At 33.7% G+C, this 142,632-nt stretch overlaps 14 protein-coding genes, 1 non-coding gene and 1 pseudogene across 21 annotated transcripts in view; 10 read left to right on the forward strand and 6 right to left on the reverse strand.

The window, feature by feature from the left end:
• The first annotated feature begins 2,896 nt into the window (after positions 1-2,896).
• Positions 2,897-12,321, forward strand: LOC145616616 (RAF-like serine/threonine-protein kinase 20). Its single transcript, XM_081671369.1, has 10 exons — positions 2,897-3,029; positions 3,168-6,368; positions 6,470-6,556; positions 7,179-7,331; positions 7,496-7,659; positions 7,796-7,943; positions 9,993-10,115; positions 10,199-10,286; positions 11,614-11,788; positions 11,885-12,321. Exons 2-10 carry the CDS (start codon positions 3,669-3,671, stop codon positions 11,904-11,906), a joined length of 3,660 nt encoding a protein of 1,219 aa, XP_081527495.1. The 5' UTR covers positions 2,897-3,029; positions 3,168-3,668; the 3' UTR covers positions 11,907-12,321.
• A 1,421-nt stretch (positions 12,322-13,742) lies between these two features.
• LOC145617418 (3-ketoacyl CoA thiolase 1, peroxisomal-like) lies at positions 13,743-20,232 on the forward strand. Its single transcript, XM_081672122.1, has 14 exons — positions 13,743-14,219; positions 15,247-15,323; positions 15,587-15,671; positions 15,759-15,885; positions 17,065-17,163; positions 17,287-17,357; positions 17,451-17,558; positions 17,966-18,043; positions 18,124-18,256; positions 18,352-18,448; positions 19,137-19,260; positions 19,348-19,456; positions 19,613-19,696; positions 19,813-20,232. The coding sequence occupies exons 1-14, from the start codon at positions 14,136-14,138 to the stop codon at positions 19,899-19,901; spliced, it is 1,365 nt and encodes a 454-aa protein (XP_081528248.1). The 5' UTR covers positions 13,743-14,135; the 3' UTR covers positions 19,902-20,232.
• Positions 20,233-21,854: 1,622 nt separating this feature from the next.
• On the forward strand, positions 21,855-27,274 carry LOC145617242 (uncharacterized). Of its 3 annotated transcripts, none has more exons than XM_081671936.1 (4): positions 21,855-21,899; positions 23,260-23,436; positions 25,693-26,863; positions 26,965-27,274. In XM_081671936.1, the coding sequence occupies exon 3, from the start codon at positions 25,703-25,705 to the stop codon at positions 26,843-26,845; it is 1,143 nt and encodes a 380-aa protein (XP_081528062.1). In that variant the 5' UTR covers positions 21,855-21,899; positions 23,260-23,436; positions 25,693-25,702; the 3' UTR covers positions 26,846-26,863; positions 26,965-27,274. The 3 variants fall into 3 exon arrangements, with proteins under 3 accessions (XP_081528062.1, XP_081528061.1, XP_081528060.1); XM_081671935.1 differs by lacking the exon at positions 21,855-21,899 and adding an exon at positions 21,937-22,129 and having other exon boundaries at positions 23,223-23,436; XM_081671934.1 differs by lacking the exon at positions 21,855-21,899 and adding an exon at positions 21,937-22,129.
• A 4,365-nt stretch (positions 27,275-31,639) lies between these two features.
• On the forward strand, positions 31,640-34,042 carry LOC145618432 (uncharacterized). The gene is made up of 5 exons (XM_081673201.1): positions 31,640-31,957; positions 32,090-32,150; positions 32,271-32,791; positions 32,953-33,154; positions 33,674-34,042. Exons 1-5 carry the CDS (start codon positions 31,952-31,954, stop codon positions 33,691-33,693), a joined length of 810 nt encoding a protein of 269 aa, XP_081529327.1. The 5' UTR covers positions 31,640-31,951; the 3' UTR covers positions 33,694-34,042.
• A 1,668-nt stretch (positions 34,043-35,710) lies between these two features.
• On the forward strand, positions 35,711-40,632 carry LOC145617855 (uncharacterized). The gene is made up of 8 exons (XM_081672610.1): positions 35,711-35,961; positions 37,691-37,771; positions 37,899-37,987; positions 38,069-38,143; positions 38,764-38,849; positions 38,938-39,027; positions 39,126-39,191; positions 39,860-40,632. Exons 1-8 carry the CDS (start codon positions 35,839-35,841, stop codon positions 40,330-40,332), a joined length of 1,083 nt encoding a protein of 360 aa, XP_081528736.1. The 5' UTR covers positions 35,711-35,838; the 3' UTR covers positions 40,333-40,632.
• Positions 40,633-43,314: 2,682 nt separating this feature from the next.
• On the forward strand, positions 43,315-46,888 carry LOC145617372 (protein SULFUR DEFICIENCY-INDUCED 1-like). The gene is made up of 4 exons (XM_081672063.1): positions 43,315-43,607; positions 45,180-45,392; positions 45,770-45,925; positions 46,278-46,888. The coding sequence occupies exons 1-4, from the start codon at positions 43,506-43,508 to the stop codon at positions 46,683-46,685; spliced, it is 879 nt and encodes a 292-aa protein (XP_081528189.1). The 5' UTR covers positions 43,315-43,505; the 3' UTR covers positions 46,686-46,888.
• Positions 46,889-47,718: 830 nt separating this feature from the next.
• On the forward strand, positions 47,719-52,687 carry LOC145616392 (pantoate--beta-alanine ligase-like). Its single transcript, XM_081671102.1, has 5 exons — positions 47,719-48,011; positions 49,857-50,595; positions 51,775-51,888; positions 51,972-52,103; positions 52,225-52,687. Exons 2-5 carry the CDS (start codon positions 50,023-50,025, stop codon positions 52,339-52,341), a joined length of 936 nt encoding a protein of 311 aa, XP_081527228.1. The 5' UTR covers positions 47,719-48,011; positions 49,857-50,022; the 3' UTR covers positions 52,342-52,687.
• Positions 52,688-52,773: 86 nt separating this feature from the next.
• On the reverse strand, positions 52,774-57,354 carry LOC145616393 (vesicle-associated membrane protein 722-like). Its single transcript, XM_081671103.1, has 5 exons — positions 56,965-57,354; positions 53,907-54,048; positions 53,707-53,827; positions 53,476-53,538; positions 52,774-53,115 (listed from the first exon to the last, which is right to left on the reverse strand). The coding sequence occupies exons 1-5, from the start codon at positions 57,152-57,154 to the stop codon at positions 52,963-52,965; spliced, it is 669 nt and encodes a 222-aa protein (XP_081527229.1). The 5' UTR covers positions 57,155-57,354; the 3' UTR covers positions 52,774-52,962.
• Positions 57,355-59,534: 2,180 nt separating this feature from the next.
• LOC145617481 (uncharacterized) lies at positions 59,535-62,527 on the forward strand. The gene is made up of 3 exons (XM_081672184.1): positions 59,535-59,884; positions 61,652-61,806; positions 62,115-62,527. The coding sequence occupies exons 1-3, from the start codon at positions 59,665-59,667 to the stop codon at positions 62,376-62,378; spliced, it is 639 nt and encodes a 212-aa protein (XP_081528310.1). The 5' UTR covers positions 59,535-59,664; the 3' UTR covers positions 62,379-62,527.
• Positions 62,528-63,045: 518 nt separating this feature from the next.
• On the reverse strand, positions 63,046-69,638 carry LOC145617230 (glucuronokinase 1-like). The gene is made up of 6 exons (XM_081671921.1): positions 69,315-69,638; positions 67,004-67,153; positions 66,668-66,856; positions 66,468-66,584; positions 64,354-64,514; positions 63,046-63,596 (listed from the first exon to the last, which is right to left on the reverse strand). Exons 1-6 carry the CDS (start codon positions 69,513-69,515, stop codon positions 63,350-63,352), a joined length of 1,065 nt encoding a protein of 354 aa, XP_081528047.1. The 5' UTR covers positions 69,516-69,638; the 3' UTR covers positions 63,046-63,349.
• Positions 69,639-81,177: 11,539 nt separating this feature from the next.
• Positions 81,178-84,327, reverse strand: LOC145618356 (inositol polyphosphate multikinase beta pseudogene; annotated as a pseudogene). Its single transcript, XR_014107903.1, has 2 exons — positions 84,236-84,327; positions 81,178-82,405 (listed from the first exon to the last, which is right to left on the reverse strand). The product of XR_014107903.1 is annotated as an inositol polyphosphate multikinase beta pseudogene (transcript).
• Positions 84,328-86,430: 2,103 nt separating this feature from the next.
• On the reverse strand, positions 86,431-91,961 carry LOC145617310 (guanine nucleotide-binding protein-like NSN1). The gene is made up of 9 exons (XM_081672002.1): positions 91,844-91,961; positions 91,474-91,718; positions 90,060-90,162; positions 89,771-89,944; positions 88,777-89,000; positions 88,377-88,641; positions 87,416-87,595; positions 87,087-87,304; positions 86,431-86,945 (listed from the first exon to the last, which is right to left on the reverse strand). The coding sequence occupies exons 1-9, from the start codon at positions 91,860-91,862 to the stop codon at positions 86,580-86,582; spliced, it is 1,794 nt and encodes a 597-aa protein (XP_081528128.1). The 5' UTR covers positions 91,863-91,961; the 3' UTR covers positions 86,431-86,579.
• Positions 91,962-94,537: 2,576 nt separating this feature from the next.
• On the forward strand, positions 94,538-104,209 carry LOC145618378 (uncharacterized). 4 transcript variants are annotated; one of them, XM_081673149.1, is made up of 9 exons: positions 94,538-94,645; positions 94,804-94,996; positions 96,061-96,372; positions 96,529-96,739; positions 96,888-97,034; positions 97,119-97,243; positions 100,369-100,573; positions 101,952-102,205; positions 103,617-104,209. In XM_081673149.1, the coding sequence occupies exons 2-9, from the start codon at positions 94,896-94,898 to the stop codon at positions 103,783-103,785; spliced, it is 1,524 nt and encodes a 507-aa protein (XP_081529275.1). In that variant the 5' UTR covers positions 94,538-94,645; positions 94,804-94,895; the 3' UTR covers positions 103,786-104,209. The 4 variants fall into 4 exon arrangements, with proteins under 4 accessions (XP_081529275.1, XP_081529277.1, XP_081529278.1 ...); XM_081673151.1 differs by having other exon boundaries at positions 96,064-96,372; XM_081673150.1 differs by having other exon boundaries at positions 94,543-94,645; positions 94,807-94,996.
• A 9,419-nt stretch (positions 104,210-113,628) lies between these two features.
• On the reverse strand, positions 113,629-113,719 carry TRNAY-GUA (transfer RNA tyrosine (anticodon GUA)). Its single transcript is given in 2 exon segments — positions 113,629-113,664; positions 113,683-113,719. It is a non-coding gene; the product is annotated as a tRNA-Tyr (tRNA).
• A 14,547-nt stretch (positions 113,720-128,266) lies between these two features.
• Positions 128,267-140,389, forward strand: LOC145618013 (uncharacterized). Its single transcript, XM_081672790.1, has 17 exons — positions 128,267-128,482; positions 129,515-129,632; positions 130,080-130,168; positions 131,029-131,188; positions 132,615-132,753; positions 134,125-134,218; positions 135,083-135,223; positions 135,990-136,090; positions 136,592-136,705; positions 137,725-137,951; positions 138,166-138,224; positions 138,336-138,521; positions 138,616-138,739; positions 138,813-138,871; positions 139,005-139,150; positions 139,300-139,458; positions 139,823-140,389. The coding sequence occupies exons 1-17, from the start codon at positions 128,422-128,424 to the stop codon at positions 140,120-140,122; spliced, it is 2,277 nt and encodes a 758-aa protein (XP_081528916.1). The 5' UTR covers positions 128,267-128,421; the 3' UTR covers positions 140,123-140,389.
• Positions 140,390-141,672: 1,283 nt separating this feature from the next.
• Positions 141,673-142,632, reverse strand: part of LOC145618471 (transcription factor MUTE-like) — a 2,903-nt gene continuing 1,943 nt past the window's right edge. Inside the window, exon 3 of the mRNA XM_081673242.1 lies at positions 141,673-142,177. Coding sequence (XP_081529368.1) covers positions 142,076-142,177 — 102 coding nt within the window. The 3' untranslated portion in view covers positions 141,673-142,075. The remainder of the gene's footprint in view (positions 142,178-142,632) is intronic.

Below are 142,632 nucleotides of genomic sequence, written 5' to 3' on the forward strand. Positions count from 1 at the left end.
AGCTCCTAATTTCCTTCTCTTATAAAATATTCAGTTCAGTTCAGTTCGGTTCAGCTGAGTTCAGTTCAGCTGAGTTCAGTCAATGAGAACAGACCCTAAATTGGGAGCATCCAAGGTCAAGGCCAATAACATGACTGGTTAATGGATCACAAGTGATTCCGTCCCATTCACAATGGTCGATGTTATTATTCCATGACATTGTTTTCGCTCTACTGGATGTTAACAGAGGCAAAAGGATCAATAGACAGAGTATTTGAGAAGCCAAGCAAGGCAGAACGCTCATTGCTACGACAAGTGGGATGACAAGAAGTGACTAGAAGATTGAGGATAAGGCAGAGTTGGGTGATAACAATTCCTAAGATGTAATGCATGGTTTCAAAAATAAAATGGAAAATTACCTAGAACAATGAGGTTTATAATACTTTTGCACTTTGATTAATTTTGCCACAAAAAATAAATGGAATGATGGATATTTATAATCATATCAAAGTGAGATGAACTTAGTTGGAAGTTACAGTTCTATTATGTCAGTGTGACGGACCCATTATTCAAGTCTTCTAATCAACACGACAACACTAGTAAAGTGGAATTTTCCTTAAACGGAATCCATAATTATGACTGTATGGCTAAAGGTCTATATCTAATTTCCTAAAAATAGCCTGAAAGAATTTAATTTACAGCTGTTCATTACAAATAGTAAATGTTAATAACGTTCAAAAACGAAGAATTATACAAGAAATTCATAGCTACAAAACTTGATTTGTACTAGGCTAGCATGTAATAAATCCATATTATAAATATTTGATATCCTTGAGACGTGAGCATTTTCCTCTAAAAAGGAGTGGAGGAAATCATAGATGGTTCAATGAATTTTGTAAGGGAGTAAACAAAACAACCAAAATAGAGTAAGCATGCATGTCATTTTGTGTTTTGGCACTCCCCATAAGTTTGATACCTCCAACTTGTACTAATTCTTCTTCTTCTTCTTCTTCTTCTTCTACTTGAGAATTACGTAGTGGGATCTTCATGTGTATAGATATGTGAGGGGCCACCAACAACGGGAGGTCTCACTAGGACGTGCCTTTGAGTTGGCTCGTTAACTGCCAAATTTTGCCGACATTGGCTAATTTAACCAATTTATGAAAATTTTAGCTACACTCATTATATGTGGTTAATTTTTTTTAAGAGTAATTAAATGGAATTATCTATTAATTAGTTCAACTTATAGTAATTAAATGGGTTTATCTATTAATTAGTTCAACTTATAGTAATTAAATGGGGTTATCTATTAATTAGTTCAACTTGTTCACGTACACTAAAAAACATAGCCGATGATTCTATCACTCCTCTCTCATCTCCATTAGATTTTCATTAAAATTGGATGTGGAAATAGTCCAATGTTTTCGATAAATTTTGGCTTTTTTTTTGTTCCCGTAATAACTTTGTTTTTCTTCCTTAATATCTTATAATGTCTACCTTTGTAGTGTAGATGTTCGTTCGTCTTTCAATAGTGGAGATCGGATTCGGGTCTTGTGGTGAAATAGTTGATCGTTAGGATAGTTTTCATTCTCCTTTGAGAATTATATGTGTCATAGCTTATCAAAGAGTTTATATCTTTTGCATTATTGGAATCAATTTGATGATAAAGATTTGTGTGGGTTGTAAAAGTTATCAAAAATTCAAATATGTTAAGATAATTTGCATGGGAATCGTAATCACTGTTGTGAGAACATCTCTCTTCAAACTGATGTACTTCCTTTGTTTCTTAATACTTGCAAGAGTTGCAACAAATCTCTTTTCATGTTTGTCAAAGCACTATTTCAATCGTTAATATCTTCGATTACCAATATGTAAAAAATTGATATTATGAAAGTATATATTGAGACGAGTCTAACAAGATCTATCCCACGTGAATATATTTTGCCGACACTATAAATCACAAAAGTTAGTCAAAGTGAGATATGTGAGTAGTGTAAAAGTCAAACTACTGCAAGTTATTAAAAAAAAAAGTAGTATATTAAATATTCCAACAATATGTGCAATAGTTTTAATAAAGGAAATTTTTGTATGATTAATCATCAACATATTTGAGACATTTTATGCAAATGACATCATAATTGACCTACTAGTCAATTTGTCATCTAGTCGAATATTTGTCCAAACTCATTGAAATTTAATGCGGAAGTTGTTAACTCAAAATTTTCCTTTTAGAACAAATATTAACATAATAGGACTTATCATACTTGAAAGCAAAACTATAACCTTTGTTTAATTTGCCTTGAACCATACTTATCTAGACATTGTTATGTTTATCCATTTTCACTTACTCTTGGAAAATTAGTTATGATAACTTTAAATTACAGTTAACAATATAGATAAAGTATGGTGAAAACAAATATATAAAATACATAAAATTAGGTTACGCTAAGATGTTATCTACTAACATATGGATACTACGAGTATAAATTAACGCAATCAATATTAGACACATTAATTGTCGGATCATATTTTAGATAATGAATTATTTCCAAAATAAAAAATCTCTAAGAAACCTAGAGAGTTAGGGGCCAATGGACAATAGTTAAGTGTCTTGAAAAGGAATGATAATGGCGGCAAAAAAGCCATACTCCCTTCATTATTATTATTATTTTATTTTTTTTTCATTTCATCAATCCTTAAATTTAAATTTTATTTTTAATTTATTAATTCCCCTTTTTAGTCCAACAAATGTCACTTTCACCGCGTTTGTCCCCCTTAAAATTTTTAATTTTCTTTTCACCAAAACAATTTTCTCTTAATTCTAATTTTTATTTATAATAATTCATAATTTCTCCCAAAAAACCTTAAATTTTGATATTTTTATGCAATTATTAATAAATAGAAAAAACAACTATACAAAAAAGCCTTTTTCCTTTCTCCCTCCTCTTTCACTTTCTCTCTCTTCCCCCCCTCTCTCTCTGCCCCGGTGTTGATGCCGCCAAAATCTCGACAATGTCGCCGTCCGATGACTTCATTTGATCATTTCAATCGTAAGCTACGCTTTTTTCCCTTTTTCTCTCTTTTTTTTCATCAATTTCATTTTTTTTTGATTAATGTTTTTTTTTTCTCTTTTTTTAATTGGGTGATCTAATTCGAATTTCGAATTTCAAATTTCTGTTCAATTTCAGGTAAAGTACAAAAACAATTTCAATTTATGATCGGTTGAAATTTTGATTTCTCTCATGATTAGTGAGAGAGAGAGAGGTAGTAATTTTTGTTGATCTTGTTATGATTTTTAATTAATCGTTTGAATTTGAGCGAATTTTGGATTTGATGATGATAAGAGAAATTGGGTATTTTTGTTTTGTAGTTATTATATATTGATTATTAGGTTTGATTTTAATGTTGTATATAGATATTAAAATCTTTGAGTATACTTTTGTTACTAGGTGAATAATTGGTGGGTTGATTTCTGGGTAGCATATTATATATACTGGGGTAGTTGTTTATATATATTTATCTATATATATATATATATATATATAGTAGTATATAAATATTATTTATTGGATTGGTGAAAGAGGAAGCGAAAATTGGATTCGAGTATGAGGTTTTGAGGATTGAATTGGGTTGGTGTTGTGGAGTTTGAAGGGGGCAGTTGTTTAGTTGATCAATTTTTGGGTGTAGATATGAGGGGAAATGTGCATGTACCCTTGGATCAAGGGTTTGAAAATGAGTCTACTATAGGTGTTGCGAATAGCAGATTACGAGGGGGAAATACTGTAAATACTAGTAATTATGTGTCTGTACAGACGGGAGAGGAATTCTCTTCTGAGTTTATTCGTGATCGTTTAACTCCGAAGGTGGTTCCTCCTGGGTTACCGATGGTTCAGAATCAAGAGATAAGGGGTGGATTTAACAATGAGCATGATCGTCAAATGGGTTATGAAGATCTTGCTAGAATTCTTGGAATTCGTAGAGTGGATTCTGAATGTAGTTCTGAGGTGTCTGAGTTTGCCTCTGCTCAAGGGTGTCCTCAAGAGGTTGATCATTGGACTCGTGCTGAAAGAAGATGTCACATAGATGACAGTGCTAGTGGCCAAGGGGTATGGGAGGACACTGGTGTTTTGAATTTTGATCAAGGTAATCTTGGAGCAAGAGTACCACCCATTACTATTCCTCACTCTCCTTGTTCATACAACCCTAACGATGTAGGGTCCTCTGATGGCTCTCAACCTGGCAAATTGAGGATTCTCTGCAGTTTTGGTGGTAAAATTTTGCCCAGGCCAGTTGATGGGAAACTTAGATATGTAGGGGGAGAGACACGCATGATTTCTATTAAGAAGAATATCTCATGGGAAGAACTTATAAATAAGACTTCTGGCATATGCAATCAACCACATAGTATCAAATACCAGCTACCAGGTGAAGATCTTGATGCACTTATATCAGTGTCTTCCAATGAGGATCTCCAAAATATGATGGAGGAATATCAGGGGATTGAAAGGTCTTGTGGATCTCAAAGACTTCGAATTTTTCTGATCCCTGCAAGTGAAACTGAAATTCGCAGTTCAGGCACTTTACCGCAGGCCAGTCCTGATTATGAATATGTTGTTGCTGTCAATGGTATAGTGGATTGTAGCCCCCGGAAAGCTTCTGGTGAGCAACTAATCATTGAATCAAACAAATCAGGTGCTACATTAGACCGTATTCCGAGTTTTTGTGGTGATTCACCTTCATCTGTTCATCGTGTGGAAATCAAGGATGGTTCTACCTCCTCACAAGGGGCACATGTTACAAAGGATTTCTTCAACAGTACCAGGTCACCTGTTCAGTCTCCTTCTACCAGACCAGCTCAGCCTGGTAACGCGAAGAGTGGTGGCGTGCAATGGTATGAGGATAGCTTATGGAAACACAGTGGCGAAAGCAATAGTTCATTTGTTCAAACCCAACTACCATCTGATAGTGTATCTGGCAAACCAAGTGTTCCTGGACAAAATATTATTCCTGAAGCACAATTGAGAAGCGGAGATTTTATCATTCCTGTAACTGATGGTAACCAGAATCATAATGGCGGTCAACCATCTCTGGCTTCAGGAAGAGCTGCTCATCATGAGAGGTATATGTCACAAGTTGATTCTAGAGCCTTCATGCTGGGATCAGCTGACTCAATGGACTCTTATCATGGTATGATTCATGCATATTCAGATTCCCAGCTGCAACAGTATGGGGAGAAGTCCTCATATTGTTCGCAAGAGGGAATAAGCCCATCTTCTGCATTGCACTTTGCTAATCCTGCAACATCATCCCAAGCATTTTCTTCTCCCCTTCAAGAAAAGGTCTTACCATTGCAAGAGGATGTCCATAATGTCAAGCCTGAAGTACAGAATCAGCTGATGGATCTGGAACCTACTGAGTCCCGTAAAAGAGATGATCTCCCAATTCCACATTATTCAAAGCCTCTGGTCTGCAATCCATATATTGAAGGCACTAGCAATATTGTAAATGATAAGTACCATATGGGCGCTGAAGATCAAGGTATTCAGAATCCACTTATGCAGAATCCTTATAATTCTAATCCTGTAGGTCTCCAGATGACAAACAGGGTTTTAAGCTCTGAAACCCAGTTTCACCAGGGTACAACTGATCAAAATGTGTTCCTTAGTAACCCTGTGGAGAACAAGCTGGTGAATGGTAGCTGTTTTCATATTAGTGCTGATGCACAAGTGCCTCAAGTACACCATCAAGTGCCAATGTCCACCTGTGATGCAATTACAGCATCAGAGGGTATTCCCAAGCGCCAGCCTGATTGTCAACCGGAAAGCACTTCATCTGTTATTGTCAATATCCATGAAGATGGCGAGGCTAATCATAGTAATTTTACCGGAGAATTTACTGGTGAAGCTCTAGGGAGATCTTCGAGCACTATACTGCAGTCTTATGGTCATAATCAAGAGATTGATCTGCTTTCTGGTTTGTCAGATGATTCGTTTTTGTGTCTTGGAAATAAGGCTGTTGCATCCCCATCTGCAGTTCGTAATGTTGACTTTCAATTTGACATGAATTCAACAAAAGTGGCTGCTTATGGAGGGGAGAATGTTTTCCAGCCTGACAATAGCCATCCAACTGAGAGGTTTGAGAAGCTGGAACACCGTAATGGCAATGGCGTGAAATTGTCTTATGACATTGGTCGAGTAGAACCCTTGAATATGCATAAGCAAAATCACCTTGAGCCTCTGGTTGTTATTGGAGATGCTTGCAATTATATGCCCAAAGAAGTTGCTTTTCCCTCTGTACCTCCTCCTGCAGTGGATGTTTTCTCTAATGTTAGCTCAGAAGAGCCAAGTATGGTGGATGGAGATGGCATTGGCACAGAACATAACTCTGAGGTACCAAATCGTTATACAGTTTGTCATATCTAATTATCCTTATTTTTTTATTTTTTTATTTTTTTTTTAACTGGAGTTGACTGAAATATTTGCATACCTAGGATTCTAAAACTGCTGGCTTACATAAGGATGACTCTGTCATTGATGCTGTGATGGCTGAAATAGAAGCTGGGCTCTACGGATTGCAGGTGTTCTATTTTTGTCTTGCCTTGACTTATTATGTTCTTGTTGAGGTTTACTTTTGTAATAAGATATTGGGCTTGTTTGGTAAATGGCTTTTCATTGGCTTTTTGGTTGGCTTTTGGCTTTTTCATTTGGTCAAACATCCAAAATTTGTGTTTGGTAAATGGCTTTTTCAGCCAGCTGAAAAGCTAGCTTTTAAGCCAAAATGAAAAAGCTACTTGGAGTAGCTTTTGGCTTTTGGCTACCTAAGTTACTAATAACATCAAACAGCCAATTTTACCAAACATGTTTTTAGACTAATAAAAAGTCAAACAGCCAACAAAAAAGCCAATACAAACAGCCAGTCAAACCAGCCAATCAAACCAGCCGACAGCCAACAGCCAACAGCCAACAGCCAATTGCCAAACAAGGCCATTGTTTGGAAGCCATTCCCTCTTGGTTTGAATATCACATGAACTTGCTTGCTCATTTTATATATTCATCCTGTTTTGGTTTTTGCTTAGTGTTGCTGTACTACTACACTTTCTTTTTAACTACATATATACTGGGTAAAAGTTACTGAATGCATGCAAGTAGTTCTGCCTCTTTTGTAAACTGTTTGATTGATAGATTATAGTTGATACACAGATCATTAAGAATGCTGATCTTGAAGAATTGAGAGAATTAGGATCTGGTACTTATGGGACTGTTTATCATGGAAAATGGAGAGGATCAGATGTTGCTATCAAGAGAATTAAAAAGAGTTGCTTTTCAGGAAGATCATCTGAGCAAGAGCGGTTGGTAAGTTTATTTGTAATAAACTCAACTTTTATTCACAATAAATATGTTAGGGAAGGCAATAAAATGCAAGGGAATATTTTGGTACAAATTCTATTAACGTAGACATTATAGTGTTTTGTGGCTGTAACTAATATGTATGAATCGTTCATTTTCATTTTTGTCAGACCAGGGACTTTTGGAGAGAAGCACAAATACTTTCAAAACTTCATCATCCAAATGTAGTTGCATTCTATGGGGTAGTTCCTGATGGCGCTGGAGGTACCTTGGCAACTGTGACAGAGTTCATGGTAAATGGTTCACTCAGGAATGTCCTAGTCAAGAAGGACCGGTAATTTCTGAATTCAATTGCTGTGCTCCAATTATACACATATAAATACAATACTTGTAACATGACTCCCTCTCTCTGTTTCTCTTTTTATTTTATTGTATTTTATTTTTTTGGTGTTCGGAAACCTGGTTGACAGATCTCTTGATCGTCGGAGAAAACTCATTATTGCCATGGATGCAGCTTTTGGGATGGAATACCTGCATTCAAAAAATATTGTTCATTTTGATCTAAAATGTGACAATTTGCTTGTGAACATGAGGGACCCACAACGACCTATTTGTAAGGTACACAGTCTGCACTATGTATATGATCTGTTTTATATCAAAAAAATATAGCTGTTTCAAGTATTGCTGTTAGTAGAGCACATTACAGAATACACTGAGCATGTTTCTGAATAATTGAGTTGTATGAACTTTCAAATGAAATCAATTTTTTTGTTAACCTTGGATATTGGAAAGGAGAGCCTTTATCTAATGTATTTTAAATTTGACTAATTATGTTATTTTAAATGTACTCTCTCTCTCTCTCTCTCTCTCTCTCTCTCTCTCTCTCTCTCTCTCTCTCTCTCTCTCTCTCTCTCTAGGCTATGGTTATTCTTAAGGGAGAACTTTTTTTATGTGGATGTTAGCGGGAAGCATTTATACTAACTATAAAACAGAGGCTAGGACTGGTTAATTCATCAAGACCTTGTAAAAATGAACCTATCCAAATAACCTAACACATACCTAACCGTATCTGAAACTTGAATTGTAACTGTTCAACTCCAATTATTATTATCGTTGAAATTGTTTAATTTCCTCCGTTCCTTAATCTTCTACCTACTTGGCTTTTGGATAGTCTCCAATGTGCATTTTTTACTATAAATATCTTAAACTATGTTCTTATGAAAATTTTGAAAAGTATATATCTTGAAATTTTAATCTAAGACAAATCTTATAAGATCTCACACGCTATTTTTTTTTTCTTGTATAGAAGTAATGTGATACGGTCATTTAAAAAAAAAAAGTTTTTGATTACATGGGTAGTAAGTAGGTAGAACATTCAGGAATGGAGTGTAGATTCGTTAGCTACACTACTTGAACTGACTTGACTCATTAGGAAAAACGGACTTGACCAAAACGGACATTGGAACATGAACTTAACCCGAATTGAGCAATCAGCAATTCAAATTTAACCTCAATTTTACTTTACATTTGCTTGCTTTGCAAAGCTAATGGTGAGTCATGTTCACATGCTTATCTTAATTGTCATTTGATAATTGATATTGTTATTTTTGGAGAAGATTTTGACGGTGTATGATGAGGCTTGGGTAAATTCTAATGTATAGGAATGGTAATACGTTTTGCGGATTTGGTGGATAGGAGAAGAAGTTGCTTGGGTTAATACTGTGGTGGCTATTTTGTGGAGCATCTGGCTATAGTGGAATTAATGAAAATTTGATGGCAGTGTTGTGGGATAAACACATTGTTAGCTTCTTTATGGGCTAAGGCAGCTGGATTTTTGGGTGTGTTTTTTAGGGGAGATACCAAAATGGCTAATCTGTAGTTTTTGTCCTTTTACGATCTAAGGATACCTTGTCTTCTTAATGTGCTTTAGTTTTTGCATTATTAATAAATAATTTTTTTTTTTAAAAACCCTCTCTTCTCTGCTCTCTCACCCTCCCTCTCGTCTGCATTTGTGATTGGTGGTTAAAAGTGTCTATACAAGGTCAAGTGTCGGGTATTGATCCATACCTGTACGCTTTCTATTTTATGTCGACATAGGTGTGGCAGCAAATATGCCAAGTGGCAGTGACATAAATTGTTGGTGAACATATTATGTTTGGTTGCAGACGCCAAACGATTAATTGCTAACACGACAACACCATGTCTTTCAGAAAAAGGAAGTGAAAGAAAGGGATAAATGAGGAGAGTGTAATTTTTCTGTGCTCTATAAGGCCTGCATGTGAAGCATTTTTAATATATATCACCTTGGAGCGCATTTTTATCTGAAATGATGTCACTGCTAAAACAATATATATACTAATGGTTCTGGTTTAGAAACATGTTCATATTCACAATGTTGGTAGGTTGGAATGACCCGCATAATAAATCTGTATACAAACAACCTTGTGCACACAGCATCCAAAGATTGATCATGATCATACAAAGTAAAGACAACTATTCGATGAACAAAGTTTCAATCAAAAGATGGTGGGTGGGGGATTCAGGGGAGTTGTTTTTAATGTGTAGAATCTGACTTTTTTGGTGTTGGGAATATTGGATAGTCCCTGAATGTTACTCCATTAATTTTCTTTGGAAATTCCAACTGTGTACTAATTAACAATTCTGTAGGTTGGGGATTTTGGATTGTCAAGGATCAAGCGTAATACATTGGTTTCTGGTGGTGTTCGGGGAACACTTCCATGGATGGCACCAGAATTGTTGAATGGCAGCAGCACCAAGGTTTCTGAGAAGGTTTGAGGAACACTTTTTTTTTTCCCTTCCTGTAATTTCTGTAATTCAAGCTAAATTGATGAGAATATTATGGGCATTGGCAGGTTGATGTCTTCTCCTTTGGCATTGCAATGTGGGAGATCTTGACTGGCGAGGAGCCCTATGCAAACATGCACTGTGGTGCAATCATAGGTAAACAATTTCTGGCTAGAGATTAATATTAATTAATTTCTGATTCAGTTTTCATGTATTTACACCATTTTAGGGCTGAATTCCAAGTCTTATCAGTTCAAAGTTTTCTATAACTTTATTACATATGAAAAGAACTGGAGTACACCTAGAACTAACCTATGAAAAGGCTTATTTTCCTTTGGAGATCTCCTCATATGTATTTATATGGACATTTTGTCCCTTGATTAATGCACTTGTTTGAATTCCCCACTCAATAAAGAAATAAAAAAAAAGTTCAATTTTTTTTTTTTCCTTTTCATTTTAGCAGATGTGGCTACCTGATGTACATTATGACTAAGTGGGGGCATCAAGTGCACTAATAAGTTTGTCTGTGTCTTATTACTTCCATCCTCGTATCAGCAAAACCAAACCTTTGTAACGTCCCTGGCTTCTTCTAGCCTCATTTGTTTAAGGCATATATCTGTCTATACCTAATGACTTAGTGTCCAAATTGCTATTAAAGCATCTTCATTTCCTATGCATGCTCATTGCGGAGAGCTATTGGCAATCTGCCTCAAAAGAGAGGTCCTGCATTGCTTTGAAGGCAGCATGCCTTTTGTCATTCAGTTATTGTGGAGCTAGATTAAGTCATTTCTTGAAATTGGTTTAAGTTTTAATAGTAATTGATTATAATAATTATATAATAAATATTAAAATTTAATAATAATAATAATAATTATTTAACTATTTAAATGACTTTAGGAAATTGAATTAACTGGCTTGGGGTGTTCAAACTAGAAATTGCAACATCATGGGGTGGGGCGAAGAAAATAGGAAACCTATATAGAGGATAAATGAGATAACTTCTTTTGATGTTTGAAAAGTGTGCCTAATGTTATCAAATAGATTATTAGTTATTTCATTGCCTAGATGCTACTTCTTCATTCCACTTCATATGTTACTTTTCCCATCATTTCCTTTTTACGATTAGTTGAAAGGAATAAGATAAGTAGAGGCTAACTTCTGTTTGGAAATGGTAGGTTAGAAGACAAGCTACTGAACCCTTAAAGTGAGACATATTAGAAAATAACAACTTGTTGAATCATGCTGTTGTTTTACTGGAGATGGAAGGACACAATTGAGAGGCACATGATAGTATGTAGACATATTTGCTTATTGAGAAACTAGTATTCTAATACGAGAGTTTAGCTTAGCGTTTATTGGCAAATATTTGATATGTTTTATTTTTGATTTCTTTTTGTTTCAAGTTGTTATTTTCTTCGTCATTTTACTTGCTCCAATTTTGTGGTTGATACTTGTGGGGCCTGCTTGGTGAAATTCAATGCAGGAGGTATTTTAAAGAACACTCTCCGACCACCAATTCCAGAGCACTGTGACCCTGAGTGGAGGACTTTGATGGAACAATGTTGGTCAATTGAGCCTGATGCAAGACCTACATTTACAGAGGTTACAAATAGGCTACGTTCTATGTCTGCAGCTCTTCCATCAAAGGAACATACAAGGTAAGAGGAAAAAATGCATTTAAAATGTTTTCTTCGTCAATTGATTGATTATATTATCTCATTAAGTAATTCTAACATTTCTTCGACATATTTCAGAACTCTCTCAGGTAGAGGATAGATCCGGCGAATCAAGCAGGGAAAACTTTTGTCTCTTCACTTTTTGTTGACGCTGTAATTTTCCTACCAATTTTTCTTTTGTGCATATTTCTGTGACTTCTGTTTAGGCAATATTTTTTCATTCTTTTGATATAAGATCACAGTATATAGCCGGGCTTATGCCGTACAATGGTTGGTCTACCATGAAATTTTTGCTGAACAAAAATATCTGTATATAAACCTTATACGGAGTAAGCTCTAATGAGTTCGTTGAGTTGAGATAATGATCAATGGTGGCATTATATAATAGCTAATGTATGCCCTTTATATAAATCAGTGTAATTTACTACTTCTTGGCCCGATAATTTTTGTACTACAGCTATGGAATTGAAATACAGCAATTCTAACGTTAAGATTTTATACATTTCTTTTTTCCACTTCTTTAAATTTTTCTGAAGGATTTTAAAGTGGTTTCACAATATTTTATCAAATTTTGCTTTGTGCCTTCACTTAAAAAATCTCAATATAATACTCCTTAACAGTTTTTTTAGAGGTTTCTTTTAGCCTCCTTGTAGTTTTAGAGGAGTACTCTTTAACGGTGACATAATCATTAAATTAAGGGTATAATGTAGAACACCGAGTCAATAAACACATTAAATATAAAAGACGAGCTGATATGTTGAACCAATTAATGCTCAATGCACATGTTACACTGTTGATAAATTATACTCGTATTTTACTACCTCCGTCCCTTTTGATAGTCCCTTATGGACATTTTTCACGGGAATTAATAAACACAAATAAGAATAGTTAAAGTACATTGAAAAAGTAAATTGACAATGGGTATGCAAAAAAGTAGAGAGAGAAAGTAATAAAAGTATATGAGAAAACAAAATTTACATGGGAAAGTTTAACTTGCACAAATATTGTTGCAAATTAGAGGAAATTTTAGTAAAAATTTAATATTAATGGTTGTTGGAAAAAGCAAATGGGGTGAACATTTTAGGACTAAAATTTGTCCATAAGGGACTATCAAAACGGGACGGAGGGAGTATTAAAGATTATGAAAAGCTAATTTAGTATTCCCTCGTCCCTGAAAGAACGACCCATTTGGCCTAATTTTAGTCCCAAAAAGAATGATCCATTTGCATTAAAACACCCACCAATTTGCAACAATATTTGTGCAAAATTAGCTTCCTATATAAAATTTTGATTTTCTATGTAATTTTATTACTTTCTCTATTTTTTACAAACTCCATGTAAATTTATATTTTCAATATATACTTTTACTTCTTTTTATTTAACTTTCTTTATACCCGCGTAATCAACTCAAATGGGTCGTTCTTTCGGAAATGGAGGGAGTAATATATATTGAGACCAATTGTGTGTAAAATAGTACGGAGTACTTCGGTATAAAATATTTAATCTTTTTAAATACCTATATTTCTTTCTTGAGGAATTTTTAAATACTTATATTTTTAAAAAGTGTTCCAAATGAAAGATTTGAACACACTTCTCAAGCTTTAACACCACATGCCTGACCATTAAGATATAGTGTACTTATTTTCATTTTTACAAACAAAATGTCGTAATTTAGTAAATGACAATATGATGAAAAAAAATGAAATTAAGAAAAGACCGAATTGTGAATTAAACGTATTATTGCAAATTTTATGTAACAATTAGGGGCATAACCAGTACCCAAATAGACAAATACGATTATATGAGTACTAGTGTTGCAATTAAAAAACAAATTTAAAAAAATTTAAAATGACCAACAAAACCAAGTTTGTCCTTTCCATTAATTAATTACAAATTTAAATCACCTTCAATAACAAATTCATTAAGGCCCCAATTGGCCAATCCAAGAGCTTCATGTTCACATTCACCAACTTTTCATCTGAGCAACAACCATGAAATCAGATTGTCAACTTCAATAACAATTTAATTGGGTCAACGTGAATCTTCACTCTTTTTCTTGCACCTCAAAAGTTCAACACTTTCTTCTCAATTTCTTTGTAAACTTCGCCTAATTTCCCAAAAATGAAAAAATAAAACTAGAAAAATGTGCTAGTAAACTCACTCATCTTTACCCACCAAATTTCATATCTTTATTGGTGGGTCATTTCAATAATAACCAATCTTCTTTTTTGCAATGTTTATATATAATGGGTATTCAATAATCATACAATTACATTATTATCACATTTACATTAAGAACAAGAGAGAGAAAATTTAGAGAAAGAGAGAAATGGAGAAGGCAATTAACAGGCAGAAAGTGCTTCTACAACACCTTAATCCCATTTCTCCAAAACCTCATGATTCTACTATCGCTGTAAGTGTTTATTACAATTATGATTACAATTTGTGTTATAAATGTGTAGTCGTGAATAAAACTATTCACGGCAATTGAGATTATACACGCGAGAGCATGATGCCTTTTTCGTGTTCTTTTTATTACACTTGCATGTTCTTTTAATCATCATATTTATAAGTTTGTTTTCATGGGCTTGATTGAATTGGTTTTTGTTGGGTTATAGATTGAATTTTTTTTGCTGTGTAAGTCACCTTTGTGCTATTACTTACAGGAGAAAAAATAAAATTGAGAAATGAAGTATTTTTTTCCATTTATTTTTCGAATGTCTAATTTTGTTGTCACATTGTACTGACCTCTCATAATCAACTACGGAATGACATGATTTTACAAAATCTCCCCTTGTTACACAGTACTTGATTAAAGTATTGAAAAATTAGAAAATCAATCATCAATCATTCCGGGGTACTATATAATCAAAGCATCTACTAACTTAATTAGTTGGTAAAATTGATGATTTTTATTAATCTCAACTAGCTTAGTTGGTTAAAGTCTAGAGGTGCTACCCAAGACAAGAATTTGAATTTTGTGCTCGTCAAATAAATTAAAAAAAAAAAAAAAAGGTGGAGTACAAATGATTAGAGTTAAGGTTTATGTTGTAAAACCATATTTTCTATTCTCATGATAGCTGTCATTTTTGTTAGATAGAAGAAGTCAGGGCTTGCATAACTGCACGAAACATTCTATAGTTACTGACTTTAGGAATGTTGAAAACTGCTAAACAAGTTTTTAAGTTTAATGTGAATTACTAATAAAAATCAGCATAGTTGATTTGAGTATGTTTTCTAACATCCATGTACATAACCAAACTTGTGATGCTATGATAGAAACAAAATAAAAAGTTACCCATTTGATGGTAACAAGTTGAACTTATTTTCTTAATTTCGGTTTGGTTTGATGTATGTGTTTGCATCAATCCCTCTTTTGAGAACTTAAATTAACTTGATTACGTTTTGTTTTTACCTTGGATGGATGATCTATGAACTAGCCTTTGGTTTGCTCTTCTGGAGATGGAGGGATGTATCCGATAAATGCTGCTTTCGGAGATGATATAGTAATTGTTGCGTAAGTAAACCTATCGTAGGTCTTGGTTGTTGGTGGAAAATGTATCACATATGTTGCCTGTTTATATGACTTAAGGTTTTTGATGCATGTATGATCATCTTTTTATATGGGAATGTTAAATGGTGTAAGAACTTAAAATTTTCAGTTCTAGTGTAAATCTTTATTTTGCAGACATGCACCATTAGAAAAATTATGGTCGAAGTGTTGTCTGTTTTTTTTCTTCTGTTTTTAGGAAGAGACTTACACTTCATGTCACTGAACAGTGCTTGTCGAACTGCAATCTGTAAAGCAAAACGTGGTGGTTTCAAGGACACACTCGCAGATGATCTACTTGCTCCTGTTCTAAAGGTATATTACTTGTAGTTATAGAAAATCCTTGTTGAGATCAAATTTTGTGAAGGATATCTGACCATAAGCTGTCAAAATTCACTACAGGGATTGATAGAGAAGACAAAAGTAAACCCAGGTGAGGTAGGGGATATTGTGGTGGGTACAGTTTTGGCCCCAGGTTCTGAAAGAGCAATAGAATGCCGGATGGCAGCATTCTATGCCGGTTTTCCAGGTTAGTTCATAAAAAGGCTTGCCTGCTGAGATTTTGTTTTGCCTACTTATTGCTTGTCAGAAACTCTTTTGCAAACAGTTTCAGTTTCTACTTCTGCTGAAACCGTGTTTTCAGTTTCATTAAAACCATCTTCTTCATGGAAAACACTCTATACCTCTGAATTCCTGAGATGACTGGGTAAAAAAAAAAATGAAGAAAATTATACAGGGCCTTTAAGACTGTCTTGAATTTCAAGTTGACATCTGAAGAACATGGTACCTCTGACCTGTCTTTCTTGTACATCTTCCTGTAATGGACTCAAAGAACAGCAGGTTTTTCTCAATAATTGCACAAAGAAAATAAGAGAAAGGGTTGGACTAGTGACTTGAGGGTCACAACTCTCCTAAGGATTAGTATTGCTGAAAGGTTTGTTACAAATTGGTAGGTTAAGCCTACCACTCTCAACTAGTGACTTGAGGGTCACAACTCTCCTAAGGATTCACTCCAAACTCTGCTTGCCTCTTCCTTTCCCCTCTCCCTCTATTACTACCCCTAATGCCCCTCTTTAGGTTAGTTTGTTACACTTCCCTGCAGTTACAAATCATCTGGTATGCTCAAAAAGTTGCGTAGTTTTATATACATACCATATGTTAATATTGTACATCCACAAGTCATTCCATCTAGAAGCTATAAATTGCACATCCAAAAAGTTGTCATATACACCCATAAGCTGAATCCTGCTCAATCATAATGTTTTTCATGAACATGCACAAGTTAAGAGAAGATGCAAGATTACATTATAATTGGTTATTAGTAATTAATACAATTCTATTATGTGGTAAATCGTGGGTCAGATAGCCCAATTTATCAGAGAACCTTTGGTTTATACGAGGTTTGGCTCGAGACTAGAGCTAAGACGTTAAGGGATGACCTAAACTGGGGTTTTTGAAAAGGACCAACTTAACTCTTTACTGAATAGAATTCAAAAAACCGTGAGAGGGAAAACACACAGAACTAGCTTGTCTATCCTTAGTTCTCTGATTTGTTTTCTTACATTTCAAGTTATTTGGGAGGGAGGGACTACTTAAAATTAAAAGGGTATCTCAAAATAATTTTTGTTGTCAGGTCAGGAGATAATGAAAACGGAGATGAAGTTAATTATAGTTTCGGATTGTTAATACTCTTTAGTTTTTGTTACAGACACAGTGCCCATCAGAACTGTGAACAGGCAATGTTCTTCTGGTCTTCAAGCAGTTGCTGATGTTGCTGCCTGCATAAAGGCAGGATATTATGACATAGGTCAGTATGAAACATTTAACCTTCTGTGGTATGGAACATCTAATTCGTTGTTTAATCCCATCCTGCCTTGATTTGATTGTAATCTTCTGCAGTATGTATCATGTGTTGGTTGTATGCCTACAGGAATAGGAGCTGGAGTGGAGTCAATGACAATTGATCGTGTCGATAGGCCTCGTCATATTAACCACCCAAAAGTACTTTTCGATTTTAATTTTTCGGCACATTAAGTTATTATGAAGCTCAACTGAATTTGCTAAGTATAAAAGTCTTGGAAATCTTTGTTACAGGTAGAAATATTTACGCAAGCAAGAGATTGCCTTCTTCCTATGGGTATAACCTCAGAGAATGTTGCACAAAGTTATGGTGTAACGCGACAAGAACAAGACCAGGCGGCAGTAAGTTCCATTCATGCATGCTTTAAGCTTGTTGCATCTTTTAAAGGTCGCAAATATCAAATTATTAATGTAACTGATAGAGTATAAAACATATTCCTGGGCCTCAGAGTATAAAACATAGCTAATGGTTGAGGCCCAGGAATATGTTTTATACTCTATCGTTGATAGAGTATAAAACATATTCCTGGGCCTCAACCATTAGCTTAAGCTTTTGGTTGAGTTGGTCCACTAACATGGTATCAAGAGCCAGCGTGACACAAAGGTCACGGGTTCGAATCTCATCCACCCTCCTTCAAAGTGGATTTAATTCGCACCAGGTATGAGTGGGCCTGTGTTGCATCCACATTTCAAGCCTAAGCTTTTGGTTAAGTTGGTCCTCTAACAGTAACTTATTTTATGTGTCACAGGCGGAATCTCATAGGCGAGCTGCAGCAGCCGCAGCATCCGGAAAATTCAAAGAAGAGATTGTTCCAGTTTCAACCAAGGTAGTACGTAATAGAGATGAAGCTTCTTTGTCTTTCGAGATGATGTGTGTAGGTGCTTATTTGTTTATTCTATTGTCTAGATTGTGGATCCAAAAACTGGAGAAAAAAAACATGTAACTATTTCTCTTGATGATGGAATTCGTGCAAGCTCAAACATGGTAGATTTGGCAAAGCTGAAGCCTGCTTTTAAAAAGGATGGCACCTCAACAGCTGGTATGTGAGATTGGACCTTATGTAGGGGTCAATTATGGATGAAGTAAATTGTGATTTTATGATTTTTACCTGATTTGTTGTTGCTCTTTTCTTAGGTAATTCTAGCCAGGTGAGTGATGGGGCTGGAGCAGTCCTCCTCATGAAGAGGAGTTTAGCAACGAAGAAAGGGCTTCCAATTCTTGGCGTATTTAGGTAAGTTCATTTCTAAACTGTCTATGGAAGCTAAACAAACCTGCACTGTAAGATGGAATGGCAGCAAAATTCTACCAGTTATTGTAATTGTTTCAATGCATGCAAGTATTACATTTTGTTGCGCGAAACTTGTAATGTTTGATTGCTAATAATCCTTGTAAATTTTTTTCCTTTTGCATTGTCAACCCTTTTCATCTGAATTTCTAATTGCTAAAAGCTGCGCAAACTACCTTCTAGACCTCTTGAAACTTGTGTCTGTCTATTTCTGTGTCTGTGTCTGTGTCTAGGGGTTTGAAGTGTTTGATTGTTATCTGCTTGGTTGAATATTCGTCCATTGTGTAACTAGCAGCTAACCTATGCATCCAGCATCCTTGGTTTGTTTCTTCTTTCATATTTCGTGGTATAATAGTTTTTTCTGTAAAGGAGGGTGAAGTACTTGTTTGATTTTTTTAATTTTATTTCACTCGAGTCTGTTTCTTAATTGTGATTCAAAGTGAGACATTTGAAATGGGATTCTGGCAGTGTAATTAAACTGTAGACATTAGTTTGGTACTACCTACGAAGTTGACAGAAGAAATCCTTCTCATCAGTTCACCCATGTAAACTAATTCAGAAACAACAATGTATCTTATTGGATGCATGTTTGAAATTTCTAGTTCCTGATCTTCAGTTCTATACTGTGTTTTAGGAGCTTTGCTGCTGTTGGTGTGGATCCTGCTGTTATGGGGATTGGCCCAGCTGTTGCCATTCCTGCTGCTGTGAATTCTGCTGGGCTAAAGCTTAACGATATCAATCAATATGAGATTAATGAGGTTAGCCCTCTGAACAAGCCGCCTCATATTTTTGGTTGGTGACTTCAACACCATTTCTTAAATTTGAAAAATCCATTTTCAATGCAGGCCTTTGCATCACAGTATGTTTACTGTTGTAAAAAGCTGAACCTCGATCCAGCGAAAGTTAATGTTAATGGAGGAGCAATAGCCCTTGGACATCCTTTGGGAGCTACAGGTATGCATTTTTGCTTTACTAGAGAAAATGCTTATCAAAATCTGATTTTAGTGCGTGAAATTAGTTTTAATCTGTAAAAATAATAAGGTCGACAAGAACAAGGCCTTGATGATTAGTGTATTGCTGTACTCAGTTCCTACTTTGCTCTTTTTATAGGTGCCCGGTGTGTAGCTACTTTACTTTATGAGATGAAACGTCGAGGAAGGGATTGCCGTTTTGGAGTCATTTCCATGTGTATAGGTCTCTCTCACCTCAACACTTCATGTGTGCAACCTAAAAGCTAATTTAATTTTGTAAAGTTGAAGCCATTAAATAACCTTAAATTATCTCTCATAAATTGTGTACTGAACTTACAGGTAGTGGCATGGGTGCTGCAGCTGTTTTCGAAAGAGGTGATCATGCTGATGAATTAACCAACACCCGTGTTAATAGAGGAATGGTTTAGTACGTAGCATAAGACCTTTCTCACCCTGCCTTCCTTCAATTGTTATGAACAATATGCCTAATTCCAGAGTAATAGGACTCATCTAAGATTTATGTTCAATATTACTCAGATCAGATGAGTATATATTGACCAGACATTGTTCTATCTCCTTTGACTTCTAAACAATTGCTCTTTATATGTAGTATTTGTTGAATAAAGCTTAGTCCAAGTTTTTTCAAATATGTTAGAAATCTTGGCATCTTGCGAAAACTGGACTGGTATCTATACAGCAAAAACACCATCAATCCTGTATTAGGTGTTGCTGTTAACAAAATACTCCATTCATTTTGAATTAAAGTTACTACTTCCCCCGATATTTTTATTAAGAATAATTAAGAATAACGATATTTTTTAACAAAAAAAATACAAGTTTCTCAACATGAAAATACTCATTCCATTTTTTCATAAATTGCAACCGTTTGAATTAGGAATTTGACTGATTTACGTTGGAAAAATGTATGTTATTGAAATACACTCTGTATTTGAGAAACCATGGTACACTTTTAGTTGTAAGATGATATCTAAGTCATTATATCAATCTGCTACTGAGAGCATGAATTAATATAATGATTACTCAACTATATGTGAAATAGAGAATGAGGAATAGCTTAAGTGGTTAGAACTTTTCTCCCCGATTCTAGAAGATCCTGGGAGTAGTTTTGGAATCTACAAACAATATAAAAAATCTATCAGATCTTGTTTTGAACCATTCACCACCCAAACTCCTTTCCTAAAAATAAACAACACTTGGGAAATTATATGTAGGGATGGGACAATAAAGGCTCATGGATCCAAAATATCAAAGTATCAAACACACTACAAGATATGAGATCAAAGAGGACGATTTAGGGCCTGTTCTCTACAACTTAATTTCAGTTCAGTTCAGTTCAATTCCCGATTTTATTTTCTCATAAACAATTCATTTCAACTCTATTCAATTCAGTTCACTCCAATCAGTTTAGTTCAGTTTAGCTCAGCTCAGCTCAATTCAGTACATCAAATCAGGCCCTTAGATTTGTACATCCAAATCTCGCCCTTTTAGACTTGTAGGGCAACAAAGATTTTTTTAGTAACTCATACCTAAAACCTAAATCCTACAAACCAAACGCCCCCTAACTCATCCGACAATATATCTATCCCTACTTTTAAAAAATTATGAGATAACTCTTATGAATAGTGCCTGGACAATGATACCCTCTAAATGTTTATTTACTTAATTGTCCCCATTAATGTTACTTAACACTTTTTTTTACAACAAAAAAAAAAAATTCTTAAAAATAGTGTATGGACATTCATACCCTTAAAAATATTTGTTTACATATTTTCCCTTATTAATGCTACTAACAACTAAAGTTATGATGTAAGGCCAAATTGAAAGAGCTTCACAAATATTGCTACCTATGGTACGCGAATCGCACGTATTAGCCACCATAGTTAATAAAAGGTTGCCTAAATCAATAATTTGTTCAAAACTTAATGGGAAAGGGTTTTGTTAGAAGGAATAGTTTACATGCGATTGCTAGTTCAAAGCTCAAACCATAGCTTTCATGGAAAAGAGTTTATTTACATTTGCCATTTAACATCAATACCCCTTAACTTATCGATATCCGGTCAACTATAAAAAATATTCACTAACTCGATTCCTTGATTTCAACTGAATAACGTTAAGTGACATCACTAGACAACAACACAACTAATTGTTCTTAAAAGTTCGGAAACAATTATTTTATTACATACTCACTATTCAAAACCAAAAAAAATAAAATTGAATACCTAAGGATATAATCTGACCCAACATAAAAGACAGTTCAATCTCAATTTCTAACTAATCAACTCGAACCCAACCCAACCCGACCCGACCTGACCTGACCTGACCGGACTCGTTTGACATTTGATGTTAATTCCCATGCCTAGTCTCAAACTCTCAATGCCAAAGGCGGTTCGGAATTACACAACCAAGTAGGCTCTCGATAAACGTTCTCTTTCTTTCTTTCTTTCTTTCTTTATTTATTTTTTGATGGTGTATAAATAATTTAATCACAATAAATTCTAACACGTTTGATTCAATTTTTCATCATCATCCTCTTATGTCGGCATTATTACGCCACTGAAATTCAACCCCATTTCTGATCGTTAAATCAATCCTTCAATCTTTTTTCAGCCAAATCGATTAGAGATAACCGATTATTGTAAAAATCTTTAGCCTTTTTGCTTTGAATCTTGCAATTTAATTCATGTGTTCTTCGTTTCGTGATTAATTTGTTGTGAATTTATACATCTGGTTGGTTTTTTATGCGGTTGATTGACTTGAATTTGATCAATTTCGGAAAATGAACTTTGATTTATGTTTTGGGGATTAGGGTTAGGGTTAGGGTTTGGTGATTAGTTTTAGGTTAAATCTGTTATCATCTATTCAATTTTCTGATAATTGGTGTTATGAGTGTTGTTTGGATGAATTTAATTTTTCTTATTGCATGTTTTTACTGGAAGTTTGTTTGGGAAGAAGAAATTTCATGTTTGGGAAATTGGGTTTTCGTGTAAATTAAATTTGGAACAGAAATTTAGACAATTTTCTGATGGTGGATGATGTTGATTGTTGAAATCTTAATAGTAATTGCTTGATTGGTATACTTTAAGTTCTAGCTATAAGATTAAAGCTGACTTTGGACCAAAATCGAGTTCATTCATGATGATGTTAAATTAGAATGCTCCAATTGTTACAAAAGATTTGGATAAAGTATGGGATCACACTTTTAGAGCGTAGATTATGTGATTTGGGAGCCCTGTAGTGCACTTTACATTGAGTCGAGGTTGGGCAATTGTCCTGACTCGTTAGTACTATTTTAAGGCTGAATCTGATGTATTCTGTATTAATTCGAGTTTGGGTAATTGTTTTGGTAGCTGTTTTAAATTTGAATCTAGTACATTTTGATAGATTACATAATAATCTAGAGTATATTGTATTATAGGCATATATATAATAGTGTATCATGTTATTATTTTGAATGGAACTGAGGTTGGGCATTGTTTTGATGGCTGTTTTAATGCTGAAGTGTGCTGTATCTTTTTTTCTTATTGGTTTTTTGTGGAAAGCATTGGAAGTTCTGGTTGGCAGTTCCTGCTTCTTTTATTGTATGGTCACCTTTTTCGTTTTAAAATAGTTGTTGGAGATTATTATTTCTATATGTAGTTTCAATTGTGTGGAAATGTTATGCTTGGATTGTGTGGTTTCCTTTTTCGAATATAGTGCAGCCTGAAAATGTCCGTGATTTTGGTCTGCAGTTTTAAATTTTAAGAGATCATTTGATTCACTGTCCAGGCACTCTTTCACCAAGACTTGTAGATTAAGCATATAAACTTACACATCTTGGAGCGTTGCATGAGGAATTATCTTTCTTTTACTTTGTGTTGCATACTGTAAGCGTGGTATTATCATTCACTGTCAAACATTCAGGAGCTTCAAGTTCAGAAAATTACTTCTCAAATCCTTTATTTGGTAAGTGTCACTTAGCTTGTGGTCAATTGTAATTTGAAATTGGAGTCAATGTGATTTACTTAATTGTAATTGCATGTTTCCTTGCTTGAAGCCATTACTTGTAAAAGATATGATCTTTCATTTAGTTGCTATTCTTTGTCTTCAAAATTGCTAGCTGTTTACTTTGAGACAATAGTTGACGACTTCAACTTGAATCTCTTCATTTTTTTTTGTTTTGGTAAAAGATTTGATCTATCTAGAGGTCATCTGCCTCTTTCATTTTGGTTTGGTTGCAGTATGCAAACTTCTATGCTTGCCTTCTATGTTACTCAGGTTCAGGTACTTTTCTAGAACATGGTTAGATGACTAAGTGTTGGATTCAAGCTTTTTTTAAAAATATTTATAATTCTATGTTTTTGGTATAAATGTAATATCTATGAATTGATTAGAATGTTGAGGATTTGGCATAGTTACTTGATCTATGAAGTATAGTTTGTTAGCTTTACCAGTCAAGCAGTCAATCTTCTTGATTGTGTTGTCTATCTTATTAGTGAGGCATGGTCTACCTTTAATTTATGAATGTGAAGATCATTTTTGAGAAGAGGTTAGTGTAAATATTTTATCAAGGAAAAAAAATACATAAGTTAACAGGTACTTGGAGAATTATAATTGCTTATTTGATTTCAAATTACTCGTATTAGTGGATTGCTGTAATTTTAGTACTGTCTGATGGAGTCCAGTAGTCCACTATTAAACCAAGTTATTAGGAAAGGTCGATACATGTATGGCAGTGAAGTGTTTTTGTGGCTTCATTACTGGTGATTGCATAGGCTGCCCATTTTGATTTTAGAATATAATTAGCAGATCCGTGGATAGAATATGTGAGTGCATTGGGGACATATGATCATTAGTTTAGACTGTTTCTACTTCTTTTTGCTGATGTATTGTGGATTTTCGGGCTGAACCCATGTCGGCCATGTGTACATTATGCTCACTCTTTTGTACTTCAAGTGAACACAGTGCTCGTGCCTTTGTCAATGTATTATCCTTTTTCTAGACTTGTACATTTGCCTGTTTACATTTTCACTAGTCATTTGTGGACGCTAACAATAGCATCAAGGACTCAAGGTGATGGATGTGGGATGGCTTAGGGATGTAATTTATAGCTCATGCTGTTACTTTTGACTTTTGAGGATGTTAAAGTTTTAGTTTAGCTTTTGATATGGAGCTTGGAAGCATAAAGGAAAGCTGGAACTCTTGTATATACTCATTTCTTATATATCCTGGGCTGTCTGATCCTGTGCTTTTAGAATGATAGCTGGGTATATGCTAGCAGAAATATGTCCTGTAGACCTATATGCATTTACTTTGCCTGTACAGTTGCAACTTATTCTTCCTGGGTTAATCTAGAGTATTCTAATTCCCGGGGAACTTGTTATATAGACCGAGGTAATGGCGAATTTGTGTTTTCTGTTATGGTAGTAATATTATGCTTGTGTATTTCTGAGGATATATTGATATAATTGCCTGTTGGAAGGCTTGGTTAGGGATTGTACAGTAGCTTAGTCCAACAAGTACAATTTTTAAGGAGATTATATGAAATTTGTGAGATTGGATTGCCTCAATGAATTTTAGCCTATTGTTGATAGATGTTGTTTACACTATCAAACTATTATTTTACTTTAGTTTACCTAGGAGTAAATTTATACCCAATTTCCTAATCTACCTCTTCCACTTCACTTGATTTCTATTGAACCAAAACTATTTTTACCAATTAAACTGATTTTACTGATTAAAAATTATGTTTAATAATGTTTTTTATTTATTATTTTTAGTGAATTAAAATTATATTACTGTTAATTTTGTAAGATGAGGAGAATAGGGCCTTAATCAAGCATGTTCTTAGGTTAAAGGACCTTGTTATAGATATTGGTATAACTTCAAAAATCATATGTGCAGCCTTCACTGTTTTTGGAGTTCTAGCCTTCTAGGTTGAAGCTCGAGTGTGGCCTGCCTCTGTGGGGGTGTTTTTTTTTTTCCCCTTCTCTCTTTTTTGGGTATGAAAGGTGACTAGATGAGTGTTTTGGGTTTTACATACTTGCAGTCTGAAAGACTTGTCATGTACATTGTTGCTCTTACTGGTTGAGGTATCCAAAAATTTGAAGTGCCAGGATATTTTTTCCACAATCCAATAAATGATTTATATCTTCTCTAAGAAGTTCCTTAATTGTCTTAACTTCGAAAAGATCTCTAATATGTTCTTCTGAGATACTTCAGTGCATACAAGATGGCTGGTAAGAAAAGAAGCATGTCCTTGGATGCAGATGTGTGTGATGTGCAAAAGGAATGGGATGCAGCATTGTGCCCCATCTGCATGGAACATCCTCATAATGCAGTTCTTCTTTTGTGCACCTCACATGCAAAAGGCTGTAGATCTTATGTCTGTGATACAAGTTACAGGCATTCAAATTGCCTGGATCGGTATAGGAAACTCAAGACAGACTCCAACACCAATTCACCAGATGCCTCACTTGATCCTACAAACCTCCAGGATTCAAGCCTGGTTTCTGACCCTCGATTTACCCCATTGTTTGGGAATGAGTTACCTGTGCCTCATAGGGTCCACAACAGAGGCAATAGAACTATTTCAACTAGAAGGTCCAGTGATTCTGCCGATTATGATATTGAACGAGAGGCTGTAGGAAGACAAAATTTCGAATCTTTGAGGGATAGGTTGGAACATGATGAACTGGCAAAAAAATCAAATTTAAAATGCCCTCTATGTAGGGGAGATGTTTTAGGGGTGACAGTTGTAGAAGAGGCTCGTAATCATTTAAATTTGAAGTCTCGGAGCTGTACTCGAGAATCATGCACATTTGTAGGTAACTATCGTGAGTTGCGCAGGCATGCAAGGCGTGATCATCCCAGAGTTCGACCTGCTGAAATTGATCCATCAAGACAGCGAGCTTGGAGACACTTGGAGCATCAGAGAGAACATGATGACATTGTTAGTGCTATCCGGTCAGCTATGCCAGGGGCTGTTGTGCTCGGTGATTATGTGATAGATTACAATGATAGAGATAGGCCACCAGTTGAAAGGGAGAGGACATCATCAGATGCTAGTGGGCGGTTGTTTACTACTTTGTTTTTCTTCCAGATGCTTGGATCTATGCAATCCTTGGCAGGACCAAGGAGTCGTTCTCGGCCATGGACAAGGCATAGACGCTCATCAGGGGGTTCATCCCGGCAGAGGTACCTTTGGGGGGAGAATCTTCTTGGCCTACAAGATGAAGATGGTGATGGTGATGATAGCTTTACAGACGATGATGAGATGAATGTGTTTGCAGATGAGGCAGAGCCTGGTACTTCATCCGCTCCAAGACAGCGGCGTCGTTTAACCCAATCTGGGTTTAGGAGAGACCGCTTGTGAAATATTAATCTTGAATGGGTAATGAGATATGGGGGAACTTCTCTTACAATTTACTGTGCTTAATGCCTTTTTTGCTTCATCTTGATAATATGTATACGATCAATCTTTGTCATGTGCAGAACCTTCATCTACCAGCATAATGATAATTGGTCATTAGTCAGAAAGGGCGGTAGTCTCAAGCGATTTGCTCTGAAGGTGGCATCATGTTCGCAGTTGGAGATTGCCAGGTTCAAATTAGCTCTGCTGTGGGTAGCTCTTCATTCCTTTATGTTTTAGTGGCCTGTTAAATTTAGTGAGCTTAATTTGAGCTTGCTGTTGTAAATTTAGGTTTCTCAGGTCAGGAACATTTCAAATTTCCAATTTGAATCACCCATGTATAGTTTGCATATTTACATTTAAGAAAACTGCCATCTTCTTTTCCCAGAAAAATCTCTTTATCTTTCAGCAATCAATGCATTCTTTTGTGCTGCGACTTGCTACGTACATGGAATGTGCTTGATCACAATGCTTTCTAGGTGACTGGAATCATATGAGCTGTAGTTGTTGATGAGCCACTATGTGTTACACTTTTACTGACCTATCGTACATAGACCCTCCATCCTTGTTACTAGGTTAAGACCTTATTGGTCACTTGCAAATATGTCCACAACAGTATTGTGATTTGTGGCAATCATCTAGGGGATTGTTAATTATATGTTCCTCTTTTTAGTTTGCCATGTTATATGAGGTCATGTCTCTTACTTTATTTTAATAAGGTTATCATTTGCTTTTGCACTAGTATAGGACACTATAATAAGATTTATCATTTTACTTTTGCACTAAGCCACTAATGGAGTGTTATTAAGTGATTAAGAGCATAAGTTTTTAACCACATCAACTCAAATTAAATGAATTCTATTGACACAATATTGTGAAATGTAATTTTGCTTGTGTTTCCAAATTTCATATCTAAACCTAGATCAATTATGATTAGGATGAAGGGCTTGTTCTCTTTAGAATATTTTCAGTTCAATTCAGTTCTTAATTTCCTTCTCACATAAAATATTCAGTTCAATTCAACTCAGTTCAGTCAATCAGAACAGACCCGAAGTCAATGAACCAACGAAGAGTAACAAGTTATGGAGTACCAAAGATTGAGTGGTCCCTATATTGAAGGACCACCCTAATAAGTAGTGATCAATCGAACAAGGGAATAATTGAGCTTGAAACAAGATCTTGTGATCTTCATAAAAGTTATAAATCACTTGAATATGTTACAAAGATTAGACTACTAGACTCTTAATCTAACTGATAAAAAGATTGTAGAAAAATACAATTCACTTAATTAATATAGACCACATGCGCAAATAATGATACTAGAGTTTTAATTTTCAAATAATGTGACCCACTTTTAGTTTAGTGTTAGTCCAACTAAATGCTCTATACTTTATATGTTTTCTTTTACTTAAAAGTTACTAACACATCTTTTTAACACATTATTTGAGAAACTGACTAGAAAAGGTTAATGGATGGATTAGGCTATAAAATTTAAAACATACATAGTAACAACTTAACAATTCTTCTTGTCAATGATAAAGTTATTTCAATTAATTTGTCCATTTACCTAGTATCTTCTTTGAAATACGTGCTAAAATACCACATTATGCCTTAATACTCCGTGTTTTAGTATTACTCAGTAGCATAAGACTTTCTTATTGAACTTGATTATTGTATTAAATTAAAATTATTGTGATTGATAAAAATGATGAAAACTTTGTGTTACAAATGTTTATGGGTTTATAATTGATTTTTTCCAAATTATGTTTTACTAAGGGCCTATTTTCATACATTGAAATTTAGTTCAATTCAGCTCCTAATTTCCTTCTCTTATAAAATATTCAGTTCAGTTCAGTTTAGCTGAGTTCAGTCAATAAGAACAGACCCTAAATTGGGCCTTAATCAATCAAAATTCATAAGATTTTTTTTATACAATTGATTTTTTATTTGGCCTACAAAATTAGATGAAAACATCAACAAAAAGATGATCGAGTAAAAACTAAAAAGTAAAAAAACTACTCCGTAAAATATATTGGACCAACACTTATTCAATCGATTGGATTTCAAGACATAAAGTCCTTTCATTAATTTCTTTCCAATCAAGCACAAAGAACATGCATTAAAAAAAATTGAAAATCACACCACCGTCCATATACAAATATGCTACTATAACATAAATGAAGAACAATTAGTCTTGCATCTCTTTGTTGTTAGCGCAGTGAAAATCATGTTATTTCTTCCAAATTCCCCTAAATTGGGGACATCTTCCTATATTCCCTCTCTTTCTAGATCAAGTTTGACCATTAAGATTAGGCCACATCTCCCATGTATATCAAATGATGAGAATAGAGACACATCACCCCACATGTACGTGTGTCCTTAGAATATTTTGATTAGGATATTTCAATGACCCTCTAGCGCATACATAAAGTTAGGGAAATGATTTTGGCACACCCCCAATTGATTTTGGCATATCCTTATGTGAGAGCACAATTTTCTATGCTCTTCTCACATAAGGGTGTGCCAAAATCAATAAAGGGTGTGCCAAAATCAATTTCCATAAAGTTAGTCCCTCGAAGATACATACGGCTTGTTTGGTTGACATAAAAATTAAATTTTCACAGAATGTTGTTTGGATGATGTTATTGATCTCCTATACGAAGTACGAACAGTTATATGAATGATTGTCCATTTATTATTAGGGTTCTGTTTGTTTTGACAGAAAACATAATCTGCAAAATTGATTAAATTAATATAAAATTAAGATTGTGATTAGTAGTTGATTGGTAGGTTTCTCACTCCCATGTGAGCATATACGGTGGTTTAGCTAGTTTAATTTATGATCCACTTGAGATCTAACAACCAATTTTGCCAACATTGTTTTCATTACCTAATAAAATATCTTTTTTTTATCTTATATGCTCAACCATCAACAATTAGCAATTGAATTTGATGAATTTATAGCTTTGAGAAGGATTGAGAGGGAGAGCAATTGCCTAGTATAGTTCTTTGTGGACTATAGCTTGCTACTTATATAACACAAGTATATAGATTAAGATGAGGTCCATAATTCATGTACTAAATCAAAGATATGATATTATGGACCATTATTATGAGAATTGAATTCTTGGGAGAAGGATTGAGCGGGAATGGGAGTGCAAGTGCCTGCTATTGCATGTAATTCTTTGTGTAGTGGCTAATGATAAGGATCTTGTCATTAATCACACGTATGTATTGTTTTAAGAAAGAGTACATATGTACTTGAGAATATACGGTTCAAATATACGACCGACATTATTTTTTTTAATTTAATGAATAAATTAATCTATTACTCCGTAATAAAAAGTCATACGACATCAACAAATGAAATCTAAATTTAATAAATACAAAAAATTAAAAAAAAAAAGTTTAAATAAAGGTTTCTTTCATCAAAACTATTATCTATCATTGAATAAAATCTTGCACCAATACAAAAAAGGCTGAAACTTTTATTCTCTCTGGTAATCACAAACTTTTATTTTTTTCTCAGTGATAAAGTATGAAACTTTAATTAATGTTACCATTTGCTTAGTAATATGAATTCGTGATTAACATTGGTAATAAAAAATTTCACACTTTACCACTGAGAAAATATAAAAGATCACGATTATCGGAGAGAATTTCCCAAACGTCTTTTTAATGGAGTAGTTTTCTTCTACATGGTTTGCAAAGGGTTGAAAAACCTCTTTTGATAAATATAGTTGCCCTTGCCCCAAGTTTGAGCTTTTTGCAAAAATTTTGAGGAAGGAATAATGGCAAACAAAAAGAAACTTTAAACTTGATTCTTCTAATTACCTATTACAGTGTAAGGGCCTGTTCTCATACGTTGAAATTCAGTTCAATTCAGCTCAGTTCAGTTCAGCTCCTAATTTCCTTCTCTTATAAAATATTCAGTTCAGTTCAGCTGAGTTCAGTCAATGAGAACGGACCCTAATACTATAACTATGACCGTTATTTGGTTTAAAAGATCACAAATAAAAAGTCCAATAGAATTTGAGAATTTTGCCCTTATGACTTTATAAAAAAACACATCTTGATCAGTTTGAATCCTGATCCTTTATATGACAAGAACTTAACACATAACTCTTGTGTTTAATTTTTGCTAACTTTTTATAAAAAAGTTTAAGGCTTTCTAAAACATCCATAAGGTCATAATACAATCTAATTGGTTGATTAACTTGAATAGTTGAATCTTGCTCCTTCCACTACAAAAAACCTACATATTATAGATACTAGATAGCTAGCAAAGATATGTAGCATTAAGTTATTGTGCACTAAATGCATTGATTGATCATTTCATGGATAAACAACAAGCACCCATCTTTTTCTTACCAATTTCATTCTATTGTTTGATTGATACTCATTAACCAAATGTAACCCACAACTCTACACCCCCTAAGAAAATGACCCCATAGGTATCTCAAATTCTCAATGGTGAAAAATATCACATTCACTGATGGTTTGGCGAAAATATAGTTAATTTCAATTTCAAGTGCGTGGCACAAAAGATTGCCACCAATACTAGCTCAAAAAAATCTAAACTTTCGATCTTAAGTTATGAATCTCTAAAATCTAGCTTTATACTGATTGCAACAGGTTTGGAGCAACGTAACAAGTAACAACTAATTCCGAACTGATGAGAAAGTAGTATGTGAGTTCCCGATATTATATAATACTATACCCTTCCACATTATATGCAAAATTGAATCACAAGGCCAACCAGCCCCCACTCTATGCCAAGTTGTCTCCCTTTCCTAACACTTTCCCTTAGATTTTCCAATTTCCACTCTAATTAAACTCTCTTGAATTGTCTTCTTCTTCTTCTTCAAAGATTTGCAACAACTTAGACAAGAATCTTTTTTGCTACACAAGTCACTAAGACAGCACAGATAGATCTCCTTTGTGCTGTACAGTTGACCCAAAAAAAAAAAAAAAAAAAAAAAAGCCAAATTATTAAGATTAAAAAATTAATCTAATTTCTTCACAAATTAGCAAGGAAAGTCTGCTAGTATAAAAGGCACTTTCATTGCCATGCAGGTGAACTTTACAGTACTTTTTGATGATCCCATCAAAATTCCTTTCTTTTTTGTCACACTAATTATTTAATTAGTACTAACACATAATAATTAGGCTTTTCTAATCTTACAATTAACACATTAAATATAACAGGTTCTTCAGTGGTTATTCAAGGTAGCACATGATCAAAAACAGGCTGATCACCTCTCCAAGGGTATGTAACATACATAAACTAACCTTAAACGACACGTTCAATCGATTTCCATTGATTTATCGCGCTTATTTGTATATATAAATATTCATAAACAGCATTTGTTTTCCTGATATTTTGCAGTAAGGGAACCATCAAAAGAGGTAGTTTCTCACAAGAGAAAAAGAGATCTTAACGAAGTTCGAAAACCCGAAGAAACGACCCTAGACTGTAAGAACTTGAGGTACATAGGTTTGTTACTTAGGAGAGGTAACTCAAGAACATATTTCTCTAGGACACTTAATCAGAAAAGATTAAGTACCCTAAACCCGAGGCTAACACATCAACAAAGACAGTATATTTTATCGATGAAGATGAAGGAAGATCTGATTCGCGGTCTAGGAAAAAATAATCAGAAGGCAGATCTAGTTTCTCATGTTGGAAACAAGGTCTTGCCAATTAGTGATTCGACGAATTCATCAGCAGCAACAACAACAACAAGCAGCAATGCAGATGAGAAACAGCATTGCAGACAGTCTGATCAGAAGAAAGACAGATCTAATAAAGGAGATGGTAATAAAAATAAGACGATTTCGAGGATGAAGGAGCTTTTGAGATGGGCTGCTGCTGCTAAATCTGAAAAAAGAGGGAAATTCGGAAAAAAGGTATGACAAAACACGTATGTGCGTAGGCAGATCAATTTTTTTTTTTTTCGTACTGTCATGATTCAGACTTCAGAGTTACTTATTTATTTGTGACGTCACTAGTTCAAGTTACACTATTAACGTGACATTTTTTTGTTTTTTTTTTTTTTTGGGCTGTTAAGGTCATGCACTTTAGGAATAAATCAGCGACGGTAAAATCAGGAGGTTTTGATGATGAAATAACAAATGAATCTCCAAAGATTAGTATAGCATGGGAAGTACAGAGTTGTTCTACTACTTGTTCTGCAGCTTCAGCTCCTCCTTCGATCAAGTACGACGAATGTGCTCGTAAGACGGGGAGTTGGATCACAACCGATGATGAATGTAAGCTCTCTTTCTGTCTGATGTTATGTAATTTGATTTAAGATTTGTTTGTATTTTTCAAGTAAATTTGATTTAATAGGTGGTAATAAGTTAATTGACTATATGTATAATGTTCAACTATGAAATGAATTGTCCCCGTCAAAAGAAATGAATTGTCAATGTATTCAAAAAATGCACGGACAATTAAATAATTATTCACACTTGAATAGGGATTTCATGGTTTAGATTTGTTATTAGAACTTGTACATACTAAAATCACTTGAATCATATGTGTTATGTGTTATGTGTTATGTTGATGATAAAGGCATAACTATGTACACAAAATTTGATTCTGAATCAACTTTATAACAATTCATTTTCACGAAATGAAGGCTTTTTTCATTCAAACTAATAATTATACTATAAGAAAATTATGAAATGAAATAACATTTTTTTTTCTTTTTTTTTTTCTCTTCCTCCCCTTGTGGTTTAATAGCTAATTACAGTATGCCTTACTTTGTTCCTTTTTTTGTTTGGCAGTTGTTGTGCTAGAGCTATGAAGAGCAGACAAAAGAGGCAAATCGAGTATCATTAACTTAAATAAGATCAAAGGTTGCCTAAAAAAAAAAAAGATCAAAGGTTATTTAGTACTCGTAAGAAAACCCTAAATTAAAAAAGGGTGATTTAGTGACTAAAAATGTACTACTCGTACTAGTTTTTGTTATATTTTGCTAGATGGATGTTGTACATTATCAGTTGTCTATACATTGTAGACTATCACCCAAGATTATGAAGACGTTTAAATGTATACGACTTGATATTTTAGGGAATAAGACTCGTTGCTCTCTAGCTTCTTCCTCCAATCTGATCTACTCCGTACTTTGTAATTCTAATGAAGGGTATTGTTAGAAAGAGAGGCAAAAAAGGCTCTTTGCTTTAATTAAAGAGTAGCATAAAACAACAAGTCCTTTTAACATTATCTTTATTTTTAATTTTTAAGCGTGATCATATTTAATCCTGTTTTTAAATCCAACTTAATTTTAGATTTTGATAAAATTTGACATAGATCTCTTATCTGAAATGAAAAAAAAAAGGGTTTTACTAAGATCAAATGGGTAAAAGTTAAAAATTTTACTCCCCCCGTCCCCAAATGATAGTCCCTTATGGGCAAAAATCACGGGAATTAAGAAACTTAAATAAAAGTAGTAAAATTATATTGAAAAGATAAATTTACATTGGGTATGTAAAATAGTAGAGAGAGAAAGTAATAAAAGTACATTGAAAAACAAAATTTACGTGGGAAAGTTAAATTTGCACAAATATTGTTGTAATTGGAGGAAATTTTGATAAAAAATTGATATTAATGGTACTTGAAAAAAGCAAATGGGACTATCAATTTGGGACTAAAAATAGGCCATAAGGGACTATCATTTGGGGACGGAGGGAGTACCATTTTTTGAATGTTGGGCGGAAGTTTTTGCCCAATTCAATTTGTGCGACTTTGGGAAGATGTTACTAATCCAATACCCTAGTGTGAAATTACAAAAATAGACCCACCCCTTGATCCTTGATCATTTTCTAGTTTTCTACTCCACACTTTTCAAAATAAGTTTGATCATTTAAAGATGATACTAAGTTGACTCAAGGCATTACATGGGTAGAAATTTTCAACGTGAAAAACACAACACAACATGTTATTATATGTGGTTCTTGATCATGCCTTACTATTACTATTGGTTATAGAAGCACAATGTGTTACAAACTCACAGTCCAACATGACATGGCCAACAAAATAATTAAAATCTTGAATGGAAACGCTTAAGGCATGCATGAGTGCATCACAAGATTTACTTGACTTGTAAATGGATAGTTAACCAGCTAACCACTAGACTTTAATTGTAGATTGGACCTAATCCAATCTCTAAACACTTACAACTAATACATGACCAAGAAGGGTCTTCACCCTACAATTGGTTGTATTATATCCTCATAAGACACAAACCCATTTTAAAAAAAAAAGTTTTGATTGTATTATACACTTTTTTTTTTTCTTTGAGAAAGGCAAGAAGAAATAATACGGAGTATTAAGAAACCCTATTCACGAGGGGAATTCCTAATATGTTAGTTTCAAGTATGAAAGTTATAGATTAGAACAAGTACAATCATTAATTAACACAGAGTCGACCATTAAATAACCTACATTTGCTATTCAATCTGCTATGTTTAGACGTACAAACGGAAAACGTATAAATACCATTATTATCTTGAAAGAGTTGAAACCTATCCTCAGTATCCAAAGTCCAACCTAAAAACCAATAGTTTAGGCCCAATCTACTTTGCATCACTCAACCAATCTAAGCCGTACACGTACACCATAACTAAATCCAAACCCCACATTTCTCTCTCACTCTCTTCGTAATCTGTACCATAATGTATATGATAAATTCCCTCTTCCTTTATCCGTAAATCTACAATTAAATACACACTTTGAAAAATGCCAAAAAAAAGTTAAAAAAATTAGGATAATTAATTAATTTTTTTAAAAAAAATAAATTAAAGTAAAATAAAACTGACCATTGGGCTTCGAATTTAGATTGGAGGTTTTAGGGTTCTTAATCTCTCTCCTCAAGGGTTTTAGGGTTGGTTGAGTTCATCTTTCTCTCTCCTCCAAATCGCACTTTCTCTCTCCTCAATCGTCATCAACAATGGACAAATACGCTAGAGTTGAGAAGCCTAAGCCTGAAATTCCGATTAACGAGAACGAAATTCGCATCACTACTCAAGGTCTCATTCGCAATTACATCAGCTATGCCACTACTCTTCTTCAGGTCAACTTTTTTTTTCTTTTTTTTTTGTTTGATTCGTTGTTTCAGTTTTAATTGCTGATTTTTTTTGCTATTTTTTGACCGATTTTTGTTGTTTTTTACCGTATTTTCATGCTTTTTATTGTTGTAATGATGTAATTCTCGCTTTTTGGCAATGCTGAGGTTTTTGTGATTTTGTTGAGTAATTGTGTTGTTTATGCGTATTTTGGATGATGAGTGAAATGGATTATTATGAATGTAGTGAGATTACAACGATTTTTAGATGATTATTGAGTGTGATTTCGGTTTCAATTGATTGAGGTTCGTGTTCGCGATTTTAGGATGAGTATTAGTGAGAGTGAGGTGTATATATATTGATTAGACAATGCCGCAGTTTTGTAATTTGTATGGAGTTATTATGTTTTGTTGTATTGAGAGTGCAATGATTGACTGTGGTTTTGGTTTCCATCTAATTGAGGTTTGTGTTCGCGATTGTAGGATAACTGGATAAGTATTATTGAGAGTGAGGTGTATATGTAATGATCAGACAATGCCGAGGTTTTGTTATTTGTATGGAGTTATTATGTTTTGGTGTATTGAGAGTGCAACCGTTTCAGGTGATTATTGACTCTGATTTTGGTTTCAGGTATATTAGGTTCAGGTTCATGTTCATGTTCACGATTGTAGGATGAGTATTAGTGAGAGTGAAGTGATGTTTTGTAATTATTAGACAATGCTGAGGTTTTGTAATTTGTATGGAGTTATTATGTTTTGATGCATTGAGAGTGCAACGATTTTCAGGTGAATATTGACTGTGATTTCTGTTCCAATTACATGTCTCAATGCCGTCATTATGTTCTCAGAGGTTCGTGCTCGCGATTGTAGGATGAGCATCTGTGTGAGGTGAAATGTGAATTGATTAAAGTCTTTCTTAATGAGAGAATCTATTTTAGGGTAGACCTGTGAATCACTACTTTTAGCAGTTTGTGCTCCCTCAAACTAATGTGACTTATATAAATAGATAGTGAAAGTTGAGAACTTATGGGGTCAGCATGACTCTGATTAATATTAATATTAGGAGATATGGCCTAGATGTATGATATGGGCTTGATTACAGAGTTATGACTACCATAAATCATGGTTCTGATCTCGTATCAGGAAGATATTTTGGTTTATTGTAAAGTTGATTCAGTAATAACTAATTACATTTTTGTGTGGATCTTTTCATCAAAGAACTATGGAAGGAAACTGAATTTCCTATGTGCTTCTATAAAAATAAATTTAATTTTTCTATGTATTGGGGGGTTGGGGGGGGGTGGTTTATATGAATGAAGACATTGTCATCAGTTCCGTCAGCATCACAGATTTAGTGCAGTATCACAATTGATTCAGGGATTACCCTCAATCGTGTAGCAGGATCAAATTTACCCCCTTCATTATGCTGCATAGAGCACTCTTTTTGTTGGCTATAAATTGCTGGAAAACTCTTGGTGTTCGTATTGCCATTTGATATCAATTTTATACACCTCTTGTATATTACATATATTTTGTTGTTGCTCTTCCTTGTGATGATCTGTTGCTGGTGTTTAGATCTAGGTTTGCACCTTTTAAATCTGTGATGTGACTGCTCGCCTTATGTATAAGTGTGTTTTGTAAAGTTCATAACTTCATATGAAGGTTGAAATTGATTGTTTTTACGATTGTGCCTTGTTCCTTTGCTCAAGTCATATTAAACCTTATGAAAACTCTACAGGAGAAGCATGCCAAAGAAATTGTTTTGAAAGCTATGGGGCAGGCTATTAGCAAAACTGTTGCTATTTCAGAGATTATAAAGGTTTGTCATCCTCTTCTAGGCTATTCTTTGACTGTCATTCCCTTCTAAGCTTCTCTTCGACAATTTAAGGTGATCACTGTTTTTATAATAGTTGTACTAAGCTGTACTAAGTTGTTAACTATTGCAGAAGAGAATTCCCCACTTGCATCAAGACACTGTCATCAGTTCAGTTAGCATTACAGATTTCTGGGAACCCATTGAAGAGGGTCTAATGCCGTAAGTTTTACTGCAGATCATGTACGTATTATTGTTTTTTGATGTATTGCTGCATTTACAATTGCTTTTCGATCTACGCAGAGTGGAAACAGAGCGTCAAGTATCAATGATCTCTATCACCCTGTCAACTAACGAGCTAAATAAGAACTCTCCAGGGTACTATTTTTGTTGCCTGTTTATTTATTATTGAAGTTTGCTCCCATGAAACTTCCTTGTCTGTACTTATTTGTGTGTTAAACTTCTGGAACCTGGTATTTTGTCTACTCGAGGATGACTTTTTGATTGGGAATCCCTAGGATAGGGGACTATCAATAAGTCATGTGGATTTCTTGTATTGATTATTATGTAGTTGTATTCATCTTATACTCCCTTCTCCAGAGCTAATTGCATGTCGTTACTATTAAATTTTAAGAACTCTCATCAGTTTATATGTAGTTGAGTCTTGAGTGTACACGTTAATTGTAAGCTTCATCCATATTGGTCAGTTTAGTTGTACAGTACATCATGTTTAACTGGATCAGTGCTGTCTGAGTTTATTCGTTTTTAAAGCTGAGTTGATGAACCAGCATTATATGTACCATATTATTTTTACCTAATGTTTAATGAGCTATGGTGCTGAGTTTATATGTTTAATGAGCTATGGTGCTGCAATTGAATTATAGTTGTTTTCCTATGCATTAAATTCAAGTTTGGACGGTTTTTTTTTTAACTTCCTGCCTGATATGGTTTTACATCAACTCTGCTCTTAATGGTTCTTATTATATTATGTTTTGAAGGTATCAAGCTCCATCCCAGTTTGAGCAGTCCAAACAACAAAACTATTATCAGCAACAGCAACTTCAACCTAGACAAGAACGTGGTGGTAATAGGCTAATTGTTCTCCCCAATGTATGAGTATACTTTATTCAATCACCGTTTGTCTAATTCTCTCTTGGCCTTCTTTTGGATAGAATCATATGGTCGAGGTCGCGGACGTGGTAGAGGGAGAGGGAGAGGCCGAGGACAGAACTGGGGAAGGGGTGGCTATGGATCATACCAGGGTATGAACTTCAAATTAATACTGTTCTTTAAGCATTACGCTCATATTGTTTCCTGTTACTGTAATTTTGATTACATCTACTTAATTGATTGTAAGCAGATAATGGAGGGTACTCAAACTGGGGCAGAGGAGGTGGACGAGGTAGAGGCTGGGGGAGATACTATGGTGAGTATAATTTGTTTGACTTTCCTTGAATCAGATTATCATCTTGGCATCCCAAAATTTCCTGTGCAACAATGGTATATTTGTTGCACTACCAATGACTGTACATATTAGCATTAAAAAAAAAGAGAGTAAATGTTAACCAATTTCCCAAACCCCCCTCTATTATTTGGGGATTGAGAGTGGGCGCTGTAATGCTGATTTGGTAAAGAAACTTTTCATCTCCGCATCTCTACATTTCTGCAGAATTTTTTTAACCAGTTCCCCAAACTCATATAGTTCTGGGATTGTAAGGGTGCTGTAATGCTGATTTGGTGAAGGATATCCCATTTTCATATATATATATATATATATATATATATATACATTTTCTGGAGATATCAGTAGTTTTAAAATGTGAATTGAGCAAAGTATTGGCTGTGCCATACCTTGTTTGACTGTAATAGTGTCGATTAAATCAAATAATCTATGGAAGATGTGTGTGCCTGCAAGTATCATGAAGCCATGAATTCTGTAGAGTAATATTAAGGGTGTTATAGCAATATGAGTCCTTTGCGTACTACATAACTGATGCAAATAGAATTGCTAGTTATTTGATAGATATTTTTGAGAATTTGACTCATGTGGCTCATCTATGCTATTCTCAACGCTATTTAAAAATTTTGTGACAGATGGTGGTTATCAAGTAAGTCGAGACAGTGGATATCAAGCAGGCCAAGATGGTGGGTATCAAGGAGGGCCAGGTGGCCGAGATGGTGGTTATCAAGGAGGTCCAGGAGGCCGAGATAGTGGGTTTCAAGGAGGCCGAAACAGTAGGTATTATGGAGATCGAGATGGTGGTTATCAAGGTGGCCGAGGCGGTGGGTACCAAGGTGGTCGAGGCGGTGGTTACCAAGGTGGTCGGGGTGGTGGGTATCAAGGAGATCAAGGTGGTGGGTATCAAGGTGATCGAAGCGCAGGGTATCAAGGTGGTAGAGGCGGAGGGTATCAAGGTGGTCGAGGTGGTGGCTATCAAAGTGATCGAGGTGGTAGATTTCAAGGTGGTCGAGGTGGTGGCCGAGGCTATGGTCGTGGGGGCCGTGGTCGTGGCCGTGGACGTATGGGAGGCCGTTCTCAAAGTGGTGCAGATGGTGATCAAGCTTAAAAGAGTGTGTCTTCCTACTCCCATTATTGTGAATTACTTGCCTTGGCTTAAATGTGCTTTACTTTGTTCAGAACGGAATGAAGGAAAAAAACTTGCCTTTGATGCAGTGATAGTATTGGTTTTAGTGTTGTCTTGTCCATCTTTTTGCAACGCTATGATATATAAATTATAGAAGGCTTGGTTTTCTGTTTGCTGGTATTTAATCTTTTAGCCAAAGGCGAGTATCCGAAATAGTTTCATCTCTGTAATTCATTCAGACCTCAGTCTGTAGTGTTATAGAAAATGCAATTTTTTTGTCCAGGTTATCTATCTTTCATTTTCTTTGATTAGTTCCTGCTTTCTGTTTTCTGTGTCTGAATTTTTTTCACGCAGTATGAATTATATGTCTAAATGGATTATCATGGTACAATAACCGTTAGCTCTGTCCTTATCTAAGGTGGGACTGAATTTTTTGGATATATTTAATCTTCATGAATGTGGACTGCCTTCAGTCTAGATTTTACATTCATGACCGATTTGCTCACTTTTTACATACTTTCTGTGAAAGCTCAAGCAATTTCTTCAGTAATCGTGTCCAGATTCAGTACAAACTCGATAATGTCTTGGTCTTATGTAAGCTTATGAGTTATGACATACAGTGACTGCTGAAACTTCACATGGAATGCCAAATGCATGTCAAACAGATGCCCTTTTAGAATTAACGGTGAGTAATTCTTGTGTGGTACGTATGTGTATATATGAATATCCTCTTACGGTCTTACCTAAACATTAATCTTTGAAAATAATGTGTTGTGTACTCTTTGAAAATAATGGCATAATGTCAACTAATTGTATCAAATTCTAAGCATGGTGTGGTGTGTAATTTTTGAAAATCAATAACCACCCTCTTATCTAAGGGCATGTTCTCATTGACTGAACTGAGCTGAATTGAATTGAAATGAATTTTTTATAAGAGAAGGAAATTAGGAGCTGAATTGAATTGAACTGAACTGAATTTCAACGTAAGTGAACAGGCTCTAAGTTAATGTGAATATCATAAAAATTGTATATTTTGATTGTAATTGATCAAACATATGGTGAACTATGAAGTATAAGGGTAGGAGACTTGATTGTAATTGATCAAACATATGGTATGAAGTATGAAGTATAAGGGTGGGAGGCCTATAGCCATATACTCTTATGTAAAACACTTATCTAAGTTCTAGTAAGCAACCTTATTATAAATAAATTGAATAGTTGATTAAAGTAAAGTGTGTGTCTGATGTTTAAACCATAATAATGGGTTGATAATCAAATTATAATAGGAAGTTTTTGGTTTGGATTTTGGTTAAATTTATTAAAATCCAAAATAAAATTCGGCTTTTAATTCTCCAATCTACTCTTATCCAATCCAATCATATTTTGGTGCTTTTTTTTTTCAAACAAGGTGAAGTCAATCCAGACTTATGCTTGCTTTTAAAGGTCCCAAGTTTTTATAGTACCAATATCTTCTCAATGTAGTTCTCTTTCAAAAAGACTCTAATTGAAAACCGATTTGATCCAATCAAATCATATTTCGGTTTTTTAAGTTTTAATTAAATCAATCTAGACTTATGCTTGTTTGTAAAGGTTCCAAGTTTTTGTAGTACCAACTTTTAGACTCCTAAATAGCTCTCTTTCTCCTAAGTCCTAATTATGGTTGGTTTGCTTTCAAAGGTCCAATCCCAAGTTTTCATTGACTTTAGGCGGTAGGGATTTCTTTATTAATCATCTTGCTAATTCACTTAATTAGGCCATGTACCAATAGACCCTCCTATTGAATTATTTTTAGTCTCGAAGTGTGGAGTTAATAAAATTAAATTTATATATAGTGCATTTTTCAGCTAATTTTTTGTTAGGCATATGACTAATTTTTTTTTTCAACTAATTTTCACTTATGAAGCATATTAATTTATTTAAATAATGCTTTACTTATTTGAACTCATCTTAACTTAGTTTAATTTACTAAACTAATTTTATTTGGAATTCCAAAACTTTCCATTATACATCTAGTGATATTGTACACCAAACCATTGCACTCTCTTTGTCCCTCAAAGTTAATTTGCTCTCTTTCTCAATAATGGGTTGTCCTTTTAAGTTTGCTTCATAATATAAGGGATTCGACATTATTGTCACATATGCTGCTTCCTATAATCCTATATTAATCCTATCCCACCATTTTTCTCTTTCATCAACTCCTCGCCTCCATCCAACTTGAACTTAAAAAAGTGACCAATCCAAAGGCAATCTAAAAGAGTGTACTTTTGAGTTTGAACTAATCATTAAAATACTCCTTACCTGCAGTATGTAGCTACAAATTATATACTTTCTCCGTTTTTATTACTTGCAACACATCATTTTGACACGCACTTTAAAAAAGATATTAAACTAGGTAAACGGATAAATTAATTGATAAAATTTTATAACTGATAAGGACAAAGTGATAATAAGTTGCTACTGTATAAATTTTATAGCTTATATCGTTTGTTTACTTAATCTAGTTACTTCCTTAATCAATATGCTAAAATATTTTGTTACAAATTTTTTTTAGTAACTTTAAAAATTGATGTGGCAAAGCGACCTATAAAACCATCTTGTGTCTTTCATTCAAGATGCTTTAAAAAAATAATTTTAGAGTAGCATAGTTTTAGACACGGATACATTCTAGTTCGGGATTTTTTTTTTTTAAAAAAGAGGCGTATAAACGAATGACAAGTGCGGATGCACGACGACGCAGCAAACTCCTTTTAGAAGGGGGGGAGTTGACTCACCTTTGTTGATTATAATACCTTTGTTGATTATAATAATTAAAGCTATTAGAAAATACCAAACTATATGATTCATAAACTCCTAGTAGCCTACTACAATCACAATCCAACAAATAAAATCATGAACATAGTTACAATTTCCGTCCAAATTCATTTCAACCTTTCGCATTTATAAAGTGTCCACTTTTTTTTCTTTCTTTCTCACCATTTTCTCTCTCCTCTATATCTCATTTTTCCCACCATCCTCTTTCTCCTATTTTCCCCAAACATTCCATTACACAAATTTAGCACTAAGAAAACAGTCAAACAATATTATACCAAAAAAAAAAAAAAAAAAAAAAATTGTTAATTTTATTTTATGAGTATTATTATTATCAATTAATAAAAATGGAGAAAAAGAGTAGCAGTTCAGGAGAGAAAGACTCGCTTCATGCTCTTTACAAAGTTCCTTCTGGTGATGGCCCTTATGTTCGTGCCAAACATGCCCAGGTAACTCATTTTTTTGGTTAAATGTAAATATACTTTATTCCCATCTATATTTCTTCGATGCGTGTAGACTTCGTAGAGAGTCGTACATAATAATATAGACGAGATTTGATGTCATGTATTTAATACTCGTACGAGTTAACTAAGGTAACTAATAAGTTACTCCGTAGTTGACATTCACTTTTTCGCTTATTACTTTTTTTTTTCCCTTCTTATTGTAGTTATTATTAGTTGTTACATAATTGTAAGCGATTTGGATATACTTGTTTTAGAACCTGAATTTGATGATCCGTTAGACTGTTACATACTCCCTCCGTCCTTAATACAAAGCCACTTTCTAGCATTTATTACTCATAATCATATAATAAAGAGAAAGAGACTTTTAATTTAAAGATGGAAGGAATACAATATAATTTTGTTATTAATGGTGAGACCTAATTAATATGCATTGTATCATCAAAGTTTGTATTTTTTTTTTTTTCATTTTTTTGAATAACTCTTGGCTTAATTAGTTCATCTAGTTTGTGATATACACTAGTAATAATTATTTTGCGCATTTGTTAATGGTTGAATATTTGGATCGATAAGATCATCTAATATTAAACTCTATGATTAATTGTATTAGATGTTTGATTGTTTCAAATGACAGAACAATAAATAGTCAAATGTAGATGTCAAGTTGGTAAAATTTTGGTGCCTGTACAATTCTTCTAAGAATAAAAAATTCCGTCTACATTATAGCCCTTATATAACATCTTATTGGGTGAACTTTTAATAAACTTAATCATGCCATTTTAAGCCTCTCTTAGGGTCTGTTCACATTTACTGAACTGAAACTGATTGGAGCTGAACTGAACTGAACTTCACTGATTGGAACTGAACTGAACTGAACTAAGCTGAAATGAATATTTTATGAGAGAGGGAAATTAAGAGCTGAACTGAACTGATTGGAGTTGAACTGAACTGAACTGAAATTAAGTAAATATGAACAGGCTCTTAATCGATAATTTTTAAATACTTGTATAACAAAGAAAGCTCTAGGATTGTTTTTATTTGTTTATGGGGGTTAGACAATTGAGTAATAATAGGTCATTGTTACTTTATCTGATCTACTCTTCTTATCAATCCCAATCTCAAATGAATTTTGATTTTGAAAATTAATTAAATCATTAAGATTATAAAAAAGTAAAAAATAAAAAATAAAAATAAAAACAAAAACCTAATGTACTAGTAATTGTTCTCTAATTTTTAAACTATATAGAGGATTTTTTTGATTAATGAAGTACTTCATATAATTTTTATTGAGTATGAGACATCAATAATCAGGAGACCCTTATCACGAGAGAAACTCCTAATATAGCGTTGTGTTACTTGTGTATTGTGTAAAGTATGTAATTTTACATGTCCATTCAAAAAAAAAAAAAAAAATGTAATTCTACATGTCTAGTAAAGAATAAGTATGTAATTCTACATGTTGTATGAAAAAATACATACAAATTATTTAACTCAAATTTTCAGCAAAAAATAATTAAATTGGTGTATGTATTTATATATCTTTTTTTTGGGTATGATCAGTTGGTGCAAAAGGACCCAGAAGCAGCCATAGTATTATTTTGGAAGGCTATAAATGCAGGGGATAGAGTGGATAGTGCACTAAAAGATATGGCTGTGGTTATGAAACAACTTGATAGAACTGAAGAGGCCATTGAAGCTATTAAGTCTTTTAGAGGCCTTTGCTCTAGAAATGCTCAAGAATCCCTTGACAACGTTCTCATCGATTTGTATAAGGTACCATGAACTCTTCACTTCTTGTGATTTGTAACATACATTTCTTCTAGTTAATCGATTTTATGCTTGTGTGTATGTTTCACGGGTACTTAGTAAAAAAGTTATTGCTTCTTGTGTGAGACTCTTTTTGTGTATGTTCAAAGGTTGGAGCTACATTTCGTAATTTGGGTTTTGGCCTGGTTGTTGATAACAATCTATATCCTTATCGCGAATCAAACACTTAACAAAAAAACATGATGACTATAACACACAAAGTTTCATTGAAAATGAAAGGCTAGGTTTTTTTTTAATGACTTTTTCTTTGTTTGAATGTTTTTTGTTTCAACATTGTGTGCTAAGACCTTCTAGTTGGTTTGATTGTTGTTGTGTTTGAGCAGAAATGTGGGAAAGTAGATGAGCAAATTGAGCTCCTAAGACAGAAACTAAGGATGATATACCAAGGCGAAGCATTCAATGGAAAACCAACTAAGACAGCAAGATCTCATGGCAAGAAATTTCAAGTTTCAATCAAACAAGAAACATCTAGAATACTGGTATGAATTTCATCCTCTTGTTTAAAAGTCTAATGAATTAGTAGCAATTTTTTCCTAATAATTTTTCGGTAGGCTACAATTGGTATATCTTAGAAAAAAAATTTAGAGGAACTCTGAAAGAAAATTTGTTTATTTTTAGAGAGTACTCAACAGTCAACACCACTAGTACACTACAATTTCATATTTTCATAGCAAACATTTTTGTGTATTTTTGTAGCAGAATGCACGAAATAATCAAATTTGGTTCATGTTAGCCAATCACACTTATGAGATTAAGGCTTTGATTGATTGATTTGTAGCAAAATGGATTCACATTTAACAAATTTCTCCATCACTTCTTTTAATACCACAGGGGAACTTGGGCTGGGCCTACATGCAGAAGACAAACTATATGGCAGCAGAAGTGGTTTATAGAAAGGCCCAAATGATTGACCCGGATGCCAATAAGGCCTGCAACTTGGGCTTTTGTCTAATAAAGCAAGCCCGATACGATGAGGCCCGTACGGTGCTCGAGGAAGTATTGCAGGCCAAGGTTCCGGGCTCGGAGGATATCCGATCAAGGAACCGGGCCGAGGAATTGTTGTTGGATTTGGAGTCACGACAACCGCCTTCGTTGTTGTCTAGCATTGTTAGCCTTCATTTGGAGGATGAGTTTGTTCATGGACTTGAGGAATTTGAATCAAAATGGAGCCCAATGAAACCTAGAAGACTTCCCATATTTGAGGAAATTTCCAACTTTAAAGATCAATTAGCTTGCTAGATATATATACATAAAAAATTTCTTTTTTGAATTTTGTGTTTAGAGATGTTTATATAAAATTTGCAAGTATGGTGTTAATAGGGTTAAATAGAAAATGTATGGTTGAAATACTTAAAGTTGTTTGTACTTTGTCAATAGCAGTGATGTTTGAGAAGCTCGAAACGAGCTAAAAGAATAAAAGTCATTTTCGCTTTTGAACATAATTATATTGACAAAAACTAAACCAACCTGGATGATACTTCTCAACACGAGAATGAATTTTTGAAGGCAATTAGTATCATTGCCAAGGCAAATTTAGTTTAATAATATTACTTTGAAAGAGAAATGATTGGAATAATTATGTTTTTAAGTCGAAATGAACTTGCCAAATCAAATAGGTGAATTAAGAGTGAGGTTAGAGTTGAATACTTGAATTTAACATTTAAAGTAACAAACAAACAGTCCTAAATTTGCATTCGATTATCTATCACTCTAATTACACCTTGTTCAATGTTTTATACTACTTTGAGAGTTTGTCACGTGGTAACATATTTGGTATGTTAAAGAGATTCCAAAGCATTCTTTAAAATAATGATGTTCTAAAACATAGAATTTGTGTTCACATACAGTTGGGTGTACCTTGATAGTTGTACACTAAAGAGGCAAAGCTTACATAGAAAATAAAGCTTGATGCAATGCAATATTGCATCTTCCATCATTGAGTTGAAAACCAACAAATAACCAAGGTCTTTCATTGATTGACCGCCGACTCGTTATTGGCTAATTAGTTGTAAATGTATTGATTGCTTAAAACTTTAATTTTACTTAATCATTTTTAGGTGAATTGTGGTTTAGTGATTGCAACTTTTTAATTGACCAATTATTAATTTTCACTTAAAAAATCGAGGAAGGAAAAATTAAAAAGAATAGTGTCATGACTCTCACCGGCATTCTTATTTTAATCCCAACTAATGTTTAATCGTAACCAAAATTGTAACCGGATACAAAAATGGGCAATTCTGTATTTCTATTCTAATATTCTTGATTAACATTGAATTGTTATAATCGTAACTTCGTAAGATTAGAAGTTTAGAACTTGTATCATCTTTACTGTTGCTGGAGAAGTTATTGTCTTTCTGAAATCATACAAGTTTACCCTTAAAACCCCGTAAATTTACTCCTCTCTACTTCTCCTTCTCTGTCTTCCAATTTTGCTGAATTTGATTGAAATCATTTTGAAACTGGTTCAAATTCCAACTTTTTACTGGCTTGAATCTGAAATTGAGCCTGATTATCAATCAACCAACGGATTTGGAGTTTGATTTTGACCAAAATTTCCAAACTTTGGTGAGTTTCATCATACTACAATTATCGATTCTTCTTGAATTCTGATTCTTTGAATTTCAGTCATCTACTTAATTATAAATTCTTGAGCTTGAATTTCTTAATTTGACCAAGTAATTAGCTGAAATTTGCTTCTTCTAATCTTGTTCTTACCCAATTCAGTTCTTTGAAAATGGTGATTTTGTTGTTCTTTTCTTGGCTTGTAATTTAGTGGGGGGTTTGTTGATTTGAAGATTTTGGTGGACTAAAATTGGGGCTAAAAGAATAGAATAATTTATTTGATTTCATTTGATATTGATATGAATACCAAAAATAAAAACTATTTAGTTTTGTGTTTGTATTTATATGGAGCTTGTAATTTGGTTAGTGTTGGATTGTTGGATTTGATTGATAGGAGTAAATGATAGGGAGTAATTTGCATGGTTGTGTTGGGTCTTGGGCCCTCTTGGCTAAGCTGGTTGCCTGGTTAGGAGGGTTCAATTGTGGGGTCAACGACCGGGTGGGTCCGAAACCAATATGAAGTTAACACGTCGCCCTTATTACTTGTCCAACAAGTTAACCTTAAGAGTGAAAGGTTATTCAATTTTGAGAAGGTGAGAGTTATAGTTGAGATGATAGTTGGGATTAAAATGAGAAGGCGAGTTATAGCTGGGATAATTGTTGTTAATTTTTAGGTTGGAATTTGTGTGATTATGTTTATGATTTGATAAGCTTTTGTTTGCTTTATAGCTATCTGCAATTAGCTATACATAGTCTATTTATTATTTATGGGATTTTGGTAAGTTGCAAAATATTTCTTGTTGCATCAGTGACTCTGCACTGTGAGTTATTATAGAGCCTTGGCGTTACATTTATTTAATAAGAATAAGTTATAATGATATGAGTAAAATGAGTGGCAAATGGCAATGTTTATATGATATATGAACAATTTTTTGGTTGTCAATTTTTCACGGAGTTACTCAGTTCAATAGATTGCTATGGTATCAACTGAATTATTATCATTGTTGCATGATGACATGACTTAAGAGAATTAGATTTACAAATGTGTTGGTTTTAGGCCTTTCAGCTATCCTCTTTAGATGATCAGTATCCATGTAAGCTTCCTTACTTTTGAGATTAGTATTGAGATGTAGTTGAATAGTTTGCTCCCTTGTTCCCTAACTTAGTGCTAGCTATGACCTCATTATGTTAAAAATTGATACTCTGTGTAATGTGTCTATTTTGGTTCCATCCCAGGCTTCAATGCTGTCCGAGATTCCTCTTTTCTTGATTTGATTGAATTTGAGTTTGGCTATCAGCATTTTACTTAATATTGCGAAATTCTCTCTGCCTTTTTGTTTGGCATTTCGAAAAATACTAGTAGTAGCTTTTGCTTTCTATTATGCTTTACCCCTTTGTCTTGCCATATCTGCAACATTATCTGTCTATTAACTTACTCAATTCAGTCAGATTTTTCAGTAAGATATAGTTTGAAGTCTGAGGCGTCGCTTCACTGTTAGCTAGGTTCAGGTCTTTCCCCCCTCTCAATAGTCATCTGTTCTTTTGAGGTAAACAAGATTCTATGTCTTGATGTGATAGACCGGGGGATATTGGAGAGTAAAGGTGGAAGAAGTGGGGTAACCCTGGAAAAGAGGTCGGCTGACCTCCTATCTTTCTTCTGAAATTTACTTTTGCAAAAGAGAGACTTGTATTATCTTTGCTGATAATATAGGTGTCTTATTAGTTATGTCTTTATCATGCAATGAATGTGAGAATGTAATTCACAATTTGTGAGAGATTGCATTGCTTTTTAATTTTTTTTTCTTTTACTCACAAATATTCTACTTATCCTATTCTTTAAATTCACAGGAGGAACATTTATTTCCTGATTCATACTAGTATCTGATACTACAGTGACACTAGAATCGGGAATACTGCTTTTTCTACAGCAGCGTTGAAATACCTAAATTAAACTGTGCCAAAGACCTCAAAATTCAGACCCCTGGCCTCCCTTGATTGCAACTATTCCTTCACAATGGCTGCTCGAGAAGCAGAGATTATCACAAGCAAAGACAAAATGAGAAACTGGTCAAGAGCAATGAGAGCCCAAGGCAAAACCATAGGGCTAGTACCCACAATGGGTTACCTTCACAAAGGACATCTCTCTCTAGTCAATGAAGCCCATCAACACGCCGATCTCATTGTAGTCTCCATCTATGTAAACCCAGGTCAATTCTCTACCTCTGAGGATCTTTCCACCTACCCGTCTGACTTTCATGGTGATATACAGAAGCTAATGTCTGTTCCCGGGGGAGTTGATGTTGTTTTCAATCCTTATGACTTGTATGATTATGGTAGAGGGAGGGATAGCAAAGGTACGGAAAAGTGTGAGAATGTAGGGGTGGTTTCTTGCTTGGAGGAAAGGGGAGCCGGGCATGAAACTTGGATTAGGGTCGAGAAATTGGAGAAAGGCTTGTGTGGGAAGAGTAGACCTGTTTTTTTTAAAGGAGTGGCTACAGTTGTTAGTAAATTATTCAATATTGTGGAGCCAGATGTTGCTATCTTTGGGAAGAAGGATTATCAACAGTGGCGACTTATTTGTAGAATGGTGAGCCAATTTCATTTTGTAAGCTTTACAATGCGTTTTTGTCTGTGAATCGTTTTCTAATCAGGTGAGGCTGTAGATATATTTTGACTTCAGGCAACTTGTGGTGTTGTTGGTGGAATCTTGATGATTGCATTATTTACTGAGTTGATTTTCCCTTATAATGGCCTGTCGTAGATGATGATGATGAATGGTCCTGCTAGTAAATGATTATTTGTTTCCTGAGAATTGTGCTCCTGTGATGAAAGTTTAGTTGAGTTTTTAACAGGTGAGATTGAATGTGCTAAGCTTAGCTTGGGAATGGATGATTGGCTTCTAGTATTGAAGCCTTTAACTATTTCAATCAATTTATATTCTATATGGTTTTAGTGCTTACTAGATTATAAGTTACCACTTCACGTGATTTATTAGGATGAAAAATAATAAAGATGACATAATTCTAAATCCAGCAATGTTTATTGTATAAGGACAGGCATCCACAGAAACTTGAGTGACTGCTCTCAAATGACTGTCACTTTATATTATGTAGGAGACTTCTTTGAGGCATTTAGTATATATATGGTTATAAAGAGTGAACTATCTGATTTAGTACTTATGTGTGCTATCAGGGATTTCGTATTTAGCCCTCATAAAACCAAATGCCAAATCATCATTTTCATTAGGATGATTTACAATTCTGAAGCTGTAAATCTGGTGACCTATTTCATGAAAGATCTATTAGCTGTTACTCTAATATCTCAGGAAGACTAATTTGGTCTCTAAGAAGTTAGTGACTGACGGACTGACGGTGGCCTTTATTCAAAATCTGTTGGATATTTAGCCTGTTTCTCTTGTCTGTTGCCAAACAAGATCCTAATATGAATTGCTTCCTCAATATATAGCTGCTTGTATATTTTTAGTCTTTATAAAGTAATCACATGTTATCTGTGTAAAATCTCTTTGTTCTTTATTTGATTAATATTTTTTAATTATCTGATAACGGACCAATGGCCATTTAATTTGATGTGTCTGAAAATTCAGGAGCAGCAAATCATCCTTGTATACTGTTTCTGACAAATGATGATTTATCCACATCTTCCAATAGCATGATTTTTTGTGAAAAGTCTTTGGTGGAATATGCAACATGATTGTTTGCTGATGGTTTCTAAATTAGCTCCCTTGATCACCAACTAATTGATACAGGTACGAGATCTAGATTTTGCTGTCCAAATAATTGGATCAGATATTACACGTGAAGATGATGGTTTAGCAATGAGTTCCCGTAATGTGTACCTTTCCCCCGAGGAAAGGCAAAAGGTGGTTTCAGTTATCTACTTCATGTACATGTTCCTTCTTTGACTGATCTCAGTTAGTGACGCCTACCATTTTTGCATGCCCAGGCATTGTCTATTAATAGGTCTCTGTCAAAAGCCAAACATGCTGCAGAAAATGGGCAAATTAGTTGCAAAAGCCTTCAAAATTCAATAATCCTTGCGATAGAGGAAGCCGGTGGAAATGTAGACTATGCTGAGGTAAAACAATTTTCTGCACTACCTTTTTACAACACTTACCTATATAATATAGCTTTAAACCTTTTATACAATGAAAATTGGATTTACTATGATGCAATTTGTTCGGTTCTATTGGAAGCAGATAGTGGATCAAGAGACCTTAGAAGTAGTTGAAGAGATAAAGGCCCCTGTTGTGATTTGTGTTGCTGCCTGTTTTGGGAAGACCAGGTTGATTGACAATATGGAGATTACCATCTAAAGAGCAAAATTCTGCTTGCGAAATCGACAGATTTTTCTTTTCATCTTGTAACATGCCCCTGTTGTGATTTGAGATGCTGCCTGTTTTAGGAAGACCAGATTGACTGCCAAAATGGAGATCACTGCCTAAAGAGCAAAATTTTGAAGTTCTGCTTGCGAAAGCAAAGATTTTTCTTTGTATTGAATCATGAACCATTTCATCTTGTAGCATGTATGAAAAGTTTTTGTATTTTAGTTCTAACCAATAATTCATTTTCAGGCTAGTCATAAATTTTGGACCATCTGTTTGGTTTCTTTTCATCGCTTTATCAATAAAATTTGGTGGTAATGTCCTATTAAGTAATGCACATATTGTTTTGGGACTGTGCATCATAGATTGCAGTCTATATTTCTATGTATACCATGTTGTTCTAATGCAAAATATCAACGATAATACAAAGCAATCTAAATTTCAAATTAAGATCAGCCAAAATAGGCAGAAAGCATCTCTAGGACCAAGTTTGGATATTATCCTACTATTGTCAAAAGGATTTCGGTACACAACTGTACAAAACTGTCTGAAAATCCATCATACAATATAGATGACGAAACTCTGACTTGTATATAAGCCTATAGATCTGGTTTACTTATGGGTGCACTTGAAGCCACCACAAACGGACAAGATTACGATGAGAATCAATGCCACAACAATAGCTAAAACTATCAGCTTTATCTTCATGTTCTCCCACCACATCTTTCTCCTTATTTTTGTACCCTGGGTCCTGAAATCTTGTGCCTGCACCCAAATAGCAACTCCTTATACATATCATTCGTATTGTTACATCCATAGTTATGTGTACACCAACGCAAATAAAAATAGACAATTTACATAAAAAAACGACGAAACAAGCGCTTTCATTTATACGTACACACTATGCTAAAATTCTTGAAAGAGGCAAGTAAATCAAGGAAAGATTAGTAACTATGAAACTATATTTAAGTATACACTATTTTCCCGTGAATCAATAAGTTCAATCTTCTGCTATGGAAAATCAATTATTTCAATGTAAAGAATTGAATGGCAAGGTAATTGTCTAAATGAGATCACTTGTCAGGATATAATCATGTAACGATGTAAGTACTGTAATATACTGACCTGAGAACGAAGGTTCTCTGTTTTGTCCACCAAGAGCTCGATTTTTTCACCTCTGTCAAGAACCTAAAACCAGAATGTCCTTAGCAATCATATCTTCGATATATATACCTCTAAACATATACAAATACCTCGTTAAATGAATAATTGCTTCATCCCTAGGGCACAAAGGGAGGAGCAAAGCCAACCATCAATGGTATGTAGTATTAAAGAATACCATGACATGCTCTATACCTTCTCAATATTTTCCATCATTACTCCTTTAACTTCTGACACCTGAGCTTTCACTTTTGCAAGCTTGTTAATCTCTTCTGGGTGATCCACACAGTACTGCATCTGCTCCTTCAACTTAGGCCTAAAAACAAGCCATAAAATAAAAAATACGTCCAAAACAAAAGGGACATTTCTCAAAACAAGAAAAACAAAACAATTACCCGAATTCTTTGTTTAGGCCTTTGGCAGCAACCGTTGCAGCTTTCCCCCCACCATATTTCTTAGAAAATTCATCCTTGACTTTCTCAAGAAAAGCAATTGGAATCTGCCTACCCGCAGACTCAACTGCAACAACACAGTAAGCTGCACCACAAAAAGAACATAGCAAGTCAACAAAAGATTAACCAGTAGCCATACCAGAAAGCAACCAACAACAGGTCAAGCAGAGATGAGCTAACTAATCATCGTATCAAGCAAATTATCTGTACAAGAAGCAGATGTTATTCTGAAGGACACTACCCCCCCTACCCACAAAAAAATAAAAAATAAATCAAATTGAGGCCCCATATAAACTTCAAAACTTCAGGAATCAGGATAACAGAAATCACAGGGCAGATTGCTCAATATCAACGGCACCAGAACATAGAGCAGTTATAACAATCTGATAAAATCCGTCCAAACATGATGGGATTGAAAAAACCAAGAAATAAGTCAAAAGTGAGCCAAAACCTAAAGATGAACCATTCACGTACAAAGCCTCACCGTAATTAATTTAAATAAGATTTTGGTTCATCAACACAGCCACAACATAATATTTCCAACATAGCAATAGACGCAGATGAGATTTAGGAAGTAAACAAAACATGATTAGATGAACATTTAAGTGCTATTCTACCACCATAATTTGGGATGCCCTGCACCACCGTATTTTAAAAGCCACTGCCAATTCCAACCGGCATTGACATCTGTGGCTAGCTACAAGACTTGGAATAGCAAATTGGCATGAATATTAAGTGGTAAAAACCTATAATTAATCGATACAAAACAGACATTTTAGTGCCATTCTACCACCATAAATTAGAACGCACTGAACCACTATATTTAAAACTTTAAAAGCCACTCCCAACTCCAATAAGCATCAACATATGTGGCTAGCCACAGGACTTGGATTAGCATGTTCTGCAATGTATCCCTACAGATTCACCTTAAGCCAACTTCACTAATTCACTTGTGTGACTTATTTATAGCATTTGATCAATATCAATTCAGTTGACACGAAATATAAGACACAAATCAAAATAAGCGTGTAATTCCTGTATTCATTAGACTTAGAACCTATCCACCTTATTTTATTTCAATAACCTTCCCCCTTTCTTGTGAGGGTGAATCCATGAATCTTCATTAATAGTAAGACATTTATCCACAAACAACTGCTCCTCACTGGTCCTACCATTTACTAATTTTCAAGAGTCCATACCAATTTACACAGCACCCTAAGGTGGTTCACCCTAACTGTTGGCTGTCTCACTTAAGTTCTGGAATCTCAGGTGAAGGAAACATAGTCTATCACTTATTTCAGGGCACCAAAAGTAGTACACAAACAAAGTTGAGAGATAAGGAAAATAATCTTTGTAACAGAACCTTCATCACTATACTTTACAAGTTACGGAGAAACACATAAATTCACAGATTTCACACTAAAACAACTTATATCAGGCAAAGCAAACATAGCCTATCTCTTAATTCAGGGCACCACACATAGTTCGCAGATAGAGTTGAGAGATAAGGAAAAGAATCTCTGTAACAGCGCCTTCAACCCTTTAAGGAAATTTTTTTTTTTAGGGACAAGAGTTTAAAATGTTCTCCTACTCTTTTAAGAACTTTACAAGAAATAAAAACCAAAAAAATCCATATGACTCTGTAATTTTTTTTTGAAAGTTGGTGATCAAAACTTAAAATATACAGGGTAAGCTAAGACCACAAACTCAAAGTCAACTGATTTTACTAAAACAAATGGCCTCTCAATTTATGTCAAGAATTTCATTTGTACAACTAAATTATATATACAATCCAGCCACATGTCAATGTCCAAAATACAATTTTCGTTACAAAATATCAGAATTAAAATTCCAATTAATTCAACAAGAAACCAACATAAGTTGGATCAGCAAATTATCAAAAACAAAATAGTACTCTATGCTATATATCTCTATTATTATACTTCTCTTTGGCTTCACACAAACTTAAGGCCATCGAAAAAAGAAATAAAATCCAAATTTTCGTAAGCCACCAAAATAAAATATCACCATCACCACACAAAATAAAAAATGCAATCAATCTGACAATACCCATCATCCAATTACAGAAAACATACAAAAATAAATTGACTATCATTACTCAAATTGTCTCATTTATGCCATAAGGTCACAATCGTAAAATAACCATTTTGTAACCAATAGTATGTATTTTCATAGCTGACATTATAATAATATAATACACACACCATAAACAACAAGCTAACTAATTGTTTTTTAAAAAAATTAACAACGAAGAAATCAAATCTACATCATTAAATAACAGATACATTCGTCATTCTTCATAGCAAACAAACAAAAAATATACCACATGAATAACATAATAAAAAACAGGTTTCCTTATACGTAGCCCTATAAACCTAAAAGCTAAGTAACCACCCCATATAAATCAGTTGCAAAACTCGTAACAAAATCACGTGTCAACTAGTGTTATCATCTTCCGATTTTATACGTACCCCTATAAGCAAACTAAAACAATCAAATACATTTCCTAACACGGTAAGATGATATCACCACGTAAATCACATGTCGATCAAACTAAAACAATTAAATACATTTCCTAAGACGATACTACCACCACGTATTAATCAAATTCAATAACCATAACAAAATCATGTATCGATCAAACTAAAACAATTAAATACATTTCCTAAGACGATATCACCACCACGTATTAATCAAATACGGAACACATAACAAAATCACATGTCGATCAAACCAAAACAATTAATACAGAACCCATAACAAAATCACGTGTTGATCAAACTAAAACAATAAAATACATTTCCTAAGACGATATCACCACACCATGTATTAATCAAGAACAGAACCCATAACAAAATCACGTGTCGATCAATGTTATCAACATCCGATTTAATCATCATAAACACAAAAGGGTACATAAAAAAAAATGACAGAAAATTTTTTTAAAAAATTAATTGTGAAAAAGGGTGATGAAATATACTGAATCCATTGTCGACGAGATAATTGAAAGTATGACCATCACAATTGTAGGTAAATTTGCTGCTTGAAGAGGGTAATTTCTGAAGGCATTGAGTTGCAACCGATGTAAAATTCCCAGTAAATTCTGTAAATTCAGCCAAAATTACCGTGCCTCGCGCAACAAAACTATAGATCAAAGATTGTTGCCCCATTTTTTATTAATTTTTTTTCGAAATTCACCGCCAAAAATTACTCAGAATTTTGCATTAGAGAGAATTTTTTATTTTTTAATTTTTGCAGAGAATTTAAGGAAGAAGAAAGCGTGAGGTTGAGTGAAAAGGATATTTATGATGAATGAATGGGAATTTTGTTTGTGTTTTTGGTTTGTTTAGAGAGAGAAAGAGGCGTTACCGGTTTTTATTCTTTTTGTATTTTTGGAATGTTTTTTTTTTTTTTTTTTGATGTGTCAACATTTGGGATCATTGTTGCCTAAATTGAATTTGAAATGGAAATGGAGTTTATAAATGGTATAAGTAGCCTTAATAAAGATTAAGTATACAAACGCGTAATTTAATTTAGTGAGCCAAGACTCGAGAGTTGATCATGTGTTGGGCCAAAAATGAAAAAATAAAAAATGGGTTGTGCTCAAGTTTGGGTCAAAAAGTATGGCAAACGGCAAGGTCAACGGACCATTTTATGAGATAATAGGTGAAATTGAAGTCATCGGTTGATAAAATCCCTTATCATCGACAACTTCAATTTCACCTCGTATTTCTCTCTCTTCTTTCCACCGCCATGTCTATCGGATTGTTAATTGTACAAGCTCTAATTATTGATCGTGACCTTCTTTGGAACACGATTTTTGTGTTTGTCGAGGTTGGTGTTTGTGGACGAGGTTGGGTTGTATTTCAAAATTTTGTGGCCAAGTGGATGTTTTTGTGGTGGGATGGCGATTGGAGTAGGGCGGTTTCGTGGTGGGGGTTGATGACGGGAGTAGGCTAGCTGAGGTAGGTTGTGGTTGGGTTAGTTTTTGTGGTTGGCCTGGATGAGTGAAGCGATTCTGGTGGTCAGTCGGTGGTGGGAAGGGAGTGAGTGGCTATCTGGTGGTGGGGGTGGTGGGTTTTTTTTAATTTATAAATCAATTTAATTATTAAATAGTTAAGTGAGAGTTAGAGGATAATTAGAAGTAATTAGAGGTTAGTGAGAAGAATTAGAGGTATTTCGACAAAAAAAAAAAAAAAGGTGTGTTTGAGTTTTCATTTACAATAAAACTTTCAAAAGGTTTTTTTTTTTTTTTTCATGATGATTTTAAGAGGGCTTTTTTTTTTTTTTTTTTTCTTTTTTCTTTTTAACAAATTTTTCTTAATTTAAATATGGGAAATTTTAGAAAATAACACCTGAAAAAAACACAAATTTTGATTATAACACCACAACAAAAAAAACTTTTATTATAACACCACAAAAAAATCAAAAATTTTGGTTTCACCACCACATACTAACGCCATCCAAAAAACCGTTAGTGGGCCCCACATAGTATACGTGTCAGTTATATATTGGGTTAATTAAAAAAAACAAAAATAAAAAAAATAAAAAACCCTAAAATCCTAATCCAGCCACCGTATGCACCACTGGCGTCGGTTCCTCCCACCCACCGCCTCTGTTGGTTCCCCTCCCCCCCCCCCCCCCACCGATCACCCACGACCGACGCACCACCCTAACCCTTAAACACCGTACCCACCTCAGCCTCAGCCCCGATTTAATTCGATTTTTGGGTTAGGGTTCAGGTGAGCTGAGGGCAGTTTTAGGGTTGGTGTGGGTTGGGTTTCGAAGACAATTTTGGGTAGGGGAGAGAATTTCGGCGACAATGATGGTGTGGGAGAGGATTTCGGCGATGTGGGTGGTATTTGGGTTGAGTGGGAGAGGATTTTGGCGGCGACGGGGGTGGTTTTTGGGTTGGTGTGGGAGGCTTTCGGCGACGTGGGTGGTTTTCGAGGGGGGGGAGGCAAAATTCGACAGTGTGGGAAGGATTTCGGCGACGTGGGTGGTTTTGGTGGGGGAGATGGGTGCCGGCGACCTGGGTTACGGTGTTGGTGGCTGAGGCAAGGCGGCGCCGGTGGTGGGGCTAGCTGGGTTAGGGACTTTCTTTTTTTTTCAATTATTTTTTTTTTTCATTCAATTCATTATTTTTAAACCTATAGGCTATTGACACGTGTCAAATTATGGCCCCACTAACGGATTCCATCCAAGAATCCGTTAAGTGGTGGTGAAACCAAAATTTTTGGTTTTTTTGTGGTGTTATAATAAAAGTTTTTTTTGTTGTGGTGTTATAATCAAAATTTGTGTTTTTTTTAGGTGTTATTTTCTAAAATTTCCTTAAATATGTAGTAAGTGTATTTCAAGTATTATGACTTTTCCATTTAATAATTATTGCAAGTATTGTTAAACAACGAAGGAGGTCTTTCAATATTCAAAATCATACACCGTATTAACTAACCCATACATAGTACTCGTAAATCTTACTTACTACCATATAATTGCTACATTACTGCCTTTACAGTGTGTACACTTGTAGGGGTTAAATATATTAAACTGTTGCAATTAATCCAAAACCGAGTGATTAATTTGAATACACGTACTACTAGATTTTGTTGATAGAACCATAAAATTTGTAGAAGTTGAGCTTAAACCCAGAAACTCCCTCCAAGAGACTGGGATTCCTAAAATGATGAACTGCGGGGTTTCATCTTCACTTTCCTCGCAATCTTCTTGTTCATCATTCTATTCCCTTGTTCAAAATCGTAAATTTTGCTCAAATTCCCAATTTTCTTCTCTTTTGATTCATAATTACCGACACATTCATCTTCCTAATTGTCCACACCTTTCTCTCTCCTCTCGTTCTCAATCTCCAAAACCCATTTTCTGCAGCAATTCCCCTGGTTCTGGTTAGTTTTTCACTCTTTTTTGTACTTATTTTTGTGTTCATGATGTTTCACTGAGATGGGATTGTGCTTTGATTTGTTAAATTTAACGAAATGGGGTTTAGTTATTCTTTGTAATGAATTGTGCTTGATTTCTCTGCTGAATTTGACGAGTTGGGTTTGAGTTATTTTTTGAATTTAATTGTGCTTTTCTGTTGAAATTGTTGGGGTTGAGTTATTCATCAACTTGATTCGTGCTTTGATTTTGTTTTTCTTTAATTTCTGCTGAAATTGATGATTTGGGGTTGAATAATTTATTGAAATTAATTGTGCTTTGATTTTGTTTTTCTTTAATTTCTGCTGAAATTGATGAATTGGGGTTGAATTATTCATTGAATTAATTGTGCTTTTATTTTATTTTTTTCTGCTGGAATTGATGGATTGGAGTTAAATTATTCATTGAAAATTGCACTTTATTGGAGTTTTCATGACTAGTTTCGGTGAATATATTCGCAACTTTATTGTTATTTGAATCAAGTATGAATTGCTGAAATCTACGAGTAATTGCACTCCTAAGTAGCTAGAATAGTACAGTACAAGTACTTTGATTTGACAACCTTTTTCGAGTAATGCAATAGTGTAAGTTGTTTGCATCTTTAATGTACGATTGTACGCAACTACGCACTAATTGAACCCGGTGTTGGCATTTCATGTATGAACGAACTATGAAATTTATTGAAAGGTTCAATGCTTCAATCATCCGTCGGGATCTGATTTAGTTAGCAAGTCATTTACACAAGACATTTTTGGGAGAATATATCAAGTTCCGAAGCTCGAGTTTTTGAGGAGTAAAGAGTTTCACTCTTACATAGAAAGATTGGTTTTTATTGACTTTGTATGTTGCTTGTATGGATATTTTTTAGGCGACCCCAATCCTACGTAGCTTATATTCTATTGTATGATTTGTGAAGTTTGTTTGACTAGTTCTTATTTATGAGCTCTAATGGTATATAAGAAGTTAGATTCTCATAATTGTACAGCCATGCTAATGCAACAATATATATATATATATATATATATGTAATAGTTAAGTCATTGGAGAAGAGAGCATAAGCCTGGATTGCTTCCTTTGTGTTTGTGGGAACTTAATCTGTGGAGGTGTGGAAAGCTTCAGCTGAAGATAATAAGATAATTCGTTGTTCATAGACAAATTTTCCGGAGTATATTGTTGTTGCTTGACTGCAAAGCACAATTTACTGCAGTCGATGGAGTTATGGGTCTTAAACGGCAATGATACAGGTGCAATTTGCAAAAAATTGATTGGCAATTGAAACATTTTTTTTCTTTTCCAAATTGTATCATCGACCTAGGCTATGATATACTTCGTACTATGCTAGGGGAAGCTGCTTAAACTTACACATGTGCTGTTAGTTGTCCAGTTTACCTGTTTTACATTTGTAAATTACTAAACATGTTATTGTATTCAATTTCCATGCTTTGTAGCTTTGTGAGGGTGGGCTTACTTTGCATGGATTTTGGGTTACTCCTAGATTTTCTTTTGACTGGTTCTGATTAACATGCAAGTGACTTGTATTGACATCTCAAGGCCACAGACAGTCTAAAGTTTTATAGTTCAACACATGTATTGTGAGTGTAAAAGTTTAAATCAGATATGAAAGATGTTAAATGTAATTTAGACGTGGCATCATGCTTATACTTCATATTTGTTAGTCGTATTTTACTGTCCTGCCTTATCAATCTATTTGATCCCTGAGGTAATAAATTGTGCAGGTGAAAGTGACAGCAAAACTGTCCTTGATGCATTTTTCCTGGGAAAAGCTCTTGGTGAAGCACTAACTGAAAGAATTGAATCTACTGTTGGCGAGATTCTGAGCACCGTCGGCAGGTTGCAAGCTGAGCAACAAAAACAAGTTCAGGAATTTCAGGTGAGGACTACATAAAAGTTATGGACTGAACAGCCAGTTTCTTCCATGTCTGTGTATGTAAGTTATGCTCGCATGTTGCATCTGTGGAGCTTTGTATTGAATTCCTCATGTAGATTACCTACAGAAACCCTTTGAACCCCCTCCTTTGAAAAAAAAAGAGGAAAGATAAAGAAAACCTCCAGGGCATTGGTTTGGAGGGTTGGATGTCTGTGTGCAAAGAATCAGTTTAACCAAATCTTTTGCTGTACTCGACTAGTCAGTACACATAAAAGAGCTCAATCCCGTGACACTTTTAGTTTCCATTGTAGGAGGATGTGTTCGAAAGAGCCAAAAGAGCTAAGGAAAAAGCAGCTCGTGAAGCCCTGGAAGAGCAAGGACGACTTCTCCCAAACTCTAACACAAAAAATTCAGCAGAAAGAAATGTTGCTAGTTCGAGTGCTACAGCTTCACGCATTGACCCCGTGAATCCAAATATGCCAATACGTGTGGTTAATCCATATGGCTCTACATCAAATGGAGATGAAAATAGCAATGTTTCAGATTCTGTATCTAGTATACCAATAGATGATTGATGCTTGCCTAGAGAAATATGTTAGAAAGATGCACTAGTTTTCTTGGAATGTTCAACAGAAGAGTATAAAGATGTTTGATTTGATCACCTTGTTAAATGGATTCTTAAGAACTTGTGATGATACAAAGTATATGTTAATGTTACTTGTTACAGTACTTCGTACTTCATATATGGTTTTGCAGAATTATTCAATAAGGCCACGAGCAGCTAGTATGTTCATCAGTCCATTTGAGAGTTGAGCTAGGGTTCCATTTCTTTAGATATATGCTAAAGTTGCAAACTTACCAAAACCAATGGAAATAGAAAAGAGGGAAACAACAAACTAGATATTCAGCTGCTTAATATAGGGATACACTGATACAGACACTTAAGACATGTTTACATTTACTGAGCTAAACTGAACTGAGCGGAGCTGAATTGAACTGAAATAAATATTTTTGAGACAAGGAAATTAGGAACTGAACTGAACTGAAATTAAGCTGAAGTGAACAGACCCTTATTCATTATTAGATTGATATTGTAAATTGCAAATTCTTGATTAAGATGGATTTTCATTAAACTGTGAAATATTGCATTAAAATAGATTATTCTTTATATTGCATAAAATTAAGTTTATATCTCCTACGTATATGACTATTTTCATTACAAAATTATGATACACCCAACATTCATTTATTTTTTTTTTAATTAATTTTTTTCTCCTGCGTCTTGGCAAACATGTTTGCAATTTTAATATAGACATAAATCATTAGCATTCTTCCCAGAAAAAAAAAATATATAATAAAAAAAAAAATAGCATTCTTAAATTAAATTTGTAAAAAGACCTAATTAATTTTGTCCAAAACAAGAACCTTCTCTAAGTATATGTTAACTAAGGCTAGAAAATTATGTAGACGCATGCCTGTAAAAACTAAAGGAAGAATATGATGAAGGAATGTGTTCTTGGGAGTACAGTTTTAAAGGTAAGCTGTATCATGTAGAATGCGATCTTCCAAAATCTAGGTCATTCAAATTTGGTGCGGCAACTTGAACAGGCTGCATGCTAAAACCAGCCTTCTGACAGGCCTCCTGTAGAAGCTCAACTTGATGTGGTCCACCGTGGCAAAATGCAACCACAGCCCCTCCACTTCCGGTAAATTTTGATGCAGCACCTACCTCCCGTGCTACCTCCACCATCTTTATATTAATAGCCCCAAGAGCATCATCTCCAAACATACTTCTGCAAAAATAGCAATACATGCAATTGATGTTACATACAATAGCATAAGATTTCCATGGTATTTTAACATGACCCCTTAGGACAGTGATAAAAAGTTACTCAGACTCTTCATTTCACCACAACTACCCATATTGTATCCATGATATTCTGACTTGAGTATAGATACTAAGATACTTCAACTTGTGCCAAAATCAAGCAATATTTTCACAAAATAGGAGAAAAGGACACTTGGACACGTATCCATGTTTGAGTTGGTGAGTAACAATTCTTCTCTTAATGTAGCTCAGAAGTTAAAAACAACATTAAAATACTGTAGAATAATAAGATTTTCATATAGTTTATCGTTCCACAATATTCCCTATGGTGAATTGGGAATGCTAAACATAGTGCAAAAACAGTTGCTATGCAATTGTTTCTTCCCTTAAGAGATCATCAATTCGGATGATACAAATCACTGTAATAACTGCTTAATCATCAAATCAAGATATAAGAATTCGATAACTTAAATATATGCAAGGTGATGACGTCTGTCACTAAAACTTTTCACAATAATATCTAACAGATATCTACGTGGTATCAGATTATTTGCATGCTCAATGAAATACAATCCATTTTTTTCAAGAATAGCAACAGCATTTGGTAGACTTTGATATTGCTTTTGAGCTGATTATGTACAAACGACTTAGTGCACAAGTATCTTTTTAATGATTATGCAATGCATGTGGCAAATATAACAAATTTAATGCATGCACTTTACCTGCGGAGGTCAAAATTATGATTCATTAGAGATGCCAGTTTTTCATAGTCTTTCTCCAGTAATGCTTGTCTTCCCTCCACAGCCAAATTTGCAACCTCATTCATTGTTGATCTTATATATTCATCACCTTCTAGCCATCTTTTTCTAACAGTACTATGCACCTATTCAATACATAAAACCAAAGAAATTTCTGAAGTACCATTTTATATATAAAGAAGGCTGCTTCTAGGCAATCTAAGAAAAATGGTTGGGAGGTTTTTTCAGAGGGTGTCAGGTCTACAACCAACTTCATGCATTGCACACATGTATTAGCAAGATCCCAAGCTATACAATGAACTAGATCACAAGTAAAACAAGACTGCTAGAATCTCAAATCATTTCAACAGCCTGCTTAGTAGGTGGTAGTCATAAATGGTAATAATGATATTAAATTATAGATATTTGTGTAGGAAATGATTCATGCCCATGTCTATGATGATGCACACCCCAAATACTACCTCCGTTTCATAAAATCTGCAACAAAGGGCCTTGCACAATTCCCAAGGCAAAATTTCTTAAGCAAAGATTAGTAAACAAAAGGGCATGTGATTAATTGGATGAGAGAGAAAATAACCCCACCACAACCACCCAAAACCCAACCAGCCAACTTACACCACCACCAACACCACCACACCACCAACACCACAACCAGACAACCAAACCCCCAAATCGCAACCCCATCACCACCACCCAAAATCGCACGAAGCCCCACCACCACCACCCAAAATCGCAGATCCCCCAATCGCAGACCCCCAAATCGCAACCAAATCGCACGACCACCAAATCGCCCTCAAATCGCACGACCACGACTTTGAAAAGGGTGAAAAGGGAGGCGAACTGGAGTTGGAGAAATCGGCGACTGTCACGAGTACGAGGGGCGCGCGGCAATCGAGGGTAATTGACACCCGACCTACCTCACCACCACCATCAAATTGAAACCCGACCTCACCACCATCAAGAATCGAAACCCCATCTCGCCACCATGAAATGCGCCCACAACCACGAGAGAAGAGAGGAGAAAGAAAAGATAGTGCGGATCTGCAAGGCGGTGGTGGTGCGGTGGATCTGCGTGGTGGTGGTGCAGTGAGAGAAGAGAGAGAAAGAGGATAAGGATGGTGCTGGTGGTGGTTGAGAAGGAGGAGAGAGAAAAATTGGTGGTGTTGATGGTGGATATGGTTGTGAGGGAGGAGAGAGGATGTGGGTTAGGATTTTAATTAGAGATAAATTAATTTGGGTTAAAGAGTTAATATGTTGTTTATTAAAGTTAAGTAAAATTTAGTAAGGGTATGGTGGTAATTTTATACAAAAAAATTTACTAAAAGAGGTAACTTTTGGTTTGTTGCACATAATGTGTAGTTTCCGTTTTGGGAAATTGTTGCAGATTTTATGAAACGGAGGTAGTATCTCTTTTTAATCAGAAATTCCATTGCCACTTTAAACAGGGTACTGGGTGGTAATGGAAATCTATAAGCAAAAACAAGTTTATAACATTTTGTCGAATGGTTTTCTCAATGACAATACAGTAAAAGTTAGAGGACAACATGAGGAGGACAATATATTCTTGAGTACCAAATGAAAAATCTAAAAGTACAAGGATACCATTTTGAATTTTCTTACTTAAAGAATAACCAATCATCCCATATTATCCTACAGATTAGGAAGAAGAAGAAAGACATTTACTCCATAAATTACTTGCTACATCGCCTACATGTACCACTTTTGGATTCTTGCTACAACCTTTTCAGGCAAGCTTTTTTCCCTCTACTTTTTCTATAAAGGCCCCACACGACTACACCAACTCACATACTTGTTTTTCTATACTTTTCTGATTCTTTGAAACCGTGTAAAAAGCATTTGTAGCAAGTAAATAGAGACAGAGGGATTATGAATAACCAAAAAGTTTCTATTTGTCAAAAGTATGATGTATAGATTTCCATTACTTGTTCAGAGGTCCTGGTGTCGTTATCACAGTTTGCATCAACGGCATTAAAAAAGAGGATGCACGAGGATGTTATACAAGACAAGAGCTGGAGATGACAATGAACATTAGACATAGATGAATATAATCTGCTGACCTTTCCTGAGTCACTTGGATTTTCAGCATAGATGAGGTAGAGAGGAGGAAGCAGACTGATATCCATTGGTGTATAAATACCATGTCCCAGTTTATCCATGTGATTTTTGCTGAAGTCCTAGTAAAAAGGAGTCCACCTCAGGAAAACAAAGATATAAAATCAGTTTAAATGAAAGTTCTGCCAAATGCGTCAATCTTTACCATAAAAACAAGTCCCCCATAAACTTGTGCCACCCGATCTTGGAGACCAGCCACAATGCCAAGCTCCTTTTCAGCATCCAAGATAAGATTAGGTCTCTCCTCTACCTTAACCAGGTGCCTTACTTGGTAAAAGTCAAGCATACAATTCAGGGCAGCACATACAATGGCACTGGAACCTGAAAGTCCTGTCTAAAAGTCCAAAAAAATTAAAAATTAATAATAAATGAAATTTAGTTGCATACTGCAGTAGATTGAACTAGACTTCATGAACCAACCAAGAAACACATAACATACATAATTTACATATCCAAAAAATTTAAAAGAGAGATAATTCACCTGTCGAGGAATATTTGTATCATACGATAGGGTAAAGTTCCTCTCATGAAGATCAATGTTATGTTTCTTGCAGTATTTGTAAAATATTTTGCAGATGGCCATAAGCAAACGCACTCCTCCATAGAAACCCTCATTCTCTAAACGATGCACCTGCAGACAGATTTATAAATCTTTTCTAAGCTAAGACAAAGCATAACTATAAGATGGTAATCATAGCATAAATTTCAAAAAAAAAAGATAGATTTCCCCCCACTTTATGTACTTACACTAATTTTGAGCAAGCAGTTCATCAGTCCTTGTATGAAACTAATTTTATATAATTGTAAACATGGTGATTGTCTAATTGACTCTCTAAAAGAAGGGGCATTTGGAAACTATTAACAAGATATCAAGTGCCTCTACTGTGCTATTTGCAGCTTGGAAGGCCCTTTAAAAAGAGACTTACAGCTCCAATATGAGCCTCAAAGATGCAACCAAACCAATCCATAATTCCAACTCATGACTATCTCAAATAAATATAGTCTATTGTCAATATTATCATAATGAAATATATAAGCAGCTTTAGCAATTTTGAACTCTGTGAACAATGGGGATCATAAAAAAGACCCACTAAATGCAATCACATATGCAAGGAAAAAGAAATATAAATAGTGAAATAGAACGAGACCAAAGAAAGTTTTACTAGTTTAGTAACATAAACTAGGAGGAAGAAACAAATAAAAGGTATCTATCTGTTCAATACTTAGAAGCTAAATTCATTACAAACATTTTCTGCAATTTGATGAAAGAGGAACAAAATCCCTCTACCTATAACTTGTAAGTACCACAATAGCCAATTGAAAAGAAGTAATCTAAAACATATTCTTCAACAGATCAAGAATTGGACCAGCAGACTTCTGCCTTCCAGGTGCCAAGGTCATTCCTACATAAATGGCCATCGGCCCTCAAAAAGTTACAGGGAGAATCTGGAATGGCTCCAATTTATATGTTGCTCCAGGTTGGAAACTTTTTACTAATGATCAAATACATGACCAATTGACTATGGTCCTAATGAATGCTACGAGTAGAAGCAACTACATAAAAATTAGGACTACAAATAGATTAAGAGAATAAAAGATATCCAGCCTCAAAGTTAGACTAAAAAACCTAAAAATGTTAATAGGAGCCCATTGTCTCCTTGGAATCTTGGCTATCAAAAATAATAAGGGAAGTCTCTAGAGGCAACCTTATTCAAGCAACAAAATGCATTGGATTAACAGAATGGAAGCATTCTATAAACTAAGTTTGCACTGATTGTGATTTACTAGGCTTATTTAGCACTACAAATGATCTTAGGTATTGCTCACTAACATTTTACATGGAAAATGTAGTATAGCTTTCTTAATATGTCAGTCATCGTAAATTTTCACTACAGAGAAACAAGCACAACTGTATAGCAGCAACTCAGTTCTGAATACACTTTTGCTAGAAAGAACTAGACTAGCTTATGACAGAACCATTGACTTTGAACTTTAAGCAATCCAGCACTTGCTCACAATCAAGTAGCTACTAGTGTAGAGAAACACAAGTGACTCCTGAGACATGGGCACTGGATAACGATTAAGGAAACTGCGAAGATTAGTGATATTGAGAAGATCGTCAGTGATAATAAAACAGAATCTGGCCCGGAACATATCCTCAGACCAGAGCTAAGCCCCCTCAAAGCATCAAATATACCATTAGTCACCACTACCAATACTATACATCCATAGATAAGAACAACTTCATATATTGATCCAATGTAGAAAAACTACACAATGTACCTTCATCACTGGCTTCTACTAATCCAATCCAATCATTTAAAGGTACATCCTATTTGTCCCTAACATATTTCATTATCAATGGCTTCTAATAACCCAATTCCAGCATTTGAGGCTACATCCTACTTGTCCGGTTGTCCCCAACATATTTCATCTAGTAAACACAGCTTCTAAACAACAGAATTTTAGCACAATGCACTAATAATCCATTAACTCCCAATTTCAATACAAACCATAAAGGTGATCCTATTAACAAACAGAGCTCGAGTCTAGTCGGGTCGGGTCATTAAATCATGTTGGGTAAGTGTATCCATGTGAATTGAATTGGGGTTCAAATCGGTTCAATTTCGAGTCGGGTTAATTTCAACATCTCTAATAACTATCCAGATTGTGAATAAACATACATCAATTCATCAATGACTAAACATAAACCCCAGAAAAATCATCAAACAACAAATAAAAACCACATAAATTGAGATAACTAAATTGTACCCAGAAAGAGAGAAAGAGACCATATGATGAAGAGATTGAAACTGAACAAGATCATGATAATGGTGGGGTTTAACAACAAGATGATCAGAAGGCTCCAAATTAACAGAAGCCCAGAAATTGGTGATACTAATGGAGATGGTATTGCCGTAATACACATCACTTGGGTTTCCCAGCAGCCCAATTCTGGCGTAAGCCTTGTGGGAGATGCTTTGATCAGTCATCTTCTTGATGGCTTTTCTCTGCTTCTTTCAATGGCGGATCCTTTTTGATGTGTTTGAAATGTTGAGTTGTTGAATGTTGACAATGATCCTGAATTAAAGCAAAGGAGTTTTGATATGTTTCGGTGGATTTTGATAGTGACAGTGATGCGGGAGCTAAACTTGGATATGGATGAAGCTTTTACTGTAGAGGGAGCCCCCATTGTTTATCTAATGACATTTTCGTAAATATATCAACAAATCATCCCAGTCAGCATGGCATTTTCGTAAATAAGTGAACAACTTTTATTAATATGCGGGTCCCACAAATGTTGACTTATTTACGAAAATGTCATGCTGACTGGGATTTTTTGTTGATTTATTTACGAAAATGTCATTAGATAAACAAAATTTGTTTATCTTCAAGATGAACTTGTATTTTCTCTTTTACTCTATTGTTTTTTTTTTTTTAAGTGTTACACTTATTTTGATCAATTGTGAAACTAATACGCTACGAAATACTATACATATTTGAGAATAAGGGATACCTCAAGTGGTTAAAGCTTCCCTCCCAATCCCGGGATATCCTAGGATCGATTCTCATTCCCGCCCTTGTGGCTCTCTAAACACCAACAACCAAAAAAAATTACTATACATCTTAATATTGTTGTACTGGGTAAGGAGTATTTTATGATTTTCACTCTTATCTTTTTTTCCATTATACGTTTGTACTTGTACTCATATACGTACATTATTTATCTTTCGATAAACTATTAGCTATACATTTTTAAAGGTGAGCATGAGTCAGTATCGAAACCACTATCGTTGACAAATTAGGTATCCAATAGCCCATAACTCTAAAAATGATATTCATGAGTTTAACCAATATGTTAGAATAGTTTGAATTATTGAATTGTGTACTTGTTACTTTTAAAATGATTATTGGTAAACACACTTACACTTTTCACATTAGATATCAAACCGAGTTTGGGCACGCAAACAGACTCAAGAAGAGCAAAGGAAAATGGATGGAGTGAAATTGAATTCATCCCTTTGACTCGTCTATTGTGATTGTGGAACTATGGAAGCCTACCAGGGATTGTAGGGAATTAAGACGATCCAATCTTCTAGCATATTATAAATTGTACAAAGTAATTAACTACTCAATACTTTTTATAAAAATATCATTTTTTGAGTAATTTCTACCTACCATATTGCTCATATGGTTGATGATTGACTTATTGGTTAAATAACAATCCTTCTTATAAAGAGATTGAGTGTTCGAATCTCCTTATCTTGTACTTCGTATGATTTTACATTATTATTCAATCCGTCCATGAGCTACTTCTTGGCCCATCACTCCATCACCTAGCCATGAGAAGTTGAGAGAAAAGCTCCATAGATAATTAACTCATTAAACATTACATGCTAAAGTAGAAATATTGCAATTTTGTAAACCTATTAAAACCCATGGTAATATAAAAGGCAGCAATTAGAGATTCTAAATATCCCACATAGAAAGGAAATAAGAAGTTTAATCACTTAATATAATCACATGAACATAATCATATTGCCGAGCTCGTTATCAAGAGCTTGTAACCCAAGTGGGGGCACTATTGTGATGGGACACGGTCTTAGCCACCTGAGTCGGGCTTTGGGTTGGCAATATATGCTGGCTCGCCCTATCCAAGTCGGGAGTTGGCTCATGTGGGTTGGGCGAAGGCTCGATCTTCATGAGCCCTAAAGTGGAGGGAACTGCGTGAGGCTGGTTTCACAGAGCAACGAAAACCACCTGCTCTTGTCAGTGGAAGGATTACGAGCTTGCGCCTCCTGAGTCCATTAGCACCCCTAGATGGCTTAGATCTTAATTGGACCATCACTTTTTGGAGTAGTATTTTATAATATTTTTTTACATTTTCCCACTCTCCCTTGTATATTTTTTATACAAGCATATAAATGTTTAAATTGAGTTGTGGTGGTGCATTGATATTGATCAATATAGGGATCAAGACTTATAGACACATAAAGCTAACTTAATAACAACAAGAACAAAGGAGAACATAGAGTGTGACATAACTTTGTGGCAAAATATATAATTTTTGTATTGAAGGTTACATGTTCGAAAATTGTATGGATAGCTTGTTTTTATTATGATTTGATCGTGACATGCATCGAATAAATTCTTGACAATGCCTGAGGCCGATTATGGAGTCCCCCTCTTAATAGGAATTTACTAACAATACTCAATCAAATTTTTTAATTGTTTTTTCTCAGCAATTTAAAATGTGGCAGCACTCACCACTCTTTGTATATATTGTAATCCACCAGATATTGGTGAATCATTCTCTCAATATTTCAATGATACCAAAATTGTATTTTTAACCTAGTAGATGTATTTTTATAGATAATCCTTCACGATCCTCTTATATTTGTAAAAAGGACTTATTGGATTCAAGTTAATTTTGCATTTAACTCGTGCTGTTAAACAAGCTTAACACAAAAATATAACCAATTTTCAAAATAATTTATACAACCAAAGAGCCAACAAAAATACTTGCTATCTGAGGAGTCGGTGTAAAAGTCCTCTAAACAAAACCTCGTAACTTAGAAAACCTTAATAGATCAATCTACTATCCTATTGAATACACAAGTTACAAAAACTAAAGCCAAATTTCAATTTTAAAGGGGAGGGGGGGTGGGGATGTGAGAGTTAATAAAAAAGTTCCCACATCGATCATTTACAGAAGATTATATAGATTTATATACTCCTTTAAAGGTTAAGATTTGGCTAGGTCTAGTAGCGTGGGCTTGTTACCCAAGTGGGAGCAATAAAGTTTTGGAATAATAATTGGCAAAAATATTATTGCAGTTGGGTTTCGTTGGGGTGGCATATGCTGGCTTAATAGAGCAGCAGGCCTCTTGCTACTGTTTGAGGATACACCCTTAACTAAATCTAACATGTAATAATATACTTGTAACAATTAGACCTTCACTTTTATTTTAGTTTTTATTTTTATTTTATTATCAAAAATTAAGAATTATGGAAATGCTTAGATTTTGAGGATTGAAGGTTTAAAAATTGTTGATTGAATTAGACTCTATTTGAATTAAAATATTAACACTTCTTAAGGTTCTCGTGCAAACTTATTTTATATGAATTAATATTTTTTATACTGTATTACTTATTTACTTATTGACTTTATGTGATGTAGATTGAATTCATTGAAACATAATATTTATATATATATTTTTTTAAAATTTTTACAACCGTATTTATTGGTTTCAAACTTTTAATATAGACACCTCCAGATTATTTACTTTCGTTTTTTTTTTTTTTTTTTTGTGATGTCTTAAAAAAAAGGGTTAGTTTATATGTAATTTACTAATTTATATCAAAATTATTGACTTTTTTTAGAACAGCATAATTTTTTTTGAAAGTAAGATCAAAATTCTTTAATAAATGTCCAAGCAAAGGGAAACTAACCTAGCACAAAACCAAAACTCCCATATTGATGAATCACACCAATATTTTTAAATTAATATATTATCCACAAAGTTAGGACTATTGCTGAGCTTTGTAACGCAAGCTTGTGACCCAAGTGGGTGCAATAAAGTGGTGGAACGAAAATGAAAGTTTAAGAGCATCTGTGTTAGGTAAGGGCGGTCGTAGCTCACGCAAGTGCCATAGCGCAGACCCAAGACTACAGTCCCCATAGACAAGGTCACACCCGAAACACTGTATCTCCCCCTTACAACGCGGGCGCAGTTGACTACACACTTCTAATGGACCACCACTTTTTATATGAGTCAATAAAAAAATTAGATTAATTCTCATTCTTCTTACGAGTATTATGTTTTCTCATCTATTAACTATTACTAAAACAGAAGTTTGTTGATGCACTACTGCTACATGTCGCTTTCTTAATAAATGTTTTCCGGCCAAAATACAAGGATGATGTCATCTTTTTTTTTTTTTGAACTATCATATGTAAAAATTTTAAAATTTAAATATTGGAAGCTTCTACACATTGAAATATGTATTAGGTAATATTTAACCGTTACTATATCATAATTTTGACGAAAATCTAAAATTTAATTACTTTTTTTTTCGCACAAGGTGCATAATTTGCATATAGTTTTTATTATAAAATTGTAACTCGATTCATTCTCCAATTAAACAATGACTAATCAATACGGAGTAGTATTAACTATTCTTGTTTTTAACACATATATTCGTTCACAATCTTCACATGTTGTTTCGACATTGTTCTCATTGTAATATCGCAAGTATATGAAAATTGCTAAAACTACTTAATAAAACAATGACAATATGTTATTAGCTAGAACAAAATTTAACACATTTTTTGATAAAATATCAGAAGCTCTCAAGATCTTATAAAAAGCTTATTTCAATGTGATAACTAGGGTGTGTCTAGGTGTTGGGTTCGTCCGGCGCACTGGTTGGCGGGCAAGGCTAGGTGTAGGGAGTTTCTTTTTTGGTCTTTCTAGTTTTGTTGTTTGTTTTGTTTTTTAGTTCTCACTGTCAAAAAAAAAAAAAAAAAACTAGGGTGTGTCTCGGATTTTGTTCCGATGTCTACTTTGAGCAATTTTAATATTTTATATTTATTTTTTTTATTATGTAGTTCAGAGACTTATTGATATATTTTTTTTTTATTTTTTTATTTTTATTGTGAGTAACTATAATACAATGACAATAATAAATTATTTCACATATTTCTTTGCTTATATTCTACATTCAAATATGTACTTACTCATATATATTTGTGTGGTTTAATATAGTACTCGTATGATTTATTTCTAGTGTTAATGATGCTATGGAATACAAAATTCTTTATTGATAATGTGACGTGATGCTATTGTAAGAACTCCACGAGTCCACGTGACACATAGATAATTATAGGCACGCCATAATTTAAAAATACCCACATTTATTAATCACAACAATAACTGCATAGTTAATAAACGCATACCAAATTTAGAAGATTGCTGAGCTAAGTAACGAGAGCTTGTAACCCAAGTGGGAGCATTAAGGTTATGGAACAATTGCAAGCATTGTTCTGTTGGCTTAATTAAAGTAGGTTATTGTTGGCTTAATCAGAGCAACATAGCACTTTCTCAAAGTATTGGTTGATCCTCTACTACTTGGGGTAGTGGAATGTCTACTTTGTAAGGGAATCCAACAGAATAATGACTTGTAAATTAGGACCAATATTTTTTAAATGTTTATTTTTGTCCTATTTATTTTTATTTTTTTGTCTAGTCCAATATTATTAATTTAATAAAGTTTTAAATTAAAGTTTAATACTCATCGTTGAATTTTCTCTCTAATCCAATAATGACTTTCAAGATGTACGAACAAAGATTCAATTTATGACTATCACTATTTATTTATCTCGATACGTATTTTTTGAAATATGATATTTTCCTGTTTAAAAGTAGTCATATTTACTGATCATTAATCAAACATTTTAATGGACTAAATTTCAAGTGCTGTGTAAAAAATAATAATAATAATAATAATAATAATAATTAATCAAGTGATGAAATTAAATCATGTGTTTGTCAAAAAAAAAAATATTTATAGGTTATGACAAGTGTCCACTTTTATGTTCAAAATTATCAATTACTAGGTTAAGTACCGTACAATGCACGGTTGTTAAATAGATCATATAATGAAAATAATTTTCTAAAGAAAGATATGAAATATAATAAATCGAGTCACCAAGTATTAAAAAAATATGAACAAAATATATACAATATTAAAATAGTAATAAATAAATAAATAAATAAAGGGTTTTAATAGGCAATTTGATGTTTTAAGAAGTTTACTTTAGATTTTATATGAAGTGATTATCATAAATTGAAAACAAACCTTCTTTTCTAAAACAATATTTTTTTTTTCAGAAAGTAAATTTGGAGAGAAAATTTTCAATAACACGTTGACAAGTGTCATTTTAGATTTGCTTTTAGTACTCCGTAGTATGTAATAGATACCTTCTAGATGGCGTCCTTAATTCATTATAGCTAGGGACTAGGGTAGATCAAATGGGTTATAATTCCTCAGTAATTATTTTCCAAATTGAAAAGGTATACACGATCATAATGGTCCTCCTATCTCAAGGAAAGGAAGCGATCAATGAAATGAAAGAACCAAACCCATGATCTCAAATCTTAAACAACAAAGGAATTGTAACAGGTTGTAGAACACTTACAACTTGTGACATAAATAGAGTGTAGTAGAAGTACCACCAAAAACCAAAATGTGCATAATTAGCTATATAATATCTTAATTATTAGATGTATAATCTTCATATAATAGTTCAGTTGAACATAAAAATTAAACTTCCTCAAAACTGATCTGATATCATGCACTATAAACTTCTAAATGTACTTTTTGACAAAGTTTTCAATAACCAGATCAAAATGCTGTAGTAATAAAAAACGTTGAAACAAAGGGAAACTAACTAGTAATAAAAAAGGTTCCAAAACTCCCATATCAATCAATTACACCAGTATTTTTATATTCATATATTGTCTAATGTTATGATTATTGTTGAGCTAGGTAACGCAAGCTTGTGACCCAAGTGGGAGCATTAAAGTGGTGGAACATGTGGAAGTTTAAGAGCATCTGTGTTCGGTAAGGGCGGTAGCTCATTCAACATACGAATGGAACATAAGCTACTGGCTAACACATATGCAGGGCCGTAGGATAGACCGAAAACAATCCCCACAGAGGACGGATGAGGTCGCATCCGAAACACGGTATCTTCTCCCTTACAAAGCCGGGCACAGTTGATTACAAACTCCTAATGGACCACCATTTTTTTATACCAATAGCAATTTTTTTTAATATAAAATTTCAGACGGAGATTAATTATAATGGAGTATAAATTTTTTTTTTCCTGTTTTAACACAAAGATTCGTTCACATTTCAACATCGTCCTCATTGCAATATTGCAAGTACGTGATATATTAACAATTACTTAAAGTATGCAATAAAACAATGACAATATGTTGGCTAAAAGTCTAAAACAAAACTTAACACATTTGAAAATTAGCAAAAGCTCTCAAAACCTTATAAAAGCTTGTTTTTCTTATAGGATAATAACTACTGTGTGATATTCCAAGTGCTATTCTGAACAATTTTAATTATTTTCATTGAATGAGTTTTAATGTTCAAACCTATTGGTATACATTTTTTTTTAATAATGACATATAATAATTATTCTTGGTTGATGATGTGGTGTAGACGTGTAGTGTAATGTAGGAAGAAGTCCAAGGTCACGTGGCACATAGATAATTTTAGGAACGCCATAATTTAAAATTTCTCACATTTATTAATCACAACATTAATTGTGTAGTTAATACACACATACCAAATTCAAAGGTTTGCTGAGCTTAGTAGCGAGAGCTTGTAACCCAAATGGGAGCATTAAGGTTCTGGAACAATTGCGCAAGCATTGATCTTGTTCGGGGTACTTACTTTAGGTTGTTGGCTTAAGCAGAGCAGCGTAACCACTGCTGAATGCAAGTGGGGATAATCTTAATTGTAAGGGGTACCAACAGGAAAATGACTTGTAAATTAGTTATTGGACCATTATTTTTTAAAATGTTTATTTTCGTCCTAATCATTTTTAATTTTCTATATAATCCAAATATCCAATATATACTTTCAATATTTTTAATTTATACGTAGTATTTAATAAAGTTTAATACACATCGTTTATATTATCGGTGGGTCGTTAAAAGTAATGTGTCCCTTGATTTTTCAGCATGATTTTATATGAGGGCTATGTTCCTATGTCTATTGTTATCCAATTATTACGGAGTATTTTCCAGTGTACGTAGGCAAATCTTGGTTAATTGTAAGGTTTGTAATCTCATACTCAACAGGTTGCAGAATTAAAGGCAATTTCGGGTGTGAATCCTCATACCCTTTCCCTCCACTTTCAAAACCCTAGCTCGGTAATATGGACCAGGTTGACTTATGAGACATTTCAGCTCAATAGACCCTTTTTCTGACCTGAAAAAAAATAAATAATACGAAGTACGAAGTATATTACAGAGTACTCATACTCATGGAGTCTTAGCATTCCTAAACTCTAGTTTTTGGGGAAGAAAATTGCAACTCCTTACAATTTATGTTGTCATAAAAAACGATAACCACATGATACATGATGATCGAGTTTCATAGGATAACAAGTAGTACAATCTTAAGAGTCTTTTCCAATAAAATAGAGAACCACAAAAAAAAAGTCAGAAAGTGTGGTGAGTTTTAAGAATTTCAACAAATTAATACTTCGTACTAGTTTAGTAATTTACTAAAAATTTAGGTTCCTCTAATAATACAAGTTGGTCTTATCTAAAACTCTTTGAAAAGTTTTGCACTTCCCTTAGCTTCCAAATGAATAGTGTTTTACCAAGTAGGCAAGTACTATATGTGGACATGTGGTATACTAGCAGAGTTTGTGTTTCAAATGACTCAAAACTATGAGATTGTGGGATCAATTTCGTTAATACAATTTAACTTTTCATTCGTGTGTTAATACGCACTTCCGACGTTGATTTGCATTGTTTTTTTACAAATGAAAAATCTATCGTTCAATGGTAAACTAGTACTATGCACAACAGCACAAGAGGTACATTGAGGCAGCTAAAACAATCTCTACGCTTTAAATAAGATATTAGTGAAAGAAATTTAACATAATCCAAAAGAGAAGTTAAGTCCCACATCGAAAGTTCACAAAATATTTTCATAATTTATAAATCTAAATATGGTATTAACATGTCGCTGAGTTCGGTAACGTGGACTTGTGACCCGAGTGGGAGCACCAAGGTGTTGGAACAGGGTATCGGCTAATTGGGTCGGGTTATGGTTGGCATATGCTGGCCCGCCCTATCCAAGTCTAGAGTTGGCCCATGTGGGTTAGGCGAAAGCCCGATCTTCTTGGGCCCTAAAGTGGAGGGGACCGCGTGAGGCTGGTTTCACAGAGCAACGAAAACCTACCCGCTCATGGCAGTGGAAGGATTACGGGCTTGCGCCTCCTCGGCCCATTAGTACCCACTTGGCTGATACTCCAATTGGACCAACATTTTTTTTCAAAAAAAATTCATTTGAAAATTACTGACCTAACCTAGTATTTTACACTTTTCTTCCCACTTTAACTTGCTTTATTTTAAATACCATGGTTTGTCACATTTAAAGCCATTGGTTGCCCTTTTGTAGTGGGCATGAGGAGAGAGAAAATGAAATGATATTTAAAAAAGAAAATTTCATCAATTTTGGAGAGAGAAATGTTATGACCAGGTCATGGCCATGACCTTTGGCAAAAGGTGGGCAAAGAATTTGAGTCCGCCACTTGTCCATCTATAATTGGATGATAGTATTTATTTTTTATTTTCTTTGTACAAGTATAATAAAGAAATTATTTATGAGTAGGGCAGTAGTGGGCAACCAATGAGAGTTTATGGTCATAGGTGGGTATGAGAATTGGGCATAAATGAGATGGAAGAGAGAGATATGTATTAAATATTTGATGACCACCATTGGCTTGGGCAACCAATGGCTTTACTATAGCATGGTTTCAATCATTCCTACTTCATCCTTTTATTTTTTTTGGTTACTTTTCACTATTATTCCTTCTAAAACCCTATGCATAAAACTTCGTACATGAAGTTATGAAACAAGTAATAAAATACAAAGAAATACTTTATTTTAAATAGCATGGTTCGCCACATAGTAGCATTAATAATATTTTACTACTTTTCTTTCCACTAATGGTCCCTCATATAATATTTTAAATATTTTCATGTTCTCTCTCTTCCGGACATATATTCACTTACACTTTTATAGATTTTTTTTAATAATTTTCAATCAACCCTACTTTCATCGTTTTTTTAATTACTTTTCATTATTATTCCTCCTAAAGTTCCGTACATGAAGTTATGAACAAGTAATTTAATACAGAGAAAGAAATGCTATAGTGATTAATCCAATCCATAAGGCTATGGAAATTTTGAATAGCATGGTTCGCCACATAGTAGCACTTTTATAGAATACTTCGTGCCTGAAGTTATGAAACAAGTAAAAAATTAAATACGGAGGAAGTAGTACAATACTGATTGATCCATTCCATAAGGCTACGCTGTGGAAAATTTGAATAGCATGGTTTGTCACATATAAGCATTTCCAGATAATACTCCGTGTATGAAGTTATGAAACAAGTAATTAAATACGGAGGAAGTAATTAACAAGTAATTTTCACTACATAGTAGCATTACTTGTATCGGAATGAGATGATTTTAATGTAATTGATCGTATTTTATTGATGAATGATGAGTAGAAGGAAACTCTGTTGCATACTTCGTATAATTTAGAAAAGAAAGGGTTCCCATATCGTTAAATTACGTGAATTTGCACCAATTAATAATACCATGAAAAGGGTAATAGTTACTGCTGGGCTCAGTAACGTGGGCTTGTGACCCGAGTGGGGGCAATAAATAGATGGAACAATAAAGAATTGAGAAAGTGGTGTAGTTGGGTAGAAAGGGGTGGTTTTAACTGTTGGCTTTGAGAGAGCAGCAGGCCCAAGTTACTATGGTTCCCTCCTTGGGTTCGGAAGTAATGGGTACCCGCCTAAAATGAACACTCCGATTTGCACACTAATCTTCTTAATTGGACTTTCTATTTTTTCTCAACAATCCCTAATTTTTTTTAGGGTTTTCCTTTGAATTTTGATGGTCATTTATTTCATAACATCACCAAATTACTAATGTATTATAGTTTTGATTCCTCTAATTCAAGTAACTTCATCCTTTTTAACGGCTTGTGGAAAAAGTTTTGAACTTTGTAATCTTGTTTACAACTGTGCTTAATACGATATTGAATATAGTACGAGTATGAGATTATGAGTGTTGTTTCTGCCTTTTAAGGTCTTAACATTAATAGTTGCTCAAAAATTTCATTGATAAAAATAATTAAAATATATATATTCCAACACTTTGGTTACTCGCATCGAGACATTTTTTAATACATAAAACAATGCATGAAATTGATTTCTATTACACCACTAGGTATTGATTTCATAACATAAAACTATAAACATGAAAGAAAACTAGAAACCACATGAGCTTTATAGGATACAATCTTAAGAACCATTTCCAATGAAATAGAAAACCAATAATGCTAAATTTCGTCATGAAAGGGTTCCCATATCATTAAATTACACGATTTTGTACTAATTAATATACCATTAAAAGGCTAATATTAATTGCTGAGCTTAGTAACGCAAGCTTGTGACTCGAGTAGGAGCATTAAATTGATGGAACAAAAAAGATTTGATATGTGCAATTGTATCTATCTACAAGGTGGGAAATTGGTTGGCTTGTAAGAGCAACTGGACCGTATCCCAAGCAATGGGCCCATATCCCGCCCATATGTAGAATTACGACTTGCACACAAATCTTCTAGTTGTACCATCTATTTTTATTTTTTATCAACACGGTGGTGTTAGAGGTGTCAAATCCTGACCTGAAATCGACTTGAAAAACAAATTAATTGTACTCTTAAAGTTTTAATGCCAAACTGTCCTTCAATTATGTATTGATATTGCTGAATTCTATAAATCAAGTTGTACACTAGACAACCCTCAATAACCTGCTATAATCAACTACTGACATCCTTAAAAACCCACTTGTTTTTCCAAGAAAATCACATACTTCATATCTTCACACACTCTATTCTGATGAAATAAAAGTATTAGTAGCCAATGCGAGCCGAGGCTTCATGATCAGCTAGTTGATTAAACAAGGTGCAAATTACCAAGAACACTATTTCCTCCATAGCATGCCAAAGCTGTAGCTTTCCAAAAAGTAGCGAGCTATAGCATCAAACTGATAGTTCAGAACTAGAAATCGGAACTACAGTTTTGACAGTCGAAAAAGCATGAGAAACTTAAACATCTTTAAGCAGCCGGAGCATCCAACCATTTGGGTTTGCTGAGCTGTGTGGCAGATGCCTCTGAAATGAATTTGATTAGCGAGGAAAGACCACCCAAGAAGTTATGGTCGATAACATTGTTGCCTTCAAACACGTGTGCAAAATCAATAAGCTTAATCGTAGACTGAGGATTTCCACCGTTCTTTTCTGATTCACCATCGTAGATTAAGAGGATCGAGCAAGAGTTAAAGTGAAAATCTGTTTGATCCTCAAACCATGATTTTAGTTCCAGCAATTGTTGAAAAATTCCAGAGAAACCACCATACAAATAACAAGCTGGTGCAGAATCAGGCTTGCAATCTGAATCACCTACTTGATTTGAAGACACAAACTTCCTCAAAACTGATCTGACATCATCTGCTGTAAACTTCTGAATTTGCTTCCTGTCAGGTTTCCAATAACCAGATTTTTTACCTTGGTATATCTGCAGGCCAGATATCCTGAAACCCAAAGAAAGGCTGGTGGTTCCTCTATCTTTGCGGAGGCACTTCGCAACGTAATCCTCCGATGCTTGAGGATACCATGTCCTGGATCCGATTTTGATGTCCATGATGCACGGTTTTATGTAATCCGAGACAACATCTTGCAAAACAAGATGAGGATGCAGTCCAGATCCATCAGACGCCTCAATAATATGTGTACCATAAAATACAGGGAAGAAGCGGAGAATTTGCTTTTTGACTTTTGAGGTAGAATAGAGTGCTTCATAGAAAGCAACCTCTCTAGAGCCTCGTTCATCCTCCTGGAGAGGCTTGCAAAAGCGCCCTGATTCGTCTATCTGTGGGCCTAATTTTCCCCCAAGGGCCAGGTGGCCAGCAACCTGATGCTCCGGAAATTTGAACATGATGTTTGTGTCTGAAGTGTTTAGGTGTTGAGACTTTAGTGCTCAAATCAGCTACAAGATTAAAATGTACATTATCAGAAACAGACCAGAGTCAAGGAGGTAATTCAGGAAGAAAGGGCCAAAAGAAAAAGAAAATAGAGAGAACTTGCATCCTGAAGAATTGAGGATAAATAAGAAACTTCTATCAAGAAATATCAAAGACAATGTTATTCTGCATTTAGTCAATGTATGTTGATGTTTAAAAATCATCGGAGGAGCAGATGGATATCGATCTAGCATAGCAGATAAAATCTTCTAAGTACAAAAAGATAGGAATCTCATGGAAGATTACCTTAGCTTTCATACAAATGCATTCCCCATCATTCTCCAATATATGATATATAAGCAGTAAGCACTCATTTTGCCTCACACAAAACACACTATAATTACCAGATTCGATTTCATTAATATTACAAACTGTTACAAGATACAGAATTTCATGCATAAACATGAAGAGCATTAAGTTTGAGCCTCAAGTGAAACAACAGCAGTAGAGCAACCCAGGCCATTCTAGCTAATTGTGAATATACCAATGACTTGGCACCCAATATGACAAACATTTCCCTTTTTTTCAAGAAGTTCATCCATAATATTACAGAAGTTAGCCTACGTATATAGTTATAAACCAAAAAAAGGTAGTTGATTCAACTCTCTTACAAAGTTAAAAGAGGGCCTTTTGCGCTCTTGTATACTAATAGTAAATTAGAAATCAATCAAAGCCTTAATCCCATAAGTGAGGTCGGCTAACATGAACCAAGTTTGATTATTCCGTGCAGTCATCGACATAAATATTCCTCCTCCATCCCTTGCGATCCAATGTAATAGTAAATTAGAAAGATCATTGCAATTCTACCTTAAGTTGCCATTACCCCTTCCTTATAAATTAATGATGATAAGATTTAACAGAAGTGAGGTTGTTTGTAAGTACTATGTATATTAATTTGTTAAATTAATTTCTACCAAGATTGTACAAGTTCTTCCAAGAAGAGCCTTCCCCACATCAATTCAAAGTGAACATCAGTCATTTGATAAAGACATAGTTCCCGTCAAAAAAATAAAGTTAAAGACATACTTCACTTTAGAATGCAGAATATGCATTTAAGACAATTCAAACCAAACCCTCCTTTTCTAAATTACATGAACCTTTAACTAAGCTAGATTAGTTTCAGAACTATATTTCTTCGAGTTTCAATAAATTACATGACCCTGTAACTAAGGTAGATTAGTTTCAGAACTATATTTCTTCGAGTTTCAATAACTACATCGTCTACATGACCCTGTAACTAAGCTAGATTAGTTCCAGAACTACAGTTGTTCGAGTTTCGATATAAAAGGTTTGTAACAAGGATTCTTACTTAATAAATCTTGAGTCCAACAACATTACCAATTCAGAAGATATCCATAAACTTTGCTTTCAACTCCCTAATTAGCATTATATGAGTACTCTATTATCATCAAATTACTTTAAATTTTACCCAAAAATGGAGCAAAATTAGCACTTTTATAGAAGTTAAAACATAGCTTCTGATATTATCAATTCCCAACAATTAACAAGCATAAATAAATTCATCAACCCTCCAACTTTTACATTCATGCACTAAATATACTCATCTAACAATAATATTCAATCTAATACTAGACATTTATCAAACAATTTGGGGGCAAAAACACAAACATGCAAAATGTATGAAACGAACATTTCTCCAATTTACAAACACAACTTCCAAATCACAAAAAAAATAGCAACAAAACCCAGTTTAGCAAAATTTTTAACAACAATAAACAACCCAGAAAACTTAACAAGATTAGAAAGATTACAGAGGAGAGAGAAAATGACAAAACCTTGAATTTGTTCAATTTCTTGAGAGGTTAGGAACTCAGTGTTCGGCTGGCTGGCAATTTGGCATGCAATTGTTACTATAAGAAGCTTCGTGGGATTATTCACAAGTTTATGAAATTCAAAAGTTTCTGTTTTATTGCCAAGATTGCCAACAAATAATCAAATAATTCCGGTGACATGACACATTGACACCCCACGCCCACATGCCCTCGTCTCGATCTCGAACTTTTGCGTAAGACGTAGTGGTCGTAGTCACATATTGTATAAAACACATCCGTTGTATATATCTTTCAAATAATTTTATAAATAAAATAAATTAACATTATAAATATTACTCGTATTATATTTGAGATATTGTTCTTGTATAAAAATATATTATTGATACCAAAAAAAATGAAAATTTGTTACTTGTACTCGTATCTCACTTAATTTCCCCTTAATACCCTTCCTTGTGGCAAACTATTATTTTTTTTTTTGAAAAACTATTATTTTTTTTTTTTTGAAAGAAGTCCCAAAGGACACTAAATTTCATTAATATAAGCCATACGGCATCTACAATTGACAATGAACGATAATGAAAACGAATTTAACAAAATCAAACAAGAATTAATCGGGGAAGGGCTAAGAATCCAAATACATAAATATAACAATTCGGCATATTCTCGATTCGTTGTCTCATACAACTTTTTGAGTGGATTCGTCGTCGCTTCACAATTTTGTAAGAAAGTTAATTCTTGTGCTGATTCCGTAACCCGAATCCGAGCCCTAATCAATAGTAGCCCCGCACAACCGGAGACCAAATTAAGCACAAATAAAACCTTGTCTTTTGAAGGAGTACGAAAAACCTTGTCTTTCGAAGGAGATCGAAAAAACCTTGTCTTTCGAAGGAGATAAACCCTTTCTTTCGAGGGAGACATTATTGTAACCTAAAACAAAAGGCTTAAAAGAAAATAAAGATTGGGGCTTTCCACCGGTGAAATCCGATGGAAGCCCCTTGAAAATTGACAATGGAGACTAGGTTTAGGAGAGAGAAGAGAGAAAAGGAGGCTAGGGTTTATGTTTTCTATTCTTGTGGCAAACTATTATGAATACGGTATCTATTATCTATATAAGTATATAACCAATGACTTGTGTTATCATGCACCATTTGTCCATTCATTTACGACGTGTGAGGTGCATACATCTGTCAGTAATAGCGACGGCAATATGGAGAGTATTAGAGTAGGGTATAAGCCTATGGAACATCAGCCGTCTAAGCAAGCTAGAAAACTGATTCCTGTTAATACAAGTTTAAGCACGGGAGAATCTATTTGAAGATTTTTCAAAGCAGCATTCTTTGAATTTAGAACGAAAACAAAATTACAAGTTGTAATAAACAATTAAAAAGTATGTTAGTGTGCCTAATTGCCTATCAATAATGTCACGCCTAATTGTCAGTACCAATGCGTAAGATTAGATGATTCTATTAAATTGAAGTTTAAGCCAAAAATTACCATTTATTAATGAAATCACAAATCATTATAATATGCCAACTTTCATCACTTGAAGGTGTCATTCCTCATTCATCATAAAATAAACTAATGTACTAGGTATCTAATAAAGTACAAGCTCCTAGTTTAACCATAATTAAGAAGTTCAAGGGGCAATATTAAAGTATGTACCATCTAACCTAAATCCAAAATGCTGAAGCTTAAGTGAACGGAAGAACAAACAAAATGGTTAGTTGGAACGAGGAAGAGAAAGACAATTACAATGCTTCCAGCAATAAGGCAAAAAGCCCCGTATAGAGGAGACAATGATCAAGAAACCCATCAAGCCTAAAAGGCACTCTTCATGCAGGACGGGAGAGGAAAATGAATACTCCAACCCCATCGGATCAAGTCTATTATGTTAGGAAAATGTATTTTAGAGCCGAGTGTTCTTGTCTTAATTTTTCTAAGTGTCAATATTTTAGTCGTGTCATGGCTAGAACCAACTCCCTAGTAACTAGGCTAGGAGAGAAGGCTTAGTTTTTTGTTCGTCTTTCTGCTGCCAAAAAAAAAAAAAAAAAAAAAAGGTATTCCCAAGTTTCCTAACCTAATAACCCTTCAAAACTTTTTCAAAACACAAAAAAAAAAAATGTTCAGCTTACTACGAAAAGCAAGGTGGCTGCAAGGTGCTTTGACTGCTGAATGCAGAAAGTAATACGAAGTATCAATGAAACAAACTTTTAAGGAACTAACTTTCACTATGTATAACTTTGAATATTTTGCATTCTCGTATACAGCAATTTCCTCAGAAAAAATGTAAACTACTACCAAAAATTTGGGGTGAGACAATGAATCAAAGAGATCAATCAACGTATTATCACTCATCGTCAAACACTATGCCAGCCATTGGCACCTCGGCTTTGATTTCATCCTCATCGTCATCTTCATCAACTTTCATGGACGATCCTCCTTGCTTGAAATCCACTGTGAAATCGTAATCACCATCCATTGCATCCTCTGATGCGACTTGCTTGCTGAGCTTTTTTCGTTTTTTCTTTTCTGCTCGCTTCTTTTTTGTGTTGAGCATTCCTTCTTCGTCATAAAGCTTCTCATTTTGCTTGCTTGCTGAGCTTTTTAGCTTGGTCTTTCCTGTTTCCTCATCTTCAGCTTCCATAACTTCATCTTCGCCATTTACATTTAAATCGATGGCTACCTTGTTTTGTATTGACTGCTGTTGATCTTCCTGTTTGGTGAAAATGAGGGATGTAGTTACATACCATGTATTTCCAACTAACTACCATTTTTTTTCCCAAGCTTAGGAAAAAAAAAAAGTATTAAAATTAAAATGGATGGTTAGAAAATACTGAATGGGAAAAGAGCAAACCTCAATCATCTGTTGATCAAAGTTCAATGGGCAATTTGGTTGAACCTCAACAGTTTCAAAATCATCAACCGACTTCAAGCTTCCAATGAAAGAAGTTTCAGTTCCATAGACCTCATCTATATTGAACTCCTTACCAAGTTCAGTAACAATCCTAGTTTCAGAATCGGGTACTTCTCCTTGATTCCTTGTTGGAGGCATAGTATAATAAGGAATTTTACCTGGAACAAAGAAAATAGACAAATATATTCACAAAACAACTCCTTACATGTCTTCAAAGAGTACTGAGAGAAATCATGGAACATAAGATTGTTTTTCTAACTTGAGCATACCTTCATTCCAGTCATACAAAACAATCCTTGCAGCTGCATCAATATCTACAATACCACCTTTCTTAAGTCTTCCCCTGACAGTGGCCACCTTGAACAGAAAGTCATCAACTGTATCGAAGCTAGGGACCTTATATAATGTGATTAGCACTTGGGCAGGGCAAAGATTTAGGATTTCCTTCACTGCATAGAGGTAGATTGTACAGACAATTAATATAGAATTCAAAATACAAAAATTAACCTATAATGGAATTTTTTTTTGGAAAAACACTAGTACCAAAGAACGCTTTCTTCAGTAAAGAAACAAACAAGAGTTAAAAAACAACTGAATATCCAATAATCGAGCAATTAATGAAGTATGCACTCAACTTCCAAACATAACAAAAAAGAGAATAGGACATATTGCAATGTCTTAGTAACTTCACCAACGAAGCAAATTAGAGGATAAGACGCGGATCAATCAAAACAAAAATGGACTATTCTCCTCTGTGAATCCAAGATTGATTGGGATAGTCTGGTGGTTTGGTTTCAGAAATTGGCCCATTTGCTGAGTGTTAGTGTGTTACTAATATGTGGCAATGGGATTGACTTTTATATAAATTTGTAAGAAAATCGATGTCCATTCCCATGGTAATGCTAGTTCAACCCACATTATTTATGTTTCTTAACAAATATTCATTACCATTCAAAACCATTTGGGGAGCGGTATTATGGGTTAACGGACAATTATAAAAAAGAGTATCAGTTTGGGGATAAGATAGTGTTACTATGGACAAGGATGTTACTTTGCTTGTTAAATTACACTTAAATTCATTTCCACTACTGCTATCTGTAACCGGCTACAAAAGAGACTCAGAAAATTTAAAAAATTTAGACTATCAGCAAATAACCTACTCGTTAGATCATAAACATTGCACCAATTACAGCAACAACCAATTGAAGACTGAAGATAGAAAATAGTAACCTGGTGCAATAGGATCTTCAAGCTTTTCAATTCTTTTACAATTTCTAAGGGCTACAGTTGCATCACTCTGCCCAGATCTAAGCATAACAACTCCAGGACAGTCCATCAACTTGACATTCTTGTCCAACTGAACTTCTTGCAGAGACCTTGTTAATCCAGGAGTTGCACCAACATTAGCGACATGGCTTCTCTTCAAACTATTGATGAGACTACTCTTTCCAACATTGGGTAGCCCCACAATGCCAACAGTTATTGACTTTTTGATCTGCAAAGCCCCCAAATCAACAGAGAGTGAGTGATTAAATGATAAGATGACTCACAGTACTAAAATAGGTAACATCAACTGATATACATTGATGGATGGAAGTCTGAAAAAGTTTCACGGACTTTAAACTCTTACCTCGTGACTCCTTGAGTAATTTTTAAGCAACTTTATTAGAGTGTCTGCTCCAAGACAGTCACTGGTCTGCAAAATGTTGCTAGGTTTAGCAGCCTTTGAGGACTTTGAGGACTTCCACCCCAAGTTTGATCTTTGCTCTTGGGTGCTGCACTTAAAGGCCACTGCTGGTAGTTCTTCTCTAAGATATTTTAGCCATTTTTCAACTGCTTCACGAGGTACAAGATCTGATATATAGACAACAATTTAGAATACAGCAGATGGATACCCTAACTTTCTTCAATATGGAATAGCTTAAACTTGAGGTAAACAAGGGCAAAAAAACTACCTAAATCTTCAGGCACATAATTAATTGTTATAAAATGACACCAGCATGGTGTGATCCATTACCAAAACATAAGTTACTAGGCTAGGGACAAAAACAATCCCTCAATCTCAGAGGCACATGAAAGAATGAATAAATCAATATAAATTTCATAATATCGGCACCAAGCTTAGGCCCTGTTCTCTTCAACTTAAAAAAATAATATTAAGTAAAAATAATTTCAGTTCAGTAAAAATAAGTTCAGTTCAGTAAAATTAAGTTCAGTTCAGTAAAAATAATTTCTGTTCAGTAAAAATAAGTTCAGTTCAGTAAAATTCAGTTTTCTTAAAGAAGAATTATAATTGAAAATCAGTAAAAATAATTTCAGTTCAGTAAAAATAATTTAAGTTCAGTAAAAATAATTTCAGTTCAGTAAAATTAAGTTCAGTTCAGTAAAAATAATTTCAGTTCAGCAAAATTAAGGTGAATCAAACAGGGCCTTAGTTCAAATTTATGCTCATCTACCAACAACCACCACAACCCCCAAAACAATGACTATCTGCCAGGAAAATATAATTTGAACATGCATAAAGTCTTCAGAGCATCTGACTAGCATGAAGGCAGCAGACTTGGACTTCATAATGGACATCTAGTCTTACAACAAAACATCAAGCAGCTAAAAGAAAAACATACCGATTTTATTCAACAGCAAAACAAGCTTCTTACTGGGACCCGAGTTAAGAACCAATTTCTCCATATCTACACATCTAGTACCAAGGGGATCACGGGCATCAAGAACTTCCAAAATAACATCAGATGCCTCGATAACCTTGACTAGCTCCTTGTAAAACGCCCTGTCAGAATTATCTGCATAAAATCTCAAAATCATTAGTTCACTACTACAAGGAAAATCATGTACAGGTAAGTAAATACCTGTAATTTAAGTTGTAGCAAACTCTATTATTTTGCAAACCTCACATACCTCGGTTTTTAATGTATTCTTTGGCTGGATCTGCTCCTTTAACCTCCTCAGCAGGTTGCTCCTCAGTGTTGTCCTCAAGTAATCCGAACTTTCTTTTCTGAGCCTACAAACATAATGGAAGCATCAGAACATATCAGCTTACATACACATGATACCTCCCAGTTTTCACTAAAAGAGCAACCATGCTTAAATTTTAGACAACCTGTATACCTCCCGCTTTTCACTAAAAGAGTAATCATGCTTAAATTATAAACATTTTCTATGCAGACTAATCAACCAACAACATACTCTATACAGCACATCCTTTGGAAGGGGTGAGTCAAAAGTTCTGCTAACGTACTAAAGTAATTAGACCAGCCTAAACCAAGCTACATATTGGTCAACCACCAACATCAGAACAAAAGGTATCAATAGCCAATATCATGCTAAATGATGTGCATTGACCCCCTCCCATTCTCACCATCCAAAGCTCCAAACACACAGATGCAAACACAAACTGATGGAAGCTGATGTTGGCAGGAGAAATGATTCCCCTAAGAACTTTGGGTCTAGTCAAGTTGCTATGTGCATAATAAATACTACAACAAACTCCGTTAGTGTTTAGCCTGTGTTTAAGCATTGTTAATAGCATCTCGGGATTATTTTGCAAACCAATTACTTGTATACTTTCTTCAAAAGCATATCTTTTTTCTCCCCCTTCACCTACCTTAGATATTTAATAACTACTCCTATTTTCTTGCTCCACAGTCATCAAAATAACTTTTAACAAGATCAACTCTATCAAGAGACACCCAAAAAAAAAAAGTCCAAAGTAGCTAAGCTAATCAACTAAATTAAACCATATGTACACAATGATTGAACTTCAAACCCTTACTCCATCCAAAGCATACATCTTAATACCAAAGCATAATTTCCATCAATCAATGTAATCCACTCTTCATACCAAAGCATAATTTCCATCAATCAATAAAAAAAAATAAAAAAAATAAAAAAAAGAGTCAATTGCTCTAATGTCATCATTAATTGATTTAGATCTAAACAATTAAGATGTTAGAAATAAGTCTTCATTCTCCAATCACATCCATAGTTCCAAACACTTTTCCTATTGGAAATCTGAATTTACATTCAAAATGTTTACTAAGTTCATGACATACTTATTCCATAACACTAAGCCCCTGACAAAATGCCACCCCTTTTTGCATAATTTTGTTTCTTAAATCTAAATTTCTAAATGTCATAACCATGTCCAATTGTCGCGTATCCAACACGGGTACTTGAGGTGAATTGAAGAGTCGAGACTCGAGAGTAACGTACCAATGACATTACATTACATTACATAAAAAAAAAATACAATATAATTACAATGAAAACCTTAACAAATTACAATAACAAAAAACAAATTAAAATCACATACCCTTTCTTTACTGGCAACTTTCTTCTGTTCCTCTTCTTCTTTGGCCTTTTCACGTTTAACCACGAGAGATTCAAGCACCTGCTCCTTATAAGGCCAAGCATTAGGAGTTCCAGGATCCTTTTCAATTTTACTCTTCTTATTAGTCCCAACTTTTTTTGATTCCTTAGCTTTCTTCTTGTGATGCTCTTTCACTTTCTTTATAATCTTATACTTCTTCTTCAATGAAACCCTATTACTCTTACTCTCTGCAATAACAATCATATCAAATACAATCAAAGTTAGAATTTTTATCAACAACCCAGAAAAATTAAGAATTTTTAATAACAACCCAGAAAAATTAAGGGGTTTATGGTTAGTGGGTTAAGCTTACTTTTGCTTTGCTTCCCCATTTTTGGTTTTCATAAAAATTGAAGAGAGAAAAATAATTATATGGAGGGATAATGGCGGTCGTCCTGTGTGAGAAAGACAGAGAGAGAGAAGGGTTTATGGATTCATAAGTAGGGGAGATTTTGGTGGGGGAAGTGAGAAATGGCCGATTTGTCAAAATTCGGGTCTAATTCTATTGGATTGAACATCAATTCAATATTGGGCTTTAAGGCTCCATTTTAGTGAGTTTTTTTTTTTTTTTCTTTCTTCCGATAAAAAGATACATGAATACAATTAGGGGCCGTTTGGTTCGCACGGGTAATCTGAATGGAATGAACAAAGGAAAACACAAGGAATGGAATGAAAATACCTTAATTTTTTATGCTGTTTGTTTTAAAAACAAAGGGAATGAGGCCCACCAGTCCCACCACCACCAAACAACCATCTAAAAACTTCACTTTTCACCTTTTTCACCCATCAAACCACTCGTCGCACCTCCCTTACCACTCGCCTCCCTTCGCCGGACCTCCCCGCCCCCCACACAACTCTCCCCTCCCCCGAAAAACCTACCTTAGCTTCGAAAAACCCTATAAATCGTTCTCACTCGCCGTAAAACCTGTTGGGCGCCCTTCCCCCACTATGAATCGAATTTTGATATAACCTAAAGATTACTATCACCAAACAAATTAAGAATTTAATTAACAACCAAGTAAATTTAAGAACTTTTATACTGCATTTTACACCACATAAATTTCACAAGTCTTGTATTTTTTAAATCTTCTAGGAAAACAAAACTCGCCCTTGTGGCTCTCTAAACAAAAAAAAATTAAAAAAATAAAAATAAGTAAATAAATAAATAAATAAATAAATAAACGGAGAGAGTAAGCGCCTGTTCTCTTACGTTGAAATTCAATTCAGTTCAATTCAGCTCAGTTCAGTTCAGCTCAGTTCAGTTCAGCTCAGTTCAGTTCAGTTCAGCTCCTAATTTCCTTCTCTTACGGAGTATAAAATATTCATTTCAGTTCAGTTTAGCTCAGTTCAATTCAATTCAGTTTAGTTCAGCTCTGTTCAGTTCAGTTCAATTCAGCTAAGTTCAGTCAATGAGAACAAGGTCTAACCTATTCCCATAACTAGCCAAATGAGTGGGGTTGTCGAGGTTTGCAGACCGCTTTGTCTGCAATTGCTCCTGGGGTTCGTTGGAAAGTTGGTAGTGGAAACAGGGTTCGGGTTTTAGCGGATGACTGGCCCCGGGAGGGCGATCGTTTTCAAACAAGATATTTCTCAGTCGGATATTCCGACTCATGTGTCTGATATTATTGATCCGCGTTCTAACGCGTGGAATTCCTCGAGAATTCACAGGTTCTTTGATTTTCCGACTGCTGCTCGGATTCTTAGTCTGGATCGTCCTATGAAGCTCATGGATGATTTTGTGTACTGGAAGTACACTAAGGATGGAGTTTTCTCCACAAAGTCTGCTTATGCTCTTATGCTCATGAAATCTGCGGGCAACATCCCTAGGGGACAGTTCTCTGCTTCCTGGTGGGGGAAATTCTGGGGGCTTCCGCTTCTCCCGAAATGGAAGATTTTTGGGTGGAAGATTCTTCAGTCTGGTCTTCTGGTGGCCACAGTTTTGTCAGCCCGGGGTATCCCAGTTGATACTGTTTGCAGCTTTTGCCACAGGGAGCAGGAGACGGCAAGCCATCTTTTTAGAGATTGTGATTTTGCGGCAGCTTTATGGGCTAGGAGTTCCTTTGGTTTTTGTCGTTCAGGTTTTCTCCATCTCCCTTTTTTCCAGTGGTTGGCGTTTACGATTTCAGTGTTGCGGATGGCTAAGAACTGGGAGGGGATGGTGCAGTTCTTTGCTTTCTTATGGGCCATCTGGCTCGCTAGGAACCGTATCCGGTTTCGACAACAGGTAGTTTCCCAGGATGACATTTTCCTTCCGGCCTCCCTGTGGACTGAGAGGGGTATGCAGGCCCAGGAATTCCGGAATCGTCTGTGCGGTAATCCTCGGAGTCGCCTTTCTCAGAAGGGTGCCTCTGCCATACTTTGTGGTTCATCTTCAGGTTACGAAATCTGCTTGATTTGTGATGGTGCGTGGTCGCTGGAAGATAATAGGTCAGGAGCAGGCTGGATTATTAGAAATTGTGACTCGCCTACTGTTCACGGAGGGGGAGCTCGTGCTTCTACCTCGTCTTCTGCCTTTCATGCTGAGCTACAGGCCTTTTACTGGGGTTTACGCCATGCTCGGTCTCGAGGCTTTCGGCGTATTCTTGTTTTCTCAGATTGTGAAGCTCTGTGTCTGACGTTGGCTCAAAAACAACGTCAGGACATCTCGGTCCATTGGCTGCTTGGTGACATTGGAGATCTTTTGGCCACGATAGATTCCTGCAAGATTCAGAAGGTTCCCAGAGCTTGGGTGTCCCCGGCTCATTGGTTAGCAGGAAAGGCCCGGGATCGTGAATTTCTTTTTTGGTCTTTTTAGGTTTGTTTGTTGTATTTGTTTTCCTTGTTCTCTTTGTCAAAAAAAAAAAAAAAAAAAAAAAAAAAAAAAAAAAAAAAAAAAAAAAAAACTAGCCAAATGAGATCTTAATCCCACCATCTAATCACCAAACTCTCATTCCATTCCGACTTGCCAAAAAACCCCATAGGCCCCAAGAAGACTAATGATTTACCTCCAAGGATTGTAGATATCAGGGTCCACTTCTCTCATTCTTCAGCGTTGCAAAACCAGTGAAAAACTCACCCCCATTCCTTCTTTCCTCCCTCCTTCTAAAATTATGAATTCATGAAAATTAACTTCCAGGTATCATCTAATTACCCATTTCACATCCCTAAATCCCACTTCAATTACGCCTTTATTTTGAATTTTTTGCCATTTCTTTGAAAATTTAATCAAACTGTTGTCTGTTTAAATATTGATTTTGTTTTGTTTTGTTTTGTTTTGTTTATGATTGATGTCAGTAGATTCAAGCATTTACCAAGAGAATATTTTCGGATTGATGGGAGAATAAGATGTATTGAGAGTATTTGGGTGAGATTGAAACTCCAGAAAAATGGCGGAATGTGGGACTGTGCCATCGAATTTTAAGCTGCAATTGCAAACAAAAGGGTCTTGGTTCAAACCCCAGAATTCATACCCCAAAAATTTTCCAAGGTGATTGTTCTTCCTCTTAATTTTGTTTGTAATTTTCATGTTGGTATGATAAAATTGTTCATCTTGGTTGTTATCTTGTGGTTTCTAGAATTGTAGTGTTATCGAATCGAAGAAATTGATATAATGTGGGTTCATTTTCACCTCGTCCTTTAACAAAAGTGCTTTCATGTTGGTATGATAAGATTGTTCATTTTGGTTGTTATTTTGTGGTTGCTAGAATTGTAGTGTTGTCAAATTGAAGAAATTGATATAATGTGGGTTCATTTAACCTCATACTTTCACAAAATGCTGCCTGTTTGTGATGTGTAAGCATTTGCAATGGGTGTATAACATAACTTTGTGGAGCCATGTTCATAAATATTGCTCTAATATTGCATGTTTATGGATATATTAGCCCCCCAAAATGCCTATTGGAAGTACGAGGTTTAGCTTCAGCAATGATGTTAGGGACTTTTGGATGTGTTGATTGGAATACTATGATGGTTTCTTGGGGTTGAACACCTTGGACACTTAGCATCTTGAGAAATGTGTTAGTTATAATTTTCGTATTCTTTGTTTTGAAGCTTCATTTTTCTTATGTTGATGACAACCCCTTTTAGGCTCGCTCTGGCGCTCTCTATAATTTCATATTCCAGATGTTACTGACTTTCATTCCAAATTTGTCTCTAACACTTTCTAGAAGTCATCTCTGTTGTACTGATCGAAGCAATTTGCAAGGCTTGTTTTACTGCCTTCTGCTATTTCTTTCTCCAATAAGAACATTCTTTAATGAGGCTTTTGCATTGGAATAGGAATTTGTTGTTAGTGTTTTCATGTATAAGTTTAAAGGACAAACTGTCATAGGTATAACCCCTGGTGTAATTCTGTAGGAGTAAGTCAACTATGAACCTATTTGAGCTACACATTTCATGTTAATTACAAATTAACTTAATTTGTGGGAGATGGCAGTCTTAATATATACGAAGTATTTGTTTTGACAACTTTTAATATTTTTCTCTGCAGAGATTATATGTCTGCCAAAGTGCCTCTATGGAGGTTTTGACAACTTCTAATATTTTTCTCAGCAGAAATTATAGGTCTGCATCACTTCCTTTATGGAGAGTCAGCAAGCGTAGTGCTATGTCTGTTTCAGTTACTTTCAGAACTCCTGTTTCTAATGGAAGTCCCATGAGGTGTAGCTGCTTGGGAACTATGATAGGCTTTGAGAGTGCTACTGCATCTAGCTGGGTTCCTGTCATTGACCAAGTGCTTCTGACTGCTAGTGTATTCTTTGCTTATATGGCCGGAGTCATTCCTTCCGGGGGCTCTTATATAAGATCCCAAAGGAACAAGTCAAATGACCTGCTGCTCCCTGAAAGTCCCATCTTTTTTGGTAGGTAAGCTTACTGTACTTAAAGTTCGATTTTCTTTAGCATACATCTTCTATTGTACAATTGCAGTTTGCACTGTCTTAATTTATGGGATATGTGCTAAATTTTCTTGTTCTAATTCTGCTCTTCCTTTTTCTATTTATTTAAATTTAAATTTTGCAGTACAACAGAAAAGGAAGATCAGCGTTCCTGGGATGCAGTGAAAGGGAAAATCACAAAGTCTCTTCTTGCTATTGAAAATGGTGTTAGTGTGGAAGAAAATACCAAAGAATATGAATTAGATCGTGCAAAGAGGCCTCTTAATTTGTATGCCGTTGCTATCGGTCCCAGATTCAGGTTGCTTTTGTCTTTGGTTGAGCAACTTGAGAAAATGGTGAGCACAGGTTCTGTATGTCCTATCAGCTTGTTTCCTGGTTGTCAGTTTAGTTTCCGACATAAAATATATTATCAGACAGTGGACACTTGAAACATGTTGATTTTGTTTCTTCTTTCTTGATCAAGTTTCTCCATTGTCTGGACAGGTTAATGAAATTCCAGATACATCAATGGCTATGGAAAGGGAGGAATGGCTGGGTTTATTTTCCTCTACAGTAAAGAAGTCTTGTCAATCAGCTTTGTTTTCTTGGATGGAAAAGGAGTTCAGCGTAGAAAACTGCGAGCCTGACAAGGTATTATTTTGAACAGATTGCTTATGATGTCATAGTAGTTACATTTGAGATATCAACATTAATCATTCCTCTGTTTTTGTGTAGGAGCTTTTGCTCTCTATGTCAGAGAAGTTGAGAGGAGAAGATATCATCTTAGGAGACTTTAGAAAATCCGGCAAGATGGATCTTTTTGCAGATTTGATAGGTTTTCTCAGATACGGTTGCTTTAGGTAAGTTTGTTTATGGTTGTTGGGGTGCTCTACCTGATTATTTGTCTAATTGATTCATGTGGTAGAATGGAGTGTACACTGACTACAATGCTTTTAGCACTGTCTTTTTTCTATATATTTTCCTTTCTCTATAATAAAAGAGAAAAAGGACTTTACCTTACATTTTGCATATCTGGTTTCTGATCAATTAAACAGAATCATCTTTCTGCAACAAACTATTGTTATTATGCACTATTTCTTTGTTCGACTTTTGAGGTATATAATCTTCAAAATACCAACTTTCATAGAAGTATGACATTCAGTTATAGATTGCTAGAAATCAATAGAAAAAGTCAATTTAAGCAAGAAAAATGTAGACTAACTGATAGATTGTTTTATTTTTGATTCTATTGTATAACCAATGGAGTTAATACAACCTAGACCTCAGGGTGCTGATTATTAGGAGAGAGAGTTTGGTTGGGCTGGTTGATGCACTACCTGTTCTTGCTTGAGGTTTATGGACTTGCTTCCTGTACCTTTTGAGGGTTTTCTTATTAAGTACTGAGTTTTATAAAGCACTGATATTGTTGAAGTTCCCTATTACCCTTTTCATCTGTGTCAATTCTGTCAACATTTGTGTATTGATCATCCTAGGGATCCACATTTTATGTAGTTTGCCAAATATTTCTGTCCTTTGAATATACCTGTAAAACTTTTAAATGATGCAAATTGAAAATACTAGGTACTGGCTGATGTTCTTATACTGCTTAAAAGGGCGCTAAAAAAGCAGCAGGCTAATTGTAAGCATTGCCACTAAGGGGAAATTTTTAACTTGGGTTTTGGTGGTTTGGCATTAGGAGCAAGTTCGGTAGACAAAGTTTTATCTTGTAATATCACCAACTAGAGACTCTAAAAGGATAGTTAATTGGAAGAAGTTGATGGCCTAGTTTTTGGGGTTTTATCTTGTAATGCTATTCTAGGTTCTTGGTGAATAAATTTTGTACTGAGAATGCTAGTCTGAAAATTTTTATGGACATCAATTTTGGCTAGCATGTTGCTCCCTCAAAATTTATCTAAAAGGAAATAGAATATGATGTGCACCTTTTGCAGATCTAACTGTTTACTTCTGTAGTAAGTTAAATGTTATAACTTAAACTATAGTAAGATTACAATTGATGTTATTCTTACTGAATTATGTTGATTTATACCCACATCTTATCTCTCTCCCCTCCTATATTGCTTTGCCTCAGCCTCCCCTTTCTCAATCTCTCTTTATTCTACTGAAAAACCATGCACAAAATGTGGCTTAATTTGGCTTCTAAATTACCCCTCAATGGCCAATGCCAGTGCTTCTAGACTGGGTTTGCCTCCACCCTTTCAGCCCTTCTCTCATTCTCCTTAAGTGCTTTGCTTCTGTCTCCCCTTCTTGCTTGCAATAATTCACTTTTGTTTACAATTGGCCTTGATCATGATGGTTATAGGACTGTGTTTGTGAATGTGGGAAGGATGGTCGTGGTTTGCAGATTTGTGAATGTTCGTATGGTGAGGTCACTGAGGTGTGGTTTTAATTGGTGCTGATGATGGTTCTGGGGTTAAACAGATTCTCATCTGTTCTTTATAAGTTCATACCTGTGATTTCCTCTGTTAAGGTAATAAATTATATGAGGAGGGAGGAGGGTTTCAAAACAGGTGACATGGGTACTTAGATTGAAGGAAGAAGCCGAATGAAGGGAAAATGTATTTCAACAAGCACATAGAATTGGAATGATGGATTCTTAGTGTCTCCATCTGTTTGAACAAGCATATAGAACAGCTTCTAACATCCTTAATGCCTATGTTTTCTGAAAGACAAAAAATTTGACAAATAGCCTGAACTTAGGTATATTGGTCTGAATAGTTATCTTGTGAGCTTATCTGTAAGTCTGTGGTTACTATAAAGAGTAAGGCCTATACTTATTCCGTTTCTTTTTAGTTGACACATTTCAACTCTATTACTCTAGCATTATTCTCTCACTCCCTTTGACTGTCTTTTGTGATTTATACAAATGAAAAGTATAGTCATGCGGGGTCTTGTAAGATTTGTCTTGATACATGATTTCAATATATCAACTTTCTACAATTTTTTCTTATTGGTAATTAAAATATCAATGGTTGATTTTTTGTATTGGAAAACGTTACTAAAGAATCGTGTCAGCTGAAAAAAATGGAGGACGTATAACATAACCCGATCGGGGTTGGGGAAAACTTTATACCTCTATTCTGTGTCTAACAAAATTCTTCACTTCTCAATATATGTGTTTAGTAATTCAAGTACGGGTATTTGTGCCCCTTTTCTCCAATTACCTCAAAACCTTATGCACTTTAGTGTAAGCCTATATGTACTAAAGATTTAATGCGGTAATCCTTCTGTGAATGCTAGCAGTTGCCTTTAGATGTTGAGTAGCTTAAGCTGCAGGTTTATTTGTACACTGATTTAGTTATTGGATTTGGATATATCCTTACTCAGTCTTTTAAATCGCCTCTTCCCATATTATTTTGCTGAAAATGAGCTCCTTAATTCTGGCAAGCTGTTACAACTTTGTATTGTCGAAACTTGGTCTTTTTGTCTTTATGTTTTGTTTTCCATACTTATTGTCTCTCTCTCTGAGAAGTCTCAATATTCAAGATCTAGTTTGCAATGAAAAAGTAAAATTGCTGTTCATGACATGCTTTCTCTACCTGAAATATGCTCCTATAATAATATTTTATATTAAAGTTTTTACTGAAGTAATTTGAGCTTTGATTGAATTTATCTACAGGTGCTCATTTCATGTATAGTTTATACTTTATAGTGGATCATGGGAACAACATTCCCATATTACAGAAAATGAGAACTTTTAATTTGAAGGAAATGAAAAGATATAAAGAAAAATGCCCCACCAGTGACTGTCAACTAACATTTATTATACTATAACTTCTGGTGACACACATTTATAGAGTTTAGGACTCTTACTTACATAGAAGTGTAGAACTGTAGAAGTGTTCAGGTCTTTTTACTATTTTTTTTCTTCTCTTTGCTGATTTTTGTTTATGTGATACGCTCACAAATCCCCAAATTGAAGTTTTATCACTTGACAGTTGACACGGATCTGCCTTTTTCGTTGCAGGGAATGTAGCTACTATGATCATAATGTTTATCCTTTACATGGTGGTGCTATATTGGAAGATCTAATCATTGCTCTCGCTGATGCAATATCAAGTATATATTTGGAGGTTATATCTGTAGACAGTGACATTTCTGAAAAGATTAGTAACTTCGGGCTGTCCTTGTGTACTTTGTCGACCAGAGATTTGCAGAAATTAAGAAATGAGGTATCCCCCACTTCATATTCCTTCATTTCCTTTTCCCTGCTAACAGTCTTTGAATGATCTGTGTCTTAAAAGAGGAGAATCAGGAGCAACTATTACTTCGATTATCGACCTTTATCAAAGAAAGGACCACCTGTTTTACATTCTTGTGTTCCAGATCTATACATTGGGATATATGTATATAATCAATCATATATGTGTTCGTTTCACTTTGAGATCCTGGGACTTCAGCCTAGGCAAGATAATAGGCAACTCAAGGATGATTATTATATCTTATTATTACTTATTTTTACTGTTGCCTATAACCAAAATTGCCTCCAATTTGTTTGACAATCTGTCATCTTGTAAAACTAAGAATCCCTTGAAACTGAATCAGATTATTTCTTGTTCCACCAGTGATGCAATGTTGATCTAAGTTAACATAGTGAGTAGCAATGTAATCGTTATAAAGAAGTTGAGGCATAATACACTACCTTCTCCATCCTACAATTGCCCTCTTGTTAAGCTTTGTCATGCTTTAAATGCAAATTGAGAACGCTAGTTCATAGTTGGGGGTGGACTAAAGAGTGGTTAAATGTGTACAATAAGCAGTAAGAGATAGTTTAGGAATTTTGAGAGAAACAGGATTGATGTTGTTCCAGGAGAATATTGGCCTTTATCACATAGGGTGGTTTTTCTAATAACCAAAGTAGGTAACATTTAGTAATAAGTTCACATCTTGAATTTTGAGACATCCCAAAACTAATTTGACAATTTCATAAGTTCTTAACTCTTATTATTTCTTGAAGTCTCCCCCCTCTTTTTTTCCCAAAAAAATTAATGATTTTGATTCTCTACCTTTTCCTCACCTTAAAACTTGGAGCATTTACTTAATTATGGGATGAAGGTTTGAGAGAGACAGAGTATACATGAGGATGGTTTAGGGACAGAGGATATATTTTGTTTTGCAATTCCCTTTTCATTAATCTTCCCACAATTGATTTACCAAACTTGATCTAGTATTGCAAGCTATAAAGTGATTAGTCAATTATGTTTCCTCTATATTTTCCTTAAAAATCTGATGAGCATTAGAAGTAATGTTTTTCATGACCTTGTGTATAATTTCTGCTCCCCTTCATTAATTGTCTTCGTAGATTTTGTCCTCTATCCTGCTCCTTTCATGAACTTGACTCAATTTGTGTAAATTACCTCAAATATATAGTATTGATGCTAATATGGCAGTCAAAGTAACATTGTGTTCGTTACAGTCTCTAGAAAGACCTGCATTGTCTCTGGAATAGGAAGTAAATAGAAAAGATGAAAAACGGCAGTAATGTATCAATTGCTCCATAAATTTAGCGGTTCTGCCCCCTGACTTTTTGAATTGGATTTATGGTGTAAGGTAGCTATGCGCGAGTGGATTCACCAGAACTTTGGAGAAATTGTATTAATGTATGAGGATCGATTCGACCTGCGGGTACTAAAGACAGAACCTTATCGTGAGTCGGCTGAGACGCTCAAGGAAAGTCATAGTTGGTGGAGGAGACTTACTCTGAAGAAATCTGTTCATGTGCAGTCCTCAGTACGCTATTCTGTTGTCAGTACCTTCTCTTTGACCTTAAAGCGCACAAGGGAACTAAGGGCCCTCAAAGGATGGTATGCTCCCCCCCCCCCCCCCCCCCCCCCCCCACACAGTTCTTATCTCCCACATATGTGGAAACTATAATTATGTTACTCTAATTGCATGAAATGGCTTAAAAGTTGCACCAAGCACATATATTGAAGTTAGGGCAGTATTTTTGTAATCAATCTCCTGTTTGAAAGTCCAGCCTTTTGTCCATTCATCCTTTTAATGCATGCCTATATAAACAAAGGAATAACAAGAGTAAGGCCCTGTTCTCTTCACCTAAATTTTGTTGAATTTAAATTACAATTGCTTAACTCAAATTAATTTATAGTGATTAAAACTTATATTTACTGATTCTCTATTATTTTTGGTCTTTAAAGTTATCGATATTTACTGCTTAGAAATATTTTTTACTGAATTGAAATTATTTTTTAAGATGAAGAGAATAGGGCCTAAATGCCTAATAGTGTTACTGGATGTGCAAATAAAAATTATATGAAGATAAGAACTGGTACTGTTTTACAATTGCTTGTGGTAGATTTGTAGTACAGAAAACTAGAAAAGCGTGGTGAATAACTAATTTTTGGTGCCAAGTGCTCTTGCTCTGTCATTGTGGCTTAGCATGCACACATATAAAGAACTGCAAACTAGATTTTAGGTTGCTTTGAGTCTTTAATTGCTGTCTGGAGAGTGGAGATAAGTAGATTTCAAGTTTACAGCTACAGAGATGAAATTTTCTTTCAAAGGTTCATAAAAAACTTTGAATTATATAACTCTATGATACCTGGAAGGATATGCAATAGTTTAGTCTTGAAGCTTCTGAATGTAGTATGGAGAAGCCATCTACTCGTGCTATTTTATGGTTGATATCTAGTAAAAGTGCAAGGGAGACACTGATGCTTTTGGTCTTAGCTGAATCTGGGGTGTCTTGAACTGTGCAACTAAATATCAAGTATCAACCTTTTGTCTTATACCGTGTTGCCGTTCCATTGCTTCTGTATGAGGCATCTATTTAGAGAAGGCACATCTACAGACTACAACTGTGCCAGCCAAAGGATTTGTACCTTTTGAGAGTTGGTGTTATTTTTGTTTTTTTTTTTTTTTTTTTTTTTTGGGGTTGGGGAGGAGAGAGAGAGAGAGAGAAGGGGGGGGGGGGGGGGGGTGTGGTTGTTGAATAGTGGTAATTAGAAAGGACTTAGAATATTACATTTCATCCTTGTTTTCAAGTTATACAATACATGTTCATGTCTCAGTTGGATCATGGGTGGTTTGTTCAACTTTGTAACACTTTCTGATAGCTTTGTGGCAAACCGTTTTATTATGGGGCAAAATAACTAGAATTAAGAAGTCTTGAACTTTCCTTTTATTTTATTGATTGCATGAGATATTTTTTTTTTTTTGGTCTGATTGTTAATATTCCTACAAATCTTTTGATTTCAGGAAGTACTACTTCAGCCTCATACTCGAGTTGTCTGACATTGCAGTGCCTATGGTTAAAGTAATAGTTTCTCAGGTTCGCAATGCCATCTCGTTCTTCCTCGTTAGCTTGATTGGTCGGTCTGTAGGACTTGTATATACCGGGATTAGGCAATCTCTACGGTGGAAGTAAAGATGACCTCTGGAACTCCCTCATCTCATGCTCCAATTTTGCTTTGTTAGCTAGTACTATACACTTGAGTAGATGGATTATATGGGACAAAGCAACTTTGCTACTCTGATCCAGTGATTCTTTTCTGGGCTAGTCCTAAGTTTAACCCAGCCCAGTTGTTTCAGCCCATTCTTTTTTTTGGTAATTGTTGGGCCTTGAAAATATTATTTGTTGTTGTTTTGAGTAGGTCTTTGTAATTTTTGGTGGTACTTATTACAACACCTCTATTCAATCGATTAATCCTTCTATTATCATTTCTGTAAATTTTTTTTTTTTTTTTGCTTTAAATGAGAAGATTGAGCTGTGCACAATATAATTTTATGTACATTGCCTAATCCCTTTATTCAACGAGTATTCAAGGTTGGAGGATCAACCTACTACAAAATTCATGGGGGGTTTCTTTTGGTCCTTCCTTCCACTCCCAAAGGGCATTTCTTACCTTAAAAAAATGGCTAGAAAGCCATTTACCATGATTTACTGAAGATATTTTCGATTTAGAATAATTATGGAACTAGTTTGAGATTATAGATTACTTCAATCGAGATTTTAATGGACTTTTTATAATTAATATTTTTTAATAATGAAGAAGTTTAAAAAATTGGATATAGAAATACTTCAACCTAAAATGTAGAGGGTATTGCTGGTTTGATCCTTATTCAATTATCAATGCTTTGGATGCACTGCCTCATCTTTTTCAACCAATTATTGCTCTCAATTTGTTACATATTTCAAGCTTCAAGATCAAAAGAAATAAGATTTTTAGTGTATATCATTTCTTATAATGTGGTCCTATCAAATAATTGTAATCATATCACCAAAAAGAGGAAAAGTACCACTTACCCTTTAAACGAAACACTCAAAAGTTAGTGAGGGGTTAAAAATAAATAAATACATATAATTTCACAAGAGTACTCCTTAAGTCTTGGAAGACAAATAGGACATACAAATTGTACTTCGTCCTTACCTCAACAATGGTTATATCCTAATCTCAAGTTCACGGGGCGCTGTGGTCTCACAATGGCTAAACATGTCAACTGCATATAAATTTATGTATGTATCACACATCAACGACCTCACTCTTGATTATACGATACAGATCGATAACATCATCTTCATATTCCCGAGTCCACAATATAGTTTGTGTTACTAGTATGAATTGCAACATGGATTTTGTTCAAAAATATTTATAAAGCTACTCCATTAGTCAAGTATTCAACCTTATATTAAGGCGTTGCTAAGATGTAGTGTTTGACCCTCTTTATATTACATGTGTTTTTCTGAGTCATAAATTTGACTCTTTCTTACATAATGTTTCTCTTTACATGAATAAATGTGTATATTCTATTATTCTTGGTCACAACATTAGGGTGCATATAATATTATGTATGTAAGTATGTTATATTGTACGTAGTAAGCTTGCATGGTATGAGTCATCCTCAAATAATTTAATTAAATTAATCAAATTGGTGGGAACACAAATTTGATGAGAAAATGATAGGTATATCTTTTAGTGGTTGATTATACTTTTACAAAAGATTGCACAAAAAATAAAGTTAAAGTACATTTTTACAAGATAATCTTTGCTCCCTATTACTTTAATTTCTTTGAACAAATTAAATATTTTAGCAAGGTATGTAAGAAAGTTCTTACAATAATTAATTAGAGAAACTTGTTTTTGGAGTTTTTTACTTATTCAAAGAAACCAAAACAAAAGCAAAGTTTTCCCACTTTTGTACACTTATTATATATATATGTATGAAGATATATTGAGCCGCTGGTCAAATTTGTTTTTATTGTATTAGCTCTTAGCTAGGCATCTTGTGCTTTCTTCTATTGCACACTTTCTAAATTCTTTACTAACTCATTATGGTGACTTTATTGCTTCCTCAATTCATATTCTCAATAAATGAACTCTCTCTTCTTCCTCAACTTTTATTGTAGATTCGAGAGTAACCAGAGTTGATTGATGCATATAAACAACATATTTTGTATCCACACTAGTCATGTATATATGTGTATGATTGTATGTAGCACATGCATGTAAACCATACACGTGTAAACCTAATAAGTGTGGTATGTCATATGTGACATATACACCATATATATTTATTAACCAAAGCTAATATTCCTTAATTTTATCTTTCACTAATCACTATAGTCGTTCACACTACTTTGACCAGTTTTAAATCATCATCTACTTATCTTCTATAATGGAAAATTATGGTCATTCACATGTGAAATTGTTCGTAGTTTCTCTTACTACATTTTCTCTCTTTGTGTGATATTAAAGAATCACAAATCGGTTTATCTCGCTTGTCATGACCATCAAGGCAGTCATAGTCTTGTTTTCATTGTCATAGCCTACAACACAACGGCACTCATTAAGGGAAAATAGTGAAGGTGGATTATATATACATAATGACCTACTTTAGGCGATATAATTACACTTTAATGAATGTCATTTCAATGGTTCATCATGTTTCCCCTAGATCAAAAAGTATTAAATAATTTCATTGTTTGCCTTTTGGACTGTTGATGCTAAGAGATTGAATAAGACTAGCTATAATTTACACAAATTTAATTACATGGAAAGTTAATCAAACAATAATAATGGAAATCTATTATGTATATCCCTAATTGTGCGTTTAGCTGTTCATTGAGGTGGGTCATATTGACAAGATAAGTGGATGAAGATGTGAATAATATACACACTATTGAAAAGAATCACATGCTAGGTTGTTTTTTTCTCAAATATGATCCCTTTTTCTATTTTTTTTAGACGGGAATTTGTTTAGAATGTATTTTTGTAATGCAAACTTGGAGCGTCAATCAGTCAATGCCAAATATTATGTGTTTTAAAATATATACAAGTGGTAGATATTTTGAAGCTACAAAGTAAATAAGGCGAATAAATGTGGACGATTAGAATTTTGTTATAACTTAAACATAGAGGTAGTGATTCCTAAAGTAAGGATAGATTTCAACTCTATCCTTTTTTTTTAAAAAAAATAATAATAATAATAATAATAATAATAATAATAATAATAATAAATAGTTAATAAGGATAAGGAATATGTTGAGCAATTAGGTTTTGATGATTATAAACTAATGATGATTATCTATCTAACGTGTATGTTAAGTTGTGCATAGAAAGAGCAAGTTATGTTTGGAACAGGATACAAGGAACCTGAGCAATGACAAGTATATATACAAGGAACTTGAGCAATATAGGATAAGCAATAGAGGAACAAGAACAATGATAAGTGTTACGGTTGATAAGCATGATGATGGCTAAGGAACCATGAAGGTAACTATGTAAATAAGTGTTTACATATGTTAGCTTCACGAGGTAAGTATCCTATACATATATATGTCATGTATGTGTAGAAGTCTTTTAATTTAGTTTAGTTTTCTTTACTGTTTTTATAAATGAAAAAACTAACCTTCTGAGTTGCTTTGTTATCCTTAGAAGTTTGCTCAGTTTGTCATCATTAAAAAGGGGCAACTTGTTGACCCTTATGAGGTTTTGATGATGATGTTAAGAATTGAGCAAACTTCCATTTAATAAGGATTTTCTAGTGTTGTGATGTTTGCAGGTTCAGTAAGCGTTGAGGGCTGAAGTAGGAACTGAAACAGAGGAACTTTAGAAGATCCATGAGGATACAAGTAAAGTTAGAAGAAGAGTTCCAGAAATGGAACTTCCCGAAGTTTCTCAACAGGAACTTCAAACGGGTGTAACGACCTGGTTCTGGTGTAATGCTGGGGCAAACCCTAAGATCCAGAATATATCAAGACTACAGGATTCCAGAACAAGAGTTTCAGAGAAGCAACATGAAGACAGAGAAATAGAAGTATATTGCTCTAGGATTCATGTAAGTATGTTGGACATAATAGTCGGTCTGGAACAAGTCTATATAGAACCTAGGTGAACTCCAAACAGTCAATGAAATTAGAGTAACTGACTTGTCAGGAACTCGGAGACTGTCAGAGTTCAGGAACCTAATAGGAACTTAAGTGTGCACGTTGTTAAAAGTCAGTTTTAATGATATATATATTTACCTTATACGTGCATATCTTTTAGGGATTTGGTTTTACTGAATAAAGATATTTATCTTCTAATAAATCCCTTTTGGAAAAAGATAAATTTTGTTTAAAAAGTATTTTTAAACTAAAAGATAAGATTGGAATTAAATCTGATTTTATGTTAAGTTTATCTTATTATTATTGACAGATTTTATTCTTAACAAAAAGATATATTTTCGGAAAACTTGTTTTTAGAAAATATCTTTTAAACTTATCTTTTCAGAAAATCTATCTTTTTCAAAGATGAAATGAATAATTCGAGTGTACTATAAATATGCTCATATGTATTCATTCAAAGTTGAGGCTGACGAAGTGTAGTGGTCGTGCTTAATGGTTTTATCCTTCACCACGAAGCTAAGTCAGTTCTCCTGGTCAAAGTTCCTATCAGGTTTTGGTTACAGTACGTCCAGTGAGTTCCAGACTGGTCTCGAGTGTCCAACATATTAGTTTTATCTCTTTATTCATAGATATGTATTTAGGGATATTCAATGAGATCTTGTAATGGGAAAAAGGGTTTTGAGTGTTTTGTATTTTGGGGTGAGATTGTGAATTCTCTTAAATTCACACAAGTGATGAGTTTGAAATCTCGTAAAATTCGAGTGGTAGTTAGTCACCCCGAGTCTGTCTTGGGTTGCAAGTGGGAAAAAGGAACCTGAGTGTGTCTTAGGTCGAAAAAGGAACCTGAGTGTGTCTTGGGTCGAAAAAGGAACCTGAGTGTGTCTTGGGTCGAAAAAGGTGCCTGAGTTTGTCTTAGGTCTGATAGGATAGGTTCTTATCAATTAGCAAGTGTCTTAAGAGGAACTTGCGAAGCAAAGGTCTGTGTAATAGGTTGTACTAGGAGAGTTGCCTATTATAGTGGAATTTGTTTATAAGTCCCAATAGGGCCGAGGTTTTACTTCCAGTTAGGCACTGGATGGTTTCCTCGTAAAACTTGCTGTGTGCTTTAAGTTCCTTTACGTTTTAATTGTTTATTTCCGCATAAGTTCCGCGATTGGAACCTACTACCATTCACCCCCCCTCTTGTAGTAGTTCATCTAAACTAACAGAATATATTAATTGAGGAAGTTCTTCTCTCAAAGGTTAATCCTAACACAAAACTCTAGCCAATTGATTTCTCATATTAGCACATGTTCTAACCAATTGATCGGTCCTCTACAAGTAGTCTACACATCAGTTTCACAAATATTAATTGTATATTAGATAATCATTACACATATAATATTAATGTATAACACTTACGACCATATAATTTTTATAATACAAGTATTATGATTGTCCATATTAAATTTCACTCACATATCACGGAGTACAAAGTACGCGTAACGGCGTAACATATATAAGTTGAGGAATCATTAGTGTCCAAATTTTGAACTATCTAATAAAACGCTCACTTTTTCACCCTACCTCTTAGATGTTTGATGTTTTCAAGGCCATGTTAAACTAAATTGAGTTGTTGTACGTACATGTTTTTCATGTATATATGCATCACATGCATTCAACAACTTTACTTGCTTGTAGCATAGAAGTCCATATGTATATAAAGACTTAGACATAGTAACAAAGTTGACATTAATTAACAAAAAGTCAAGGAAAGTTCATTTTCCCATCTATGGAAATTTTCTTATGACATGATAATAATTCCTGAATTATATTTATCAAAATAAAATTTTGGGCCTATGATTACTGTATGTGGACCATTCTTAAGTCATGGCTGCTTTCTGTGTCACTTTTCATTTCAATGTTGCAAGATGAAAGCAACACCGCCTTAGGCCAGTTAAGCACATAAATCAAATTTCTTGTGATTTGATGTTGACTACGAATCTAGTTGGAGAATTCTGAGTTATATTATGGAATGTAAATTGGAAAATAGAATAAATAGTATGAAACGGTCCAAATACATATGGGGCCTAATCTTCTAAATTTTCTTTCCTAGGTAATTCTTAGATCACGTAGGTCACGCTATGTTAAGAAAATAACTTACGCATCAAAGAATTGACTTTAGGTTGAAATTTTGCTGAGTTTGTATGTAATCTGACATTAGTTTGACGTGGGCTGGTAAATGGCTCAATGAATTTATGACACTCTAATAAGTTTGTGTGTTATTAATTACAGATCCTAACATAAAAAAAATTGGTCACTCCCACATAAAGAAAATTTAAAATAAAATACTATTCTCATTTTCAAAAGTTTTAACATTGAAAATTAGTGTTTGCATGTAAATTAAGGCAAATGAGAGAGAAATTAGAGAATGTTATCAAAGTGCGAAAAGATATACGAGTATAAAGTAAGCTAATCTTTTTATTTTTAATTTTTTTGAAAACAATTTTAAAGTTTTCTGAAAAAAATTAATATACTCCATAATGATTAAGAAAAAAAAATCCATATGAGAGAGGAAGTGATTTAAAAAAGCTATAAGCTAAAGTAAATCTATTTAGCATAACTAGAGAGTAAGAATAACATTTACTCCCTCCGTTTTTTTTTTATATACATCACTTTGACAATTGCACTATTCACATACCATGGTTGACTTAATTTTTTCACCTCTAAAAAATGAATAAATATTATTATATTATATATCATTAGATTCGTCGTAATGTCTAGTTTCATGATATAATTTTGTTACAATTTTTACTAATACACAATTAAAGATATTTATGGTCAAAGTAGCATCTCGGCAAATGTGCCGATCAAACTGATGCATATAAAAAAAACAGAGGGAGTAAATTAGTGAATTTCTAAATGCACGTCTTTGTGATATAGTCCACATAAGATAAAACTTCCTTTACTCTATATTTGTGGTTAAATTCTCAGTCCACATAGCCGATATAGGATTGCCAAAAAAAAAAAAAAAAAAAAAAAAAAAAAAAAAAAAAAGGCAATATAGGATGTAATATTATGTAATCTCACATGTAACAAAATATTTAATTTTAAGTTTTTGTAAGAAAGGATACACGAATGTAGTGTTATTTAATGGTTAAATGACTAACTTCTTCAATCATAAAATCATGATATATGGCCTCTTTGTCTTTTCACCATAAAGTTATAGTGGCGCAATTAAGTTGTGACACATGCACCATCCTATTTATTTTGATAAATCCGCCCCCCTTTCCCCTTTTATTTCTTTTTTAATCAATTTAAGATGTTGATATATCCGTCAATTTTCAGCCTATTGTTCGAGTTTTTGAACAATTTTTTGTAGTCTTGTCCTATGTAAATTCACTACTGCTTTTAGCAAAACAATTGGTAATGAAGATTCAATCATGTGACAGTAGGAGAAAGACGATTTGGTGCTCAAATGTAATACTATACCAATAGGCAAAAGCTGGAGCCTAGTTTGAACTCATTCTTATTGTGTGGTTAAAACGGGTCTGATCCGTTATGAAAGTTCACTTTATAAGTTTAAGGAGGTTTCACCTTATAACCATATATGAGAGGATTGAAGTTACCTTTTAGGGTCTGTTCACATTTACTTAATTTCAGTTCAGTTCAGTTCAGTTCAGCTCCAATCAGTTCAGTTCAGTTCAGTTCCAATCAGTTCAGTTCAGCTCTTAATTTCCCTCTCACATAAAATATTCATTTCAGCTCAATTCAGTTCAGTTCAGTTCCAATCAGTTCAGTTCAGTTCAGTTCAGCTCCAATCAGTTCAGTTCAGTTCAATTCAGCTCAGTTCAGTAAATATGAACAGACCCTTAGTCTAATAAGGTAGAAACAACTTTCAATTTTCTTCGATATGAGATACAATACAGTACACATCCCAACATTCCTCACTTTTCACATTTGATTTGTTTAATGTTTACTACTATGGAACAACACTTCCACTTATATGTGGGTTTGTTGATAGGTTCAACAATGAGGGTCTGTGCAAAGACTTGGTCACTTATGGAACATCACTCGAGTTTATAGATTAACTATATATTAATAAAATGCACAACTTTGTTATGTAGTGGTTCATTCAATGGATCGGAACTTCTGCTTAATAAGCAAGAGGTAGTGCACTTTTGTTAAATTTTGTATAGCTTTAATTTATCCCTAATCTACACATGCGAATGTCTCATCTTAATAAAGATGAAGGAATTCATTACTTTAATCAAGGAGCAACTCTTTTTATCGTCAAATGTTTTTGAGATAGATGAACTCTAACCTTTGGTCTTATGAAGTGGTGTTAACTTGCTTCTTATCTAAGGATGTTGATGCTCCAAGTAAAATGCAATTGGAAAACCCATTAAATCCACTCTCTTGATTTGTTCCATTTCGCCGTATGATTTAACATATATTATTGATTTATTGACTTATTATCTCGTTGTCTTTAATTCTTTATGTTATTTTTTTGGTCTTTAATTTGACAATGACATTAAACATTAACCCTTGCTAGCTGCTAATTTTATATATAGATTATATACTATGAGAAAGGTGGTTGAATTTAAGATTCCTACGACTAGGTGACAGGTCAAGTTTTAACATCTTAATCTTATAAATTTAATTCGATTAAATTTTCTATAGATGCACATAAAATAAATATAATAATTATAAAAGTAGTAGTTTCTCAAAATAATGCATACATATATATATATATATATATACATATATACATATATATATATTCTGTAATTATGAGAATTTCGTATTTAGAACATAGAAAAAATTTAGAACATAAGGTGAAAAAATTTAGAACATAAGCAGAAAATTTTAGAACATAAGAAAAATAATTTAGAAGATAGCAAAAATTTAGAACATAAGCATCCAAAAAAGTTAGAACATAAGAAAAATAATTTAGAACATAAGTTGAAAAAAATAATCAAAGCATAGGTATAAATTAATAACATAATCTGAAAAAATAATTTAGAACATAAAAAAAAAATTAGGACATAAGCTGAAAAAATAATTTAGAACATAGGAACAAATTTAGAACATAATCTAAAAAACAATTTAGAACATTAAAAATAATTTGGAACATAAGTAGAAAAAATTTAGAATATAGGAAAAACTTTAGAATATAAACTGGAAAAAAAAAATTAGAACATAGAAAAAAATTTAGAACATAAGCTGAAAAATATAATTTAGAACATAGGAACAAATTTAGAACATAATCTAAAAAACAATTTAGAACATTGGAAAAAATTTGGAACATAAGTAGAAAAAAATTTAGAACATAGGAAAAAGTTTAGAACATAAGAAAGGATTCTTACATAAGAAAGGGTTCTTACATAAGAAAGGGTTCTTATATATATATAATTAAGAAGTTCAAATATACATCGCTAATTAATTTTAACTTGTTAAATATACATGGTCCTAGGATCATTTTACTTATATACATATAATTAATTATTGTCTGTTTTTAATATTTTTTCAATTTCATTCTATGCAATATTTACGTAAGTAAATATTAAAAAAAATGATACAAAAAAAAAAGTTATATTATGGTACTTTATATCAATACCTATCTAACATCATATTTTTATAATAACATATACTATTGTTATAATGTTAATTAAAAACTATAGTCAAAGTTAAATATATGAATAGTAAAAAAAAGTTCAGTAGGGGAAAAAAAATTCAGCTCGTTTTTATGTGCAGCTGGCCACAAAGCTTGTAAAATACTCTTACAACACTAACCGGGTAATTACCCCCATGATAAGAATTATTTTCAGGAAAAAAAAAAAAACTTTGTATAGAATTAAATAAATTAATAAGAGGAAGCAAAAAAGAAAAAAAAACAACGAATCCGACCTGCCGGAATCGAACCAGCGACCTAAAGATTTCTAACGGGTTTACCCACTACAGTCTTCCGCTCTGCCAACTGAGCTAAGGTCGGATGTTATTCATTGTCTTCACATTCATTATTTAAAGCAATTAAAAGTGGACTCCTTTTCGAATTTTCCCTTTTTTTTTTTTTTTTCCTTTTTCCTTTTTTTTTTTCTTTTTTTTTTAAAAAAATATTTTAAACTGATTTATCTAAATTTCTTTTCTTACCTAATACCATTAACCCTCTTTTTTAGGCAACTAAGCTGTCAAATGTTTTTAATTTTTTGATACGTTAAAGACAATTGCACAAACTATCCCTGATTTTTTGGGAGAAATGGGGGTAAACACCAACAAACATAAACTTTAAAGTCTAATTATATTGTTTTCTAATGTTTGTACCAAAAAAAAAAATGTTTTCTAATGTCTACTCTATTTGACTTTTGTAACCCTTTTTTTGGTGATCACTTGAAGCCTAAGAAAAACGCCAAGAATATGCATATGAATGTATAGATTAATAGATTATATATATAAGCTAAGGTATTACTTGTTGTTTTCTCTTTGTTGGTTCACAGTTTGCTATTTTTGTAGACAAAGATGATGCCAATTGTGAGTAATTGTGATGAAATATTGAAATTAATATTGTTATTTTGTATAAAAAGTCAATGACTTTGATATTGTTAACTATTACTCCTATAGTATTATTGATAGAAACTTCTTTGCCTTTTTTCGAGAATAATCTTGATCCAAGTAATCTAATATATCTCCGTTTGACCATTGAAATTCGAATTAATCTTTTTCTTTATTGATGCTTTTGTACTAAATTAAGTGAATTATCATTCTTCATTAAAAACTTTTTTTGTTGATTCAAGATCGTTTTAACTAGTAATTATATTTGTTAATCATATATTACTTTAAAGTATACATACAACATTGTGTAGAATTTGCTTCACTTATTTTATTTGTACACCATGATAACTACAATAGCTTTATATTATCTAATCTACTTTTTCTTATCGTTGGCGATTTTTCACATCTATCTTTAATATTTTGTCATGTATGCTTTTAATTCTCTGGACTAAAATGCAAGGTAAAATGAATTGTCGATTCAACAACTATTACCTTATTGGAAATGAAAGACATATACTTTTTACCAAATATAAGAGTATTCCAACTTTCACGTACTATAGCTAGTCTTCTTGTGTTTACTAGATGAAATTTTCTAATTTATTTTTTAAGTGACCTAGAGCATCTAAAATAATTGTGAGAAATCACATATCACTTACAATTTTTAAGAGAAAACAACCTCAGCTTCCACATGAAATTAAATTGAATATTTTGAAACACAAATTAAATTAGTCTAAAAAATAAGTAGAATATGTGATTATTCAAAATAATGATTCCCTCTATAACACAAATTAAAGTAATAATTAAATTTCCAAACAAAACAACAAATAAATGAATACGAGTAATATATATGCATGCATGCTGTACTTTGTTTATTTGCATGTACATGATCATATGGTTCTGCACGGACGTCCGATATGTCACATTGTCACATATAACAAATTAACAACTAGAGTAAGACAATTCACTGAAAATACATAACTCTGTAACAAACTCTTTTTATTTAAAAGATAGATATGATGAGAATCATGAATTTTGCATCTCAAGGTTAATAATTATGATTTCCAAACTTTGTCTTGTTCAACTAACCAATCATTTGATAATTAATATTCTGATTAACAAAATTAGCTCCTCAAACTTTATTGGAGAGTTATCGAACGTGGGCATCGGGTGCCTTTTTATCAACTAGATCATGAATATATATTGTATGAATGGTGAACAAATTGAGTGTTTCTATTCTCAAAATATCATGCATGCTTTCAATGTGTTGTCTTCATCAACTTGCAATACATAAAGTTCATATACAACCAATATATTGCAAGATATAAAATTAAAAATGATAAATATATAATTATATATATATGAAGTACTTAGGTTTGTATTGTAGTTAATCATTTTGTCATTTCTTCATTTTAATCAGAATGGTTTAATGTGGTTCGATCGTCTTTAACCTAGATATTTTATATAAATTATAATAGTGCATTATCTTATAATTAACTATTTTCAATATTAAAAACAATCTCTACTTATTGATTTTTCTATCATTAATTAAGAAGAAATTTGAAAAAAAAAATAGATGAAAAACTTTGATAATTACTTTGTATCATATAATTAAAATCAACTATGTATTTTTAGTTAGATTTCAAATTTTTGTGTATCATTGCGGGGCTTGTTAATGAATAATTGTGATTAGAAAGAAACTTTTAAAAAAATTAACTATGTACTCATCATTGATCTCGTATTATTGATAGATCTTTTAAATATATATTCATAGTCCCACTATTTCTAGGGAATAAGCTACTTAATTTCTAAGGAAACTCTATACCCAGGCCAACCTGTAAATGTTTTACCTGATTAATTTTATGACGTATATTTCAAATAGTTTTGACATGATATATTATTTTGATTGTTGTCGGAGAGGTTGTTGAGATGTCATTACAATGTCGAGCTACAGGTTTACAAATTTAATTTTAAAAATCTGAAATTGATTACTGGAACTATACGATAATAGACCAATTATTGTCAGAATAGTAAGGAGAAATTTATAAAGAAAATTCAATAAATAGAAATTGGTGTAAATGAAGTTAAAGTAACCTGGCCTATTTTTAGAAGAAGTTACCAATTAAATAATAATTGAGTATTATTTATCTGAAAGTATATTTTTTTTAGTTTCCTTTTCAATATACAGAGTAGCTAATAATAACTTTACAAAAAGTACATGTAAATATGAGCTACTTTTTATAACTTTTACTATTTTTTTGTAATTTGGAATTTCACAAAATATAAATTATTATCATGATAGAATGAAAAATAAGAATAGTAAAAAAAAAGCTTCTTTGCTACTCCAATAAAATATCCAAATACTTCAACTTAAATAGTAAGGAAATTTAATTTGTTAGATCAAATAAGACCTTTAAATTAATTTTATAGGCTAAATACACACACACACTTTCTTCACCTAAATTTTTCCCTAGGATAAGAACCCTAAATTTCCTTACTTTCAACTTAAGCTCACCTAATATGCAAACTTCCTAAAATTAGTCTCTAGCTTTCATTATCTACTTTGATTTCAGGATCTTTAACTTCTATTGCAATATCATGAGCCACTCATTAAAGGTAGACCCCACTTATGAAATCAGCAATATGTAAAAAATACATTAAAATAAAATTGAGGTAGGGTCCACTTCACCATGAATTATAAAATGACCATAATACCCTTAACGTACCATCTCTATCTTTGAAAGCTAGGTTACTAGGGCTAAAAATGGGGCCCACGAATTCCCATCATGGAGACAACTCTCTACTGGCTCTTAGAGAGAGAAAGAGAGAATCTAGAGAGAGAAACAAGTCATGGGTTGATCGAATACGATGCTTATTGTGTTATTGCTTTGGTTTGGTTCTTATTTTCTTTCATTTACAGCTTTCTTAGCTTCTATTCATATTTGTTGATTTCTTGTCCATGTTTATTTAGACCCCACACGTTTATTTTATTTCTTTGGTGTTTGGTGCAAATTTAAATATATGTGTGTAAGTTACTAAGTTTTTTTTTTTTTTTTGAAAGGTGTAAGTTACTAAGTTAGTATGGTACTATATGAATTAGGTTAATTAATGAGGTGAGATCATAAATTTCGATTTTAAATTAGTGCGGTGTTTTAAAATGATTTTATTTGACTGTTACAAAGATACACCTATCATAATTTGTTCAAATCTTTGGCACTTTGTCCCCCCCATCAAATTCACTACTCCTTTCATGTTTTTTTTAAGTGACACAGTTTGACCGACACAGAGTTTTAGGAGATTATATTGACTTTAATAAAATAAGATGTTAGTGGGGTAGGTTTGAGGAGTGAGAAATGATAAAGTAAAAGAATGTGAGAGGAAGTGGGGACCATGAAAGGAATGAGAAATGATAAAGTAAGAGATAGTGGGGTGAAGATATATTATTAAAATATAAGAAATTTCTAAAAGAGGAAGTGTGTCACTTAAAAAAACACGGCCGGAAATGAAAAGTGTGTCACTTAAAAAAACATGGAGGAAGTACCACGTAATATAGTACGGAGTAATGTATATGCAAACATATATTAGAACAAATTATTTATTTTATATTTAATCAAGGTAACATGATAATTAAACTTATGCATGAGAGTCAAGGACATATTCACATAAGTGTTGTGTGTCACACAGCCACATACAATTTTACAATTTTAGTTTGATAGATTAGTATATTATTTAATACTATTCGACACTCATGTCTTTAATACGTAAAATATAATTGTTAAAAATCACTCTATATTTACTCTATATCATCCAATTACATTTATTCTCTTAAATTTAATTACCATATACAAAGTATTTCACCACTCTCGATCTATTCCCTCTTTTTACCATGCATACCCCACTACACCCTAATCACCATCTTTATTAAAGACCTTTCTGAGAGATTGTATAAGCAATTAAGCATACCTTCACAACGTAGAATTAGAGACTTGAAGTGGCATGTTAGGTAGGTTCAACTCGTACTTTGACATTTTTCGCTAAAATAAAATGAAAAAAAAAAAGGTGTGCAAGTCAACACCACTATAAATGAATTTCATTTCATACCATACTACTACGTATATGGATCAAATTTATTAATTAATATGGGTTTGAAGTGGCTATATACAATAATTCCTTATAATTGCAAATGAATGTTCATGTAATCACACAACAAACGTTTTCATCACCTCTTAGCCTCTTAAGTTTACATTTGTTCACACTTCAATGTTACAATTTAGGCCATGTTAGTGATGATATAACCTTAATTTAATTCAACATGCATTAGGCCATGTTAGTGATGATATAACCTTTAATTTAATTCAACATACATCACTATTTAGTTACTCCCTTTTATTATAGTAAGGGTTACACTTTGACTTTTCCCACTATTCACATAATGGTTTTGACATGATTATTTACTAATATATAAAAAACAAATGTTATTGTATAATACATTGTTGGATTCATTATTACGTATACTTTCATAATATCAAATTTCTTATAATTTTACTACAAAGTAACATACAATTAGATAAATTAATAGTCAAAGTTATATCTCAACATACGTGTTTGATTAAAGTGTAACACTTATTACGAAGTAAATACTTTTGTTAATAAATTTAGGAGAAAAGAAGTAACCGGTGTTATGTTAAAGCTTATCGAGCACAAAATAATGCAATCTTCCGTATATAAGAGGGTGAAGGGCAAATAGTAAGGCCCCCATCAAGCGGGGGTGAAAGAGACATATCCTCATAAAAGGTTGAACAACTCTACAAAATCACCATTTTTCTATGTGCCCTGTGGCTGGGGCTCTTCAATTAGTCAAAGAAGAAAATTTTATTTTTATAAATTAGAAATTTTTTGGGAAACCGGCCAAATTAAAGTTTATAAAATTAGAAAAATAAATAAAAGGGAGAAAATTAATAAAGCCACTGTCTTCCCCTCCATTCTTTTCTCTCTTGTGTCATTCTCTCTTTACCTTTTTTAGGTGCCTTTTTCTTTTTATTTACCACATGGCCCAATTAGTATGCTAATCTTGTGGCTTTATTTTTCAATCTTGACTAATATGCCCTCGATCACAAGTGCTCTCTTTTCTTAATGGTTTGACTATGCATTAGTTTAGAGTTTAATTACTATCTAATGTAAAGCATTTTGATTATTTATTTTTATGGTGTAAGTTTAGGGAAATCATTTTATAAATTGCAATGCTAATGTTATAAGAAAAATTCATTACCATGAAAAATATTATTAATAACGAAAATGTTAATTTATTAGTATTTATTATACCATCGGTTTACTAAAGTAAGAGTATCATTTTAAACAAGCACTACTAGTGAATGGAAGATTGATACTGCATGGATAGTCATTAGACAATAAGAGTACACAAATTTTAAGGAAAATAATTTGTACAACTATTAGACCAGGGTTACATATATATAAGAGATGTGAAATTGAATTATATCTAACAATAATTACATCAATTGATGCATTATTTTTTCATACATTTCTAAATTAGTACAGTATTATTTTAAAGTGACTTATATATAGAGGGATACCCAGTCAATTCCCCAGATAAACAAAATCTGGGGGTATAATTGTCTTTTCAAGTAGCAGTGGAGGGTTATATGCGTCTTTTCATATACTAGTTGAGGGGTACATGTGTAATTTCCTCACCAAATAGTAAAAGCAAAAAGCAAACAGTAATTAGACAGCTCACCAAAAGTACTGAATAAATGACCCTGCTTTTTCAATATATTTACAAAAATGCCATCAGATTAACAAAAATTCGTTTATCTGGCAGGTTAACTTGTATTTTCCCTTATATGTATGAAATGTAAATATACACATACCTTTAGACTATGAAAAAAAAAATAGATTCATTGAGAAGAATTTTACTTTACATATTTTTTAATGGAAATCTATATATAATTACAAATAATTAAGAAAATAAATTCTAAAAGATTTTTTTTTGCAACCTTGTTCGAAACACAATTTACTATGCACAAGCACACATAAGTATTCCTAATTAAGTTCTTTCAAAAAAAAAACAAGTATTCCTAATTAAGTACAAAGAGGATTAAAAACTTTATTTTCTAGGAATAATTTAGAGATATAGATCCTTATTGCATTCTTTTTCGGAGACTTAACTTTATAATATAGTCAATATAGATTTTTCATTTACGTTCAAACATATATGCTTAGCTTACATCCACGTACTATGTTACATAATCAAAATGAAGGGCATTTTTGTCATTAAACTATACGTAGTTCATTGAACTTTAAGCTTTTGTATAACTCCTTATTAATATGCATATTTAAACCTTCTTGACAAACTAATTGTGCATCGAATTTCAAATCCTCCTTTCTAATATTACCTACTTTTGTTGAACCTTCTTCTTACTTCTTCCTTTCCTTTTTCTCTCTCTTTCTCTCTTTTCTTCAATTACATACCTTCTTTAATTTCTCTCTCTATCTTTCTCTTACTTTTCTTAATTAGCCTTGGAGAGGCTTAATTGGTTCATGGATATTGATCCCTTGTGGGTTCTTGGGGGGTGTAGGTTTTTATCTTCAATTTGCATGGCTAAAACTAATAAAACAACATCATCATCATCACTAAGAGAAAATAACTACATCAAATCTCACCCTTTTATACTATATCTCTCCTTCCTTTTCATATTCCTTCTCCTTGCTCGTCCTGCTGATCAGATAAGACATTCTAACATGGTATCGAAGCCAGACAGCCAAACCCTACCTACCTCATCGACTGGTTCTACATCATCATCATCATCATCATCTACTGCGACGACATCATCAACCCTACGACCTAATAAGAAGGCTCATCATGAAAAAACTTTGCCTTCTAAACAATTTGAAGCAAGTGAGCATGAAGTACCAAGCGGACCGAACCCTATTTCGAACCGGTGAGCCTTAATTAGTTATATTTCTAAAGATTGCCTCTTCATATCACAAGGGTTTGTGATTTTTCATGGCTTCATTCTGGTTGCATGGTGAGAGCTAGCTAGGCTTATTGCCACTCCATTTAGTTTTTCATTTTTTTTTACTACTTAATATGTTGTTATTTTTTTTTATTTTTTTTTTTAATTTTCTCCTTTGAGCTTTTAAAAGATGTATAGCAAAGATACTACTATTTGTGAACTCATCTATATCTTGCCTGGTATTGGTTTTTGTAGTAAATATAGTTACTCTTTGAGAGAGAGAAATAGAGTGGGGGTCAATACTATTCTTCTATATATTTTTTTTCACTATTATTCTTCTATTATGTGCATGATATAGATAATTAATAAGATATTTTTGGATAATAATTCTTCTTGTTTTTTCATTTTTTTCTTTCTGTTTTCTCTTTTATTATTATTTTTTGTTTGGCTTGCATTTAGGGTGAATAATTTGCAGTGATTATGATGATCTCAACCTTTCATGAAATTTGATTTAATTACCTTCCAATTCTTGCTTTCTTAGGAGTTCAAATTACTAATAGTTATTATGCATTTACTAGCTCCTAAATTGAAAGATCTAAATATAATTTTGGTGAAAATAATCACATGTTTCTCTGGAATAGTATTTCTATTTTAGAAAAAAAATAAGTTAACTCTGTACTACCTTTGTTATTTGAATTACATATATAATTAGATTTGATTTAATTATGATTTAAATTTTAAAAAATCTCTAGTAAGATGTTACTAAGATGATGACTAATTATATATTAATCAAATTCGATTGTAGGGATGGGAGTATCTACGTAACAATAATCAATATTACAAGTGATCATAATGTAGAATAAACCTAGTTGTCGTACAATCTTTACCAAGTAATTAAAATGATCTAACTAAATAAATAAACTAATAAAGGATATAATTAATTAGAATTAGTGCATAAGATGGTGGAATTCAAAGCTAAGGGAAGTGGAAATGGTAGATAAGAAGGGAATCTGAGGCTTTAGAACAGAAAATGTCAGAAATATATGTGTACAATAGTGAAAGAGGACCCCTTTTGTTTAGCTTTGTTTTTGCACTCTAAAATTACATTATTTACATGTATTTTGGATTCTCTTTATTTCCATGGTTTTCTTTTGTCACCTTCATGCACGCATTCCAATGAGTGACCATCAACTGATTGCATATAATTTTCATGTGTCATGTTATAATCTTTAGCATGATTTAGCAATTATTATTATTAACCTCACCGTTTTGTCAATGGTAGTGTTTTTATTTATATAAAAATGCCAAATCATATAATAGTTGAATCATATCCGACCAAAAAATTTTGTTTGTATTCTTGTGTGTTTTCTTATTCTTCTTTATGTGAAATTGAGAATACACCTTTCTCACTTTTGTAGTATACTAAAAAGCTAAGATTGAGTGAGTAGTACAGTGTTTTTTTTATGTATGTACCGTGATACATATGTTATGATATTACGGCATGTATTTAATTAAGGAGCATGTGAGAGGATAACATTAACATGTTGTGGTAGTGTACGGGAAATACTTATTAATCATATTCATTGACATAACTCTCTATTATTGTCGTGTTGAGAGGGTAACATTAACAACAAATTGTAGGTTTAATTTAATTTTACATACATGATACATGTTAAGGTATCAATGTATCATATATTGTTTCAACTCTATTTCAAGGGCATAAATAAATTAAAATTGATATAGTGGCTATGTAAATGGTACGTGGCTTTTCTTCATCTCCATTAATAAAAAAAAAAATTCAAATTAAAAAATAGAAATTTCAAAGAGTATTAATATTGCGGAAGCAAATTACATGAATCCCACCGGTGGGTTTAACTTTCTAACCCACCGGCAGGGGGGAAATTTTTGTGAACGGTCCCAAGATTTAACCTGCTCTTGATACCATGACAAATTAATTATGAGAGAATAACTTAGCTTGATTATTATTCATCAATAGGTAGAGTATTTATACAAAACCTACGAACATAAGATAGGAAACAATATTCCTAAAAGATATATTACCATAATCATAAACCCTAAAGATATATTCTCTAAATAATATCTTAACATAAATATCCTAAATATATTATTCTCCTAATAAGATCAATACGGAAAATATATCACACATATATTTTCCGATATTATCTCTAACATTTGTACACTGACATGCTCGATCACCCAAAGAGCTAGCTGGGAATTAGGGTAGGAAACCAACTCAGACATAAGGAATGATACACGTACTTCGTATTATGTTAGTTCCACCTTTGTCTCTATATCTCTTTGTTTTAATTTACATACTCATTAATTATTTATGTGATCAAAATAATAACAATAATATTTTATCCTATTCATTATAATGTAAGGTTTTGTTAATTATTAGATTCATCTCAATGTGTTGTATGTTTAAAGTATCGACTTTATATAATTTTCAATGTTACATAAGCCAAGAGTACGTTTCTTAGATATATGTTAAATATATTGTAAATAAATTTATTCATCGACTTTGTGAATAGAATTATGAATAGCATCTAATAGAGAACAAATACAGATCAAAATAGATGATCATAAATTATACATTAGGTCGACAAGGTTGTCATTATACACATTAACTTTTTGAGGATCAAATAACAAATATATATTAATTTCCATTATTCGATAATTAAAGTGGCATATGGGTATTATAAAGTGAACATTTTTACAAAGCAATATATATCTAGTGTATATACCGTACTATACCATCAAGACAATTGTTCTAGCAATATATAACTTCTTATTATTATTGACAACACCAGATACTATTTTGGAAGAAAGGCTTCATTCATATCGTGTTTTGTTGTTTGGGAAAAAAAGAAGTCATTTTTACTTGAATAAATTAAAGTAATGATTTGTGTGTCATTTCTCAACGCAAAAGTCTCAATTTTGTGTCTAGGAATTTTATGAACAAAATAGGGAAATTCCTATGCTAAAGAATAATTAATCATGTGACAAATTCTATGTGTTTATTAACATTCTATTTGTTCCAATAATATAACTATTTCAGCAAATGACCTAATTATTCATGTGACAAAGCATGTCTTTAAAAAGTTCAATTAATCTAATATTAGAGGCAGCAAATTGGATAAATTAGGATAACGACTAAACTATAGTCCAAATTAATGGACAAAAAAGTTACATTTATAAATTAAAGTTTTCATATTAGTGGGAATAAATGAATGAATGAATTTACAATTGTGCGTTTTTACTGTTACTCTAGTGCTGAACAATATATTTGCTGTATAAAAATTGAACAAATTAAATTTGTATGTTTTTCTATGTGCTTTATTTGAATATGATGATGTCTCAAAAGCCAAGAAAAAAACAGAAGCAAATAAAAAAAGTATGTAAATAAAGGTATTAAAAGAAGTACATATAGTTAGCTTTTTTGTCAAATTACTAAGAATTATAACATCTTTATATGAAAACTAAGGTAAGATTAGATTTTGGGAATTTTAGCAGTGTAAGTTGACACAAAGGACAATAAAGATGTGCACAACTAGTATAGTATAAGATTTTTATGCTCATAAGAATCATAAATATGGGCTCCCAATCAAACACAATAACTTTAGTAACACCATCTTTTTTCAGGGGAGCGGACTTAATTTTGCCAGCATTTTAGATGCTTATATTGGTTGGTATGGATTCCATTCACCCATCTTTGCTCCTTTTTCTTGTTGAGCTTGAGGGTAGATGTGAATGCTTGTAATTTTTTTGAGAGGAGGAGGGGCCGGGGGCGGCTTAGAAGCACCTTGGTTTTATTGGTTAGATGCTCCCTTCGTCTTTAGATTGAATCTATATGTATGCGATGGATGCTTTAGATTTTATAAAACAAATACGTTGAGGTTGACAGCTAAAATTAAAGTATGAAAGAATTACTCACGTGGGGCTAGCCTACGTACTATTCCTATTCATAAGCCAACGTACTAATGTGATACAATATCGCCAATATATGGTTTCAAAAAAAAAAAAATATCGGCAATATATGTACACTTGTTCGGTTATTCCCTATAAAAATGAAATTAAAGGTCATATAATAAAGCATGTTCGTTCCTTGGTTTGTTGAGTCTTGGAGCAGACTGTCCACACATCATCAAACATACCATGCTCCTCCGTATCTACTTTCTGATAGATCATTTCGATTGTGTGATTTTTACTATAGAGAAATAAAGAGAATATACATGAGTCTTAAAGCAAAAGAAGACATGCATGGGATTTATTATCATGTTAATTTGTGTATGAATCAAGATATATATCCGATGGGACTATATATAAATAAAGTTAGTGCAATAAGTCACTAAAGAAATTTATTCTCATATACGTAACTTCGACCTTGTGCCTAAGATGGTTACTCATTGTAGCGTCATCAAGACGTGCGTTCAATGCTATTATAAACGCGCTATGAGCTAGGAGCGAGCTCTATCAAATGCACGCCAACAATGGCTTGCTCTAATGCACGGGTTCACGTATGGTTGGTGACCTATGTGACGAGCTATTATAATCAAGCTCCCGCCAACTAGTACTGCATTTTGTATATGTCAATCGAACTCCATGGTAATTGATTTATTTCGCGAAGCTATTGCGTGCATGAAGATGTATTATTGTGTCACAAAGAATAACGCTATTATTTTCACCTAAAGGATAAGTTTCTAGTTCATGATTAGTGTTTAAACATTGTTAAATTGAGCACAAATCTTTACCAGATCCAATTCCTGTCTATGGTTTCATTATAGTTAAATTTAAACACTATTTGACTGTTTTCCATGTTGATATTACATAGTTGGTGCATGTATTATCTCAAATTTGTAGAGAAATTAAAACATTATATTATATGATGTTATTATTCTTATATTTTTATGGGCAATCATGGCCAAATATTTCTTCTTTCAAACGCACAATGATTAATAGCTTGATTACTGTGCATAATTGCATATTATGATGTAATTAGGCTAATTGTCCTATTTTCTCGACACCATGTTTTGCTAATTTTGTAGTGTTGAGAATATTGGGAGCATCTTTATGACTAAGAACACTACTATATTTAGGAATAACAATTAGTAGATTTGGTTTCAAAAAAAAAAAAAAAAAAAACAATTACGAAGTAGTAGAATAAAAAAATATAATAAGCTAACAGCAATTCTGTAAAACTAATTCAAACCTGGCCTACTGCAATTAACACTAATTCCAACACTAATAGTGGTACTACTGATGAATAATGAAGATTAACGATACACCAAAATTCAAACATAATACAAATTTGATTTGAAGTTATAAGCAACGACAAATCTATATACGTAGTATGATTTTATGGATGGTGGATTGCCACTGTCTACTGACCACATACCAATCAATAACAATGCGATGTTTAAAAGACAAAATATCTCATGCATAGAGCAGTGTCTAAGGGCATGTTCTCATACGATTATTTCCAGTTCAATTCAGATCTAATAAGTTCAGTTCAGTTCAATTTAGTCAATGAAAATAGGGCCTAAGTAGTAGGTTCTTCACATTAAAACCAAATGGATCCATTAAACAAATCCAAATTTGTCAACTAAGGGTCTGTTCACATTTACTTAATTTCAATTAAGTTTAGTTCACCTCCAATCAGTTTAGTTTAGTTCAGCTTCTAATTTCCTTCTCTCATAAAATATCCATTTCAGCTCAGTTCAGTTCAGTTAAGTTCACTTCAGCTCCAATCAGTTTAGTTCAATAAATGTGAACAAGCCCTAAATAGATAGCTACAACTTGAATTAGATTATACGATCCAATTATTCAACTACGATTATTGGTAATCATGCATCAATCATTAGATTAGCAAGTATATCACCAATTACTATATACTAAATTAGAATTCATTCATTTATCCATGGCCAAGTACCAGTCCAATCTAGAAGAGGGGTCTAGAAATCTGGAAAACAGAAGTGCTCTTGGGAGTCTTAGGGCATTACAAGATATATCAAGATATCCTAGAGCTAATGTCCGAATGCCTAAGTATCCCTTAGCTCCGCTTGGCTGGAATATGTTTGAGAGCTCCGCTTGCACGTCCGAGAGCTTAACCCGCAAAACACAGAAGGTTAGCTGTCCCGGGGTTGTGAAAGCCCCTCTGATGCTAAAGTCAACGAATGTCCTTTTTAGAGAGAGAAAGCAGTGAGAGAAAGAGTAATTAGAGAGAGAAAGTAGAGAGAGAGAATAAAAGTCCCCTTCATTAATGATTGGAGAGCTATTTATAATTGTAATTTTCAGGTGGCAGTCTTGTATTTGAGTAGATAGATTAGGGGTAAATTCGTACTTTTGCCATGACCAATGATGGGCTGGATCATGGAGGGTATTTTCGTCATTTCGGGTAATTGGCTTAGGACAAGGGACTAGGCCCAAAGAATTTCCCCTCATAAAACAATAAGGTAACAATCGATAACTAGAAAAACTCAATACTGCAACAGTGCAACATCAGGTGTGGAAATTGAAGTGTAAGGGGTAATTAGGTTAAATAAGCAAAGTTTTTAATTAATTATAGTCTAATAGTCTATGACCTCTATGTCACTATAAAACATGTTATTTATTTCATTATTTGCTTCTGTTTACAAATTTTTTCAAAGAAAATGGTATCAAGGCTGGTAAACATTTTTTGTCAACTTTATTACTTTGTATGCGTATATGAATTCATAATATTTTGAAACACATATTATTATAATAAACAATAAGAAACAAAATTAATTAGCCTTTTTCGCACGAGTGTGCTACCTAAAATGCAAGAATTTACATTCAAAGAGATTACACTCGGATGTACCGTGCACCCAATGTAATTTTTTTTGATTTTGATTATTAAAGAATATTTATTGTTCAATTAATCATGAAATAATAAAAGGAAAAAAAAAAAAAAAAACTTAGTTGCATCACCATAAAATAGAGAGATTAGTCCTAACCTCTAAAACATGAAGTAGGTGATTTTGGGTCATACTAATAAAAGGGCTAGACAATATAATTGAATCTTATTTTTAGGGTTTGGACCCTAACCCCATTTCAATTCAACTGTCCAGCCCAACGCCCTTCCATTTTTCTCTGCACTCTCTCTCTCTTTCTCTCAGTCGCCTCTTGTTGCGCGGCAATGGCGTTTCGCTATCGAAACCTCCGACGAGTTTCTACCATCTTGCCTCGACTCTTCTCAGGTCAACTTTAAACTACTTACTTCCTAATTCATACAATTAATTTCTGTAATTTGTTCATGTTTTTGTAGTGTTAGTTTGATTGAACTTAAACTTTTTTTTTTTTTTTTTTTAAAGAATTTGTATTCAATTTAGTTGTTAGCATCTGAATGTTAGCTAAATTACTGATTGTTTCATATTAGTTGAAAAAGAATTTTCAGTTTGATTGCTAATTCTTGTTAACAATGTTATTGCGCAAATTTTTGGTTGCTTCATTTTATTTATCATGTGAAACAAATTATGTTATATCATAGTGGTAGAGGTTAATCAAGTAATGGAAATTTGTTTAGTATGTAGTTGTAATGCTAATGTACTTCAATTCCATTTGTATTTCTCAAATGTATCAATAGAGCATGAACTTTGGTGTAATGTGATTTTTTTGCATAGTGATTAGATTTGGGACCGAATTTCGCCGTTATGTGGGCTGCTGAAGTTCTAGTGGAGCAATTTGTCAGCATTTAAATCATGTGATATTGGTCTTGTTGACATTATTTGAGCTTTTTGATCATGTATAATTCTGCCTTAGGTAAAGGAGTAATTATGTGGCTAACTAGATTAAAGCTGTATTCAAGTTGCAGAAGCTTATAAGGGAAATTCTGTATGATGCTCTAGTAGTATTGGCCTTTTCGTTTAGTATCGTTTGGTACACAAATCAATGTCAGATTCCATTCAACTACTTTTAATCTTGGTAAGAGGTTGATATATTATTGATTCACTAAGATGGGATTGTTTATGAGGAGGTAAAGATGGTTGAAGTTGAATTCCGTATTTTAGAGTTGGGGCTGAACAATCTTGTGAATTTTTTTTCTTTATGTTTTGTTTTTGTTTTCTCGAGCTGAAAATGCTTTCATAAATTAGATTAGAAAAAGAAGATTTAATTGGGAATTTGGAATATCCTATTAGGGGACATAATTGTGTCATTGCTGCATTGATTTACTTCACTATTGACACTATGTATGGACAAAGTTGGTGATTGACATTTGCTATTCTCATCAGGTCCACAATGTCAACGTTGTGGAGAAGCAACTAATATAGCTTCTGGTTCAATTTCATTGGCGCATACATTGGAAAAGTTTGTTACAATTGGTGAATGGAGAAGTGTTCAAGTCTCAAGGTGGATACTCATGCTCCCTTTTTTCTCCTCTATCGTTGTATTTCTTGTCTACTTATTTCATTTCTGTGATACCAAGGGCCAGGGCGTGTGAGAGGTGTATTAGCTTTTGTTCAAAGTGGATGATTGAACAATCATGTTTCAGCTATTGTGTGTGTGTGTTTTTTTTTTTTTTTAAAAAAACTTTTATTTCTCTTAGTAATTCTCCTTTGTGCAACTCTGTGGTAAAGTGATTGCATTGTTGTGATGTGGATTTTTTTCTTTCCCTTATAATAATTAAGAGATGAGCTTCAAGTCGAATGCTTGCCTGCTTGGAGGATATCTGTATGTGTTTGAGGTTGTGTTTGTTATTAAAAAGGTCAAAGAATATTTATCATTGTGACTATATTTTTCAAGTACAATGTGTTAATTTGCTAACTGTCCTAAATGACCAGTTACAGTTATTTTCAGGTTATCAACTGTAGCGGAGATACCAAAGGAAATTCCTCATGAAGTGGATCTAACTGCATATATTAGGTCGACCTTTGATAATGTGGAAGGTTTGTATTTGATATTTTCATTGCTTTGAGATCTTGTTGCTGCATTCTTCCTTTCTTGACTTATTAAATTTGTTGATAGATGACAGTGAAATGTCTCATCTATTTGGTATTTTCTATTGTTGAAATTAGAGCACTTACATATTATTCTTCAACACTTGATTTCTGATTTTGATTGATGCTAAACATGGGAGTTTCATGTGGCTTGTAAACTTCATCAATTATCACATTAATTAGTTATCAACAGCTTCAGGCTATACTTTGACTGAAGTCTTTTTTCAATATAGCCTTTCCTTTCAACTTTGCATAGACAGTTCAAATAAATTGTACGTTGGCATTGCTATTTTTCTTTTTTTTTTTTATTTTTTTTATTGAAGGTGAGCATTTTTCTTGAAGGTTATTGCTAACTGTAGCCATGAGGTGCTTAAAATAGTTTGAAACATTTAATAATACTACTTAGGAATCCTACTACTTAATGATAATTTGTTTATAATTTTCAAACATATTAGCGTTATAGGAAATATGTATGTTGCTTAACCATGGCCGTAAGAGCTAGGCTTGCTTTGGTTGGCAAAATCCGTGTCATGTGCATGCTTGATAATTCTTACTGCTCCATGCATTTGCTTGATATGTATATTGCATGCACAGTGTATTTTCTATTTGGTGTTTACCTTACATTTTAAAGTGGTTGCGAATCTTTACAGTCCTTATACAAAATCTCTGTATGATATTCTGTCATGTAATCTCTTGTTGGCCAAGATATTCTCACAACTTTCTTACTTATAATTTATAGTTTTGATTTTTATTTTCTGTGTGAGATTAATGCTTGTTACTCTTGCTTACTATACCTTATTATCAATCAGGCCCTTCTCATCGTTGGTTGAATATATCTGATAAAAGCACGGAGTTCTTTAACAAAGATGGCGCCTTTCTGCTTGTTGCTGGAGGATTTTTGAATGATCCTCCAGGATCTCAAGGTGATCGAATTCATATGCTTGAAAAAATAAAGTTACTTCAGCAGAGGTAGGAGCATATAATAGTTCGGTGAACTTGTATTTGATCATTTTATTGTAAATTTCCATATCAATATCAGTGGGTGTGGGGGTGAGTGGTGGGAGACTTTTTTTGCACCTTACAGCCATCTTATGTTATGTTGTTTGCTGGAATTCTGCAATTTATTGCTGGTGTTGTTTGTTAACTTTTCTATAATTACCACAACCTAAAATCGTGACATCCATAATATGCCAATTTCTATGTAAAACATTATAATGAATATGGATTTCAGGGCCTCTATTTTAAGCATGTCAAGGGACTTTCTACTAAAATTAAGTTTAAAGTTTCGATCCACTGTAGGAAAAGAATCATGAAGAGAAGTTGGCCTTTCACTATTAATTGCATAAATGCTATGATTCATTGACAGGGGAGGTTTAACTAGGAGTTATTCTTGGCGTCTTGGTTATCTCACCCTTGGTGATATGGGGGAAGGATTGCAGTTTGCAGAGGAACTAGAAATGTCATAAAAGAAATTTTGCACATGTTAGTTGAAGCAAAATTATGTTTCATGAGAATGGGATGGAATTCTATATACCTAATTGAAACTCTGTAGTAACTATAAATATAATAAAGAAACTTGAAATATGAAAGAAGTAATAATAGAATGGAGTTTAAAGATAGAGACTTAGGCTATGTTCTATTCACCTTATTTAAAAAACTTATATTCTTATTTACACTACGTCATATCAGACTAGTAGATTTTATTTCAGACTAGACCATATTATTTTCTCTGTTCCTTTTTTGTCAAATATATTTAATTTTGTATACATAATAATTAGATATTTAAAAATAAATATCAATAAGAATCTGACAATATCCCACTTGATTTTGTTTTTAATATGTTGGTGTGTGTAAATACTAAATACGGTCAAAGCTTAGTCAAACCATGAGATCAAATCAGACCAAACTAGAATTCAAAACAGACTTTAAATAATTCGGATATGAACACCTTATATGAGGTGAAGAGAACATGGCTTGATTGAATAGTCATGGGGTAGGACTTAATTTTTTTTTTTTAAAAAAAAGGGAGTTCAGGTAAATTTAAATAGATGATGTACCGTGTGCACTCCCATTGATTGCATAGTATTTAGCTGTATCTTCCTTGATTTACCAGGAAACGGTTGCTTACATCTTATTCCTACTGTGCTCCTGTTTTTAATTCCTCATTAAGTTGTTATTTTAAAGGGTAATCCAAGTGATTAAAGCTCACTTAGTCATGGTTTTGTTGATTTGTTTTGCTATCCCTAAATTACTCCTATTTTAGTACTGGGCAGTGTTATTCTATGGGTGAAATTCCATCTCTTTTTATTTTATTTTAGTCCCCCCCCCCCCCCTCCAGTTAAATATTAAAAATTTATCATCTCACCTGTTCTATATCTTCCTCTCATCATGTCAGGTACCCATGGCTCCATGTTTTCGGTCTCCAGTCTTGCTCCTCAATTTGTTCCACTGCTGATTATGATCACCTTATCAATGTTATCATGGAAGAATACATTACTTTCCCAATTTTATTGTGCAATAAGATATTCCCCGAGGTTTGGTTCAAATCTTTTCTGCTGTATTGAGGTTTTCATATCTAACATTTATGAATATTTCGAAGCTCATGACTTGTGAGTACACAAAATATCACAGTAGTGCTAAAATACTGATAATATGGTCTATAGTCTGGGTCTTATAAAGCTGTAAACATAAGCCTGAAAATTCTACTGTACTGCTTAGTGTAGCTAGTTTTAGTGTAGGTGGAGATCCTCATAGGTTCTGAACAGCTGTTGTTTAAATTGAAATCCTTTTTTTTAGGCTCCCTGAATAGTTGAGCCAATCATTCACCCTATCATGAATTTGATGTCTCTGTGTCATTCAGGATTTTCAACCGAGTGTTTGATCTTCTTTTATGTTTGTTAAACCCCCCTTCTTTCAACCCCCTTTGAGAATTCTACAGGGTATCGGTATCTGATTTGACATTTTCAATCTATCCTGAAGAAAGAATTCTGTATAAGGTTTGGAGACAGCCCAATTTGAGCTTCAACTTTTTATTATTTTGAGGACGGTGTATAAAGTCTTCTCCGAGAGCCGTTATATGCTCTCTTTTGAAAAGATGACATGGCACCTTTTGGTGGAATGGTGGGTTATGTGCTATGTCAACTTTTAAGTTCTACGTGCAGATTTCCTTTCAGGCTCTATCAGTCTACATCTATTAGTTAGTACACAAGGAGCTGACAACTAACTTCTTGCACCATGCAGCCTCCTATAAATTTTCCCTCATGGGGCTTGATGATAATACAAGTATTATATAGCAAATTGCTTCCGCTTTCCAGTTACTGAATGGTCTAGAGAAGAACAGGTTCCAATACATTTAATTGAGAATCATTCCATGACATCACCTTGTCCATTGTTTAGTAGTATCTTCAAGTGATGTCACCTTTGAAAGAGCTGATAAAGTGAAAACTGAAACTGAGAATTGATTATTTGGTAATTTTGAAGGGTGTTCACAACTCCAATTAGCCTGAAGAATTGTCTTGATCCATTCATTACCCTAATGTTTGTATTCCAGACACCAACACCATCTATGTTAGAGTTGTTTTTGCTGCACCATCTCAATTTCTCTACTCCAAATTGTGGCGTGGATGACTTTTTTCTGAAGAGCATCTTCTTTATTAGAAGACTCTATAGTCTTCGCAAGCTTGTAGTCATCCAAATGTTTGTTCCCAGAACCATATACTGCAAACTTGTAGACATTATTGGAGTGTTGAAATTGATTGACGTGCATACTAGGTCTTACTTTCATGATTGTTATAATGCAGAATTTTCTTCTTAAAGCAACTAAGATGTGGGTTCTTTCTATCTTGTTTATTCTGGCTTTTATTTATCCTTATTGCCTTTGTATTTTATTTTATTTCTTTTTCTAGGTGGCTGATGGGCCTTGCTGTATGCTATTAAATGGTCTCAGAGATCTCCCATTATATCATGAAAGGGACATTGATTTGAATATACTGAATGGAGGTATATGTTTCATTTCATTGCAGTATTATGTTATCTTTTAATTTGATCGAACCATGTAATATAGAATTATGGCCTTTTGTTAATCTTGCTATCTGATTAATGAGATATTCCTAAGGTTGACTAAAAATTAAGATTTCTATTATGATGCTTAAGAAGACACTGGACATCTGTTTTGAATTTCTTTAAAGTTGGTAGTGTTTTGCTTTGTGTTTCCCTGGACACAGTGTGCTTGATGTTCCTTGTAATCATTGTTGGTTGGGGATTGGCATATTTGCATGCATGCCCTTTTCTTCATTGCCTTTGTTGACTATTCTGGAATGCAGTATATGGTTGCTGGAAATTGGCATGTATAGGAGAACCCAAATTTCTTCTTATGTTGATATCATTACCATTTAGATCAGCCACCACCAAATTCCTCTTTTTCATTTTCTTTCTTCTTTTCACCCTTTTCCTTCATTAACTTATAAGGCAATGGCAGGCAGAGAGGGAGGCAGGGAGGGAGGGAGGGTGGGAGGGAGGGGATGAAATTGCCCAAGCAAAAGGAATCGGAAGAATACTTTTTTGTTCTCCTACACGAGCATAATGCGTGGTGCCTAAAATATCCCTTCACAATACTTCTGGTTGTACAATTATATGATTTGGATGTCCCTTGACACTAGTTTGATCAGTATTATCTGTGCACAAGTGCAAACATGTATGAGAAGTATTTATTAGATCCATTGATCATGGTACCACCAGAAGTACTGTAACTACTATCACTGCTCCTTCTAGAAGTAGCGTTTTTGGTCTATTTAATCCAGTGTTTAGTTTTCCCTTGCGAACTTGGTGGTCTAAAGCTTTCAGCATTTTGTGCCTTATATGCAGTTATCAAAGACTTGAGTGAGCTGCATGCCAAGAACACTAATAATGCCAGTAAGTTGAACAGTACTTGGTCTAAACTTCGTGAGGGCTTCAAGGAACCTCGTGCTTGTTCTTCACTGCAGAATTTGTTTCTTTATTTTCCAGGTATGCTTTTGGGAACTGATTCAAACGATTCCTCTCTTTTTTGTACATAAAAAATATAATTGATTTTTATTTAAAATTGTATCTCTAGATCACTTTGGAAATTGACTATGGAATAGCTTCCTTTGTGTACTTTTCCTGTTCCCTGCCTAATTTAAACCATGCATGCTCCCTTAGCCAAAAGTTTCTAGGGTGAAACATATTGACACTCTACCTTTTCATTTCATATTGTAATAATTGTTCTCACTAAATATGTATTACCTGTAGTCGAGGAAGTTTTCTCTGGATGCTAACTTTTACTCTTTCTATTCTTATTTTCTGGAAAACAGAAACCATCACTTTTGTTATATGGCTTGAATCAAGCTTGTAACTATTTACTCCCTCTGTCCCCAAAACTTCGGCCCTTTTGGGTTGATTTTGCGGTTATTAAGAAACAAAAATAAATAGAAAAAAAAAAACATATTGGAAAAATAAATTTACATGGGGTTTGTAAAAAAAATAGAGAGATAAAGTATTAAAAATACATGAAAAAACAAAATTTTATATGGGAAAGCTAATTTTGCACAAATATTGTTGTAATTTGGTGGGTATTTTAATGCAAATGGGTCGATCATTTTGGGACTAAAATTAGGCCAAAAGGGTCGAAGCTTTGGGGACGGAGGGAGTACTAATATGCTAATTTCTAAAGCCAAATCTGAGTTTCTAGTTACTTTTAAACCCTTTTCAGTATTTTGCAGAATTGTTATTCTAAATAATCTCTCATTTGCAGCTTGCATTTCAGCTGATGGTTCTGGGAGTAGATTATTCCTTTCTGACAGCAATCATCATCGAGTAATTGTATCTGACTGCAACGGGACGATTTTGGACGTGGTATGTATAAATTCAATAGTTACTAAATTTTACATATTTTAAATTACTTAACTGCCATTTTCATATTTGATTGAGAGCTGGTGATATAAATAGGGAATATTTGATCACATAATTAAAGTTGCGTTATTGCTTATTTGACTAGATTTCTTATCTAGATTTTGTCACTGCTTATTGTTTACTATATGAGCATGTTTCTGAAAACGCTTTAGGACTGGACTGGCCTTCACTTTCTATACATTAACCTCGCATATCTAGCGTTGGATGATTGTATTCAATTTTAGAATCACTGGAGTTCTGCTTCATAGCTCTAAAAGTAATTTTCACTTTTCAGTTCCTTCGTGTATGAGGTGATATAGGTTTGTTTTGTTTTGTTATTTTTAAGGCTCTATGTTTTTTGAAAGCTCTGCTTTTTTACCTATAATAACTGTTTTTTTGGATATGATATGAAATTCTATTGCTGAGATAGAGTCTAAGTTCAAACTTACAGCTTTTATATGTCAGATCGGTTCTTCCCCAGGTTTCGAGGATGGAGACTTTGAAACTGCCAAATTAATGAGGCCTGCAGCTTCCTATTATCATGCTTCAGAGGATTGTCTGTACATAGTGGACTCAGAGGTAGACTTTATTTGGATCTTACATTTAGGTTGCATTTATTATTTCTTCACGTTCTTTTTCCTCATTTACTAAATGTTAATTTTCTGTTTGGTGGGTGACTGGGTGATACATACTGTTTTTCTCCCCCAAAATTAATGATGTATTGTAAAATTTTGCTTGTATGAAACAATTATTTCCTCTGTCTTACATCACTTTGAAACCTTATTAATGCAAAGAACTTTAGGAGATAAGTTGTAAATGAGCTATCGTTATATTAAATTATTAATGATAAAGTAGATGTGATGGGAGTTAATGGGGTATATATATCATTATTTCAATGGAAGTATAGGTGTGAAAGAAGAAAGTTAACTAAAGGAAAAGGTTTGAACTGATTAATTATTGGTGGTACCTTGCCAAAAAAGAAGTGTTCAAAGTTTTCAAATTGTTGTATCTGTGGGACAAATAAAATGGGTTAGCGCCATAGTATTTCTTATGATGCAATATCTTCAAAGCCAACAAATGTTAAGGTTTATTTTTCCATTAAATTTGAAGTCTGATGGAAGAATTTAAGTTGGGGAAAAGCGGTTTGTAATGAGCAGAACTTATATGTTATTGAGCCTTCCTTTTCTGTGTTAGTACATTGTATAATAGTTTATATTTCTTGTTCATCCTTTCCTGTTCTAATGTGGTACTTCTGCCATAATATAAAAAGACCAAAGTCACGCTGTCCCATAAATATGAAACATTCGTTAAAAGCTTACTAAATTCACATGATGTCATTTTCCTCAAATAGTATACTCTCATTGGATTGTTCACATTAAAAGACATTTATTGAATAAAATTTTGAATTCTGGTCAACTGGCTGTACAAATTCCAAGTGTGACTGTCGTAATTTGAAAAGTTGAGGTTTTATTTAACTTTTTACATTTTGTTTCCCCACATTTTATTTGGTAGGGATGCACTTGATGATCTTCTCCCATTATATTCTGATATCACTTTGGCTAGCTATGAAATTACTTTCTCTTTCTTTATTTATGAAGAATCATGCTATCCGAAGAGCTGATATTGGCAGAAGAGTGCTAGAAACACTGTATCCAATCTGTAATGATGACAAAGCGAGAAGTGGATTGTGGTCATGGATCTTGGATAAGCTGGGGCTCAGGAGAGATGCTGGCATGAAGTCTGTAGATTTTGATTCAGAATCACTGTTATTTCCTTGGCATTTGCTAAAGTCCGCAGATGATGATCTTTTAATCATGAACAAAACGTAAGCTATAATCTTTTGACATCTCGATGCTTGTACTCATATCTTTATGTGACACTACATTTATAGTGCAATACCATCTTCTTTATGTTCAACATCAAATTCGATTACAAGTGTTAATAAAATTAAGCCAAGAGGCCAAAGAGACCAGCTTTCAATGATTGAATTTCATGTGGATATCAATTTGACATTTGTATATCAATGTGTTTGTGTGCAGTTTTAACAGTATGTGGATCATGGATACGAGTTCTGGCGTGATCCGCAATGTAGTCAAAGGTATTATAAAAATGGCTTTGTAAATTTCTTTGTTTTCTTTAAAATCTTCTGCTGAACTGTGATATCTGATATGGCTTTCTATTCTCATGTATATATTTTACCTTCCTAAAGGGCATGCAGCTATAATGGAGCTATGTGGCCAGCAAATCATTGAAAAAGTTTCACACTTGGAAGATGTTTCTCCTGATTTTCTTCAGCAGCTGGTTTATTCTACTTACTCATTAGGTGGCATCCCATATTCTGAGTTTGTCTCCTCATTTGTTGCTTTGGGAGACCGTTTGCTTATCTGTGATACAGGTAAGAGTATTTTTATTTCAACATTACTTTCTCATTGTTAATTGTTATGACCTTCAATTCAAATTTATGTTTAAGCTTGAAATGGTTTCTGAAGTTGCTCAGAGGATTTTGATGATGAATAAACAAGCTGGTTCTTCTTCAAGCTTTGAATTCTCAAATCTTGGAATTCTTGCCCAGCCTTATTGGCTATCTTTTCCTTTGGAGAGAGCTTTTACCACGTAAGTGCATGCAAATCTGTTACCTTATTTAAGACTTTCAAGATGTATGTTTTTAATACTTCAAACATTACAGGGGCGATGTTTATGAGGAAGCTCATATTGATCATTTTCAGACTTTCACATTGCTACCAGGTAATCTATTGTGAATATTGGAGTACTTCATTTTTTGTCCACAAAAGTTTCTTTCTTAGTATGGCCATTATGACTTTGGTTTATCTTTGGCAATGGTAACTTCATGAGAATTGAAATCCTGTGTCGAATACAGGAAAAATAGCCGTGCATTGTACCATAGATATTCCTGGGACTGCAGAACTGGTAGAACCTCTTGAAGAATCTTGTGTATGGCGTCAAGTAAGAGGGGCTGCTATTGAAGTATTGGGAACGAATAACACTGCTGCAACTGCAGAGAAGGTATTTTCCTCCCACTTATATTTTTCATAATAAACTAGCAGCTTGCTACTTTTATGTAAAAATCTTTTGCTCTATTTTATATCCCTTGGATTCTCATGAGAGGGATTCAGTATGTAAAGGTTTACTAGATGTTCTTTATTTGCTTTTAGGTTGGTGTTGCTCAGCAGTGGTATGATGAGCTGGATAATCTTGCTTTCGAAGAAGAAACAGAGGTCTCTTTGGAAGAAAAATTTACTCCGCGCATAGACATGGAAGATGGCAAAATTCACATCAACTGTGCTGTCAATACAAGTCCTGGAACAAGTGAGGTACGTGTGCTTTCCCCCACCTTCCCACTCACTCTCCTGAAAAGGAAGGAAATAAAGGAGTCCTATGATTCCACTCTAGCACTGGATGCTAGATTATCTTGGATGGCATAAAAAATGAAGACATTGGATGATACTTTTTCACTTATACTAACTGATGTTTGGTGAGCTATAATAGAAGCTAAGCCGGTTTGGAAAGAAATGTTTTAATGTTTTCATCAATATATCAAGATACAGTTGTAACGGATGCTTAATTTTGTTTCGCTATTGTCACTTCAGAATTCTGGAGACGAGAAATAATTTGTGATATTATATGACATAATTGGTTGGGCCTAAAGATTGATATTTTGTTTTCAATATTTTACAGGTTTTCATTTTGGCTCCACTCTACCTGAAGCTGCATAGTAGCTTAAAGACTTGCAAGGACACTCAAGAAAAGGCTGTTGCAATAGCAGAGATTTTGAAACTGGATATAACAGGAAAGACTACAAGAGACGCATTTGTTCATTCATTGTTGAATTTAAACAGGGATTTGGGGGAGCTTATGTTCGTGAAACCATTGCGCATAAAGTTGAGATTTGAGATTGTTAACCCCCCAAAATCTGAGAACTCGAGGGACGTCATATTAACTGATTCAGCAGTTGATGTTAATGTATCTCTCAGCTAGTGTATTTGTGAAAACTCGAAGAATATATTACTCGTATATGGAGAATAGGAAGTGATACCATGTATCGTGTAGAATAGTCTTAAATGCTCCATGATAATCATAGGTTTTTTCTTTTTATATATTCTTTTTGGCTGTAAACTTGTAAAACTATAAATTTTTGGGAAACCAGACTGAATTTTTTTTTCTGTGCGATTCGATGAAGGCTTTAAGATAGGCTGCCGAAGTTGGTAGTTTGATAATTTCAATAAATTTGATCTTGTTATTCAATATTAATTTGTGATGATTTTGCATCTTTATCTTGTGTTCTTTTATACGAGTATATATATAGAGCATATTCAGAAGCTTAGTGAAAGAGGCTTTTATAATCTTACAGACTTAAACTAGCATTTGATGTCGTCGGTTATCAAACAAGGGCTTAAAAACATTACACTGTATTATCATATTTTTTTTTTTTTAAAAAAAATACTTTATAATACCCCCGTTACATATTAGGGCCTGTTCAAATTTACTTAATTTCAGTTCAGTTCAGTTCAGCTCCAATCAGTTCAGTTCAGTTCCAATCAGTTCAGTTCAGCTCTTAATTTCTCTCTCACATAAAATATTCATTTCAGCTCAATTCAGTTCAATTTAGTTCAGTTCAGTTCCAATCAGTTCAGTTTAGTTCAGTTCAGTTCCAATCAGTTCAGTTCAGTTCAGCTCAATTCAGTAAATATGAACAGACCCTTAGTTGGGTAATATTTGTGAGAAATAAAATATTCTAAAGTTGTAACTAATATGTAATAGAGATAGTATTACTCTAATTTCGGACATGTATAGTTGCAATAGTTCTCATTAAAGAAATTCATGGATATAATTTTCAAATATTGTGACTCTTTTTTCTTCTTCTTCTTCCTCTTTTTTTTTTTTTTTTTTTTTTTGTTTGTTTGTTTGTAGAAACAATTTCCTTGGTTTGTGATGAATCGATGGTTAATAGAATTAAAGAAAATCAATATTTACTCCGTACGTTGAAATATTATTACTAGTATTTTGGATTATATCTTTTCTCAGGTATAGGGTCATCAAAGTTGCTTGAAAGTTCTTCACGGGTGCCACCAAATGCTATACTCCATGGTCATCAGTTGGTCACCATCACCCTTGTTCCATTATTGTTGCAAATTGTCCAAGTAGTGTTCTCCATTTTTTTTTCTTTTACTCTCTCATTCAACAGTTAATATATCCCCGTTTCATAGTTACTGACAAATTTTAACTTGACACACTTGTTAATGTATTAATTTGGCCATGGATATAAGTATATAAATAATAAAAAAAAAAGGAGTAAAAAAATTATGAAAAAGTTTATATTATCATACATTATAACTATTTAACATTTTAACAATCTTTTACAATATAACATTTGTTCATAGTACATTGGCCAAATAATATAGTTAATGTTAGTATATGAATAATGTAAAAAGTCAAATTGTGTCAATTATTCTAGAATTGAGAAAGTACAAAACCACTTCGTAAGTGTGTTTTAAATTTGTACTTAATTCAATTCCATATTGACATTTGATGCTTCACATGATCAACTTCTTTGCTAGGTACGCATACACATAAATAAAGACATGCAATGTTGGATCCTGTTAGATCCGTCTAAAAAAGGATTTTGGATTGAAGACTTTGTTACTTCTCATACATGTATTGACATAAGCAATAAAGTTGACTATTTCCATTTCTTTGAATTAGAAAGAAAGGATTGTTATTTTTGAAGGTTGATCGAGTACGGCCCGTAACAGAAGCTCCCTCGAGTTTTGTAAATAAAAAAAAAAAAAAAACAAAAAAACTTACACATCCACATAAAAAAAAAAAGGAAAAAAAAATTATACTTATTTGTGTTATAGTTCTATATGTGAAGAAATGGCATTGAAAACCAAGCCACTACCTACAATATCCTCTAATTTTCTTAATTATGCCCTAAATCTCAGTAATATTATTGTTGATGGTGTCATTGGTGCAAAAGCATCGCTGAACTTCAGCTGCTAATTCCTCCATGCTTAGTTGACATTCTAGCCCTATCTGTACCACACAGCATACAAATTAACACAAATTAGCCATAGGAGAATCCGAGAATCAAATAATAGTGTATTTTAATACTAAACACAAAACTGACTTCCTCCTTCACTTTTTAATCTTTACGGTTTGGCCATTTTTTTCACAAAAAAATCAGAATCCGAACATAAAAAGATTAAAAAGTGAGGAAATGAAGGGAGTATTAAAAATTACTTACATGCAACATATTATCTTACATTTATTGGGATATTTACATAAATTTACTAGAAATGTGTAGTACGTAAATTAGGTCATCACCCTTAATTTACGTGTTATATATGCCACCACCACTCAAGGTCAACCAAACTAGCTAGTAGACAAAAACTCACATTCTTATAAGTATATGTTTAGTTAGCTATTTTTTTTAATGACCATAATAATGGTGTCTGGTTCGCAAAATTTAGGTATAAGGTATAAATCGT

Source organism: Chenopodium album, chromosome 26 (genome assembly GCF_948465745.1).
Source record: "Chenopodium album chromosome 26, dcCheAlbu1.1, whole genome shotgun sequence".
Lineage (NCBI taxonomy): Eukaryota > Viridiplantae > Streptophyta > Magnoliopsida > Caryophyllales > Amaranthaceae > Chenopodium > Chenopodium album.

Coding starts and splice junctions, on each gene's coding strand:
- LOC145617418 (XM_081672122.1), top strand. CDS start 14,136: ATGGAGAAGGCAATTAACAGGCAGAAAGTGCTTCTACAACACCTTAAT. Junction 19,261..19,347: donor ATCAATATGAGATTAATGAG/GTTAGCCCTCTG, acceptor TTTTCAATGCAG/GCCTTTGCATCACAGTATGT. Junction 19,697..19,812: donor AGTCATTTCCATGTGTATAG/GTCTCTCTCACC, acceptor CTGAACTTACAG/GTAGTGGCATGGGTGCTGCA.
- LOC145617372 (XM_081672063.1), top strand. CDS start 43,506: ATGGAGAAAAAGAGTAGCAGTTCAGGAGAGAAAGACTCGCTTCATGCT. Junction 43,608..45,179: donor TTCGTGCCAAACATGCCCAG/GTAACTCATTTT, acceptor GGGTATGATCAG/TTGGTGCAAAAGGACCCAGA. Junction 45,926..46,277: donor AAGAAACATCTAGAATACTG/GTATGAATTTCA, acceptor TTAATACCACAG/GGGAACTTGGGCTGGGCCTA.
- LOC145617310 (XM_081672002.1), bottom strand. Junction 89,001..89,770: donor TTTGCTGTTGAATAAAATCG/GTATGTTTTTCT, acceptor TCTATATATCAG/ATCTTGTACCTCGTGAAGCA. Junction 87,596..88,376: donor TGAAGATCCTATTGCACCAG/GTTACTATTTTC, acceptor ACCTCTATGCAG/TGAAGGAAATCCTAAATCTT.
- LOC145616392 (XM_081671102.1), top strand. CDS start 50,023: ATGGCTGCTCGAGAAGCAGAGATTATCACAAGCAAAGACAAAATGAGA. Junction 50,596..51,774: donor GGCGACTTATTTGTAGAATG/GTGAGCCAATTT, acceptor TAATTGATACAG/GTACGAGATCTAGATTTTGC. Junction 51,889..51,971: donor CCCCCGAGGAAAGGCAAAAG/GTGGTTTCAGTT, acceptor TTGCATGCCCAG/GCATTGTCTATTAATAGGTC.
- LOC145618013 (XM_081672790.1), top strand. CDS start 128,422: ATGGCGTTTCGCTATCGAAACCTCCGACGAGTTTCTACCATCTTGCCT. Junction 136,706..137,724: donor TGTACATAGTGGACTCAGAG/GTAGACTTTATT, acceptor TTATTTATGAAG/AATCATGCTATCCGAAGAGC. Junction 138,740..138,812: donor TTGGAGAGAGCTTTTACCAC/GTAAGTGCATGC, acceptor CAAACATTACAG/GGGCGATGTTTATGAGGAAG.
- LOC145617855 (XM_081672610.1), top strand. CDS start 35,839: ATGGACAAATACGCTAGAGTTGAGAAGCCTAAGCCTGAAATTCCGATT. Junction 37,772..37,898: donor CTATTTCAGAGATTATAAAG/GTTTGTCATCCT, acceptor TAACTATTGCAG/AAGAGAATTCCCCACTTGCA. Junction 39,028..39,125: donor TGGCTATGGATCATACCAGG/GTATGAACTTCA, acceptor GATTGTAAGCAG/ATAATGGAGGGTACTCAAAC.
- LOC145618432 (XM_081673201.1), top strand. Junction 32,151..32,270: donor GGCTGATCACCTCTCCAAGG/GTATGTAACATA, acceptor GATATTTTGCAG/TAAGGGAACCATCAAAAGAG. Junction 33,155..33,673: donor GATCACAACCGATGATGAAT/GTAAGCTCTCTT, acceptor TTTGTTTGGCAG/TTGTTGTGCTAGAGCTATGA.
- LOC145617481 (XM_081672184.1), top strand. CDS start 59,665: ATGATGAACTGCGGGGTTTCATCTTCACTTTCCTCGCAATCTTCTTGT. Junction 59,885..61,651: donor CAGCAATTCCCCTGGTTCTG/GTTAGTTTTTCA, acceptor TAAATTGTGCAG/GTGAAAGTGACAGCAAAACT. Junction 61,807..62,114: donor AACAAGTTCAGGAATTTCAG/GTGAGGACTACA, acceptor TTTCCATTGTAG/GAGGATGTGTTCGAAAGAGC.
- LOC145618378 (XM_081673149.1), top strand. CDS start 94,896: ATGGCGGAATGTGGGACTGTGCCATCGAATTTTAAGCTGCAATTGCAA. Junction 94,997..96,060: donor TACCCCAAAAATTTTCCAAG/GTGATTGTTCTT, acceptor TATTTTTCTCAG/CAGAAATTATAGGTCTGCAT. Junction 96,740..96,887: donor TTGAGCAACTTGAGAAAATG/GTGAGCACAGGT, acceptor TTGTCTGGACAG/GTTAATGAAATTCCAGATAC.
- LOC145617242 (XM_081671936.1), top strand. CDS start 25,703: ATGGCTGGTAAGAAAAGAAGCATGTCCTTGGATGCAGATGTGTGTGAT.
- LOC145616393 (XM_081671103.1), bottom strand. CDS start 57,154: ATGGGGCAACAATCTTTGATCTATAGTTTTGTTGCGCGAGGCACGGTA. Junction 53,828..53,906: donor GGCCTAAACAAAGAATTCGG/GTAATTGTTTTG, acceptor GCTTGTTTTTAG/GCCTAAGTTGAAGGAGCAGA. Junction 53,539..53,706: donor TGATGGAAAATATTGAGAAG/GTATAGAGCATG, acceptor TTCTGGTTTTAG/GTTCTTGACAGAGGTGAAAA.
- LOC145616616 (XM_081671369.1), top strand. CDS start 3,669: ATGAGGGGAAATGTGCATGTACCCTTGGATCAAGGGTTTGAAAATGAG. Junction 7,332..7,495: donor CATCTGAGCAAGAGCGGTTG/GTAAGTTTATTT, acceptor CATTTTTGTCAG/ACCAGGGACTTTTGGAGAGA. Junction 11,789..11,884: donor CCATCAAAGGAACATACAAG/GTAAGAGGAAAA, acceptor GACATATTTCAG/AACTCTCTCAGGTAGAGGAT.
- LOC145617230 (XM_081671921.1), bottom strand. CDS start 69,515: ATGACTGATCAAAGCATCTCCCACAAGGCTTACGCCAGAATTGGGCTG. Junction 66,857..67,003: donor ATACAAATATTCCTCGACAG/GTGAATTATCTC, acceptor TTGGACTTTTAG/ACAGGACTTTCAGGTTCCAG. Junction 64,515..66,467: donor ATCCAAGTGACTCAGGAAAG/GTCAGCAGATTA, acceptor TGTATTGAATAG/GTGCATAGTACTGTTAGAAA.